Source organism: Corvus hawaiiensis, chromosome 12 (genome assembly GCF_020740725.1).
Source record: "Corvus hawaiiensis isolate bCorHaw1 chromosome 12, bCorHaw1.pri.cur, whole genome shotgun sequence".
Lineage (NCBI taxonomy): Eukaryota > Metazoa > Chordata > Aves > Passeriformes > Corvidae > Corvus > Corvus hawaiiensis.
In genome coordinates, this window is record NC_063224.1 from 18,580,740 (window position 1) to 18,724,918 (window position 144,179).

At 42.7% G+C, this 144,179-nt stretch overlaps 1 protein-coding gene across 3 annotated transcripts; it reads right to left on the bottom strand.

The window, feature by feature from the left end:
* Positions 1 to 2,574: 2,574 nt before the first annotated feature.
* Positions 2,575 to 84,959, bottom strand: CDH11 (cadherin 11). 3 transcript variants are annotated; one of them, XM_048316465.1, is made up of 14 exons: positions 84,866 to 84,959; positions 83,879 to 84,030; positions 44,217 to 44,340; positions 23,618 to 24,013; positions 21,444 to 21,738; positions 20,571 to 20,690; positions 20,018 to 20,185; positions 17,707 to 17,894; positions 15,964 to 16,217; positions 14,615 to 14,751; positions 14,295 to 14,416; positions 12,971 to 13,088; positions 6,853 to 7,104; positions 2,575 to 5,520 (listed from the first exon to the last, which is right to left on the bottom strand). In XM_048316465.1, exons 4-14 carry the CDS (start codon positions 23,843 to 23,845, stop codon positions 5,024 to 5,026), a joined length of 2,379 nt encoding a protein of 792 aa, XP_048172422.1. In that variant the 5' UTR covers positions 23,846 to 24,013; positions 44,217 to 44,340; positions 83,879 to 84,030; positions 84,866 to 84,959; the 3' UTR covers positions 2,575 to 5,023. The 3 variants fall into 3 exon arrangements, with proteins under 3 accessions (XP_048172422.1, XP_048172423.1, XP_048172424.1); XM_048316466.1 differs by lacking the exon at positions 84,866 to 84,959 and having other exon boundaries at positions 83,879 to 84,047; XM_048316467.1 differs by lacking the exons at positions 83,879 to 84,030; positions 84,866 to 84,959 and adding an exon at positions 71,606 to 71,931.
* Between the last annotated feature and the right edge of the window lie 59,220 nt (positions 84,960 to 144,179).

Sequence of the window (144,179 nt, forward strand, 5' to 3'; positions counted from 1 at the left end):
AAGCAGATTGCCCCAGCCATGGAATGCTTTACCCACAAGCCTGGTTGCTGTTTCAGCTGTTGCTGTTCTCGATGCAGTTTTAAACTACTGCAAATGGACAAGAAAAGAAAGAGAAGAGGAGAGGAGAGGAGAGGAGAGGAGAGGAGAGGAGAGGAGAGGAGAGGAGAGGAGAGGAGAGGAGAGGAGAGGAGAGGAAAAAGAAAAAAGAAAAGAAAAAAGAAAAGAAAAAAGAAAAGAAAAAAGAAAAAAGAAAAGAAAAGAAAAGAAAAGAGAAAAGAAAAGAGAAAAGAAAAGAAAAAAGAAGAAAAAAAAGAAAATAAAAAAGAAAAGAAAAGGAAAGAAAAGAGAAAAGGGGGAAAAAAGGTATCACGTTTTGGGTTTGGCAGTTAGAGAACTCACAAGAACTTTGAAAATCTCAGGCTCAATTCCCTGCCCTGGATAATATTTATTTATAAAATACAAACTGGCTCCAGTAGAAGGTCTGAAAGACTTGAGAAAGACCCTTCCCTGACCTGGAAGGAGTTCTGAGAGTCACTCACAGTCCAAGCAAGTCTCTCCCTGCTTGTGTTGGGGGTTTTCTTTCCACAGAGAAACAGGAAATGCTCCAGATGCTCTGCAGACCACCCCCATGGATCAGGAGCTGTCCCTGATGCGTACGTCCAGGAGAAGGAGGTGTGGGGCATCAGCAAAGTCCCCTGTGTGGGCACACACATGAAGCTCCCGTGGCAGAGCTGCTGCCGCTTCTGCCCCTCCTCTGCTGGGACAGGGCAGGACACCCACTGTGGATGTGGGATTTGCAGTTCCATAAGGGAGGGAAGAACAGAGGTCTAGAGCTGGTGAGCAGCAAGGCCCAAGATTTCACTCAGAAAGACAAGAAACAAGTTTTTCAAATGACTATGAATCCATGAATTGGATTGGGCTAAAATTGTTCTTATGACTTGGGTAATTGTAGCCAGTCCAGCTCAGTCAGGTTTGAAAGAGCCTTTCTTATCAAACACAGAGATCAGTGATATTAAATAATGGAAAACTTGTGCACTAGCACACAGGGAGTGGAACTAGGTCAAGCTGGTTGATCCCCAGTCTCAGCCTAAAAGAGTGAAAACAACAGAAGAGCTCCAGAGACCTGCAGCTCACTCCCTAACAAACTCACTCAGTCCCTTTCCCAAGCCATTCCTTTTTCTTTTCTCTCTCTCATCTTTTTCGTTTTCTTTTTTTTTCCCCCTTAATACAAAATGTGATTCTGCCGCCAATTAATCGGGTTTGGTTATAGTAGTTCAGTATTTATATCAGTGTCTGAAGGGAAAACCTGCACAAGGCCTACCTGGATTTTTGCTTACTGACCCTTTCATTACACGTGTAATTCTGAAAATGCAGCTGGATGGGGAAGACATACAAGCATTCCAGGCTTTTGGGTCTCTAAGCTCGCCTCCTTGTGAGCCTTATTTAAATTCCTACTCTCCACTTTCTCTCTGAGCTTATCAGCAGCAACATGGAAAACTTCAGCATTTTATTTTGCAAGTCAACAAGATGGAACCAACAAAACCTGCAAGCTCCTTAAAAAGCTTTTCTCATCTGAGTTGTGGCAGTCTCTGGGGCAGGATCTTGCCTGAGATCACAGAAATGCTGGTGGTGAGCTTGCAGGCTTGTACCCCTTGACACATTATCAAGGACTGCTTGGCATTGTGGCACGAACACAGCAGAGGCGATCTGAGAATTCCCAAACAAACCCTCCCCTTCCCTATCAGTGCAAGTTTGGAGAGCTCCCCTAGCAACCAGCCCTGCACTTGCCCCCCTAATTGCTTCTTGCCAGGATGAGGAATGGTGTTCCAAGGCACTGCAGAGACACAGGAGGGAGAGGCACCTAGCTTGGTGACGCTCAGCTAGACCAGGAGCTGAGCAGTTCTGCCAGCTGGAGCACAGAACTCACTCAGCTCACAAGGAAGTGCCTCTGGTAAGGTCAGGTTGTGTGTTAGTGATGGTGTTTGGAGGGGGTTGCTGTATCCCCTCAAATGACGACAAACCCGCCAAAGCACCACCTGCACTTGCCACCGCCCCTTGCCTTACCTGGCTCAGGTGTGGTGATCCTCCTTGGAATGGGGGTTCTCTCCAAACCCACTGAAGCTGTAATTAACCTTTCAGTTGTCTTCCATGGATGTGAGGCTCGGTCCCTGGGGAAGGCAGAGCCACTATGCTAAAGCAACTCGTGCTGGTGAATCCCTTCCCAGGTCGCTGGGATCATTGGGAATGCTGCAGCAACCTACAGCCCACGGCCTTCTTGGGTGTGCTGGGACTAACTTGGAGCCACCATGCTGGGCTGGGTTTTACCAAACTCAGATTAAAAACCTGAGGCTCCCACGAGGGCCACGGCGAAGTTCAACGCAAAGCAATGTCCTGTTGTGGTGCCAGAATGCGCTGCTCATCCAAGGTGCTGCTGATGGTCCGGAGTGAGGATAATTCCCAGCATTTCAGAGGCAGCCTTGGCTGAGATTAGCAAGCCTGACTTAATAAAATGCTGCGATAATTCCACATCCACTGGGAAGGGGAAAAATAATCAAATGAAAAAGGACAAAACCAGCAGGGAAAGAAAATTTATTTCCAAACATCTACGAGAGTGCTACAAACAATAGAGACTAAAACTCAAAGCACTTGAAACTATTAAAAAATGTACTTGACAATGTCCTTCTTAAAAATTAAACATAAAAATGTAGAAAATGCCGTTATTAATTCTAAAACTTGCTCAAAAGTGAAATAAACCCAGATAGCATCAATGAGGATGGAGTCCTACAAATTACTTCTTTTTTACTTTATTTCAATTTGTTAATTTGTAAAGTGATACTCATTACTTTTCTTTTTTTTTTTTTCAATGTTTATTTAAATTTATAATGGAGAAATGTGCAAATCTAGCAAAATATTCTTTGGATTATAAACAGAGAAAAATCAACAACCAAAGAAATTTGAACCAAGTTAATAATAAACTATAGAATTATATAGAATGCATACAGCTATAATAAAGTGAAATATTACAATAAACATTGTAGAGCAAATCTGCTGATTTAGCAAACTCTGCCTTATAAAACATAGGGATATAATGGGACAAGTGAATATGTTATGGATATAGAGCTGACACATCAGTCATCATTTTAAGAAGTTCAATTTTAATCTAACTACATATATGGGGGGTCTTCAGAAAAGCAACACACCAACAAATCAGATTTCCTCTCAGATCAAGCAGTTTGGTACCTGACTGCAAATGAAGGACAGGGCCTGTAAAAGGAATGTAGGAAAAGGTAGGTAATTTCTATTTATTTATTGCCGCTTCCCATATTGCAGCTGCTGATCTCTGACTCTACACAGCCAACTATATTAAATTCAGCAAAGGTACAGCTGTACACAGATGCAGAAAATGTTGATGTGCAGAACATATTCCAATCCCTTGCCCCTTCTGAACTAATATAAAAAAAAAAGTTATAGATCCCTTTTTGGATTAAAAACATACATTACAAGGAACAACCCTGAAAGCACTCTGTATTTCTGTCATCACAAATTAAAATGTCTCCCTATCCACAGACGATGCTATTCTACTGGAAATTAAAAATAAAAAAAACCAAACAAACAAAAAAAAAAATTTAAAAAATAGGAATTAAGTGCCGGAATCTTAATTACTACTCAGGTAAGGTAATTGTCAGGTAGAACAGTCCTTAGGGAAGTCACAGCTAAACTGGGTCAGATTTCAGTCTCTAGAACCCGCAGAAGCTCAGCACAGATACAGAAACTCACAAGCCTGGAGTAAAGTGTAAGTACAGAGTACTCCCGTCCACTCACAAAGTCACTCCTGAAACCTCGGGAATCTCTAAGATATAAGATAAATGCATATTACATGGGAAATATTGAAAAGAATTACACTTAATTTAATCCAGGAAACACAGTAGGACTATATGACGGTTCTTACTGCGTTCTGGGAGCAGCCACAAGCTGTAGATAGAGAGGGTACAAAATGTTCACCAGACGTTACATTTGTTTTAATCTAAAAAACATTTGTAAAATGTACTTGATTTTTAAATAATCACTTAACAAGGCAACAAACCAACTACAAACACATAATAAATAAGGCTATTAAAAGGTCACAATTGTAGTAAATTAGTCAGAACTATAAATGGGACATTAGAAACACTATGTTTTTCCTTATATGCTTAATAACCAGAACAAGAATTAAAAAAGAATCAGTTTATTTCAAAGTCTGCTTCTTATATTGAAGCACATATTAAAGCAACAGTACAATGTTCATAAAATATAAGTGTGATGCTGTAACATTTCTTACATGTCAGAATACTGATATTTGTATGTATACTAAAATAAGAATTTTAAAATTGTACAAATAGATACATTAAAAATGACATAGAAATAGGGCGCCTCCCACTGCAACAAGACAGAGTTTTTATATCTGGCACGTATTAGTTCAAGATGAAAGTATAAGCAAAAAGATTTACAAGAATCAGCAGTAACAAGTTTGATGCTCAAGAGACATAATAATTGTACATTGTACTGTACATACATCATATGGGTTTAAGCTGGCTGAATATTATATATTTCAAGTTTAAAAATGCACTACCATATAGAGTGTCCATAGTTTAAGGCGAAATTACAGCTCAGAACTGTTATCTTTTCTAATTTGTGGAAGCTTCTTTGACATAAAAGATTTAGATGTTCGTAACACACAAAAGATTTCCCCTATTTGTAGGTTCGCTTTTAGCATTTTCCTTCATTTAAATATTTCGCATTTCTTAAGTGGGTTTTTTCCTTTAGTGAAGCTGGCAGCCAACTTCCAGATTTGCCTTTTGTAGGAAAAGGTACTTCACAGTATTTACCACTTTCATGTCCTTTTTTATCAAAGGGATCCTCTCTGTCAAACTTAAATGTTTAAATGAGATTTTTCTTGATTTTTAAAAAAATACCTGCTTACATTTCCTCTGGATTCTTCAGAACTTCGGACACAGTTCTTAAGGCCAAATCTTAAACTTTATTGTTAAGAATCATCATCGAAAGTGTCTTTGGAGCCATACAAGTCTGCAAGTTTCTTAAATCGAGGTCCCCAATTTTGTAGATAGTCGTAGTCCAAGTCAGAATCTGTCGTCGCTGACTCCAAGGAGCTGAGGGACCCAGCCACAGAGCCTCTGCCCTCATAGCCATAGATCTGGATGGAGTCATAGGGAGGGGCAGTGGGGTCATTGTCGGCCTCCTGTATCCTGGTGTTGATGAAATCATCAACGTCCACGCTGTTGGGCGCGGGCCGCAGCCCCGGCCTGGGCAGGTACTGGTACTCGGGCTTGATGTCCTTGCGGGGGATGAAGCCGTTGATGCCGTCGGGGTTCTGCAGCGTGGCGATGTCGAATGCCTCCGTGTCCTCCTCGCCTCCGCCCTCGTCATCGTACGTGATGATGTTCTCCCGGACATCCTCTTCTTCAAAAACGATCAGGGGCTCTTTCTTCTGCCTCTTCAGGGTTACAAACAGCACAACAATGACTGGAGAAAACAAAAACACGAGTTAGGCTGCACTGTCAAACAGCAGCCCCTTTGCTAATAACTGCGGCATCACTGAGCCCTCAGCTTTTGTGCTGGATTGCTGCAAACTTCTGCATTTTTAGGGCTCCTTGTAAGGTAAAAGCAGCGATGTTTGTACACAGAACTGAACACACTGATCTGAGGCTCTCTGTCTGGGCTGCATGCCACTGCTCTTACTAATTGCTCATTACTGCAACACTAATTCAAGGGAAGTGTTGGTGGGGCCCCCAGTGCCGCATGAACACTGTGACACTGCCTTTGAGCAGGCCAAGCACATGAATATCTGCAACAAAACAAAGACGAATCTTTATCCTCTCCTGTATGCCCAAAGCTTAACTCGAGTTCCAAGTGTCATTTCCATTAAAATGGATTTTTTTAAGCAACACCTCCAAACGCGTATTTGTTTTTGTGTTCTCAACTCAAATTTCTGTAAAATAAAGTATATAAGAAAAGAAACTCTATCAATTACTGCAGGGAAATTAGAAAATATTGTATAATTTTTTTTTTTCCAAATCATCAGGAAACACTATGCAACACTTTCTTAAAAGCAGGTTTTCCGAGCCACTCATCTGTCTTCAACACAAGATGGGTTTGAGGGAAATAGCTGCCAGGGGCCATTAATCCTGGCTGACCTCAATAAGGAACTTGTCATCCAGGGAAGATCACAAAACTTAGAACTGTATGCCATGACCTCCTTTAAGCAGTGTCCCTGATTAACTGGCACTAGGCCACAAGAGGACATTCTCCAAGCACATCTACACAAATTCACTGGTGTTTGCTATTGAAGATATCACAGAAGCCCAGAATGGTTTAGGATGGAAGAGACCATAACGTTCACCTCATCCCACCCTCTGCCATGGGGCAGGGACACCTTCCACTGTCCCAGGCTGCTCCAAGCCCCAATGGCCAACCTGGCCTTGGGCACTGCCAGGATCCAGGGGCAGCCACAGCTGCTCTGGGCACCTTGTGCCAGGGCCTGCCCACCCTCCCAGGGAGAAATTACTTCTAAATATCCCATCCAGCCCTGCCCTCTGGCAGTTTGAACCCATTCCCCTTTGTCCTGTCTCCAGGCCCTTGTCAATTGTCTCTCTCCATCTTTCCTGTGGGCTCCCTCCAGGAACTGCAAGGCCACAATCACGTCACCCCAAAGCCTCTCACATCCAGGCATATCAGTACCCCCTATAAAAATAAAAGCTAAAAAATGAAGATTCATTTCTCCATCATGGAGCTGAGGGCAGGATTACTTTTTTAACACAAGTACAGATGAGCAGTAGGGAAAGAACTCTTTTTTACCTAACAAAATGACGATGCAGGCCAGGATGGCGATGAGGGCGCCGGTGCTGAGCCCCGCGTTGAGGATGTAGGCCTCGGCATTGCAGGACAGCAGGGAGCCGCCGCTGTCACAGCCGCACACGCGGATGGTCAGCGTGTTGGTGCTGCTCAGCGGGGGCACGCCGCCGTCGCTGATCACGATGGGGAGAAGGTACAAATCCTGCTTCTGGCGGCTAAACCCTTCCCGTCTGACCAGCACACTCGCTGTGTTATCTGGTTGAAGAAGAGAGAGAATCATTATCCCACAAAGTCGTCCTCGTAGGCAATGTTGAAAAAGAAATTATCTCGCTGCAATGGCTCTCAACTTTCAGGGGCTTCAGCATTAATTCTACAATAAACCAGTATAAAGTGTTGCCTTTCTAATGACCCAAGAGAAATTACAGGATTTTATTTAATTCATACAGCACCACACTCAGTTTTAATTCTTTAATTAACACAAGGAACACAGATAATCTCTGTCTGATAGCACCTTTTAGTACCTGTAAGTTTCTGAGAAATTCACAATATTTTTTCAGCCACCCAAATGGCTGGACCTTCTTATTGCTGCCTGAGCTGGTTTTTTTCTCTCCAGAATTAAAGATTTCAGTGGAGGGATGAAACCCAGATCTCCCTTATGTGTTGTTCTTGGAGTCACATCTAAAAGCATGGTAGACAGAGATCTGTCCCAAAATGGGCTGTGATAAAGAGACTCCCACCAAAACAAAAGCCAATATTTGCTGTGTATGAGGAAATTTGAGCCTCACTGTTTCATTAAGAAACACTGAAGGTAACAGTGTTTTATCAGAATCTGGTTTTCACCCAAGCTTCCAAAGCCAGAACTCAAAGAGCTTGATCATACATGTATAGTATGTCTGGGAACATTATGAATTACATGGGTGTGAGGAAGAGTTAAAGCACAGAACCAAAAATACCCTGAGTTGGAAGGGACCCACAGGGATCCATGGGTCCCACTCCTGACAGTATTTCTGTAACTCTTCCCATTGTCCTCATGAGAGGTGCCCTGCCGTGGTTCTCCTGGTGTAGGGGGCAGAAAACAAGCTGCCATCTCAGCACAGGGCATTTTGGATGGTTCTGCACACCTCCTGTGGCTAAAGCCTTGGAAAGGGGACTGTGTGAGGTGACACCCTGAGCTGAGGCAGCCCATGCTTCCCACTCCCAGGGGAACACCAATAGGGTTTTCTTGTTGTGCTCCTCCTCTCTCAGCTCAGCCTGAACCAAAGTTTATAACAGCTGTAAACATCCCAAAGTAAATAAAGTGAAGCAATCATATCTGTGGATTTCAGACCTTCAAAAGCCAGTTTATATTGAAGATTTATTCCACACAACCTTTCCTGGCTTGCCACGTTCTTTATTTTTCACTGTATAATGGAAAGGGGGAAAAAAAGAACAATTCTTTTATCTACTGAGAGAGGGCTGTTCACCTCCGAAGGTACCCATTTTACTGCTGCCTCAGGGTACTGCAGATTAATTGTTTTCCCATTGAAGAGTCAGCATAAATTCCAGAATTTAATAATGCAAACCATAAAACCTCTCCTAATGATCTAATCCTCATGATTTCCATGGAAATCTGTGAATAAATTATACCCAAAGAGAAGCGTTCTTGCCTTGCCCTAACCACCCTTGTGGGCAGTGCCCCTGATGTAACACAAGGTCTGAAACTGCCCCCAGATTTGGTCAATCTATGGGAGGATGTTTGCACCTCTTATGACTCTCCCAGTAACTTCTGGAGTTCACAGCAGAAAGGATGAATATTTTAGGTAGGATCTGTTACCCACCAAATGAATCCATCCCCCATATCTACCCCTGTCCTGGCAGGCCACACCCCTGATGCCCTGAGTGGTCACCTGGTCATGACACAACTGTTTCTTTTTGGTGCTGAAGTCTCACCAAAAAAAAAAATCAATTAGGTAGAAAGCAGCTTGTTAACTTCTTCTTTACACAGTGTAAGGACAGAGACTCTGATAAAGATCTGATTGTTTTATTACTTGTGGCTCTTGGAGGTGCCCTTTGTTTCTCTCAGAGTCCCTCTAATCTCCTGAACGTTTACATGCTCCATCTAAACTTTGAGGCACAATTTTTCACAGGACCTTGGTGATCTCAATGTCTGCATGACAGGTGCCTTATTTTAGGACTTTAAATTAATGGGCTCGTAACAATTTGGTACAAATAGAAATACAACATCTAATATCTATTAACCTATCAACTAACTTGAACTAATATATTGATCCAGGATAAAACTGTTCCACAGAGTCCTCTAAAATGTGCTTAATAATTCATTTCCTCAATAGGAGAACCAAGATCTGTTCCATTAAATGAAAAATCACAATAGGGCTGATTATTCTTGTGGCAAAAAATATGAACATTAACAGGGGGCTGAGCTACAGCTGCCTTGAGGCTGCAAAGGCACAGTGGAAGGAATGGCAATACCATATATTAGTATGTTTAGTCTTCGGCCATGCATTTTTTAATCATATATTTTATTTTTCTTGCCTTTTGTCAGCTGAAATAGTATTCCTAATTAGAAATAAGAAAAGGACAGCAAATTATTCAGCTATTATACAGACTGGCCTGGTCCACTGCAGTCACCTACACTAAACAAAGCTGATTTTGATCCAATGACTGATTTATCTGTTTTAATGGGAACCAATTTTTAGTTTGATATAAATTTTTAAAAAGAAAAATCCAATCAACAGGCCTGGCTAAAGTTTAAAAAGGACTACAATACATCAAGCCTAAAAGGTCATTTTTTAAACTTTTCCTTTTACTGTTTATGTTCACTTCTCACATTTAGAAGAAACATAATATCCATAAGAGAAAAAAAACTCTCTTTTACCTAGATAAAAGATAACATATAATCCTAGCTAATATTCTCATCCTTGCTTTTTTATTATTTTGAAGGCCCAGGAGTAGAACTATAATCCTGGTAAAATGGCATTTTTTAAGCCAACAGAAGTTAAATGTCAACACCAGCTTAAAACTATTACTTAACACATATGGGAACTACTTGACTGTCAGTCCTAATGAACAGAATGGGGGTTAACACAAGAAGGAAAAGAACAGTCATCTCAAAACAGCCACTCCCAAAATTTCATGTTTTTCCAGCTATTATTGCCTTGGATGTCCAACATCCAAAGGTGTTGCAAGTGAAGATTCCCTGTTCTCCCCATGAAATCTTCACAATTAGAAGTTAAAATTGCATTATTTCTTGGTGATCCTTTTACTGATCTCCCTGACCTTTGAGTTTTGTCTTTTTCTCTGGTGATCTTACCGATGATTTCCAATTTTTCCTGTGTGCATAGGCAAATGTAGCTTAGTTTTTGGGGGCTTGTTAACACATAGATTGCGTAAGGAGGATTCTAGATTACAGGAGCTGACTGTAGTGTGAACTTTATCACCTATATCAGGTGTGAGTGCAGATTCAGCCAGAAAACTAAACAGTTTCAGGGGTTCTGCTGTCTAAAATCCTTACCAGGAGTGGCAATTGCTGTGGATAATGTATGGCAAAATCCTGGGACTTTATTGTTCATGTGTTTCAAAATTTTCTTGTTGAAAAAGTGTGAAGCACATGTTTGAGTTTAAAAAGCGGACTTTAGTCACTGATTTTCGGGGGCTCACAAGTTTCATTTCAGGCTCTGTAAAGCACTAATTTGTGAATTTGGGATTGCAGCCCTTCCAGCAATTCCAGGCTGAGGGAGTCCAAGAAAAGGGCATCTCAGCACAGGACCCAGCAGGATTAAATGCAGGAAATCATTTACTCAAAATCTGCCTCTCTGCTGTGCAGTGCCACGAGCCTGTGCTGCTCTTTTGAAGGCTGACTTCAGTGGGAGCAGAGTTGAGCAGAGCCTGGGCAGACAGTGCTGTTTGTTTATGAGCTATAATATAAGGAAACAGTGCAAAAGTAATTCCGTGTTTTATCCCAGCGTGGGCTAAGCCATTATCTCATGTTTTCTATGGGAGATGGGCTCAGCTGAGGACTTGGTAACACAGTGGGCTATTAATAGGATGTAGAACATGATTATGCTGTTTTGGATTACTGCAATATGTGATTACTTTCAGGAGTTGCTAAAAAGAAACTCTATTAAATGATAATTATGGGGCTGTATTCACTTCAAAGTTCTGTAATAGGCCCAAACACTGGAGTTTTCATTAACTGTTCTCCACAGTTAATAAAGCCATTTTTCTTTGAAAGTAGCAATTCTGTCTGAAAGCTGTGGCATGGCTTATAGAATACTCAGACTTACAACTGAAAAAAAATGACTTTGAATGACCATGTACATTATTTGACTTGCAAATGGTAACACACTCTCCCTAAGAAGTTTTTTATATAGAAGTACACAGAATTTTAACTTTTTTACTTTGCTGTACTATAACTTACTTAAAAACACCCCACAGAAATAGGTAAATTAACAACATAATTGCACCGAGGATTGAACAAAACAAGGGAAAGAAAGGATGCAAATGGATGAATTTCCTCACACTATTCATTTCCCAAAAAGAAAATTATATGGGAAGATTCAATCCCTTAATAATCCCTTCTTGAAATAACCTTTTGCAGTACTGCCAGGTAGAAACACCACATTAAGGTGACATCATAATTTCAACTACAAAACATTTTTATCCGGGGTAATTTTGTCAGTAATGAATTTGCTGCATATGGAAATGAAGGATTAGTGGGATTGGCTGGAGTCAGGAACCATAATACAACTCAGAGCATCTCCACTCTGACCTATGTTTCCTCTGCTAGATTATAAAATCTGATCTATTTTCAGTTTGATGTGGTGACCATAAAATGTATTTTATAGACAAACTTGGCCTCTGGGTCTCAAGCAAAGAATACACTCTTATTTACTCCTCTCTAGAAATACACCCATTAATTTTTCAAAACTTGTGTTTTACTACTTTAAAGAGAATAAATATATGCCCTGCACTGGCTCCTTTATGAATTGCTTATGTATGTACAAGTGTCAAGCACTAGGCAACAGCATTACTTTGATCAGTCAGGAATAACAGAGATTTTGTTTGGAAGCTCTGATGATAATTACCCTCCCTTCAGATGTGCACAGATATAAAGTGTGCCTCAACAGAACAGATTTTACTGAAATCCTGTATGTGGATTTTGTTGCCTTTTGTACTTCTGGCACTCTTGGATTCATTATTTAAACCAGTTCAACTGAGTTTTACTTTTCAGAAAACAGTTAAGTTTCCTTCAAACATTAAAGTTTGCTAATCAAAACTAATCCTTTAGAAGCTGAAACAGCTTTTGCCCTGTGCAGGGAAATAAAAAATGAGCATTGAATCAGAATATAATGAAATAAATTGAATAAATATGTATAATGGCCAAACCTGTCTTTGTTTGTTTGTTTGTTTGTTTACCTACCTCCTCTGTCTCCCTCAGCCTCTGGCAAGTTAAGGTCACTGATGTCATTATGTTGTGATCAATTGAATTTTGACACTCACCCAGGCCTGAGGTTTTTTGCTTACAAATTTCTTGCATCTCACCATCAATCTGAATGCAAAGCTCTACTCTGTTTCATGAATAGCAAATTGGCAAAGGGATCAAGATATCCAGATGCTGAGATACCCAATCCAGGTACGTTCCACAGCACAAATCCCCGTTTCGTTTCCTGCACCAGGCAGTGATTTGATTCCAGTGGGAATCTAGCCCATGTCTCTTGTGATCCATAATTTACAAAAGCTGGCAATCACAGTAGTGAACAAATACAAGCAGCCTAACGATTTGTGCTGTCTCAGCTAACTTGAGGTTTCTCTAAACCAAGGAGATCTGCCAATTCCATTTAGTGAGTGTTTGGCAGTGGTTTTATCCTCTTCCTGGGAGATAAAATGGCAGTGGATTCTTCCTGTTGGGTATTATTACATAACTTAAAATCTGCATTCAAGAAAATTCAAGTGAGTTAACAATCCTTGCATCTCAGCTGTATGTTTTTGCCTTCCTCCCCTAAATCTTGGAGAAAAACTCTGACAAAGTTGACGAAAATGCTGTTACATGACATTGCATAGGCCATTAGCTCTACTTTGTCATTTCTTTGGATTCTGGTAGAATGGGAATCTTCACACAAACCTCTGTTGTCTCTGAGTGTAAAATTTGGATTATGAATAATTTCAGGTGGTAAACTGAAGATAAATCTTGGTCCATTGGCCGAGTCATCCTTGTCATCAGCACTAATTGTAATAAATTGCTGTAAAAGAAAAGCACTCGGTAAACAAACAGCTCCTTCTCTGGGTACATCACATACAGACAGCATTCTGAGACAGCCCTTGAATATAAAGAATTGAAAAATAGCATAACTCCCCTCAAATACAAATATATGCAATTGCAAACACAGAGCAGACTCCAAACTACAGCAGGCAATCCTGATTTGCTATGCATTTAACCATCCCAGGATTACAGCTATAAAAGCACACACCTTCTACAGTCTTATATACAAATATGTGCTAATGAGAACTCAGCAGAATAAATAAAAGTCTGCAGAAAACTCAGCAGCGGAGAAAGTCCTTTTCAAACAGCTGCACTGACTGCAAAGGCACAGGTCATGTGCAGAGCTGTATTTCTGTATGATCATAACCCCTCTTCCTCACAGATTGCCAGGAATGAATCTGTTGGCTAAATTCTACAAGCACTGTACTGGGACTCTTCCCATAAGACACTGAGTATTTCTGTAATATCCAAACCAGTCCAACAACTGGGAAAGCTGCCCCGAACCAGCTCCATTGACCCTGTGCTGGTGGGTACTCCCAGCCAACACCAATCCCACTCAGTGCACAAAGCACTGGATAACTGCTGGTAGCAGTTCAGAGATAAAGTGCCTTCCTGGGTCCTTGAGGCTTTCTGGCCAAAACCTCTAAACAAATGTTCATTTACTACTTCTCATTGGAGCTGACAAGACAAAACAGGGCTAACGCCCTGAGAGAAGAGAAGTGTGTGCAGGGAGGGTGGGGAACAGGGACAGTGGTGGGAACAGGGAAGGTGGTGGGCAGAGGAGGGTGGTGGGCATAGCGAGGTAGTGGGAACAGGGAGCACAGTGAGCACAGAGAAGGTGCTGGAAACAGGGAGGGTGGTGGGAACAGGAAATGTGGTGGGCACAGAGAGGTGGTGGGAACAGGGAGGTGGTGGAAACAGAAGAAGGTGATGGGCACAGAGAAAGTAGTGGTCAGGGAAGTGGTGGACAGAGGAGGGTGGTGCACAGAGGAAGGTTGTGCGCAGAGGAAGGATGGTGGGCAGAGGGAAGGTGGTAGGAACAGAGAAGGTAGTGGGCAGAGGAGGATGGTGCGCAGAGGAAGGTGGTAGGCACAGGAAGGACGGTGGGAACAGGAAGGTGGTGGGCACAGGGAAGGTTGTGGGCACAGAGCAGTGGTGAGCACAGGAGGTGGTGGGTGGCCCATACCTGGTTGCTTCGGGCATTCTCACACACGAAGGCTTCGTAGGCCGCCGCAAACTTGGGAGCATTGTCATTGACATCAACAACCTTGATTGCAACGGGAACTTTGGCTTCCTGGTGCTGTTTGTCTGCAGGAGAGGCAACACCGAGATGAGACAGAAGCAGGAAAACTCCTCAAAACAAACAAATTCCCAGCTGCAACCAGGGGAAGATCAAATATGCTGAGGTATTTCTGTTGAGATTTCTTGCAGTCTATCAAACGGAGACAATTGGAGGGTTACAGAATTCGTACCACTGATTCTAAAACACCCCAGTGAAATACTCACGGACTTCAACTGCAAAGACAGAGATATTATGCCAAGCCATTTCTTCCCTATCCAAAGCCTTTATTGTCTTGATATTGCCATCTTCTGCATTAATAACAAAATATCTTTCAAGGTCGGTGTGTCGATCAATTGAATATCTAAAGAGGATTGAAAGTCAGTAATTAGAGAAAGGAAGGACTTAGGAGTTTCATGCATCCAGATTTGTTCTATATAATTATTATTTCTCAATAATTGTAAGTAGTACACCTATTGCTGCCCTCAATATCATTGTCAAAGGGATGATATGTGCTCTTTTAAAAGGAGAATAACCTGGTTGGTTTCTACATTTAGAAAAACAGTACATCAGAATGTTTGTAATAAGTGAAAATTGCTGCTCTTTGAAGTCTCTATATCAAAGCCCTAATATACTCTTTATTTTCTTCTCTTATAAAACATGATAAAAATATCTACTGAGATATTTTTTCTCTTCTGTTTCACATTAATCATGGTGATCTTTTAAGTCTTCCAATCTTTGGTTTACTCAGAATATTAATTGATCATATAAATTTATCAAATATTACCCACTCTGCACATTTGTACAGCTTTATACAGCTCTGGCTTTCATAACTTCATGTTGAAATTCTTTGAAATGTTAAGTATACACACAAAAGAGCTCTTCATAATTTAAAGTTACACTGAGAACATAACAAATAAAATTAAATTAATAGAAGGTATTATAAGAATTTTTCCTGGGAGGGTGGGCAGGCCCTGGCACAGGGTGCCCAGAGCAGCTGGGGCTGCCCCTGGATCCCTGGCAGTGCCCAAGGCCAGGCTGGACATTGGGGCTTGGAGCAGCCTGGGACAGTGGAAGGTGTCCCTCCTCATGGCAGGGGTGGCACTGGATGGGCTTTAATGTCCCTCCCAGTAAGCCCAAACCATTCCACGATTCTGTGATTCCAAGAGAATCCAACACAACTGCAGAAACCAGGTGTCTGTATGGGCTTGTCTTTAACAATTACCACTTAACAATTACCACTTAACAATTACCCAACACAATCTCTAATCTACAGTTTAGAGTTCTATATTTTGAGAAAAATCTACACTGTGATAACAGCATAAGGTATTTGTGGAAAATTTAATTTAGAGTGCAGTCTACCAAAGATGCCCTGAAGTATATTTTAATTAGACAGAGCTACGGTGTGATACAGGCTTTGAGAAACTGGCAGCTTATGGAACAAAGGCATAAAAACAACGCTGGATGGTTAAAGTTTCAATATTCTGGGTGTCTGTAGATCTGTCACAGTGTCTTCAGAACTTGCCTAACAATTCCAAAAGCTAATGCTCAGAAGGAAACAGGAAATGCAGCAAACCTTATAGCACTGTTGGCAGCATCAGGGTCTTTGGCATGTACTTTTCCGACCACAGTACCAGATGCTGCATTTTCCTGTACTTCAAAAATGTAACTTGGCTTCAAAAACACCGGTGGCTCATCAGCATCTTCCACTGCTATTTTCACTGTCACCGTGTCCTTGAAGGGCCCGTTGCTGATGAACTTGGGGTCAATGTGGACATTGGCTGCCTCCACCTTCAGGCTGTAGGACTTTTTGGTTTCATAATCTAAGGTCTGTGAGAAACAAGGAGACAGTGCATTCCAGAGTCAGGAAAACCAGGCTGTAAGAGCAGCAGGCAGTGCCCTAGTGCTCAATGACACCAAACAAATGTGAGCATCTGTCAACAAGCTTGGACTGGAATGTGTGTATTTAAAAACATAAAGACTCAAATGGAAGGAGCTACATTCTATGTATGGAGCAGCATAGGAAGGCACTCAAAATATCCCCACAGAGTCCTGGTCTTGCTGTTTGCTTGCTCTATCACTGAGGAAATCATCTGCACTGGGAAAATTAACCTTGTCTCCATGCAGCCTTCCAGACAGCACAAAAGTGCAAGGGGTAGGAAAGGGGCTCCCACAAGAGACCTGGCTTCATCTGTTCCAGGCTGGCAGGCATTCCATGTGGATGTGGTTTGAAGTGCTCCTGGGTGCACCATGAGCTAGCACACAGAGAATTTAAATTACTTAGGGAGTGGGGAAAACACGAAGATGGTTTGCAGTGCTTTCATTCCTGCAGTTCTCTCCAACCCCAGAACTCATAACACTTTCCAAAGGAGAGGTGGAATAATGCCCCATGGGGGAAGTCCTTTTGGGAGCCTGATCAAAGCCACAGCACCTCTGCACCTTCACTGGCATGAAATGGCTGCAGAGTTGCACCTCAAAATGATCATGCAGGTGACAACCACAATTCACAAAGTATGTTAACACCATAAACTGAGTGGAGTGACAGCTCACCCACATTTCAAAACACACAAAAAAATCCACTCCCACCTCTAGAACAGAGACAGAAATTGAACCAGGGCAGTTTTGAGCAGAGGAGACCTCTGGGTCCCATCCTGAGGGACTGCCCCAAAGGGCAGGGCAGGCCTGCCCAGAAGTTAAGTTGCCCAGGCCTTGTCCTTTGAGTTCTGATTATCTCCAAGAGAGATAAATAGCTCTAAAGATACAAAGGGCAAAATGATAATGCTTACATAATAATAAGATTTATGTTTTGTAATTTGCAATTTAAAATTAATTTGATAACGCTTTCAAGGGTCCCACTGATGGGTTATGTGTGAAATCCCCTCTGCTGCTTTTCCCATAGCCTGTGACTCCTTCAGAACACTATTGTGGACAATGCACAGCTGAAGAATTCAAACTATAGGGCATGAGGCTTTTCAGACTGAACATAAAGCAACAGTGAATGTCTGCTACTTATCAGCACTAGGCAAAACTTCATTAACAATGAAGCCGATGGCATGGTATTTTACCGTGACTTTTTATTATGAATTCATTTAGTTTGTGCAATTAATCCACTGTACAGTATTTATGTAACTCTTCTTGGTTATTTTCTTCCATTCCAATTCAGCTAATGGGGAAATGGAATATTAAGAGTTAATCACACCTCGAGAAACGAATTAAGTGAAATTTGCATTTACTAATATTTTAGCTTAGGTGGTAATCCATTATTACCAAATATTCTGCCAGCAACAAAGAACGCTACATAGCAGTAGGCATCACTCACCTTCTTAAGCTTCACAACCCCTTCCTGAGTCTCATAATCCGTTGTGATTTCAAACATGTCCATGCCATCTCCGTCGATGATGCTGTAAGCTACCAAGCCATTTTCCCCAATGTCAGGATCTTTGGCCTTCACTCTCCCCACTTCCTCTCCCGGGACAGCCGCCTCCGACACCGACATCTGGTACACACCTGGGGAGGGAAACAGGCATTTGCCCTGAGTGAGCAGGCTGCTCTCCAGCTGTGTGTGTATTTACTCATTGAACTTGGGAGTTCCAAATAAACAGTGATTTTTTTGCATTTTCAACCCCCCTGAAGGAATGTTCTGTTCCCTTATAAAGAGCTCAGAGGAGGAAGTCAGCTGTGAAATCTTAACCCACATGAATAATCTATAAAACATGACCTCCTCCCTGTCACCCTGCTCAGGGAGAGGCTTAAAAGGACAACCAATCACTCAGAATGCAGCAATTGTTGTGGCACCAAGGTTACCATTGATAGCAGAGGTGTTATTACAAAAATGGAAGGAAAACTCTCTCTCACATGACTCATGGCAAGACCTTCAGCTCTGTTTCTCATTTCTGCCCATTCATTCAGGAGCCATAAATTATGTACAGTGAATTGGATAAATCCTGTCTGCTGTGCTGGCTAAAGTAAAAATCTGCTGCTTTCTGTGGCTTGAATTTGGAATGTGGATGTAGGGTAACGATGATCATTAAAATTTCACACCACAGAGAGTACGTATCAATTTGTATGTGATTTCATGCCAAACAAAAAATGGCTTTCCCATGGCAAACTCCAGTAGGAAAACCATCCCCAAACATCCCACAGGTGTTTCCCTGAGTATTCAGGGACACCAGAGGAGATCAAAACTGTTCCTGGATAAATCCCTCTCCAAAAGTCATCCTTTAGGCACTATTGATTTCATAACCTGATCCCAAATATATAAATCTATGTCAGCATTTTCTGGCACGTCATCAGTAGTAATAAATTGAGGAGAAAAAAAAAAGGCCTGATAAAATAAAATAATCTAATTTATTCCCCCTTGTAGTTGCTCTTTTTTGCTCCATGAGCACCCTAGGAACATCAGGACACTTACACCAGGCAGGGACTTGGCTCATTACCCATGAAAACAATTGCCACATGTCATTGAAATAGGTCATTAGCTCCAGTCACAAAGAACCCAAAACTTAAGCACATAACTCATTAACAGCTTGAGCAATGAACATTAAAAAAAAAAAAAGAAAAAGAAAGAATGAGAATAAAAATATCAATCATTTGGCTGTTTATACAGACAGGTAAAACCCTGGCTCTGAGTTACAAAGCATTCCCAGTTCAGGTTTAATCTGGGGGTGAATGATTAAGTAGAGTAACTGCTTTTGGGCATTTAAAATGTTCTTGCAAAACATTCAGCCAAGGGGCTTGAATTTGTAGAGAAAAATCCATCATTTGATGGAGTTAACAAAATATTGTATCCTGGGGTCCCAGGTTATGATCTGGAGCGAAAAGGCAGGTTTTATGGAATGCAAAACCTGATTTTTTAGGATTTAATCCTTTCCTTTTTGAAGGGTAGATAATGCTGACACAGATTTTTACATTTAGGGACTGACTGTCACTTCAGCTCTTTCACGAGGGGCCAGGAAGCTGCAGCATTGGAAGCAGAGCTGTCAGAGGGATGGCCATGGCCAGGGCGTGTCAGGGTCAGAACTGCTGCTCAGAGGAGAAACACGGTGGGCTGGGATGGTGTCTGCACTGCACTCAAAAAACCCCAAACCCACGCAGAGATGAGCAGCAGAACAGATGTGTGGGCCCATTAATTTACTTCCACCCAGCTGTGAAGGCTGAGTCTGGTAATGTCAGCCCTGATTAATTTTATACATGAAAAATAAATTGCTCAGGTATAAAATATTGCTGTATTTGACCTCCAATAATACACTTTAACAATTAAAAAATGGAGTTGTGGTAAATTTAATTTGTTTTGCCATGGTAAATGTAAGTCTTGAGGAATACATGTGTATGTCTGTCTGCTCACATAAGTTATACAGCATGGCCCAGGAGCTTCAAAAATGAAGTGTAGGGTCAGGAATCTTTGCAATTTAATCCTGACCCTAAAAATGTCTCACTTTGCAACACAAAGTAAATAGTCCAGACACTAAATACCCACATGTTACCATTAAAAGATGAGTAACTAATACTTATTTATTCATGTGTACTGCAATAATCCATCAGTTACTGCTTCTTCAAGCCTTGGGTATGCCTGATACTTCACAAACTTGAGTCCTAGTAGGAAATGCGAGAAGGATTTTGTTGTAACTCACTCTGTGGGAACTTTGGTGGGTTGTCATTGACATCTGTAAGTGTAATTGTCACTTTGGTTGTCCCTGAGAGGCCTCCCATGTGTCCTCCCATGTCCTTTGCCTGTATCACCACGTGGTACTCCTCCTTGGCTTCTCTGTCCATGTTGGGAAGGGCAGTTCGGATAATTCCTGTGGACACAAAGGACGTATGGCACACACAGGTTTAATAACAACCTGGCTGGTGTACTTTGAGAGCATTAAACACAGCAATGTTTGCAGTGATGCTGGAGGTTCTGCTTTCCCTGGGCATTGCTGTAAGGAATGCAGCCCCAATATTCCACACAATTACAGCTGAGCACAGAAACAGCCTTTCAATCATCACAGCACATCAGAGCACGCAGAAACAGCATCAACTTTCTAGTGGAGAAGCTCCAGCAAATGCCAGGAGACCAAGCTGCAGCAGAGCAGGAAGCCCTGCTCAGACACATCAGTAGCTCCACCCAGTCAGTACACTTAATTCACTCTAATGCACTCTGGTTATGAGGTCCCATGCAAATAAACTGTTTAATAATACCTGTTTGAGCCTCCACCGAGAAGTAGGGCTGACCTTCAAGGATACTGTAAACCAATTTGGCACTGTTCCCATAGGTAGGGTCATCAGCATCTGAAGCTGTTACCTGAATAACTGATGTACCTAAAAATGGAGAGCAAACACAGGAGGAAGAGTCAGAGGCAAACACATCTGGAAGGACTGTGCAGAGATGCTTTCAGTCACACAGCATAGCTATTCCTGAACTTTTTTATTTCCACGTTTGGAAGATGAAAATAAAAATTACTTGACAATTTCTATATGACAAAATATACTCATCCGATCCAAAAAGATCTGTCACCAGCTGTGATGTGGATTAATGTTCTACCCAGTGAAGATATAAAAGTCAGCAGTCACTCTGTACCATTATGGTTTTTCCCCTCAGTAGTTTAAGCCTCATATTGCTTTTGTCGTTAGACAGCCAAACAATAGTTTTCTGTTTCATTTTTCTCAGTAAGTTTCAGACAAATCAGTCCTGTAGAAATCCCTGAGACAGACACAAGCTCAAACAGGAGATGAAAATGGAATAGACGGTGAGGCAGTAACTTCCCAGCTTTATTACACAGCTCTGCCACAGGAATGATCTTCGTGTTTACCCCAGAGGATTCACACTCCATAAATTCCAGGGGACTCTCACACTCCTCCCTAGGAGGAAACAGTTCTATGCTAGGAATGTCTCCCAGTTAGGAGCTGTGCAGGGTTTGATTTGGTCAGCAAATTAAATACATCAAGTGAATCACTGGCTGAGCATAAAGTAAATTTTAGTTCCCCAAATCCTTGACAATAAGAATGAAATAAAGCCAAGACGTCTTGACAGTGCAACTGCCCCACAAGGGCAGTGCCTTTCGGAGTACTCACCTACATTTGATCTCTCGGGCACATTGGCATGGTAATTCTCATGGAGAAACTCGGGCGGGTTGTCATTTATGTCTTGAACTTTGACAATGAATTCAGAAGGGGGTTCCAAAGGTCTGTTCGTGTTCCTGTCCACAGCCTGAGCTGTGAGCGTGTACTGAGCTCTCTCCTCCCGATCCAGTGTCTTGGTTGCATGGATGTTCCCTGATTTGTCATCAATAACAAAAATGATTCCTGCTCCTTCACCTGAGAGAATGTATTTAATGTTTCCATCTCCAGAATCAATATCTGAATGAAGCTACAAAAGGAGAAACAGACACACCTTAACGTGGGGGCACACATTTCCTGGATGTGCTTATGAAACAAAAAAGTGCAGGAAATTGCTATAATTTCACAGTTTTCAACAACTGTGGCTTCCACCAGGCAATAATCCACATGCAGAGACATGCTGTGACTACATGTACCCTGCATCCAGGGCAGTGCCAGCCCAGACCTTCCTCCTGCCACACGTAGGGTGCTGCTAAACCCAAAATTTCAGATTAAAGGAAGAGAATACACCAGAAGACATTTACAGCAGTTTCTTTATTCACATGAAGTTGGTAGGAGGAGTAATTTTTACAAAGATTTTGTACACTTCAATGAATCACGTTCTACTGGGTTGCATGTAAAACCTGTTAAGTGATAAATGGGATGAATTAAGTGATAAATGAGTGAGCCCTGCTGTGCCCAGGTGTGCAAGAAGGCCATAGGGACCCTGGCTTGTAGCAAGTACAATGTGGCCAGCAGGGCCAGTCCAGTGCCCATGCCCTGTACTGGGGGCACTGGTGAGGCCACACCTCAAGGGCTGTGTCCAGTTCTGGGCCCCTCAATCCACGACAAGAGACCTTGAGGGGCTGGAGCATGTCCAGGGCAGGGAACGGAGCTGGGAAGGGGCTGGAGCCCCAGGAGAGGCTGAGGGAGCTGGGAAAGGGGCTCAGGCTGGAGCAAAGGAGGCTCAGGGGGGACCTTGTGGCTCTGCACAAGTCCCTGACAGGAGGGGGCAGCCGGGGGGGTCGGGCTCTGCTCGCAGGGAACAGGGACAGGAGGAGAGGGAACGGCCTCAGGCTGGGCCAGGGGAGGCTCAGGGTGGGCAGCAGCAGGAATTTCCCCATGGAAAGGGAGCTCAGGCCTTGGCAGGGGCTGCCCAGGGAGGTTTGGAGTGGCCATCCCTGGAGGTGTCCAAGGAAGGGCTGGAGGTGGCACTCAGAGCTCTGGGCTGGGGACAAGGAGGGGATGGGGCACAGCTTGGACTCGATGGCCTTGGAGGGCTTTTCCAACCTCAGTGATCCTGGGATTCTGGGATTCCATGATTGCCAACTGGCTTTTAATTGCACCCTCTCTAATATAAAAGAAGCAACAAATGCTTGCTAAACATTCTTAATTCCACAACCAGTGCACGCTTCAGTTTGATGAATGAGGGAAACACTGAACCAAATTACAGATTTATTGATTTTATATTGACAGCTACAAATTGCACCATTTTAAACCAGAATACCCAGCATGGTATTTGCTGACATTGATCCTGTTTCTCCACTTGTTTTGTGCTGGGGTTAAGTCAACACAGTTCTGCTGCCCATTTAGAAAAATATACAAATATACAAAGGTTTATTTATCTACTGGTTATATTTTGCTACTGTTAGAGAGTAGCAGAATAGAAAAATCAGTCCAGGATGTCTGTACATATACACGTGCACCCAAATATTTACCTCCCTCTCTACATAGCCCTTGATATATTTAATTTTACTGATAATTTGAAAATGAAAGGGTATAGAGATATCTATTTTATTGAGCTTCTGGGTTAGACATTACGTTTTTAATTGCTGTTTTTAAAGACATGAGAATGATATTCTTGAGACATATTTTTGCTCAAGTTGTTGGTGTGGTTTTTTACTCTTTTGCTGGGTAACAGCCTGCACACCTTCTTTCAAGGACTGCTGATGTCAATGGAAATATTTGTATTGACTTAGGTAGTATTTTGCTTAGCACCTAAACTGAGCTACAAGAAAATGAAGCAGCAGCTTATGCAGCACAAAGGCAACAGCAAAAAAACCCAAAACCCAAAACAAAACACAAACCCCCTTAAAAATAATGAAAACTAAGAATATTAATCAATGGCTGAAAAATAAATTCTTCCTTACCCTTCCTACTAGCACAGGATCTGGTCCCGTGTACTCTTCTATAACAAAGAACTGATTCCACACCCAGCCTCTTTTGGAGCGATGCAGGACTTGTCCTTCCTTGCCCTTTTCATGGTGCCCGTGGAGTGAGGGCCGGGAGTGGTTGAGCTTCTCTGTGCTCAGGCCATGGCTGTAGCACAGCACTCCCAGGCAGAGCAGAGCAGCGTGTAAACAATGGTCCTTCTTCATTTTTGGTTATTGTGTAGGCACAGGAGTATCTGAGAATCTCCCCCTTCCACCTTGGAAATCAGAAAGTTCGGGGCTACCGAGGAGTTTCAGACCAACTGTTGTGCACATACGGTGCCACCACACATTAAACACATCACCTTAATGCTCTGCAGCTTCCCAACTCAATTCCTGAAAGAAAGGAAAATGGAAAATGTTGTCAATTCTTGGAGGATTCCGTAGGGTTTCTTACTTAGCAAAACAAAACTAGGACTTCCATGGTAAATGTCAAGATACGAAGATTAAAGTAAATATATCAGTACTGATGAAATACTGAGTAATGAGCAGATTTGGTGTTTTGCTACGTGGAGCTGCCACCTTGCAGAATCTCCTGGCTGTCTGGTTTGGACACTTGGTGGCTGGAAGTTAAGGACAGGAATCACATTCTCTCATGATCCTTTCAAATAGATTTAGCCCAAGATGCAAGGTAACTGTAGAAATACCTAATTTATACCTAATCCCTCTTTGGAGCTTAGATACAAGCCTCAGATATAAGCTGCTAAGCCAGAGGTCCAGATATAAGGGAGATACCGAGACTTATCAGGAGTGCAATATTTCTGCACCAGCTCTTTCATGATCAACAGATCCTCATGCTGAACATAACCACCTCTGTTTCTCCTGGGCAGGAGCAGGAGCTGACAGAGCTCCACGGAGCTCCAGTTTGGGTTTAGACCCTGGAAGCACCCCTGAGGATCACAGCAGCATCAGCACTGATTGCCAAGTGTGCTGCTCTGGGCTGGGCGCGATAAATGCCACAAACCAATAAAAATGCATTCAGATATTTCTGATAATACAATTGATTTAACTATTCATTTCTACTCCCCCTGGGCATTAACTTACCAGGATTGATTTCCTACTTCCTAATACTTCTTAAAACACTAGGTCAGAATTAATATTTGAGGGGGAAATTGCTTAATACAGTGAAACCTGAGCTAAGCAATCCTTCACAAAGGCCACTTTCACTTATCCCTGGGGTTCCCAACATGTTCTCCTTGAAACTCTACACAGCAACAAATTTTACAAGGTCCCTACAATGTTTATTTTAGTTTTTGGTGTGGTTCACTTTAATCTTCTGTAAATTACTGATAAAAATCTTGATGTTATGTTTATACAGGCAAATGTATAAATACGTGCTACCATCAGCTGCAAAAGAGAATGATTTTTTAATGAGAAATGAGGAGGTCTTATTTGCATCAGAGAAAATGTAAATATAGGCAAAAGCTTGAACCTACAGCACATTCTGTAACTCCAGCCACAGACAAACATCTCAAACATCCCAAACTCACTCATTTGGGGTTGTCTTTCTCACATCCTGGGCAGTCATGTCCTCCTTCCACATCCTTTTTACAGTTACATAAAAATACATTGGCTGACAGGGGATCATGAATAAGGAATGAAATATTTGGGTTTATTTCCTCAAAAAAGAGCAGTTTTCAATTTTCTTTCATTGAAAACTGAAATTACCTCAATTACAGCACCAAACTAGCTCCAGCATCATGAGTTAAATGACATTCTCACACATAGATGCAAACATAGGCTGGCTTTCCCAAGCATATTTATTAAATAGATTTGTTGTATCCATTTAACTTCTTCCTATTGTTACATGATGGCACATCACAGATTACTCACACCAGCATGGAAGACATGAAAAGGAGAACAATCCCTATGATTTTTCTGAGAAAAATGTTTTTATTTTGGCACAATGTGTGTGTGTGGAGCATTAGGTCTGTGGTTTCTATTTCATGTCTCCATCTTGTTGAGGGGCAAAAACAATGTAAGACTTAAAGGAGCCGAAAACTGAAATTTCAACTAATTTGGACACTTCTTTTTCCACTCGGCTTTGCATAGAAAAAAAGAAAAGCTATGGGATCTGTGCTATAGGGATCACTCATGTGCAGCAGTTAGAGGGGATTGGGCTCCTGGAATGTTTACAGAGCCTACATACTCCAAACATGGAACAGGAAGATATTCCTGGACAGCTGTGCCTTTCTAAACCTGCTGGGGGGAAAAAAAAAAAAATCTGTAAAAAAACTGCTTATGTTAATAGATTTGGGGTGCATTTGAAAATTAAACTCACTGATAGCCATTCATCATTAGCATCACATAATGATGTCAGCCACCAAAATAAATAAACAAATACCCGCACTCTTCCCCAACTCCTCAATGCTGTTATGTAAACCAGTAAACACTTTATAAAGCTGCTTAACCAGAATGACAGAGCCAAGCTGATACAGACACTGCTTATTATCAGCTATTCAAGCGTGAAGTGCTGGAAACAGAATGTTAATCACAGATCCATGCTTAACTTACTAATAAGGATTAAAAGCAAAAATTGTTTGCTAGCTTTTGTTTTATCCTCTACATGCGCATGTACAGAGACAAAGCAATAAGGTTCTGCATTTCCAAGCTAAAAAAATGTATTATCTCTCATCCACCACTTCAGAGAATCCCAGAATCTCAGCATGGTTTGGGCTGGAATGGACTTTAAAGCCCACCCAGTGCCACCCCTGCCATGGGCAGGGACACCTTCCACTGTCCCAGGCTGCTCCAAGCCCCAATGTCCAGCCTGGCCTTGGACACTGCCAGGGATCCAGGGGCAGCCCCAGCTGCTCTGGGCACCCTGTGCCAGGGCCTGCCCACCCTCCCAGGGAACAATTCCTGCCCAATATCCCATCCAGCCCTGCCCTCTGGCACTGGGCAGCCATTCCCTGTGTCCTGTCCCTGCAGCCCTTGGCAATTGTCTCTCTCCAGCTTTCCTGCAGCTCCTTCAGGCCCTGCAAGGCCACACTGAGCTCACCCCAAAGCTTCTCCTCTGCAGGCTGAACAATGCCAGCTCTGGCAGCCTTTCCTCCCAGCAGAGCTGCTCCATCCCTCTGCTCACGCTGCTGCCTCCTCTGGGCTCTGTGCAGCAGCTCCAGGTCCTTCCTGTGCTGGCCCCAGGGCTGGGGCAGCTCTGCAGGTGGGGTCTCAGCTGAGGGGCAGAGGGGCAGAATCCCCCCTCCCCTGCTGCCCACGCTGGGGCTCAGCCCAGGGCAGGGGGGTTTGGGCTCCCAGGGCAGGTCCCACTTGGGTTAAAAACAAATCCCTAAAGCCATTTGTAGTAATTGCTTCTGGTTTGGGTTATAAAGGGAAAGGGCTCCGTGCCAGCAGCAGTTCCAAGCAGGCTCCTTAGGAAGTGACCCACAGGTAAGACAGGCTGCCAGTAAAGCTGGGGCTGCAATAAAGTGTCCCTGGCCTCCTCATGCCCCTTCTCCCTTCCTGGAGTTCATGCTCTGCTCGCTCACATCGTGCTCATTCCAGCAGTAAAACCTCTGACTCCTATCCTCAGAAAACCTAAAATACCATAAATCAACAGGCTTCCACTGAAGGCTGTGAAATTACTTAAATTCAAACCAGCTACAGTTTGGCTTTTTATGAACAACTTGTATTCTAAAAGACAAGGTGCACAAGATGCTCTTAAGTTAAAGCTAAAATAAACTTCATTAAAAAATGAAGCAGTAGCACTAACAAAAAAAAAAAAAGTCTCTTTTTTCCTTCCTTTATTTTCCAAACAATCTACTTAAAACATTTCAAACATTTCAACATTAACTTGGCTACTGAAAGCCTGCAGTTTCCTTCTACTTCAAGCAGAAAACATGGAAAAACAGTGAAATATTTTATAAAGCAATTCCTTTTTCTCTTGGGGAAAAATACCTCATAATCCTGAGAATTTGTAATACAGATGTGAGGATGGCAATTGTTGCAGCTGCTGGGCTGCTGCTCAAGTGAGCATCTGAAAATTCAGTGTGCAGCACCTGGATTCAGGCACTGCACAGATTTGTGAGACTGATTTGCTGTGAATGTTTCCAGTCTTTTTAAAAAAATCACAATCTTTGAGGTATTTTTGTATTTCTGCCCACAGATTGTAATCCTCAACTACAGCAAAGCCAATCTCAGTGGGCAGTTGACCAAACTGCAACACTGTGCTGCTTTTGGCCAGAATAGAGTTACTTTCCCTCCTGGTAGCTGCTCCAGGGATGTGTTTTGGATTTAGGAAGAGAAGCATGCTGATAACACACTGAAGTTTGAGTTGGTGCTGAGCAGTGCTTACACTGAGTCAGGACTTTTCAGCTTCTCATGTTCATGGGGAGGCACAAAGGGCTGGGAGTGGACACAGCTGGGATAGCTGACCCATACTGGCCAGAGGGGTATTCCAGACCTTTCCACACCATGCTCAGCACATAAACTGGGGGGAGCTGGCCAGAGGTCTCTCTCAGGAGCTGGCTAGGGAGAAGTCTGTGAGTGGAGAGCAACTGCAACGTGCATCACTTGTTTTGTGTATTCTATTTCTTTCCTCATTATTGTTATCACTGTTTTCTTCCTCTTCTGTCCTATTAAAGTGTCTTTATCTCAACCCATGAGTTTTCTCACATTTCCAAATCTCTCCCCCATCCCTGGGGAGGAGCAGGGAGTTAGCAGTGCCTGTGTGGTGCTCAGCTGCTGGCTGGGGTTAATCCACAACAAACACCCTGATTCTTTTCCATTACTGTTCAGAATTGCGCAACGTATCATTTTGAAATCCCCAACTTTCCTAACAACTCTGTCAAAAAAGCTGTTTCCCACTTCCTTGAGCATAGTGGATTCCAAGTTTCATAGAAACATAGAATATCCTGAGTAGGAAGGGACCCACAAGGATCATCCAGTCCAGCCCCTGTCCCTGCCCAGACACCCCACCAATCCCAGCCTGGGCATCCCTGGCAGCGCTGTCCAAACGCTCCTGGAGCTCTGGCAGCCTCGGGCCGTGCCCATTCCCTGGGGAGCCTGGGCAGTGCCCAGCACCCTCTGGGGAAAGCAGAACCTTTCCCTGCTCTGCAAAGAGAGCAGAGCTCTCAGCTGCCCCGTGGAGGAAGTTTCACACTGCTCTGGCTGAACCAAGATGGACTTGTACTCAAAAAGAAGAATTCCATTAATATATTTTAACTATATACAAACAACTGTTGGCAACTTTGGCATTGAATAACAGCTTTATCAGGGATAAAGGGTGAACAAGAGTTAATCAGCCACCACACAAGGTCTGATCTCATCGGCGAGGCACATGAACACAGTGAAATCCCTGAATTTAAGTTGATCAGTTGAGGTATGCAGGACTGAGAAATATTTAAAAAGTCTAGTCCACACTCTGAAAAACAACCTGCATGGGGAGGTGTATACCAAAATGTCTGCATGGAAATATAATATGTCCCTAAAAAACTGTGAGAACAAGCCTGCTGGGCATTTCTAGCTGCACAGACAGCATGGCTGTGCTGTGTACTTGTAGTTGTTAATGCAAACCTCACCAGCTTCAATTTTAACATAAGAAAAGTCTGTTCTTCAGCTGTTAGAAAATAACACCCATCGATATTCCTAATGGAAATATGCTGTTCATTTAAGAATTCAATTAAGGACACATCTTAAAACCTGAAAAATAATATATCCCTGTCCACTTGGAAACCATACTGCAACCAGCTACTCTGCAGAGTCAGTGTGCTCCATACAGCTTCACACAGATCTGAATGACTGCTCCAAGATATTAATAGCAAAAAACAAAGAGGCAGCAGAGATGATTTCAATGACAAGAGCTGTGGCGGAAGTGAAGTCTAGCCAACTTTAAATTCCTTTCATTATTTTTATAGCAACAATAATCCCCAGCGTTCATGATGATTTCCTGTGTGCTATTAAATGACCATATGCCAAATTATAATAGACTAAACAATTTTTTCTGATTTGTCTAGGCCATAACTTCTGGATGATGCATTAAAATAGCAATTGTTCTCAGGAATACACTTGGCAGAAGGCAGCCAAGATCACAGTGTTGCAATATAATAATGGATGATTATGTTCTGAAATGTTTTGCAAAAGTATCAAGTAAATATAGCAAACTCCCAGTCTAAATGAGATTTTAGCTGTAATTAGAATTAGCTGAAAAGATGAATGATTTATTTTACCATAATTTCATCACCAGACAAGGAAATGAATAGCTTTTTAATGACAGAATAAATATTGGATCATATTAGTTCTGGAGTTGAGAGTGCCCAAGTTTTGGGCAGAGGGATGGAGCATGGGGCACAGCTGGAGGAGCCCTGGGTGGCAGGGAGGGACCCGCTGTGCTCAGGTGATGTCCCCAGCTGGGCAGGGACCTTCCCCCATGGGATCAGGCACTGCAAAGCTCCCCAGAACCTGGATGGATTCCTGCTTTCGGGATGGGGCTGTTCTGAGCAGCCCCAGAGCTCCCACTCCACAATTGAACTTCAGTGCTCAGCACGGAGCGTGTCCCTTCCCTGGACACTGCAATCAGGCGACGGAAAACGAGCAGTTCTCATGGAAAGAAGGTAGGGAACAGATCTCCAGATCAAATAATCAGTTGAGTCCCACTGAGCCCATATTGGTTAATCTTCAGGGCATATCACAAATTTAACTGCTTTGGGAGTTTTTAATAAAACACATGAGGTGAGGGATGTGGAAGAGTTCATATGTCAAAAATAGACCTTTCCCCAATGACAGAAATAGGCATTTCCTGGGCAAAACCCAGAAAAAACACTAAATACAGGGATGACCTGAGTGTGCTGGTGGTGGCTGAGATCTGGGAAGAGACATCTCAGTTCATGGAAGAGAAACTGAAAGAGGGGAAGTTTAGATGGGATATTGGGAAGGAATTGTTCCCTGGGAGGGTGGGCAGGCCCTGGCACAGGGTGCCCAGAGCAGCTGGGGCTGCCCCTGGATCCCTGGCAGTGTCCAAGGCCAGGCTGGACATTGGGGCTTGGAGCAGCCTGGGACAGTGGAAGGTGTCCCTGCTCATGGCAGGGGTGGCACTGGATGGGCTTTAAGGTCCCACCCCAAACCATTCAGTCATTAAAGGCCAATATGCATCGGTCTCATATAAAACGTTTTGTTCAGATGACAAGAGCTCTGATCTCTGATACAGGAACAGATTTTCCTGCTGTGCATGTAACTGGTAAATCTCATTTTTCCCAGTGTGGGATTCCAAACCAGACCAGCAGCCAGTAACTCCCTGTGAGCCCCTCTGCAGCACTGAGTCCCTCTTCTTGCTGAAGTACATTCCAGGTCTCACTGGAGAGAAGAGCAAACAACCCTCATCTGAATGCAAATTGCTATAAAGTTTTCTGTGCCATTCACAAAACATAATTAGTCTTATGAGACAAAAGTATTTAGTCCAGAAAAGGAAATTCTTCATATTTAAAGATACTTGGGGGAAAAAATTCTCTTAGTTATTGCACTGAATAATGAGAACCTCACACTCCCCCAGTCCATGTTCTGTGTCTTGCATGGGAGCACTTTACAATGCAGTGTAAAGAATTAGAATCTGAGGCTGCAGTTCTGCAGAGATAAGTATATATATAACTTATATATAACTTTATATTTGGTATGCAAACAACGAAGATTCTAGAGGTGTCCTACCACAGAGGAATTCTAGGTCATGGCAAGATTTGTATGGACTAAATACAGAAGTGAAATCTTTACAGAACTGGTGATTTTCATCTTGTCAATAGAAGTTGTTTCAAAAATGCTAAGCAAGTTTTGTAGAATCCTATTCTGAGTTCTGTAGAACCCTGTGAAAGCAAATCTTAATCCTTTGCATTTTTAAATTATGTTTTATAGCACTGTATTGGATTACTGAGATGTTTAAAGCCAATAATCCCCAGCTGCTCCAAAGAAGAGTTTTTGAAACGTAGCCACGTTTTCCTGTAGCAGCTTTGAGACTCAGTATTACGAAACCATAGACAAAGCCATAAAATGATGGCCCTTTGAAAACAGAAGTCATTGTGCAGGGAAGAGGAAGAGAAATAACCTCCTGAACACTATGATGTGCTATCTGTCAGCATCCACCTCTGAATTCACCATGGAATGAAGGCATTTTCCCCAAGCTTTGATTTAATTCGTGCTCGTTGGAGAAGGGTGAGATTGCTGCTTGCTGTACCTCATATAAAGCAGGGGAAAGCAGGAAGACAACTTAGTACATTATGGAGTGAATGACACAGAAATAAGCCTGAGAGAGTGATATTAAAAGGCTTGGGAAATGAAAAATGGCTGTAAACAGAGTTTTACATTTACTTGCTGCCCTGGGGAGATCCACTTAAGATAAATGTGAGAGAGGCTGTCTGGTTTTAAGCATAAACTCTACAGGAAAAAAACCAGCATAAGAAAGGTAGTCTTATTAAAGACCATGGTGATTGATAGAGTCATTTCAAGTAATGACTAAGCTCTTGGTAGAGTTTATTTTAAATAGTCATTGTGTTCTTGTGCTCCTCAGACCAACTGGCATTCTCATAATTCCCCAGATGCTCCAAGGCCAGTGAGGCTGCAGCCCAGCCCACGCTAGTCCCAGCCATTTTGGTATTATATAAGTGACTATCAGTGACACCCTGAGGAGGAAACAAATGACAACTAAAGTCAACTTACTTGCAACTACTAATGCTGTATTTACATGCTAAGCCAACCCCCAATATTTTTTTTTTCCCTAAGAATTGATATGTCTGAATATCTGAATAACACTTTTGCTGTGACTGATGGTCTCTTTGGTTTGTGCCAGAAATGAGACAGAAAGTCAAGATTAAAGAGTGAAAACCTATCAAAAACTAATGATTGCAGGCAGGTCTATTCAGCTCCCAAACCAAGGCAGACAGAATTGCAGCCACCAATCCATTTCTGCTCAGATCTATAACCTCTTGCTGAAGGGCTGGCAGCCCCCACACAAGCAGAAATCTAAATTCAGTCTGTGGTTCTGCACTTACAGCTTCATTTCCAGAGGCAGCTTCAGCAGCGCTGCCGAAATGCCAGGCTATTAAAGCATCCTGGGTGGTCTTTGTGTGGCCAATGTGTTCCTCTACAAAACATTTTTCCACTTTGAATTTAATCCTACTGGACTCCTCAATCCCCATGTCCCCCTCAGTTTGGTCTCCCTCAAGCAGGAAAGTTCCTGATGAAGGGCTTCCACATCGTGACTCATTTAGAGAGGTTCACATTACAGCCTCTGTAACATTTAACTTTACAAAACTCGACAGGCTAGGGAATTACTGAGAGTCTCCTTTACAAACACATTTGCTAAAGAGAGAAAGATGAGAGATAAATAACTAATCAATAATCTTCTCCTTTCCCCAGCTTTCTTGGAGCTCCAGAAGGAAGAGCTCAGATCCTTCAGCCATGCCCGTGGAAGGCTCTTTTTTTGATATCTTGCTTAACTATTCCAGTTTAGTGCAAATTTCTTCCATAAAGAGAATAAAAGCCACTTTGAGATTTCTGAATGAAAAATCGAATCAATAATTCATTTTTGCCTAGGCAGAGATTGTCTGTGAGGAGACCAATTTTGGCTCAAAAGCATGAGATAACAACCTCAGAATATTCAAACACATTCCTGAAGCAGCCTCAATTGCCCTAATAAAGGAGACCATCACTGTTTAAATACGTAATGGGAGGCTACAGCTGAAAAGACCAAATCTTCACATTTATATTATTATTTGCAACCCATTACAACACAAGATTATAATTAAAACAATATTTGCATGAGTCTTTTTTGAGATGTCTTGCTGTAATTAGTCACCATAGAATACTTCCATTTAACCCAATAAAACCCCAAATACACAAACACAAGGAAAGCACCGCCTTCATTAAAACAACTTCCTTTTGGCTTCCTGATCTGCTCTGAGCACAAATCAGAGGAATTATCTGGATTTTTAGCATTCATAGGCTGTAAGGACTAAGACATAATTCCCAACTTTATATTACAAACCCAGAAATCCAGCAAGAGGTACTAGGATGATGCAATGAGATGCTAAGCATACAAATAAATACAATAATAGCACACAATAAATACAAAAAATAGCACAAAAAGACAGGATGGTGTCAGCTTGCAATTAAAATTTATTTCTCTTTCAACTGATCCATTTAAAAAAAGGGCAAATGATTCTGCGTATTTTTCATAAGCATATCTCATTTTGAGCTAAACCTGTTGATTACACCTTTCTAACTGATCACATGAAGCACAAACACATCCCAGACCTGGCTTGACCCTATTTCTGACCTGTCATTACAGACGATTGTGGCAAAACCTTTCATTTCTGTTCTTGTGACAGAAGCAGTAACAAGAACAGATTTAAGGCAGTGCCTTGCTACAGCTGGAATGATGTTTGGTGGCATTGCTATCATGCAGAAGAGGCAAATTTTAAATGCTTCAAACCTACAGCTCTTCTTGCAGAAAAGTATCAGAAACTGATGTTTCACAGAGAGCTTGTCGTGGGAAATTGGCCAAAAATGGGTATTTTAAAAATTAGATTAGTGGTATTCATAGCTGAATGTATGAATCAACTTTAATTAGATGTTATTTTGGAAGTGCATTAGGGGTTTTGAGGTTATAAATACCTTTTGTCACCCTTGCCACGGGTAAGTCTTGGCCTTAAGAGTGCAATAATCAGGTCTGGTGGGGTTATCTGCATATCCTAGAACACCAATCTAATTTCTGCATCTTGCACCAGCAGTGTCTTTTTTAACCAACAGGACAATCTAGAAGTACTGGAGTGTGAATGAACCTGTGTCCAGTCAGGTAAAGTGTCACCTTCCACACCAATAAACAATTTTCTCATTAATGAAGATCGCTGAAGTGCCCTTAAAAATGAGTTTGGGGAAAAGAAAGAGGAAAACCTAACATTTGGTAGAACTGCTACATTAAGAATAGTTTAATTTTTTGATGAAATGACTTTCATATGAGGCAAGTAGAGGGGAAAAATTTGCATTTATAGAAGTGAAATAAATCCAAAAAACAATAATAATAAAAAAACCCCCATACATGTGCAAATATATACATAAAAACTACTGAAAGCTCCATTCACCAGAATAGGATTAGGCATTTTTTTCTCCACATTAAACATGCCCTTACATCCAGCATATTTTCTACCGAAATGTTCTTTTCAAAATGTTGCCAGGGTGATATCACTATTTCAATCCAACCAATTTCCTTTGAAGTCTCCCATAACAGTAATTAAATAAATTGCTCTTGGAGTAATTATGTTTTTTTTCTGGAAAAGGAACTATTAGGTTAAAGAGAGATGAGAGAGTCTGTCACCAAACATAATCTTTCTAGAAACACCGGTGCTTGCTACATTTATTGGAAGAAGGATGGAATATTTAAAAACTTTGGACTTCTTTAGTTTTTGTAAAGGAAATGTCGACTTCCCAGCTGAAATAAGCAACAAGCTGAAATGACTGGTGACAGTCCTGGGAGTGCAGAGAGAAAGAAAATGGGAGTTGTGTCAATTGAAAGCTTTTAAATTCTATGTATTAGGCCCAAGAGGGCTGGTGAGAACTGGAAGGCCAAATTACAGTGTTAAAGCAAGTGGATGGTGAACAAGATGAAGGGGATGGAAAGCCCAGGACTGATGATCCAGTGGAGGGTACAAAATGGTTCAGTCCATAAATACATGGTGTTTGAGGCTTTGGAGTCTGGGCTGCTGCATTAAGGAGGTTCTGTGCGTGGCAATCCATCAGCTCCAATGCCTCCCTTCTCTGCTCTGGGAATTTGATCAGCCCTGACAGAGGCAAACGAGGCTTTCACAGCTCCAAGGAGTTTCCAAATACATAACTTTATGTTCCATCTGTACTTTGGCTTTGGTTCCAAGTCAGGCTAAAATTGTTAGGTGCAGTATGCTGAGCATCCCATGAGTTTTTGGGGTTTTTTTCCCAGATTCATTTCTTTTAACTTTGCTAAGGATTTCCCTATTATTTGTGGGAATTTGCCATACACCCAACAAGCAGCACTGATTTAACCCTCAGAACAAGCTGAGCTAACCCTCGCCTTGTTCTCTGGCTTAGTCTGGTACCTCAGACTTCACAGAATTTAAATTCTGGTGCTTGCTGGGTTTGTTCACATTGCAAAGAACCTGGAGCTTTCCATTTAAAGTTTTCTTTTCATTCCATGGCTGTTTTCCTGTATGTACAATGCTGAGCACCCCCATCCTCCTCCTCCTTTAAATCTCTATGCAAGATACAAGATAATGTTGCATAAGAGTAACCCACGTGGAGCAGTATCTGAATTTCTTTCTGGAGCCTTTATCATATCCCATCCAAGGACAGTGATACAGTGCTTGTCTGCAAAGCTGGCCCTCTGTTTTCTCACCACTTTGAAGACCCAAACACAGTGTTTTCAACCTAAACACTCACAAGGGTGAGCAAAAGGACAATAAAAAATAGCTTCCTGGAAATCCAGTGGTCAGAGGGAATAAAGCACCAGACAGGCACCAGCTGGAGAAACTGGATCTGGGGATTCATCCAAGAACAGGGAACATCTTTCTGAGCAGACAGACATATTTCTTGTTCCAATGGATGGCTGACAGGGTAAACATTGCTATAAAAAACTTAACATGATCTTTTTTTTTCAAAACTCTTTGTGCAAATTTTGTGAGCCCCTTCTGGCTTAAGCTTCAGCAAGTGAGTTTAGAACCAGACCCAAGGAATGGCAAATCCATACTATAATCAGGAAGAATAGTTACAAAGGTCACGCACAGGCACTTGTATTATGTTTGTAAACACAGCTTTAACTAAACCCAGCTCTAATACGTGACACGAATGATGGTGTAAGAATAAGATTGCTAATGGGAATGCTTACCTAATGCTTATTTAATAATGGGGCTTAAATAAATAGTGTAAAAAATAATTTTCCACATGTTAAGGTGAACTTGTTAAAATTTCAGAGCCTTGTAAGCCCTTAGGCCAGTGTTGCCACTGCTTGTGACATGCCCAAGCTGCTGTGAGCTGCCAGCACAGGCAGCAGGACCCCTCTGGATTCTTAGGCAGCATCAGCACCACTTTGGGCCTGCCTAGGCCTTGGGGTTGGGTAATTTATTCAGCTCTAACAGATTATCTAAGGACCAAGTGGCCATTGCCTGATTTGCTTCGGCTTTCTGCTCAGCTCAGGATGACTCTGCTGTAAGACAGCTGGTTTATGTTTGTGTTTGAAATGAAGAGGCAGAAATAACAATGCACTGGTCCACACAGAACGAACTACCCGTGCAGCAGGGAGGCAGCACAGGATGGGAGAGGAGATGTGAAAGTCAGGGACAGGAGGATGGTGAGGTTCCCCAGGGCTCAGCTCCTGGCCATGGAAGCACTGCAGCCTGGAAGCTGCACAAAGCTCAGAGATAACACAGGGAACAGAGGGTGCTGTTCCACACACAGAAAATCCACCTTCCACAGCAACACAGGCTGGCACGTGCCCTACAGGGCAGTGGGGAAAGGGCAGGGTGAGGAGCAGGTCTGCAAACATAACAGTGGCTCTGGAAAAATAACATTACAAACATAACTATGGCTATGGGTGCAGGGAGAAGGATCCATCCCTGCATTCCCTGGCATAAGGGCCCTCCAACCCCATCCTGCCTCAAGACCTCTGCCTGAGGCAGCTGATGGCGAGGGGGACACCAAGGAAAGGCAGGGACTGGGAAGCTCCTGTGCACCACTGTTAACTGTACATAACTTGTATAAGAGCTCAGTGTGAATGAACTGATAATTCTCTGGATAAACCCTTCAGAATTTAGGCTAAAAGATCATTCTTGTCTTTTAATTTCTGTTCTTTTGGGTTAGATGAGCTCAACAAGCTGCAGCAGAATAAACTGATGGAGACTTCAAGGAGCCTGCACTGAACCCTGGATGTGAGTCAGGTGACTGCTCACAGGCAAAGCACTCAGCTGGACAAAGGATAATGTGTCAACCTTGAGCTGTCCAGAGGAAACTGCGTGCTGAAAGGAGGGAACAGCACGTGGGGAGCAGAGGCAACCTGGATAACCCTAACCCCAACCCAACAGAGAGCAGTTTTGACAGTTATTAAAAAGTCATTACCATTCTATTCTTTGTTGAAAAGTTTTCCCACTTAAAATTTTAATTATCTCTATATTTGTCAAATATAAAGCAAATCAAATCACTCCAGACCTACAAGGAGAAAAGTGATCATTCCATTTGTTTAACACATGACTTTTGTGTCATTCTGCTGATGCTGGGAGCAGCAGAGGGGTGATAACCAGTGGGTCAGTGGCTTTACTGAGAGACAGAACAACACTTTCTTTGTTGAGCTGTGCTTGGAGTGAGCCTGCTCCTGGGATGGGGCTGTTCTCTCCTGGGTCTCACACATGGCAGAGGGGGACAAGAGACACAAATGGCACCTTTGGCCTCCCAAACAGGGCAGCAGAGCAGTGAAGTCTGCAGTTAATCACCAGCCTTGGGATGAACAGCTCATTAGTGAGAGCTAGATCTTTGTGCAAACACATTCCCTGGAAAAATAGGGAATAGCTTCTCCCCAGAGTGCTGCAACTCACACATGTTGCCTGCAGTAAGAAAGTATGAGAACAGCTCGGGAGGTCAAGGCAGAGCCTTTGGGTTGGTTGGTTATTTTTGCTTCAGTGCAGCCCTGGTTCACAAAACACAGCTGATAGCACGAAGCGAGCCAGGAGGGCCAGGAGGCCTCTCGCAGTGGCCAGACTGTGGAGGTTACATAACCTGCTTTTCTAGTCTGGGGGAGGGAAGGGAGAATTGGAGGCCAAATGCCTACGCTCTCCTATAAAAGCAGGGATAAAGCTGTAAAAATACAGGGGGTCAGACTCCACGACCATGAATATTCAGGATTTTAGACTGTTGTTTCTAAAAGAAGATTGTGTTCATAAACAGAACCAGAAAATATCCTTCAGGGTCAGTTCTGCTTTTGATTCCAAATGTTATGTTGGCTCAGACTTCCCCTTTCCTGGCCTCTCCCGTTATCCCATTGAATTCATCAGAAGGCTGTGGCTACTGGCCAAAAGAAACGGGTAATGCATCCCAGAGCCCGTATTCTTTGAAATATCTTCTGAGACAGGAATTTATAGCATCGATATAATGAAACGCAGATTACAACATCAAAGGCCAAGTCTGTCTGCTTGCCCCATGTACCAGAACTATACAGACAATTTGAGCCATGGAACCCTGAGGAAATTGGGAAAAATGTGGAGTCACATCTAGAACGAGGCTTTAGGACTTGGTTGCACCTTCAAGAACAGTCTTAAGCAAGAGATAAATCCCATATGATGTCACACAGGTAGCAGCAACAGATCTGAAAGAATTGCCATGGAATCACAAATATTTTGGCTTTGGAGCAATGAATTCAGCAAATTTAGCCTGGTCTAGAGCAGTTACTCCCTCAGACAAGAAAAAATAGGATCAAGTCCTGATTCCATCCTCATTTTGCCCCTCCTGCCCCTGATCACCCTGAGAGGGTTATTTTTTTTTGCTTTAATGCAGCTGTTTAGTGTGTTGTGTTCTATGCCATTCTCTTTTATGTTGTTATTTATTATGTATTCAGTAATTATCAAATGGGTGCTTTCTATCCCAAAGAACCCACATTCCTCTTCTGCAGTAATTACAAGTATTGCTTTTAAAGACCAGAAACTGGACAGCTTTTTCCTGTAAAGGAACAGAAGGAGAGACTTCACCTAAAACCTTGGAACAAACTTTCATTTATGAGACAAGGGAATCATTTTTATTCCACTACATGAATTCAGTGGCCTGCCACAGGCCAGTCATAATCTGTTATTGTTTCCCTACAACCTTGTACTATTAATTTTTCTTTTTAATGAACTGTCCAGTCTCGTTTAGCTGTGGGAACTATGATGGAGCTGCAATAGAAATGGTTTATGTCATGCCTTTGTCAAAAGGCTTTTCCCTACAGCAGCAGAATGTAATTGAAAAACCATTTTAAAATAAAAGTAACTGAGTGGTTGCAAATGCAGGTTGTCAGGAACGGAGAGGGAAAAACCTTTGCATTACATTAGATTTTACCAATCACTACTTGTGTGTCTTTATTAGAGTTTATAGAGATGAGGAGAGCCACATAAATTGCATCTGTTGCATGGTTATATCAGCAAGTGTTCCTGAAAATTACTGAGAGCATTTTAAAGAAGTTTTTCTTCAGCTGTGACTAACAAAGCACTAATTGGCTTGGTTAAACACCTCAAAAGAATTAAATACACTAAATTTTGATTTATTTGATAGCATATAGCATATGTCCATTTTTGAGACAGCAAACTAATGTCTGAGTACAATTCAAAGAGCTTTCATTGCATATGAAGCCTTGAAAGGCTGAGTGCACAGCCATCTTTTCCCATGGAATATTTATGTGCAAGACACATGATTCAGTTTTCTCTTGGGTTTATTTTTCTAGCCCTGGCTGTGTGTATTTTTTCTTGGAGACACTAAAGTACAAATTTTAAATATGCTATTATTATCCTTCTCACCATCATTATTTTTAAAGCCCATAATGAGCAATTATATTTTATATATCTATATGTATACATCCTCCATATTTATGTACTTATTGTTAAATCTGACAGTGGTTCTCTCCATAAAGTCTCATTAAAACTGTTTCAGAAAGACTCTGATTTAGCTTTTGCTTCACACTTTTCACCTTTAAAGTAACTGTGGAAACTTTTCCAGAAGTTTGTTTTATCAGAGCACAATTTTCAAGTATTTGAGGTTATTTTGACCCACAAGTGATTGGAGTTTGGGGGAGTTTTTCAGTCAATGGATCAATCTTTAATGCCCTTTCTCCCCTGCTGGCCAATCCCTGCAGCCTGTGCAGTGCAGTCTTGCAGTCTCTCCTTAGGGAATCTCATGCCTGGGGGGAGTTTCAGGAGTTTCCCATTCCTCGCCCAGCCAGGCTGCTCCAGATCCTGCTCCAGAGCTCCACTCTGCAGCCCAGACAGGGCTGGGATTCCCCAGAAAGCTGGGAAAGTGCAGGGATGAGTCTCTGATGACTCAGTTGTTTCAGGATTTGAGCTGGAACAAACTTTTTGACACCAAGAGACGAATTTCAGCTCAGGTACAAGCTCATTGTTTCCAAAAACAAATCACTCGTTTCAGCATTCTTCTACATTCAAGATTCTTTCAAGGCAGCAGTACTTCATGGAAATAATTTTCTATTAAAAAGCAGATAGGAAAATCTGAAATGTCCATGTTAGGAGGTACTGAGATTGTAAGAGAGAGGACAGTAGGAATGTATTTTCTCACTTGATGTCTTTGAAGTCTTTTTAATTTCTAATAAAATAGCCATTCTTCTTCAATATCTGTTTGACCAGAATGTGTCTTATCATTATCCTAACAATGTTTCCAAAGGTTTTTCAGCTCAAGCAAGTCTTGAAGAGAACCAAGAAGGCAGAAGTAATAAATTCAGGCTCCATCCTATCGCACAGACTATGTGAAATGACACGTACTCCTCTTAACAGTTCACTCTCAGGCCTTTCTTCAAGAACTGCTGAAGGATTCCCTGTACTTTGGAGTGTCATCCTACTAAAATCAAAGCTTTTACCCTCACATGTGGGCCTATTTCATTTAGATTACTAATATCCACCCCAAAACACACGTAATGAGCTGATCCTTCAGGTACACTGTCTGTTCTGTGGGTTGACACTGAGAATTCAAAATTCAGGTCTTAGAAACCTACAGAAACAGATATTTGTAGAGAAGCAAAGTGAGAGATGTGAGACAGGATAAAACAGGCAGCTGGAGGGGGAACACTGCTCAGACAAGAGGGCCAGGCTGAACATGCAGGACAGGGGGATTCTAAGTGAAAATTAATTTTCTTTCCACATTGCATCTGTGCAGAAACAAAACTATGGAGGAATTTCCATCCAGGATCTGCTCTGTACATCAGGATCAGCGTGGTTTTCCCATTACAGTCTTTCTACATAAGAATTAAAAGCAAATAATAAAAAGGATATTGCATATGAAAGAGGCAAAGCATGCATTATACAGCACTAATTTATATGTCCAGGAAGTGAGCTTGAGATTCTCATCCTGTATGATGAACTCATCACAGCCTTCCAGGATCTGAAGGGGCTGCAGGGAACCTGGAGAGGGGCTCTGCAACAGGAACTGGAGGGACAGGACACAGGGAATGGCTTCCCAGTGCCAGAGGGCAGGGCTGGATGGGAGATTGGGCAGGAATTGTTCCCTGGGAGGGTGGGCAGGCCCTGGCACAGGGTGCCCAGAGCAGCTGGGGCTGCCCCTGGATCCCTGGCAGTGCCCAAGGTCAGGCTGGACATTGGGGCTTGGAGCAGCCTGGGACAGTGGAAGGTGTCCCTGCCCATGGCAGGGGGTGGCACTGGATGGGCTTTAAGGTCCCTCCCAACCCAAACCAGTCTGTGGTTTTATGATTCTGTGGGAGTGCTCTTTTCTGGGGTCCTGGGGACCCTTTATTCATGTAGGATGGTTTTCAGAGCAATATAATCAGAGGGAAATGTATCTGTTGTGCTTACCCTCAATCTCCCTTGAACTTCAATATAGAAAATCCAAGCAGCACAGGAAGGAAATGTCCAGTCAGGATATTCCCACTTCCTGAAGCTCCTGGTCACCTGCTGTTGTGAGTGAGCCAAGGCTGTGTCACAGCCCCCAACAGCTCAGCAGGGCCTTGTTGTCTGCCTTGCTGCTCTTTGTTCCATGAACAATAGTTAAACAAGAATATTTTACCTTCTCAACTCTTGTCATTATCCAGATACTGTAACAGGAAATTTGCATTCCTGAACAGGCACAGCTGGAAGTAATTTAAGAAAGATCCTTCAAAAGAAGGGAAGAGAATTTAGGAAGCATATGGATTCACAGGTTTACATGATAATCAACAAAAGCAGCTCTTGTTCCTCCTCTTTAGAAGGGAGACACTTCACACTCCAAGCAGAGGGAACATCCCACAGTCTCTCTGCAGGAAGCTTTCTTTCACAAATTATTTGCTTTAACTCTGAAATGCAAAAAAGTCTATGAAAAAAAGGCACAACACCGTCAGATATAACTGGGGTAAGGACCCAGTTGAAATTCACTTATCTCACACACTAGTGAGAGTGATGTGCCTTCACATTTTCCTTTAAGCTTATTCCGCACAGTCCTTTAATTTCTAAAAACTAAGTCTATTTGGAAGTAGCTCTGAAGTCAAGAACAAGCAGAGTAGACAGGGGCCTGAACTAAACCATGAACTAAGATATTAGAAAATGCAAAGAGAAGCAAAATAGTGGTTAGAAAGTTCATGTATCTGTGCATGGAACAGAGACATGAAGAACTAATTTCAGGTATTTTCTCTGTGGCTTCTTGATACCCAGAAATGAATTTGAAACCTAGTCAGGAATTCTTCAAACCTAACCCTCTTTAGAATCGTTCTGTTGAGAGCCTGGATATGAACAAGAACTGAGCATTGTTTGCAAAATGTGGCTTTTGTGTTCAGACAGGACAAGAATCTCCCATACTGAGCTCTGCCCTTGCTCAGAACAGAGGAGCTAAATTAAACTGAGAGCTCCTGGCGTCCCTGTCACAACCAGCCCGGGTGCTGCAGTCCCCCTGCCCAAATCTGAGAACACCACACACACACATCCCATAGAGCTGCTCACAAGGATGTTTAGGTGTTGGTCCATTCAGCTGCCAGAAATAAGATAATTGTCATTCAAGGACATTTCCAGAGAAATGAAGCATCCTCCAGCAGGACCTGAGTGAATTGAATGTAAAAATGAGTCAGCAAGACAAAGAGCTTTAATATCCTGGCTTGTACTTTTTATCCTACACAATTCAGGTGGGCTCGTGCCTTTGATTCTGTAAAAATGGCGGTCTTGACATATTTATTGTCTATTACACATAACCTGTTTCTGCAGTTAAACTTAAAGCCAAACAATGGACACTCCTGTAAGTGGGCAATTCTCACCTCTGTGCAACCACAGCAACAGCAGCAACTGAAAGTCACCAAGGATTTGAAAAATTAAAGGCATCAGAGCAGCAGATACAACAATTTTCAGGTCTAGTTTCTCATACTGCTCTACTTCCACGCTTTCCCCCTTCTCTGAAGCCTAAGGGTCACCATGAAATTCCTTTCCCAACCCAAGTCTGAGCAGTTATATTGAGCTCAATGGTATTGCACAAAATATCAGAGAGGTAGTCCAAACATGGAATTAATCACTTGCTCACTAGAATAAGGAAAGTATGAACCTTTTTGACTGATCACTTCCAGCTGTAAACCTAAATATCAGAAAAATTCCTACATTCCTCTTACTCAGTGCTCCTTTGCTGTGAACTTTCAAGCGATTCTCTGATGTTTTAAACAGGAAATTAAACAAAAGGGATTCAAACCATGTACCTTATCAAAGCATACTGTACAGAGATAGAAGGATGGTCTGTGTTCTACAGCATCAGCTGAGTGAGATCAGGGCTTTCTGTTAAACCCTCTGAGGAATCAGTCCCTGCAGAAATTGTAGACACTACAGAAACCAGCCATGGATACCTGACATGCTCAGGAGATAACAGGTTTGGGTTCAGGACTTACCTTCACCCACTGGAAACCTGCTGCCAGTTGATGTAGCATATTCCACACATTTGCAATGCCACTCCAGGAGCCTGTGACACGCTGCCAGCCCTCTGCTGCTGCTCAGCCACTACTCCAGCTCTGGCTGCAAAGAAGGAAAAAGGTCGTTTGAAATCCAAAGCAGTGGTGGCACCATAATAAAAGGAAACTAAAGTCTGGCCTATAAACTACCACAGCAGCCTAAAAAGAGTCCAAAGACAAGCAGTTAAGTATTACTTATAATTAATAAATAGCCTTTACCTAGAATCACAGACCAGCCAGGTTTGGAAAGGACCTTAAAGATAACCCAGTGTCACCCTCTGCCATGAGCAGGGGCACCTCCCACTATCCCAGGCTGCTCCAAGCCCCAGTGTCCAACCTGGAACATTTGACAGACTTACTTTTGCTACAGTGTTCCCATAACTAAAATTCTTGGGGCCATATAAAAATTCTCTCAAATCTCTTTTTTGTTATCTATAGAAAAAATCTGTTCTGGTAACATTATCCAAAACAAGACACACTGTAGTGAAAAAAGTAACAGCTGCAGATGCCATTAACCAGCAAGATGTGCTTTGAACATTTCTAAGAGCTCTAAAGGCATATTAGAAAATTAGTGGGTTTATCATTATGATGGAAAAGGGAGTCGATTATCTTAGGAAGCAGAACTGCCACTACAGTAGTGAAAAAAATACCTAAGGTAAAATATCTGAAGCAAAAAAAAAACCCCAAGTGCCTCTGCCTGCAAGTTCATCTACAGTTGTTTCAGTGGTTACAATTCTTTCATAAATGGGGCAGGAAGTCGAGCCAGTCTGGACAAAGGGAGCAGAAACAAAAAGAAACCTGCTGAACCATTTCTCATAGGGTGAGAAAATTGGTAAGTTAAGGATGATCACAATTTCACAGAGCAGTCTCTCATCATCCCAGGTGTTTCTGATGATGTCCCCACGCAAGTAAAATATAAATAAAATATAGTTAATGCGACTGAATGCAAAGGAAATACTCAGTGTGATCTGTTGTTACCTAGTGGTGCGGACACTGCATTCCTGAGGTTCATTTGAGACCTTGGTAGACACTTAAACAGCCCTAACTGAATTCTAGGATGAGCCAAGGAAATCAGGCTAGATTCCCCAGTACCTCCAAATTTATTAACTGAAAATTTCTACAACTAATTATTTTAAAACAGCCTCTGTAATTTGGGCCGATAGAGCCAAGTCAGTAATTTTCTGCAATGTTTAACTGTTGAAGATGACTCATCTGTATCAATCCTTCATTTTATACCCACTTTTTACCCCCATTAAACCAATCAAGTTTAAATTGCAAAAAACCCAGTTCAGCAGCACTGTTTAAATTTCAGAGTTCCCAGCAGAAGTGTTGAAAAGGAAACAGGCATTGACTATTTTATATTCAATATTGCACAAACATATTTCATCCTTCTCCATCAAAGGAAGAAATAAAGTCATGTGGTTTCTATGGCCCCCAATGACTGCTGATGCATTGACTCCCTTTTAAAAATTTGGGATACCTGTGCTATAAAAGCACATTCCTAGACAGTGGATTTTGTTAAGGTTAAGCTCTGTGGAGTGGTGAGCTGTGTGATCACTGAGCCACTAATGTAAAAGCACCTGGTTTATACAAGTACTCCACACAATCATGCTATGAAGTACCTATGGCACTTTGAAATATATCCATTTTGCAAGTAATTTTTTTTCATAAAGGACCCTTTTGAACTAATTCACAATTCATATGAATGACTGAAACTGAATAAACTCCCTCATTTTGATCATTTGTTCAATATCTTTACTGAAAACAACATCTTTATGGATGAGTTTGCAGCTCAAGGTTCCTTTACACCCAAGACATTTGAAGTTCCTTGGATAAGGACTTGTCAGAATATCCTCCTAAATATCCCTACCATCTAATTTTTTAAGCTCTTCTTTTGCTTTTAAAAGCCTCAGAGCTTTGATAACAGACACTACTAGTCCCCACCTGACCTGCAGCTCCATTAACTTCTCCCTGTGCATCCACCTGACCACCGGCAAAGGGACCAATCATGGAACCACAGAGTGGGGCAGGCTGGAAGGATCTTAAAGAATAATAGATACTAGATACTAGATACTAGATACTAAATAAATAATAAAAAATAAAAAATAAATAATAAATAATAAATAATAATAATAATTTCACTGCCAATTACAGCCTCTATCCTTCTGTCGCACTGCATTTCAATAGATATCAGGGGTTAAAAACTGATATTTTTTGCAGCACCAACCATTATTAGAAGTAAATAAATCTTCATACTATCATCAAGCAAGGAGAAACTCCTCCAGATACCAATTTTCATTAAACACATGGTTTGAGACTGCTGCATGATTTCCATCCTTGTGAGTGTAGACAGAACAGTTCAGCTGATTAACTGATATTTAGGTATAAGATACCTACTTATTTTCTATTACCATTTCATTTATCAGATGCCCATTATTTACTCTGTAACATGTTTTTATGTTCTAATTTTCTCTGCAGCTGAATATGCCTTCAGTAGTTCTAATAACTTTATAACACTTACAAAAGGGCGAAAAGCCAAAAACCCGCCAACTGCTGTGTTTACAGAAGGCTGTTTCAAAGTCCAATTATAATTACAAGAAAACTAAAAAAAAAAAAAAAAAAAATCCATTAAACAGTTCCAATGCTCCAACCAGATTTGCCACAGTGGCTCTTTAAACCACAAGGCCTAACAAGACTTTTTGGGGTAAAAGAAGCTGTGGCTTCAGAGGCAGTTTATGCAAAGTGACAACTGGACCAGTTTGGAAATGTGGCTAGTGAGAGGGGAAGGAGCCCCCAGCCCATTGTCACTATGGTAATTATTGCACAATGCCTGATGTGAAATGGGCAGAGGCAGCAGCTGAATCCGGCATTGTCCTCGCACGATAAAAAGATTTGGAAGTCTGAAAAGCAGAGGAACGGAATCTCACAGCTTCTTAGAGTCCCCTCTGAAAGGGCCATTGTAACATCATCATAAATCCTGGGCTCCCCAGGCACTTGACAACTAAAGCAGTGGACAATAGAATTCTTGTGTTGGACAAAACACTCCTTGTCTGCCAAAGGGCTTATCTGCTTCATTTACAAATGTCTTTCATTGTACCCAAATAATTCCCTATTAGAAAAACTATTAGGAACAGCACTAAATAAATATTCACAGCTTTGTGGGCCGTTTGGCAAAGTGAATAAACCAATACAATCGAGGCGCCTGCAAAATATGAGATTTACGAGGAGGAAAACCAAAGCAATCCCAAACCTCTGTTTATTTTCATTTTCCCTTTTCCTGACACACTGCACACGTTTGTCCCTCTAAAACAGAGCCAGGTACATTATTCTCACCAAAAGAGATTAAAAATACTAGAAATCTGCAAAGATCTCAAATTGGAGCAAGATTGTATCCAATGTGCCCCTAAAATATAAATACTTCCAGAAGAGTAGTTACAGAAATAAACTTGGGAGCGTATCTGAGAGTTTAATGAAATAGAGACAAATTGTTCACAATCATGAGAGGATTTAAACTGTGGGTTTATAACTACATATGCTTAGGTCCCACTTACTGAGAGATCCAAAAGCATCAGGGATGAGTTTCTGGAAGGAAACGGTGCCAGATATTTTGCAACTCTTTTCAAGCCCAATGAAAATTCTGGTAAATATCACAGAAATGACTGGAAGAGACTAAAATATTCCATACATACAAAACTTCAAAAGGCATTTCTAACACAGTCAGAACTCCATTGCCTCAGGTTTCCACATGAATGGTTATTTGATTACAATTTACTAGAGAAGTGCCTATGGAAAGACAACTGACACCACACACAATGATTAAAGAAAAACCCCAATAATCTAAATTATTGCTCAAGCAAAGAGTGCTGACCATATTCAAAGTGCCAGAGACAACTGTATGGCTGAATTAAAACCTGAAGTCAAAACTAATTGACTGCATTATTGATTATAAACTACTTATTCAAATCTAATATAGAAAGAAGATTTTTACACAGCCCAGGCAAATGGGCTGAGTGGCCGAAGGGGTTTTTTCCCCCTGTGATTAATTATTACAAGCCTACAAAAAATCCAGGTATTCATAACCTGCATATTAAACAGATTACTCATATTAAATATTCAGAATGTACACAATAAACAACAATACTGGTAAAAAAAAAAAAGAAAGAAAGCTAACATAATTTAAAATAAAAATGATGCAGGTTTGAGGTCACAATCAGAAAGGTTTAGGAATATGTGAACTTTCCATGGTTCTATCATGAATTTGCAGTCTGCCCTGCCACACATCACTTAACCTTGTAGCCATTGCTGAAAGTGAGCAAAGGCACACTATAAAACATTTCACCTCTGAAAAATGCACTAATCCATATAAAAATCAGAGGAAAGAGGCTGGAATTCAGAGCTCCCACACGCCAGCTGAGGAGCTCTGCTGTTTGGGTGCAGAGCTTCCCCATTTCTTCTCTCACTTCTCTCCTCAGTGCATAATTTAACTGTTCTAAAGATGTAGGTATAAATTCTGTCTTAAAATAAAGTTTAAACTTGACTTCCCCGATGCCGTTTTTTGGTGTTTGCTGTTCTATGCGAGGCACTGCCCAAACTCCCCTCCCTTCTGAAGCTGGATCATCTGTATAAATATAATTTGCATGAATTTATTCTGATCATTTCTGCAATTTGCATTTCAGGAACACAGCCTCAACAAAGTCTGTTTCCTGCCAGCTCTCTGAGTTTTATTCTAGTCCCTACTACATGGCACAGCACCACACCATATTTCTATATAGAGTAGTCTCTGTTTAGGTATAAAAAATGGATCTGCACTGAGGTTTAAGTCTCAGTGTAAAAGAGGGATTATTTAACCCTGCTGGATAACACGGATCTGGAGGCCTTGACCAGGATGAGAGACCTTGGCTGTGTATAAATTGCTCCTGCAAGCCATTATCTTAGCAACTTAATAATCTCATGCTTGGACTCACCTTGCAGGGGAATCTATCTTTCCCACCAACCTCAGGCAGCTAAGCCAAGCAATGGGAATCCCACAGGCAGCACCCAACAGAGCAGCCCAGGATAATTTAGGTGGGAAGGGGCTCTGGAGGTCACCTGGTCCAACAGCATGGCTGAAGGCAGCTCCAAATTCAAAGTTAATTTAGGTTATTAAGGCTGCCACTTTATTAATGTCCACAGCTGACATCAGCAGCATGACCAAGGTCTCTGTGTGGACGTGGACACTGAAGGACTTCCCATCTTGTGCTGAAAGATGGTCAGGTGCAAAGGGATGGAACAAAGCCAAGGGCAAGGACTGCATCAGAAGGGATAAAACAGCAGTTTGTATAATCTGCCTTACCCGTACACATCCATGGACAGGGCCTGTGGGCAGGCCGGGGTAGCTAACCCTGATTTCAGAGCTGGGGATGTTCTCGCTGTGCTGTGTTCACTCCTGAGCAGCAGACAGGGGTGTCCCCCGTGCTGAGCAGCAGAGACAGGAGCACACACTGTCTCTCTCACTGCCCTGCACCACCACAACACTGCAACACTCGAGAGTATTTTTGTTGCCTTCTGCTTCTGAGGTAGGGAAGTGTTGATGCCTGGATCCGACACACAGAGTTCAGGCCTGGAGGAGCTGTTCCCAACCCAAGAAGCCTGACATAAAATGAGGATTTTGACTGGAAAGGTTGCAATATCCTGTAGCTTTATCCAGAGGGAAAGGCCCTCCCCACTCAAGGGGGATGCCTCATGCAGGACACACAAGAGAAGGACAAAACACAAGAGCTGCAGAGAAGGTTTCACACAAACGAGGTTCTGTTCTAAGCAGGGTAACAGCCCGTTCCTCTTCCTCATGAACTATTCTGACTTGATACTCTCCCCAAATATTTCCCCTGGTGCTCCCATCCCTTCCCCATCCACGCTGCTGTGCACTGGTTGCAGTGCCACAGGCAGGGAGCCGGCCGGAGCGGCTGCTGCCAAACCCTGCGCTCCAAAACCCATCCACCACCCTCAGCAGTCAGCTGGGAGAGCACAAACCAGGGCAGAAAGGAAACTCAGAAGCAGAATAGCTGTGTGCTCTCATGAGAGACAAAAAGACGTCTTAATGCTTTGCAGAATGTTAACAGACTGCAGACTAAAGCCCAAATCTCACCCATCTGAAGCCAAATTAACCAGCAGGATAGAAAGGGGTCATGTGGGCTCACAAGGAAAAAATTAGCCCCCCTCCAAAAAGTCTCTGCAAATCACATGAGTGCCCAGTCCTGTGCTCACCCAGTACAATATGACTTTATCAGCTTTTTCTTGCTTTTGGGTCACAAGGGCCTGGAGGCAAACGATAGGCCCTGGAGGATGAAGTCTGTATTAATTATCCTCATGCTGCTGCAGCCCCGTCCTACCCAGGTACTAGGAATACAAGTGGATTGGGAGGCCTGCAGGCAGGTATGTTCTGTCATTTTAAATATCATAAATCAAGCCCTCTGTTTCAATGTTTCCAACTTCCCTGAGTTTCCTCTAAAATCTAAATTTGGGAGAACTGGATCCACAGCAAGCAGCCCCATACTTTTTCTGCCTACATGCCTATATAGATGTATATGCATGTAAATAAATATGAATTTAAAATTATACAAGTTTTTCATGCTTAAATAAATATTTCTGTGTACCACACCACATATAATTCAAACTACATACATGTGGGAGAAACACTTCACCTGTGCTCTAAAATTTGACTTTTTATTTTTGTTGTCTAGCAGGTTATCTCAAACCTTTGTTCTTGAGCCTCTACAAGTAAAAGGCTTGTATATATTCCCTCTTGGAAAAGCATATTCTGCATGCAGAGCATTCCAAATCAGTTCCTGCCATTGCAGGAGGCACACAGAGCTGCTCTGAATCCTTCTGAGTCACGCTGGAACTCAGCTTCCACCGGCAGCAGATGTCAGACACCACGGATCGGGAGTTGTCAGCACTGAAATATTTTTATGGCAAATTTTCCCTACAGTTTTTTTTTCCTGGTTTGCTTCCTCCCCTTGCCATTTTCCTATTCTTTGGTGCTTTTCTTCCACTAAACATGAATGGCCAGATCCTTCCTCTAGAGCAAATCCATAGCAGAGGCTGTCTTCCCTAGCCTTTGGTGCTCTATTTATATTATCTTTCAGGAGGCTGTTCTCTATTTCTTTCCTCTGGCTTTCTTCTGCTCTCTTTTATCAATCTCTTCTAGTGACCTCAAAATAAAACCTAAAAACTGAGAGCCACTGAAGTATATGCTGAATGCCCCCATTAGTCAAGCTGTAGGGGACACTCAGCACAGAAAATAAATTCAACGAACCTTTGGAAAAATCTTTATATAAATGTTCTACAAAATCATCCTGCTGGTTCCAGGTCCACTGGAGACACCCAAGGAAAAATAATTCTGGGACATCAGAGATACAATAAAGGAGAATAGCTCAGAATCTGTCCAAGAGACTCAAGAGAGACAGAATTCTTTGGTCTCAGGGACATTTTTTCCAACCTTCTTCCTTTTATTAATAAATAAAGAGGAGTTGTTCAAAGTCACCACAGAGATCTGATGTTTCTGAATTTCTGTGTGCCTCATTCAACTCACTGAATATCTCTGTCAGCCCAGGAAGATTCATGATTCATTCTGGGGAGCCTATTGCAAACCCTGCAATGACTCTTCAAACATTTGTTAGGCTTTTAAAAAAAGTTTCATTCAATCTTATTTCAGGACCAAATGCATCCCTTTGCCTATTCCTATTCCATTCTCCTCCCAGACTCCCAGAGGTCACGGCTTGTCTAGATCTGGGGAGGGTGGCAGGAGGGGAAAATGGATCATAAATTCATTTTAGGTCACCCAGAAGCCATTCTGTCTCTGTCTTTCCTCCCTGGCTTTTCCTCATTTCCTTTTGTGTTTCCTCAAAGGACATTACACAGTTGGCTTCTCAATCAAGGACAAGGCAATGTCAAACACATTAATTTGTCTATGAAACAGTCTTTAAATGTTGACAAAAGAAAGCCTAAAGAAATGCAGACAGACAAGATAAACACTACTGATTCCAAAAAAAAAGAAACCCAAATCCTCTTTAACTGGTAATTTCAGTTTTCAGAACTGAACAATACTGAGCAACCGGTATCTTGATACTGTCATAGTAGAATATATTCGTGTATATATAATATATATATGCACACAGAGATACTTTTAATGTATATTTTATATATGTATATGTATATAATTTTAAAGAAATGATCATTAAACTCAGCTAAATATCAATAAGGATTTGGAAGATGAGGAAGGTCTAGGAGCATTTCACGATGCCTGCTGTGCAGTTTCTACTCACAACTAATACAGCTTTGCAGAACTCCAGCAACATTTATAGCAAGAATGATATGACTTTCCACCACCTATAATTTCAGGGTATCGCTCCAGAAATTACAATACACTTATATTTTTTATGGAGTTACTTTTATTTGCTAACCTGCCTTCCTATCTGTTCTTGGAGCTGTAACTTAAGCACATACCTGTATTTCAGCTGCAGCAGGTAACGAAGTGCTTGTAACACTGAAGCTCACAGCCAAAATGAACCAGAAAAGTTGACGATATTAATATTTAACATTTGTCTGCTCTTCATTATGCTGCCCAAATAGCACCAAGGCTTTCATTTTTTGTAGTGCAATTATAACAAGCTACGAGCAAGCGCATTAGGAGGTTTCTTCCAAACAGTGGTTGTGAAGTAGAAATACACACAACCAAACAATAACAGAGCAAGTGCTCTGCATATTCCAGAGAAACTGCACAATTAGGGAAGAATTCCTGCTGACATCCATCAGTGATATCGCCTGATGGAGACAGTCCTGAGTGCTGTAGGCTGTTCTTTAAATAACAATAAATGAGCTCCAGAGCACCCCTGGCAATCATGTGGTAAACTCATATTCAACCAACAAGAGGATGTATTTAGGAAAATATAAAGATCATATAAAAATAATAAAAAAAAGCGAACACAAAGCAACAAACCCTCACTGGCTGAAAGATGAGAACCTGTCTCTGCTCTTTCACCAGATTTCCGAAGCACGGCTACTCTCTAAGTTTTTTTGGGACTGAGCAAGGAGTGCCCAGTGTTAACATACCTAGAGAAAAAGGAAGATTGCATGGAAATAACCTCCCTGGGAGCTGGGAAAGGGGCTGAGCCTGGAGCAAAGGAGGCTCAGGGGGGACCTTGTGGCTCTGCACAAGTCCCTGACAGGAGGGGGCAGCCGGGGGGGTCGGGCTCTGCTCGCAGGGAACAGGGACAGGAGGAGAGGGAACGGCCTCAGGCTGGGCCAGGGGAGGCTCAGGGTGGGCAGCAGCAGGAATTTCCCCATGGAAAGGGAGCTCAGGCCTTGGCAGGGGCTGCCCAGGGAGGTTTGGAGTGGCCATCCCTGGAGGTGTCCAAGGAAGGGCTGGAGGTGGCACTCAGAGCTCTGGGCTGGGGACAAGGTGGGCATCAGGCACAGTTTGGACTTGTTTCAACCTTAAAATTTTATGATTCCATGATTATAATTCCTAATAAAAATCAAAGATTACTTTATAGTAATGAAAGGAGTCACTTTACCAACTCTGCAGAAATGTGACTCTCCCCAACAGCACAGAAAAGCCTGTTTGCCAAAAGTTTATCTAAAATAGATAAGTGCAATTATTTTCATACAGCAGTAACTTTTTTTCCTTTTCAACTGAATTGAACAGGGATGGAAGAATATTCCAGGCCATAACTGAAGCCTCCTGGGTGGCCTTGGGCAGCTTTGCTGGGAGTATCTACACAGTGCATTGCTGGCAGATGTGAGCTTTTCCTGCCCGAGCTCCAGGCTGAGTTGAAGCTGAATAAATGTGGTTAGCACAGCACAGTGTGCCCAGCCCACCGGGTCCTACAGCGAGCCGAGGCACAGAGCTTGTGATCAGAGCTGCTAATTCAGCCCTGGCACGGGGATAAACGCGTTTGTGTGGCTGGGCTGGGCTGAGGTGCCATCTGCCAACAATTGGCTTTAGCAACACAGCCTCTGCTCCTCAGCTCCAGGGGCTGGAGACAGCAATTGACGCCTGGATCTGGGAACGGCCCGGGCAAGGTGAGCTAATTTACTCTCACAACCAGCGTTAAGATGCTCTAAACCCAGAATGAGATGGCCATATAATGATTTCTTCAGGGAGCCAACCTTTTTCCATATGTGTGCTGTGGAACCGAGCCAAATGAAGGCTGTCTGCACACTTACTGTTCAATTTGGTGAGCTCTCCACTCAGATAACGTAAATACACACTCGTGTCTGTGCTATCAGCTTCGAGTTCATGAGACTTATGGGTACTTGACAACTCAACATATCCAAACAAACCTGTTATTTAGTGTTCAGATGGTGTCAACCTGAGTTATTGGGAAACAAGCCCCCTAAGGATTTTACCTGAGTGTGGACAACTCGGCTTCAACACCTCGCTGGTCCTCCAGTCACAGAAATGATAATTACACTGCAGCCCTTTCTAACAGACAGCATCCTGCATGCTAAATTATGGCTGAACACTTCACAAAATTCATTTGAGAGGTTTCCAACACAATAATAAGCTTCTCCACTCCCTTTTAAAAAAAGAAATCTAATTATTCATTCTGTCAATCTCATGCAAGATGTTCATTGTTTTTACATTATTGTTTTCTTATTACTGTAACTGCAGTGCCCAGAGAAAAAGAGAGCATGAGGAATAAACCATAGAAACGCCACTAAATGTTGGATTTTTCCTTTTATAGTTTGTATTTTCTTCAAATGCTGGGTCCATGCTCTTAATTTTCAGGGCACAGGAACTGCCCCAGCCACATGGGAGAAAATAAACCTCACCAGTCCCTCACATCAAGACAGTATAATTTTATGAGCAGTTACATAAATTGCCTTCCAAAATACTTTGTGAAGAAATATCTTGTGGTATTAAGAAACACACACTGCTGTAACTCAAAAGGTCAAGATTTCATTGTTTAAAGCACTGCACATCCACAAACATGGTAAATGGACTGAAACAAAAATGACCAAAAGTTGCAAGTTTCAGAGCAAGATCTGGTGTTTCATCAAAGAGATAAACCTGGATGAGTACCCAAGGCACAGTCCACATGCTGCTCTTCCTTATCTAGGTGATAATCCACAGTTTCACCCAGCTGGCCTGGGGCAGCCACAGCCTTCACAGGTTCTAAAACACACAAACCTGCAGAGCTGGACTTATGGACACAGATGTTCCCAAGTGCCTCAGGAACAAGGAGGAAAAGTGCACATTATCAGGAAGCTGAAGCACAGGCAGCTGGAAGTGGAGCTGCTGAGCTGGTTTTTACCCTTCTGGTTGCTTTGTACCCTGGAGGTTTCCAGTACTGGAGTTACCTCGGTAGAGCACAGGAATATTTCAATTAATTAAAAATAATAATTGAAGGAAAGGACATTTACAAGGAAGAAGAAAAATGATCCAAAGCACCAAAGATTTTTTTGACCATAAATTCTATTGGAAGCTTAATGGTTTTATACAATTAAATCACTTTGACTCAGAAAAAGCTTGAGATCCTGTGCATTTGAAGATCTTCCTCCATATCAGCAAACTCAAACCCTTTAGTGAAGTAGTAATAAACCCACATCTGCAATGAAAGTTAAGTGCAGCTATTCATCACCGTTCAGCAAATGTCCTTTATTTTAATTATCAAAACAAGAGCCGGCACTGGCTTTCTGCTCTATGGAGAAAACCTTCCCAGCTACCTGAGCTCCTGTGTGCACAGAGCTGCCTAAAGACCCTTCAGGGACATTCCAGCTTGGAGCAACCACATCTCACCATCCGTGGATTTCCCCATCTGCCACTTTTAGTAACAACCTGTGGGCTCTCCCGTGGCACAGTGGGGGCTGAGCAGGACCCCGGGCATCCCAAACTCAGCTCTGAGCGGAACAGAGCCACTCTTGAAACAGAAAGACAAGTTTAGCTGTCTTGAGGAATAAAAAAGAAAGGATCCTTAAGAATGAAGCCAGCAATCTTGGAAGAGCCAGCAGGCTCCCATGTCAGCCATATGCCTTCATATGTCTGTTCTGGGGGAGTGTTACAGCTCCTGCTGTTCCATTCTTCACTTTTTAAAGAAAATGTTACAAGGCCACAAGGACTCACAAACATTTGTTGACATTTCTTCTGGGTCAGCCTTAGGAGGCCTGCAAGAATTTAAACATATGGCAGTATTTAGCTGCGTGAGGGAATGGGTTGTTTCAGAGAAAAGCGGTATTTAGTTGCAAAACAGTTTAATCCACCATAAAGGTTTTAAAGTTTTTGGCCCAAATCCAAACTTTTTCTCGTTATAGTTTTCACATTATATTTTTAAAGCAACAGCAGCTTATCCACTTAGCTGCTATTGAGAAACACTGAAATACTTCACAGTGTTTTCTACTGCCCTCCACACAAATAAAATCTTGATCTGGGGTTGCAGATCAAACAGATTTGATGGGTGTTTAGATTAAAAGAGGGGGGGAAAAAGAGATAATCTGAGCACTGAAATGAAGGTTATTTCCTACACTTAAAGGACACGGAACCTTTGCATTTTGAACCACGTGATGAAATTAACTGCCTTTTCAGCATGTTTCAGTAGCAGTACCTATGCATTTGCAAGGCAGAAAAATGGGACTCGCAAGGCTTTGTCTTGTTCTTCAGCTGCCATTGCTCTCAGCCAGCTGCCAGCAAAGGCACAATGGCTCACTGGCTGACCCTCGTTAGGTCTTGCTGGTGAAAAACATACATTGCACATAAGGAGTCGAGCTGACGTTTATATTAAATAATGTAGAAAGGGCAGCACAACATTAAACTTCCTCGAAACCACACTGGGAACACACCTGACCCAGCTGCAGTGGCAGGGAAGGACCAAGGCAAGGTGCAGCCTCTTTTTCCTTCACTACTGCTTTCCTCCAACACGAAGCTCAAGGTTTCTGCAGGTTTAGAGCAGATGTGAGAAAGAAATTCTTCCCTTCCTCCCTGGGAGGGTGGGCAGGCCCTGGCACAGGGTGCCCAGAGCAGCTGGGGCTGCCCCTGGATCCCTGGCAGTGCCCAAGGCCAGGCTGGACATTGGGGTTTGGAGCAGCCTGGGACAGTGGAAGGTGTCCCTGCCCGTGGCAGGGGTGGAATGGGATGGGATTTAAGGTCTCACCCCAAACCATTCAGTGATTCTGTGACTGCAGCTCACAACCAGAAGAGCTCCTAGCACTCTTTTTTCCCTTCCACAATCTTGTCTATTAATTATATAACACAATATTTAAAATAAGCACTTTAAGCAGTTTAAATGGAAGATCTTGCACAGAAAACAAGGATGCAAGAGCACTCTCTGTTTTTTTCCCAAACTATAGGGCAGACATGGTTTTTAAAATGAAGACCAGATCCAGAAATTGTGCCCTTCTTAAAATGTCCTGTTAATTAATATCTAACCTAACACAAACCAGGAGTGGTCAAACCCCTCTGGTTTTGAACAACATTTTGGAGTCTCAGAAGGAACCGAAGATTATTTTGCTGAAAACGTTCATAAGAAATTCATGCATGAATGACTGAGATGGATATAGAAATTTTATAGGAATTATGAGAGAAAAGCAAAAATGTCTAATTTTAACAAATTGCACAAATAATTACAACCTCTGGATGAGGAAGTTTAAAAGAGAGAGGCAGCACTTCCTTGGTGGTTCAACAGCTGGCAGGAGGCAGGGTTTAGGTGCACTACCTGTGCTGTCAGTCAGATGAAGGAAGGTTCCTTATATATCTTATTTTAATCCAGTTATAGGCTGGAAAAAGCATCAAACATTCCGAAACTTAAAATTAGTTAAAGGACAAACTTCTGTCATTACAAATTTGTGTGGACATAAAAATGATGTGAATAAAACTTCAAGGTCAAGTTACTTTTATCCAACTTTCATAGTCTCAACTAAACTAGCACCCAAATTCGGTTAGAGAGGTCACTGCCCAAAATGCTGCGGACTCTGCAGCCCTTAAGAAACAGAGCACGTCTCACCTCATAAAGCTCTGCAAAAAAAAAGTTTTTATAATCTTGCTAAAATTAAGTTGACATTTCCTGAAAGTTACCCACTTACATTTAACCTTTATCCAAAATTACATTTTATTCTAAACTCTTCAATAATAAAATGCATGAGGCATTAAGGGAAAGTAAAAGCTGAATTTCAGAATCCAGTTACCAAGTGATCACCACCAGGAAAACGATGGTTACTCTGAGAAAGTTCCAGTAACTTCAGAGGAAACAAAATCAAAAAATCACTGATTTTTAGTCGCCACATAACAAATATTGATAGTTAGGAGAGGTTTGTACTTAAAAGCTGAATTGGACAATGATGAAAGATCCTGACTACAGAAAGTGTTGAAGGGTATGAAGAATCTGGTGACCTCGATGGAAATAACTGGAAAGTATTAATTAAATGCTCATATGATTAAGTAAATAAAAATTAGAAGGTGAAAACAAACAGTCTAAGGCTGCAATGCTCAACCTTGCAGATGAATTCCAGGCTTAAGAATTCATGAGCCAGGTGGATCAAAAGATGTATCAGCAGCACAGGAAACATAACAAAACAATTAATAAAAGAGACTGTATGACTCATTCAGGTGTCAGGGAGAAAATGGCATCAGACACCTGAAAGCATCAGCTTGTAACACTAAATAAAAGGTTAAAAAAAGTTTTATGTATTTAAAAACCTTCAGGAAAGCTTAGCTGCAAACTTTCTGGTGCCTTCAATGGCAAGGGTGGATAGTGATTAAAGCTGGGAATTCTGAAGATATTTTTATAATGATTTTTTTCTACAGAGTCACATTTTTCCAACTTCATGATAGAGGGCAAGACACACAAGTCCATTTTTATCTTTGGGTGAGGAAAACAATGGAGGTATTTTAAGTGCAGTGTGAGGATAGATTGCTTGTTAGATTCTTGAGTCCATTGACATCTTTTAAGTAGAACAAAGAGAGATGGATTCAGTCCCGGATCTGGAGACAACATAAACAAATGTAAAAATAGCAGTGTGAGCATGGAACAGCGAGGCTGAGTGGGGGATCCTACAGGAGTGGCAGTTTCTGGTGGGATGCTGAGGGTCTTCTCAAAGTGGTGAACGTGGCGGTGGTGCTGGTTGAACTCAATGATCTTAAAGAGCTTTTCCAAACTTAATTATTCTGTGATTTTATGATTAAAAGCAAACTGTGGATTTCTCTGCTCTGTCTTACAGAGATGAACAGCTGTGCCTTGGGCTCCTGGATACAACCTCAGCAATCAGTTGTGATGAGTGGAGCCTCACTGCAGCCTCCTGAAAGCAGAGAGGTTTGTCCGTATTTAGCTGCTTACCCCAACTAATTAATTCTTTCTCCATAATAAGAAATTGAAGATAGTCTGATACACCCATGAGCCATTATAAAAGCTATGCAAATATTGCCAAAGCACCATAAATATTAATTTCCTATTAAAACATTTTGATCAAATTCACACACTTTGAGATCCTATATCTGCAAATGCTTCCCTGAATTCAGATTACCAAGTGCATTTGCTGAAACAGCATATTTTGGGCAACTATTCATGGCAACCTTTCAAGTTGTCATTGCTAATATTCCTGTCAGAATCCAAACTCAAAGAACTACACATCCATTTAGGAAACTGAAGGTTATCACACGTCACTTTGTACATCACGTCAACCCAGCTCCAAACACTTCAAACAGCCCACAAGAAATGCCTGAATAAACACAATTGCACTAACAATGCGTGTCAGTGACCTTTTGCAGGTGGTCAAGTGAGGTGAGGAAAGTTGATGACATACATGGGTCTTTGCTGAGTCCTTTGCTGAAATTAAGTAATTTTCAATTATGTTAGTATGTAATTATTGCATGAACATACTGCAAGTGGAAAAGTAGGATGACACTCGTTAAATGAATTCTTGTAACAAAATTAAATAACGCTATTAAAATACTCAAAAAGAAACTACTCTGTGTTTTTAATTACACCAAATCAGCACATTTTTCTTAGAATCTCAGAATCCCAGAATGGTTTGGATTAGAAGGGACCTTAAAGCCCATCCCATCCCACCCCCTGCCATGGGCAGGGACACCTTCCACTGTCCCAGGCTGCTCCAAGCCCCAATGTCCAGCCTGACCTTGGGCACTGCCAGGGATCCAGGGGCAGCCCCAGCTGCTCTGGGCACCCTGTGCCAGGGCCTGCCCACCCTCCCAGGGAACAATTCCTGCCCAATCTCCCATCCAGCCCTGCCCTCTGGCACTGGGCAGCCATTCCCTGTGTCCTGGCACATCCACCTGTGTAATTTTAACATGTAAATTCTGAGGAAAGGAGAACACATGACCAGGATTTTATGGCAAGGTAGGAGCATCTGTTTGGATAAACCACAGTAATCACAGTTAGAATTTCTCCTTAGCTCCATCCAGTTGAACGCCCAACACTTCTGCTGTCAAATCCAAATGAATTGTATCCCAATTTCCAACAATCATTAGCCATAATTATCAAACATGATGGCTGCCTCAATCACAAGCAGTACAGAGAGGTTTTGTAGTTCCCCCCACTTGAGCTGAAATGCAGGTTTGGTCAAGATTATTTCCATTGATATGAAGCCAAATAAAATATATCAGGTCTAGCATTATTTTTATTATCCAACAACACAAATGGCTTTGCTGCACTGAAACAACAAACATCATGAGAGGCAACCAGATGGCATCTGATTTACTCTCAGATTTTAGTCCCACAAAATTAGGGAAAAGGAGACAAGCTGAGCACAAATTCAGCTCATTAGAAGAATTATTAAGAGATTAAGCCATGCTGGTGTATTATTCTGCACTCCTGGTAAGATGTGAGCAGAAGCTCAGGCTGATATTGGCGCATCTCTGCAGTATTTAGCAGCACTCCATCCTCCTTCATCACCATTTAGTACCTCTCCAAATAAACTGCACACAGATAAAGAGTAAATTTTTCCTGTTCTTGGGAAGGAAGAACTCCAATTCAATAAATTGATATTAACTTTTTTAGTGTCTTGCATTAAATGTGTTTTCAGTACCAGTTTCAGGTCATATTTTTCTCAGGTGGTTTTTAGCTGGAGATAAAACATCCCATAACTGCTCCCTGTTTAACCAGGGCTCAGGATGAACCAGCTCCAGCTGGAGGCACAGCAGGATGGGTTCACAGTGTCTTTAGGAAATGCACAACTTTTTCTGGATGGACAAAATGCCATTGCAACAACTGCTGTGCCAAGGCGTTGCCTGCCTTTCACTCCAAACTCAGCAAGTTTTGCATGCCTTAAAATTTACATGCTCTTTTAATTTTCACAACCTTAAGTATCTTCTGTACATCTGCATTGGTAACTCTTCTCCTGTTGTGCCCTAACTGACCTTCTAAGTCCTAAACCCCAGAAGCAAAGAACACATTTTGCTTAATTCATGTGACTTTTGTATGTAGAGGTGACAAAAAAAAACCCAGAGCAGTCTATGAAATACAGAGCAGTAAAAAAAATATGGAACATAAAACACTGAGTCAGAACTCTCTCCTATATACACAGAGTAGAAACCAAAATGCAGGCCGTTTCTACTAAATCTAAAGAACAATGAACAAACAGAATAGAAATTCATGGTAAAGTCAATATTACCAAAAAAGTAAGTATTACTATATATACATACTACATATAGTGTGTGTGTGTGTGTGTATATATATATGTATATACTCTCTATATACTATATATTAGTATATAAAATATGTTTGTCAAGCACTTTTCTTAACCTGCCAGCAAAGAAAAGATCTGGTGCCAGCTGATCCTCACCCTGTATTTGGACTACATCCCCACAGCACAAACTCACAGTTTCATTGCTTACAAACCATAAATGCTGAAAGGGAAATAACCCCTCAAAGGTTCCCATGGAAAGCAATGCTCCTGGCATTTGTATCTCCCATCCCTTGCATCTTTTCTACCCTTGAGCATCTCCCTCGGTGTCTCATCTCTGCTCAGCAGCTCGAGCCCATCCTAACCTACAACACCCATCACAGCTCTGACCTAGAGACAAGCCAGGCAGCTGAGTCTGAAAGAGCAAGAGCCTGGCACTGGCACTTCCCTCAGGTACCAGCAATAATGGAGGGCTTTTTGCACAGCTGAGAGAAGTTCAAGAGCCACGTGTGCTGCTGGAAAATTGCTTGTGGGCAAGAAGCAAGAGGGTGTAGCAGTATCCTCATGTGACAGCTATGGGCAGACCCAGATACACATCCAGGACAGAGGTTTGAGAGTTTTCTTTACTTATTTTCTGTCCTACTTTCAGACATAGACAGAAAAGCACTGCAGGCCTGCAGTAAATATGTTCTGCACCTATAAACTTTACAGAGGAAAGTGGAAATGGTGCTTTGCACTGAGGATTGTGTCACACTGTGCGTGAATGACACATTGTTCACCAGCAACGTATTAGTGGCATTTCCAAGCTGAGAAGTGCTTAATTGTGCTAATTTAATATTGATGTACACAGTGAGCTACAGCTCCTGCAGGTTCTGAACTGAAGGGCACTGTTGGTTGCTGTTACATCCATGGGTTTTTGGTTTCCTGCACACAGCTTTTATGTAAGAAAAGTCTTCATCCACTTCAGATTACTTAGATTGGAAACTCTTCCTGGTTTGACAGAAGGACCTATCTCCTTAAAGCCTCCAGACTTCTAAAACCATGTGCAAACATATTCCAAGAGATGGGCACAGCCACCTGGGATGGTGTAAAGAGATGAATGGCCTGGCTAAAGGCCATAAAACAAGTCTTTGAAAGAATCCACGGAGGTAGGAAAAGAACCCACATTTTTCACTAAGATCTCTCTAGATTAGCAAATGTGACATTAGCCATAGAGTCTATCAACCTTTTCTGTCAGTTTCTACAAGACCTTAAATCCCTTTCCTCTGGCATCTCTTTCTCTTGGTGATAACAGTGTTTCCTTAAAATTGTGACTGTAGAAATATTTTTTTAAAAAATAGCAGAATCTTTGGAGATGTCTAAATTAGCAATGTCTCACTTTCTCTGGCTCCCTGAAAATTTGGGTCCAGCCTACATCAGAGATGCCTCAGCCCTTCCTGACTGACAACAGTGTAAGACAAAAAGCTGAGAAGATTTTCAGCTGGCAGAACCCAAGTCATTTCTGCATATGAGTTTTATCCATGAACTGATAAAAGCATTTCTTTGCCAGCACATGCTGTGCTTAAAATAAGGAGCGTTGTTGATACAGATATCCTGGCAGAACTATATCAGCAAACACTTTCTGCTGCAGAACAGGACCCAAAACATATCTTCTTCACAAGAATCTTTTTTTTTTCCTTTTTAAAGTTTGAACCACAAAAAAACATCAAACTTGGAGCAGAAGTTTTGGTGAGAGTACATTTCTTTAAGAGATAACTACTACATTTGGAGAAAATTTTGTTTCATGCCACTATCCTGATCTGAAACTAATTACAAATAGTAATATTAAAAGAAGGAATCATTTCAGCCCCCTGACCTGTAAAGGCCACCTCTATTCCATAGCTCCAGGAGTCTGTTCTGGTGGAATTTCCCTGTTCCCATCCCGCAGAACAGACAGAGCTACTACTGCTGTTACACCAAGCAGAAGGCTTCCCACTAACTGCACATACATTTCCATGCTCCATACCACTTCCAAGATATCCATATATTCTCCTAGAGAGAAACAAGAGGCAGACAAAGAAAAAAATTTGGCAAGTAGTGTCAGCTGAGTCCAACTGATACTGTGTGGGTGTCAGCAGTTCCTCTGAAGTTCAATCTTATGTCTTACCCAAAGACAGATTTGCTGGTGCCTGAAAACTGTTACATGAGTCATTTACTAAGAATACTAAGGGATGGAATTAATTTTCCTCTGAATTAAAAATTCAAGGCTTTTTTTCTTTCAGGAAATAAGTAGCTAAAATTACAGCAAGTCTGTCGCTTTATGATTTTTGCCTGTTTTAGCATCTGAGAAACCATCACTTTGAGGTAGTAAATGTCCTTTCTTTTCTGCATAAAGGATTGCAATTGCTGGATTTATGAGTGAAATAGATACCTGACATTATCCTAAAAGAAGCTGGAGAAAATAATAACAGTTCAAGAAAAAGAAAAATAAATACTGAAATTCTATATCATAGTATCTGAAGAAAATACTTGAATGAAACTACTACCCTATATTAATTTAATATTCTTTCTTTTGAAAACTTAACAGGTCCTTAGGATATTATTACAGAGTTTCAGCTGAATTTTGTCTCATTCTGTAGTACTCTCACACCTCCTCAAGGAATGTTTTACTACAGGAATAAAATATTTACATTTCCTCTGTTTGAAATGAAGAAACAAGAAATCAGAACTGAAATAGTCATATTGAAGTAATTGGAAGAGAACAAATGAAATTCAAGGAACATCTTGTGAACTGATATACTTTGAAGAATTTTACAAAATTTATTTTTAAATGATAAGGACAAGACTATGGATTTCACTAGAGGTCCATGAATCCAATCTACACCCCTTGGCTTTCCCAGACTCTGTAAGAATATAAAAAACATGCACCATTTAAACTGAAATAGCACAAGGGATATTTTATACAGAAGAAACACTGCAAATGGAATTTGCCTTCTCTGAGCTAAAATACGCCAAATAAATCTGAAAAGGGTAATACAACAAATTCTACCCTTTATTTTCTTATTATCAGAATCTCTTAAGAAAAGCTTTGGTATTCCTTCACTCAAAGGTCCCTATTCCAATGGTGTTTCCTCCAAGTCACTTCAGAAAGAGCAACTCACCCAGGATGTTTTTTGGGGTGAGGCATCTCATGGCTGCAGCTCAGGCCAGCCTGGTTTGGAGGGGTCAGCGCAGGTTTAGGCAATGAAAGCTTGTGCAGCTGAGTGAGCTAGGAGGGCTGTGGCATCTTTATCTTGATCATTCAACAGGAGAAACTCCTCTGAGGAGCGCTTGGGCTCGGTGCCTCGTGAGTGTTGTGGCAGCAGTAATCCACTGCTCCTCACTCAGCTGCCTTGGGCAATCCACGGCCTCTTCAAAAGCCTGCTGACACTGCTTCTGAGGGTATTAACTGGCTGTTTCAGTGTTGTGCACAACATTTAGTACTCTCAAAATGTTGAAGTATGTAATTATGCTTGAAATAATTAGAATTACAGTTTTAAAAAAAAAAAAGAAAGAAAAGGAATGCAAACCCAAAACCAAAAGGAGAGCAAAAGGGGGATTAGATCCCTGCAGCAGGTGTGCTGGAAAACCTGAACTGAGGTTGGGAACCCAGTCCCTGTGGCATTGTGAACCCTCAGACCTCAGCCAGATTAGCAGGAGGAATCTCATGTAGCTGAAGGAGACCAAGAAAGTGAAAAGAGAATCCATGGTATGAGTGTATAGAAAAATAGTCAGTAGAGACATAGGTTAGAAGATTCAAGCACTGAAAAGATGAAGCAACATTGGAGTGAAAGTTTATAAACAAGAATTAATTTTATATCTGTCTTTCATCTGACAGAGTGCATAAGGAGCAAAGAGGATCCATGTTCTTCCCTGCTCTGGCTCTGCTTATGCTACCCTACGTTTCATCTCTCATGACGGAGCCCATAAAGAGCTTCCTGCAGGATAGAACTTTACATGAAACAAAGATCATAGGTACAACACCTCCATGACTTTGTCTTTGTCTGCATTTAACCCTATTAACCATCCTCAAAAGTTCTGACACCTTCCACACAAATATGTGCCAGCATTCCTTTGCTATCCAAGAATATATAAAGTTGCTTATCATCCCCTACCCCAATGCTGTAACCTGCCCAAAATTCTCTGAAAGCACTTCAGAAAAGAGAAACACGGAATTGGTGCTGGTAATAATGCATGAATCATATTTAGAGTCAACGGTCCTTTTCCCCACAAATCCTAAGAAATTCTTGGGAAATTTCTGGAAGGAGCAGTGATGTGCATCCTGTGCTCAGTGCCACAGAGCAGAGCAGAGAGATAATTACCCTGTGAGCACGGAGTCAGTGCACTGTAACAAAGGTGCCAAAAATCCCAGTGCTGTCATTAACAGCTGCTGGCTGCTTGTCAGCTGCGAGTGGAGCACAGCCCTGCACTGCTGATGGGCAGATGAGAACACACCTGAACACGGCAGGATATTTATAAAATCTAATCATGCAGGGGAAAAAATACAGCCGTTGCCTCACAAAGACTTGTCGCACTTATTTCAGGTACATGACATCTCATTTTTCCTCTCAAGCTGGCAGTGTCATATTGCTGATCTTTCCCTATTTAAAACTAAGTTTCCAAAAACCTATTAAATAGGTTTTAATAGGTCTAAACCAACTGGACTTTTTGTATAGTCCCTGGATTGAAACAGGATCAAGGAGAGAAAGAACCATTAGTGGGATATTTTGTCTATTTGCAGCAGATCTATTTCCTTTGAAAGCTATCAACACCAATATTTTTAATAGTTTCAAAGCACCAGATAAATAAAGGCACTTAAAACAAGGGGTTTCTACTTTCACTTCTGTTTTATCATGTAAACTATCAAAGAAATTGCCTCTATGCACTACTGACTAAAAGAGGAATACCAGGAATTTCTGGACTCTGACTCAGGCAGGCAAAGAAGGACATTAGAAAGGTGCAGCCTCTAAAGCACCATCACATGTAGGCAGCATGCAGGTTTGAGTGTAGGAAACTCCAGATGTGCACTAGAAGATGAAAAACCCAAAGTGCCATTAGAACAGAGCTTGGGAAATGAGGCACAGGTCCTGGAAGAGGAACATGTCTGCAATATAAAAGACAGGGATGATATGATTTTTAAAAAAATCCCATTCCATGTTCCAAAAGAAGAAGAGTACAAGTTGGAAAACAGCCCCAGTGAGTGACCCGAGGCTGCCTAAGTCCTGTCCAAACCACAACATCCCACTCAAAGATGAACCATCCCCTTGTTCTCCTGCCTGGGCGCCAAACTGTCCCTCCAGGGGTTAGAAAGGAAGTGTGGTTGGTTTTTAATCACCCTAATCTTAGGCACTTCTCTAATTGGATTAGCTATAGCCTGTTGGAAAAATAAAAGTGGTCCTGTTTAATTGTACATCACAGCATTTACAACAAATAGCTGCTATTTCAACTGATTAATGTACATTTTATTTTAGCGGCTGTCCAAGCTCTGTAGCCATTTCAAGAGACAACTCGCTAAACTTGTAAAACATTTTAACTTTATCTGATTTCTCTTCCATCTCTCACACCGAGTTGTAAAACACATTTTTCTTATTCACATGGAGTGCCACAGACAGAGATTTGGGCTGAAGCCTGATCTACATGACAGCTGCTGAAGCCACAGACAAGAAAAACTGTATCTGAAATTGCAGGGAGCGGGCTGGGAGCGATAGCAGTCAGGGAGCTGCTGAGCTGGGTTAAGAAATATTGCCCTGACTGTTGCATTTTATTCTCATGGCAGTAGCAGTTTGAGTGCACTGTTTAGGCTTCAGCAGCTCTTATTCCCCTTGAAAGCAGCGGGACAAGGCCAGCTCGGAGGTGCTGCTGCAGACTGAGATTTCCCAAGCCGACCTGGCTGGTTTAATTCACTGTGCTATTAATGCAAACACAGAGCTGCTCGTGCTTCCCGCAGCCTCCAGCTGCAGCTCCCCGGAGAAGGCACATCCTCGGGCAGGACGAACTGGTATCGCCCCTAAAATCTCTTCATACATTTCCACTTTTGCCTGTATTTCCTTGGCCCTCCAGGAGCGGCCATTCTCACCCCGGCAGGCGGTCTCCCTGCAGGTGGCCCGGAGGAGCTCTGGGGACATTTCCAACCGGTGTTTTTTCAGCTGGTGCTTAATCACCAGCAAGATGTGCTGATGCTTGAGCAGATTCCAGAACAGGGTGCGGCTCAAGAGAGATTTGAACTTCACAAGAATGTTCTGCAAGGCTCCCAGGATCAATTTGGGGTGCCTGCAGCTGGCCACAATGGGTAGGGAGGGGAGATAATTAAAAAACTGTGCACATTCCCTCACCCCCAACTCTGCAGCTCCTACAGAAGCACTCTAAGGACATGAATCCTGAGCACACACATAGTTTATCCCTGGGAATATGGCTGGGCATATAGACAACCAAGACAGACTTGCCCTTTCTATGTGTCTCTCTCTGCAAACCTTGGTAGATCCTTTCAGATTTTTAAACAGCATTTAACAGATGTGGAGAAATAGTAGGAAAATGAGTAAGGAAGAAAAAAGATGGAAAGTAGGCAAGAGAGTTCTTGCCAGAGGAGCTGGAGAGCAGAAGGAGATGGGATTTTCAGACTGTGCAGCACATACAGCAACTTCTGTGAAAAGCTGGGGGAAAAAGTGACCACTGTTAGGGCTTGAGAGTGTTACAGCTTAATCACCTTAATAGGACCTCTTAGAGGTGAGCTCAGTGCAAAATGAGCCTCCCCTTTTCTGGGATTTTCTTTCTCTCAAAGGCTAAGTGGCTTTACATTTGTCTTTGGCACCTCTCTAAACCAACTGAGCAGCCTTCTCTCTAGGCATTAATCTTAAAACTTTGGTGATGTGAACTCAGAGTGCTCCCTCTCCTTTTTCTGTGTGCAGTTGTTGTATCTACAGTGACAGAACTCTGTTTAAAAGCCTTTTGGCAGACTTTGGGTGTCAACAGTCTTGTCAAAGTCTCACTCCAGTTTCGAGCAGAGATTGAAAGATTCACAGATGTCAGATTTGTGTCTGCTCCTCCACTTACATAACTTGCAAACACAAGTCATCACGCATGTAATACACCCACAGCCCCTTTTCTTAGCAGGGGATAAAATAATACAATGCACTTCGGGAGCTTTAAACTCTTGAACTCAGATGAGGGATTTAAGGATGTGTTAAAAAAATTATCTGAATGAAGGTTTCCATGAAGGACTGAAACACCTGTCCATGTACTCTCTTACAAAGAGCGTGGCTGCCAACATCTAAAGATATTCTGCATTTCTCTCAGGAGCTTTGCTTTGATCAAAGGTAGATAAATCTTGTACTACTACCTGAATTTCTGTTCATGCTAGTACAAAAAAGATATTTGTTTATACTGTTGGATTGTAAGATAGCTGGATATAATAAAAATAAGTGTAAAGGCCTACATTTTAGTCTAACTATCCTTGGGCAGCAAAAGGGAGAATGAAACAGTGCCACATCCAAAACTCAGCAACTGAAGATCTAAACGATAAATCTTATGCTCAGAGATTCTCCATAGAGGGCCTGTGTATCCAAACCAAAAGATGCATTACATCCCTCATTTAGATAATATTTTTAGCTCCTACATTTTTTTTCCTCTATTTGCTAAAATATATAATCTTCTATTAAAAAAAATAAAATTTCGCTAAGCATTTCATTTTCATAAACACATGTTGACCTTGGCAGACAACAGTCTGCGATGGAGGTTTTCATTGACAGCACCTTAATTGCTTTATGGCTTTTTAATCCCTAACTTAGTCCTGAAAATTTTCATACAAAGAGTCTATGTAGTAATTGCCACTCAACAAACATAAAAGACACCTTTCCGTTCATGTTCTCAGTGTTCACCTTCACTCAACAGCGGGTTTATATCATCTTTCTCCCTAAATCAGGAAGCACAGCCCAGTTTTCAAGGCTTTCCCTTAGCCCTTCTCTTCTTTCAGGATGATATTTTATCCACTTTTAATTTTTATAGGGATACTTCTCCTCAACAAATATTCCAAGGAACTGAAAGTCTTGTGTGATTGAATCACCGGGTTTATAGAAAACCAGTTATAGCCAAAATTGCCAAGGTGGGTGTGGGGAAAGAAGGAATATTTCAGCAAGATGTGGCCCATTATGCAAATTTGTCACCACATGCCGTACATAATGAATAAACCTTGTGCTCTTAACACTTTGATTACAGACTATACAGACAATGCAAATTAAAATTCCTGCTGCTCCATAAACGGAATAAGAGGAAATTATGTAAATTCTAACACATTAGATTGATTTGGTTGAAACAAAACCTGCTCCACTTGATGTTTTAGGGGAAGAGCCACAATTACAATGATTGAGAAAGTGCAGTGTTAATGAAGTGTGTTATAGCTAATCAATTCCTCCTCCTCTGGTAATGGCACGGGCATGAGCTCTGCCACTGCATCATCCACTGCCCACAGAACCTCGGAGCTCCTGGGGCACAAACTGAGGCTGTCATAAGCTCCTGTTTGCATCAGAGAACTCACAGCTGTCTCTGACTGACATTCCAGAGGGGTGCATGTTCTCATACAGGATCATGGAATGGTTTGGGTTGGAAAGGATCCTAAAGATCACCCCCTCCCACGGGCAGGGACACCTTCCACTAGACCAGGTTGCTCCAAGCCCTGTCCAGCCTGGCCTGGAAAACTTTTTGGCAATCCTGCCTGGCTGTCTGGGATGCTACGGGAAATCCTAGCAAAGCAACTTCCCCTTGAGCGAAATAATCACCTTTCTGCTGGCTGACTTCTCAGAAAATGAGGAATGAGGTTCTCACCTGGTAATAAACTGACCGTGTTTAGTTCATGGAAATTAAAAGCAAAGTCTTTCAGGCTTAAAAGTTCCCTGTCTAAATTAAAGAAACTGAAAAATGGGACTCGATGGTTTTAAAACTTTCTAACAAAACATTCTTCCAATAACAGTTGCCTGGGTTTTGTTGTAGGAATTTGAAATGTCTCTAAAACACAGCACAGTTGATTAAATTCTGTGGCCTGTAAGGAACTGTGGTACTCAGAGCTGATAGACCTGTTCTACAGTTAATCAATAGATGAAGGTTATACCTTCTTTACACCAAGCAGAGGAACATCTCTCCAAGCATTGTCTCACTATTTAAACAAAATACTCTGTAGATCTTCTCACCAGTGAGCTGCAGAATACTGCATTGCTAACTTAATTATTTACTGTGTTGTATAAAATAATCAAGTAGTTTATTTATCGTATTCTGCATTTTGCAGCCCTTTCTCTTAAAAAATTCCATTGCATTTTTAAAGATAAGATTTTCATTTGCAAAAGGATCTGCAGCATTAGAAATCTGTGGCTCTTACCTCACAGGTAAATACGAGCAGGTGGAATGAGCCACTGTTTTATTTTCTACTTAGGTAACTTTTTTATCATTCCCAGAAACATTTGTCACCGCACATAGTGACTGCATTTGTTTCCTCTCTGTGTTGATTTGTCTCCCACTAATTTATTTTTGCTCCTGCTACGATACAAGGAAGCACAGAGACATCTCACTGCCTTCAGCAGCAGCCTCACACACAGGACTGGTGTAGATTGTGAATCAAACGCATCCAAAACCAGGCAGGCACAAGGAGAGCTCCTATGCAGAAATGACGTAGCACATAAACACACAACACACACACCAAGGCTGGCACTTACCAGAAGAAATTCTAGTATTTTATGTTTGCTCCATGAACAAGGAAAAAAGAGGGGTCAGGCCCACAGCTGAGAAGGAAAATTTGGCAGACCGAGAAAAGAGAATGCAAAAATAAAAAGAAAAGGGAAAGATACAAATTTCTCCTAGAAATAAAGCAACATTTAGTTCTGCGGGCTGATGATCCATTCTGGTGTCAGCACACGTTTCTCTGCTACGGTTGGGGTTTTAAAAATGCCAATCCATTTTCGCTTCATTAATTGTGAACTATCTCTGCCGCCGCCGCTGTGAGAGGCACAGGGAGCGCTCGGGACTGAGCTCTGCTCCCTCAGCCACGAGCATCCCTCCCCTCCCGGCATTTATGCCGGCTTTTGGCCGGGATGCTGCGGGAGCCGCCTCCCCCGCACAAGGGTGCCCAGTCTAATTGCACCGTGCTAATTAGAATCTCAAAGCGTGACGTGGTCAGAGAGCCACTCAGAGCTTGGCAAAGAGAGATTTGCAACCCAAAATGAGAGACATCGCCGGAAAATGAGAAACAGGGAAAACTACGGCAACTAAGTGACTGTACAGGAGCAGGAGCTGAGCATTTCAGCATGGGACAGATGTTTTCTTACATAAAACAGACACAAAGAATCACAGTGGTAAATACCTCACCCCACAGGAATCATCTTAATTTCCAGCTCACAAAGACCTTAGAAAACTCAGTCTCTCCACATTAGCTTTTGCTCGAATTCTTTGACTTCCCACTTCTTTGTTTTCAGGAACAGGCTCTCTTTGATGTTGGAATATTAGAAGGAGTGAAACAATAAATTTCCCATATTCTAATATCCAGGCATCCCGAGCTTGTTCAAGGACCCCTTGATTCATGAAGGCAAATAATTAAATTACCTGAGCTTTGATCAAGGAGTTGCTGCAGTCCCTTTTTGATGTCGAGTGTGGCTGTTTGAAGCTCCACACAGATAACTGGCCCACGTGGGGTTTAACCCTTCGGGTAGCAGACTTCAGGCAGCGTTCTGGCATTCCAAAGTGAGCCCCACAGCATCATTTGGGAATGCTGCTCCAGTAGGAGCACAGTAGGCACAGTATGTCCAGGAGATCCCTGTACCACACGCTTGATGGCATGCTCATTGAAAGGCTGAACCTCTCTCTTCTAAACAAGCTGAAATTATTTCCCAGTCTAGTCAACTTGTCTTAATATTAGTTTTTGGGAGCTGCTCTTTAGATGGCACGACACTGAGAGATAACAATGCTGCTGAGAAGAAAAGGGGTTTGCCTTGGCAATGCAGGAGTTTTCATCACGTTCATGCTTCCCAACTATTTCCCCCAAAAGAAAAGTGAGTGGGCACAGACTCCTCTAGTCAGGTGAAACAACACTCCTCAAATAGGAAAACCAAGTAGATTTAAGCCTTCCCTCTCCTCAATGCAAGAACCTGGATGAAATCATCTGGGCCGTGACCAAGTCAAAGCCCTGATCATGCTGGCTGCACAAAAACGGAAACTAAAGTCAATGCAGACGCTGTGCTCTCAGCTGATTTGCCATTCTGACTATGATTACTGAGAGAATTCCTCTCCATAAATGAGGAATTAGGCTCCTCTTCATTCATTCTAAGATTCTTTCGGGACATGAGGAGGTTACTAAAAGGACATAATTAGAAGGCATAATTAGTGTATAGCGATCTCTCACTCAGTTCCCTACACAGCTCCAACAACACAGCTATGGATACATCCCTAATTTTAGCAGCTGTTCCATGGATTATGGAAATGACCTCACCAGACTACTCAGATGTGGCAAAAACAGTTCTGCAACAGGACTTTTTCTGGTCCCATTCACAGCAGAAAGGCATCTGTCCTTCACAGTACAGTTGTGGAAAGGATCCCTGTCATGCAGAGTGACATCTCAATTCACAGGGATACAGGCTGCAAAAAGCATAATGAACATGCCTGCCTTCCCCTAGATAACAGGCAAATTATGTGGGGGCATGAGGATGTAGATGGAAAGCCAAGTATTTACGTGTAAAATGCTTGATAAATTATTAGAAAGTTGGGATGTTTCTGATTTGTGGGAAAATAAAACTTGGGGCCTTCTGCAAAGCCCAGAGGGGAAATGTGCATAATGAATCGGTAAGAATGAGAAAAGAAGTCAATGTAGACACAATTTTATGCGTTTTTCATAGAGCCAGAGGAGCAGCACATATAACTAACATGTGAAATGGGAAACCTTCCTCCTTGAGCAAACACTCCTGGTAACACCAGTGAACAGCGTTAAAGGAAGAGCTGCTGGTCTCAAATTCAACAAGCAATTAGCATTCATTAACTCAGAGTAATAAAATGCCCAAGGCACTTATGGGTTAAATATAGCCTACTTTAAAGCACATGGAAACAGTTAAAACACAAGCTTTACTCCAGTTTATTTTGAATGGTTTCATTTCTAGTAAAAATGGATGTGATTTCCAGATGGGAGATACCTCTAGGCAAAAACATTCTCCTTCTCCCCTCCAGCAGGCAAAATGATCAAATGGCAATGGAAAAGTCTTTTGTACACATGATTAATTTCATTTACATTATTTTCTTAAAAAGTATCAATGACCTTCTGTAAATTTTTTGGGGAAAAAAAAGTCAATAGAAGTTAAAAGTCCCGAGTTTTGTTGGCTCTCCTATGATGTACAACTTCCAAGAAATGACTTGCTGGTCACTCATTTTTGAAGGGGAATACCATAAAGGCTGAGCTGTTCCCCAGACTGTTTGTGGGGACAGTCAGGAGCAGGATTTCCCAGCTCTGTGACCAAAATACAGAATGTGCCCAGTCCGTCACTGGTGGGAGACATGCACAGTCTGGTCAGAGCCCTCAGGATCCCAGGAAGGCAGAAATTCCAGAAACACTCTCCCTGACATCCAGCTCATAAAAAAAAAAAACAAAAAACCAAGGTCACAGCAATGAGCATCTGTCAAATCTTGGTAAATCTCAGAGCTGGCACTTCCTCTGCCGACTTGGTTATTTCAGCCCAACTAATTTCGTGTTGAACTTGATTGGATAATTAAGCAAATATCAGTGTAATTTCATCCATCTGATGGTGCATTGAGAGCATTCCTGACTGGTAGGACCAAAACCTGGCTTAGTCCTGGGATGCACAACTCCACCTAAACTCAGACACAAAATCAGTGTAACAACCGAAACTCCTTGAAATGCCATATCAAGGGCACAGATCAACAATCCCAGTGTCAGTGAATAACCCCATGGACTCCAGCACAATTTCTCTGGTTTAGATCAGGTTCACCAGTCTGAATTTAACCAGCAAAGTGCAAACATCAGATAAACAATTTAAACTCATCTGCTCATAAAAATTATTTAAAGAGACTACTAACAACAATAACAAAGTTCTGAGCATGCATTAACAAAGGTGGACATTACCCATGCCTTCGAAAAGTACAAATCCACACTGAAGGGCACAATAAGGTGGAACTCTATGTCAAGTCCATGCCATGAGGAGAAAAATTAGCAATTTGACTTTTGACTTTTGATTTTCCTCATGTGTTTTGACTGCTCCTTTAAAGCCCAAGCCAGCAGCCAGTTGGTAATTTGTGATGCTCCAGAATGACAGCACATCACTGCAGCCTGGAGTAAATCCTCGTGCTACATTTTCCATGGAGTTCATCATGCCCTATTTCCATGTGACAGATGCATATTGCACATATCTAGTAAGGCAGCAGGGCTGGTTCCCATTTCCTCTCTCATGAGGGTGTTTAAGTATTTCTCAGATCACACTCTGTTGCCTCGTTTGAATGTGGAGTTTTATTTTCTTATGAAGTAAATAATTACTGAAGTCATTGAATGTACTGGGAACTAATTTTAGCTGCTCCCAGCACTTTGACATATACTGAGACAAACACACAGAAAAATGAGGTTTTGCTGTTGGATCCAAAAAGTGAAATAATGTCAGCGGAAGGTCACTGGACATCAGCTCCAAGCTTGTTGTGAAGGGGTGTGATTGCCCTGCAGGCTGGGCATGGAAACCTCACTTAATTCAGGGAGTAGGAAGAGCCAGAGGAGAAGGCAAATGTTGGATAAGCCTGAGCCAAGGAAGCCGAGAAGAATGTCTCCACTTTTGAACACAAGTGGAGATGGCTGAGTAAAGGAGAAATATGAAAATAAAAAAGAAAGGTCAAAGAGGCCTCTGTACCTGCTAAAGGTGATGTTGTAAGAGGGCAAAGTTTGCATTGAAAAGTGGGAAATTCTGGAGGTGAAATGTTCACTGAATATTAGATTTGGAGCTGCAGAGGGAGAGCAGGATCTAATAAAGTGGGGGCCAAGGAATCGCATGCACATATCAGCAAGTTCAGTGAACTCCAGCTGAAGGTGCAGGAACCTGAGAGACCCCAAACCAAGCCCAGGAGCACAGGCAGGACTCCAAGGGCACAGAGACATCAGCCTTAACTATTGAACATGGTTCATTGTGACCCAGGTCATGCAGGTGCCCCAATTAGCTCTGAATTCCCCAAATCAGTTTTGTTTGTCCAGGACTGTGGCCTGCAGCACAGGATTGGGAAGCTCTGAGGAGCGGATCAGCTAAAACCAGTTTCACCTACAGGGCCAAAGCACCAGAGAAAACCAAAGATCTCTAAGAGGATTTGTAACTCAATACCTGAAACACAAACATAATGAATTTATGAACATAATTTTTCATATAAATATTGCAAAATTTACGATTTTCAGGACAGAAAGAGCAATTATGACCATCCTGTCTGACCTATAGCCACATGTATTCCTACCTAATCAGCCCTTTTGTATGTAAATGACAAATTGTTTGCATGCAAATGCCACTGCCTGCTCTGTTTTCTTCTGGCTTTAGTAAAAGAAATGCTATGGAAATTGCCACCGTGCTAAAAAGAATTGAAATGCATACTAATCAGCCATATTCTCCCAGCTATACCAGCTATAATTGGAACAGTAACAAATAAAAAGGCAACAATCAGCAGTGGACAAAATTTTCTCTTTGGATCAGAGCCTCAAGTAAAATTATTATTCAGCTGCTTTCAAAATTTTGGAACCTCTTACGTCTGGAGAAATTGGGTTTGAAACTGTGAATGAACAGTGACTTTTCACTAATGTGAAATGTTGAAGATCCTCTCTGGAATTTCAGTTGCAAGAAAAATATGCTGAAAGAGAATGGAAAGGAGCCATTATCATAAAAAATATCTGTTCTCTGTGTGCACTGGATAAATGTTTGACTGATTCTCAGTTCCACCAGGCTGCTGATCCCTGTGGCTCATGCAATATGAAATGGGAGGGTTTGATCAGTGCTCTGTACCTGCTGAGTTAACCCGGCAGCACTCAGCTGCTCTGATACTGCTCCTTCCAGGAAAACAGCTCACAGTCATTCCTGCCTGGCCAGGCAGTGCCCTGAGAGGAAGAAATGCCCTAAGACCTTGTCTTCAATGGCCAGCTACCATTCTCACCTCAGCTGAGTGATGCTGAGAAATATTTAACTGCACCAGTGTGTGGTCAGGTCTCTGAAGGGAGCACTGCTCTGGAGAGGATGAGATTGAACCCTGGAGTTGAATCCCAACACTTCAACTGTTTTTTCCATTTCTAATGGGACCATTCTTAACTTCTAAATGCCATTCAAAGTCCTGTATTTATCTCGGGATCTCTCTTTATCAAATTAAACTATGTCCAAAAAATAGGGATAAACTTTTTGAATGTCCTTTCCCTTGAACAATATAAAGGTTGCAAGCCTTACTTGTTGCTTCCATCAAAGTTTTCCAGTCACTTCTATAAATGAGTGTACAAAGTGCACATAAGATGCAGGCAGGTCCGTGACTAAAGGTCTGGGAATCCTTGTTTGGGGACTGGCATGGTTACAGATATTTTACTTGGGCAATGAAAATACATTTATTTTTGGTTCAAATCCCAGCCAGCTTTGCACAAGCTCTATTTCTTTTGCTTGCCTTGTGTGTGTGTTTTTTTACACCCAAAAAAAATAAAAACTTAGTTGATAAAAGATGAAAGGAGTAACTGAGTTACTCATTCAGCAGCCAAGATCTGTGAGATAATTACTTTAAATCAAGAAGGGACAGACCATTTAAATTTATGACTTAATGCCGACACATGCATGTATTAATAAAACAGTTAGCATTAATGGAAATAGGGTTTGGTCTCCTGATTCCAATAGAGCTATCATTTCTGCTTTCCACTGAACTAATGACTTAGCCTTGGCAGAATGATATGTATGCATGTATTTAACTATTTAACTTAACCACTGAGACCAATTAATGTGTTTCTGAAGTTTGATTTTATTTAAAAGTATATATCAGCAGCCTCGCTGGGATCAAAATTATGTTGAACCAGAGTTTATATGGCAGCAGTTTAACCTTAAGTGTAACTCTCTCACTTGGAATATCTGATGTGAAAGGAAGAGCACTAAAATGTGGCGCAGAAGAAGCAGCCCTTCAATGGGATTGGCACAGAGTTAAGGAAGTTTTGAGCTTCCCAGGCCAGCACAGACTGTGTGATTAGGGGCTCACGTGGGAGGCAATGGGGCTGTGAGAGGGCACGGCACAGATTTACTGTTTGTCCTGGTTTGGAGGACAGGATCCAGGAACAAACCTGTGCACAGCTGACCCAGCCAGACTGAGTTCAGGCTGGGCTTGCTCATGGGGCACGAAAACCTGCACCAGTTGCACCATACAAGGATAGGGGAGTTAAATGCTCGGTGCTGCACTGCAGCTCGCAAACCTGTGTGTTTTCAAGGGTTATTGAATCAAATTCCTCCTGCTCATCTCTCCAGCATTCCCCTGCACGGGCCAATGTCCTCACAGCACCACTGGGGGCTCATGGCAACGGTGTCAGTCTGCACCAACACAATTTAATGAAACCTTAACTGTAATTGCTGTCTAGATAGGCATTTCCTGCAGCTGAAATCCACATATCAAAGTCCTGTTCAATTTTGTCAGCATTATAATACTCCATGATCCACAATTTCTGTTGGTTTACCTATAATGTGGATACAGTCTACCTGTTGATGAACTATTAAATCATCATCGTAATAATGAATTCTATTTGGGAACCTCTTGCTGCACTGTTCACCAATCACTCTGGAAAATCCTGGCTCCTCTTTTGCATTCAGTTACTTGGTCCTTTTCTTTTAATCCATTTACATTGATTTCTACCACTCTAACTCTGCCTGCCATTGCATTCCAATTAAGAATTCTGATGAACTCTTGCTGATTCAGAAGGGAGAGGACTCTCACTCATTGCCAGACTTTGGAGGAAAAAAAAAAAACAACCAACCAACCACACACACAAAAACCCCTTAGAATTTGCTTAAGCCAGCACTTTAAAACCGAGGAGCTAAATCATGGCTCGTGGGGCCGGCAGAGCTCAGCGGGACGGGGATGCCTGGGAGCCACCGCGCCACCCAAGCTGCTGTGGAAGGAGCTCCGATGCCCCTGTGAGGCAAAATGAGCCTTAAAGTCACCTTCCCCCTGGGCACTGCTCAGCAGCACGGCTGCCGGCTCCAGATCCTCGTCTCTGAACTCCTGCTGGCTCGAAAGGTGCCGCTAAAGTCCCTGCTAATGTCCCAGCCCTGCGGAATCTTCTCGGGAGGGCCTTGAGCAGCACTGGCAGCCCGAAGTTTTCCTCCCAGCCCGAGCACAGGGAGCAGCTGAAGGGATGTTCCCTGCCCTGCAGCACAGAGGATGGACACTGACAGGTCTCCTGTGCCCATTTGTTTCCCTGTGCAGGAGCCACTGACACTCTCGCCAAGGGTTGCTCCTCTACGATAATTCTTAATTAATATCCTCTCTCAGGCCATTGACAGAAAATTGTACAGCTATCATGGCACTGTGTTGCCTGGGTTTGGCATCAGTTGTAGGCAAGAACTTGGGTTAGGTGCATGAATGAACTTCTCTGGCTGCACGCAGTGGATGTTCTGCAATATTGTAGAGTTCTGCACTTTGTTATTTATGGTCTATTCTTTTCATACACAGGAATGTGGTTGGTCTGAGTCAAATCAAAGATCCAGTCTGTCGGAACACTCCCAGAGAGGATGTCTTGAAGAGTGTCAGAAGAAGGCAGGTGGAATAAGCCTCTTTCTATGCCTGCAACCGTTTCACATCTGTACAGCCATGCATGTCCTTGCTGGTGAGTGTCCAGCTTGGATGGGCTTTGGAGCAGCCTGGGATAGTGGAAGGTGTCCCTGACCATGGCAGGGGGTGGAAGGAAATGAGCTTTAAAGTCCCTTCCAACCCACACCATTCTGTGGCTCTCTGATTTCCAATCATGGGTAGTGACAACATCTTTTGTATTCCAAGGTGCTGCAGGATATATGGAAGTGATTCGGACCAATCTGCTTTATTCAGTCCTTCAGCTGTAGGCTCCACTGATCTGGATGTGTACAGATTGAACTAGTCCAATTTGGCCTAATATGTCTTTTTTTTTTCCTCCTATCAAGGGTGTCTTTACAAGATCTCTCTAACCTGATAACATCTCTGAAAGAAATAAATTTTATTTTGTTGTATCATTTTTTTCCGCCTCTCTACTCTTGGCATGGCATGAACCGGCACTGCCTTAGAGAAGGGACGAAAGAGAGAGCAAAACCCTTCCAAGAGGGGGGTTATTCCACACCCAGCCTCCAGCTGTGGAGTCAGCTTGTCTGCAGACAAGCCGGACTTCCAGCATCCCAAAACTCCTCCGCCAGAGCCAAGACGGTGCCGTGCCACTGCAGGTGTGGCGATGCAGCGGCTGGAGGGCTGCTAAACCCCGGGCAGCGCGGAGCGTGATCCCGGCGCGGCGGGTCCGGCCCCGCATCCCGCGGGATGCTCCCGGTGCGGGGAACAGAGCCGGGAACGGCTCCGGGAGCAGCGCGGCGGGTCCGGCCCCGCATCCCGCGGGATGCTCCCGGTGCGGGGAACAGAGCCGGGAACGGCTCCGGGAGCAGCGCGGCGGGTCCGGCCCCGCATCCCGCGGGATGCTCCCGGTGCGGGGAACAGAGCCGGGAACGGCTCCGGGAGCAGCGCGGCGGGTCCGGCCCCGCATCCCGCGGGATGCTCCCGGTGCGGGGAACAGAGCCGGGAACACGCGGGCCAGCACTGCCCTCTGCTGCTCGCCCGCGGCACCGCAGCCCGGCCGCCGCCAGCCCCGCGCCCCTCGGAGCAGCCACAGGGATCCAAGCCCTCCCTCACCCGGGGATAATGCACCCAACGGAGCGATTCGCTCACAGCCTAAGAGCCCTCAGCATCAAAGCCCCACACAGGACTGCTACATTTCCTCCTAAAATACTATAAAAGAGTTTTACTCCACGTCCAGCATGTATCAAACCGGACAGCTACAGTGCTCCTCGACCGGTAAGAGATAACGTATCTGACGTAAAAAGACATAGATGACATAAAATGGCCATAAAGTCCTCTTAATTCACCCAGGCAAAGCGCCCGACCCAGTCTCCATTTAAATCAATGGCCATCTTGTCATTTCTGTCCCCAGGCCTTGGGCTGGCCCCAACAAAGGAACAATGAAGGCTGAAGTGCCATTAAAAACATAAAAATGGGTATGGCATAAGAAATTATAGACAGATTCTAGCTGAAAATGCTGGTAGAGGAACTCAGACACACACACACAAAGTCCAGGAAGTATGTTGCTAAACTGTTTCAAATTAATTGATTCCAGATGAGACCTCTGCTTCTCACACACTGAAGATATTTCACCAAACATCCAGCTCACAAAATGGATTCAAAATTCAGTTAGGGGGTTCACCAAAAAGAAGAGATGCTAGTTTTAGGTGTGAGATGACTTGAAATGTCTGTGATGTCTGAGCTAGAAATAGCTTCTATTGTGGAATTCTCACCACTAAAAGGTTTGTTTGTCAAGTTGTCCTGTTACGTTACACAGAAAATAAGAATGCCAGTCTCAGTCTACTGTAACTCTGAACTTCACATATGTTCCTTACACTAAATTAAATATGTCAGATGTTGTCAGAATAGCATATTAATTGAAGCTGAAATCACATGATATACTCTAAAGCATTTTATCAGATAAATCACAGAAATCACTCCAATCTTTGCAGTTTCCCCATATTGTTATGCAGAAGAAAAATTAATTTAGCTGTCCTATCTCTCAATCAACCATTTCCAATCAACATATTTTCCTCTGAAACTGCTGCTGATAAATTGCAATGACTTATCTCATCCCTTTGCATGTCCTATTGTGGCAGAGTTTCTGCTAATGAAGTAATCTAGTTCCTACTGATTTTTTTGGACAGGCAACACTTGTAATTGTAGCAAAGTTAAAGCTGATGTGGAGAAGCCTATAAATAGCATTCTCTGTTCATGCTCATTCTCTGATGTGCAAGGCTGAAGTAAAATAAATAAATAAATAAATAAATAAAAATCCTATTTCAGGGCCTAAGAGCAAGAGCCTGCCAAAGAAGGATGTCCTTTAGGTAAAATTTTCCTAAGGAATTTCCAATTCTTTTACTGAAGATCTTGTTCTTAGTTCTGTAACTTTATTTTGTTCTTCTGCAAGAGGCAGGAGAACTGCTTTTGAACTACAGCCAGGAACTTCTGTTTTCTAGAGCATAGACTTTTCCAGACTCAGAAATGTGCTGCAAGAATGCCTTGTGTGTTAAGGCATGAAGTCAAACCAGATCTTGTGCTGCCAATTTCCCCCCTGCTCTCGCTGCCCCTCTCCCAGCCACACGAACTGTGCAGCTCTGCCATGGATCTGCTGCTCCTGAGCAAACATCTGCAGTTCCACTGCCATGGACTCGCACATATCTCCGCTTATAAAATCAGTCCAAGGACCGAGCACAAGCATCGATTTGTGTTCCAAACCTCAGCAGACAGACCTGGCTGAGGCAGATGTCAGATTAATTATTGCAGGACTTCTACACTGAAAGGCAATTTATTCATTGGGATCTGTTAGCCAACATGGAAAAAGAGAACAAAGTATTTACCTGGAGAATCACACAGACTTTGGAAACATTGAGGCAGACGGAAGAGCAAGGGAGGGGGAAAAGAGATGGACAGCCAGCAGTGCCTGAGTGCGTGCTTCCCTGCTCCTGAGCCTGGCTGTGCCTCTCCTATTCAACAGTTCCATTATTAAATAATTCAAAACATTTAATTTCTTAATAGAGAGGCACGGAGTCTGTAAAAAGCTTATCGTATCACCATCACAAATCAACAGGAAGAAAGTCTTTCCCAGGGAGTTGCTAGTAACTGGAACGTGAAAAAGAAATGAGCATTCTCCTCATAAAGGGCCAATTTCTGAATTAGTGACCTCATTTGCTAAAGAGGTTCCTTTGTCACAGATATCTGGGTAGGTAAATACAGTGTTACACAGCCACTCTGTCCTTTGTAGCAGCGGTACAAAGCAGCTCTCCCAGCATATACTGGTACTCCTCACCAAATGAATATTTAAAAGAGTAGACAATAAAGGGGGACTTCTATAGGAGGTGAAGGCATTTGTATCATGATGTCAGACTGCTATATGTGCTCCCGAAGGGCTGCACAGGAAGCACTTTTATTCTAAACTTAATGGTATTTATGGGGACCCGCAGCCTGATCTATTTTACCTTCCTTGGGGATGTGCTTATGCATGCATCACCCAGGAGTCTAATGCTTTTTGGACTAGCCCGTGCTAGAGACAGATACCATTTTGGTACCTTGTGAATAGTAATGCGTTTGAAAGCCAGCAAAATAATTAAATAAATAAATATAGGAGGGGGGAAAGGGTATAAATCAAAGTCCTTCCCTTTTTCATTCTGGCTAGAGTAGTCTTCGTTTCATGCACTCCTAATTCCTGCATATCCATTTCGTGCCTGGGAGCTACGGCGCAAGTAAAAGATTTTCAGTTCGGGGCTTTCGGCATCTGCTTCTCCAGAGGAACATTTTAAAACGACCAAACGCTCGCCCTCCCCCTCCCCGCCCCCGAGCAAGAACTGAAGGGAGAAAAAAAAAAAAATAAAAAGAATAAAAAGCAGCGTCTGCCAGAGCGTTTTCCTTCTCCCTCCGGAGAGCCGAGCGCGCCCCGGGGCCCCGCGGCCGCCGCAGCGCCCGCATCGCGCCCGGCCCCGCTCGGCTCCGCTCCGCACACCTGCCCGGCCCCGCTGCCGCCAACTTCGGGGAGCCCCGCGAGCATCCCCCTTTCGGCACCCCCTTTCCGAGCCGCCCAGCCGCTCGGCCCCCGCCGCTCGCCTTCCCCTCGCGGTCCCTCTCCCCTTGCGGGGCTCGCAGCGCTCCCCGCACCGCGCTGCCCCCGCCGGGCTCCCCCGGCTCCCCCCGCTCACCTGCGGGTCCGGCGGGGCTGGCGGCGTCCCTTGGCCGCCTGCGGAGGAGGGAGACGAGGCAAGTCCCATTCACAAGTGGCCGCGGAGCGGGCACGGCAGCATCTTCAGCCTATTACACTCCAGCGGCAGCGGCTGCTGAATGAGGCTCCGAGCTAGTGGCAGGAATTAGAAAGAGGGAGGGAGGGAGGGGAAAGGGGAGAGGGAGGGAGAGGGAGCAAGGGGAGTGAAGCAAGATTAGAGGAAGGGAAAAGCTGGAGGCTGTTGCTTCGTCTCGATTTTCGTCTCCCTTCCCCCCAGCCCAGGGGAGCGCAGCCCCCCGGCCCTGCCCTCCCGCAGGGCCCCGCTCCTGGCGCTCCGCTGATGCCCGCGGGGAGAAGTTGGGGCTGGAGGGGCGAAACGAGAGAGGGAAGGAGCCCAGGGCAGCGTCCCTGTGCCCGGGCAGGGGCGGGGTGTCCCCTCCCCACGAGTCGTTCTGCACCCTCGCAGTCACGCAGGCACCCACGGGCACGGCTGCGAGGGGGCCGGGGACCCACATCCTGCGGCGCTGGTGCCCTGTCCCTGTCTGTCCCTTCCCTGTCGCCTCTCTCCGGGCTGCCCAGGACCACCCCACGGCGCCGCGGGTGGGCTGAGGCCACGCCAGAGCCCCGCGGCCGCCGGAGACCCGCGCGTGGGGCTCCCCCCGCCCCACGGCACCGACACCGGGCTGGGCTGGGCGGCACGGACAGCGCCAGCATTTTATACTCAATCCAGTCATGTTTCCTGTCAGGAGCAGACATTTGTCCAGCAATAAAAAAAAAAGGGGGAAAAAAAAGGGAAAAAAAAAAAAAAGACAAAGTTCCTCAAGCATTTCTGGATGTGGAAAAATCTTGGTCTCATACAGCTCACAGCCAGAGGCCAGGTCAGGCCTGGAGGTGGAGGGGGGACTCTTTCCTTCTCCACCACGCCTGCCCCAGGGGCTGCCCGTCTCCCACTCGCCGTTCTTCTCACCTGCAGTGATTCCCAGCAGTGGCGGAGCTCCGTGAACGCAGGGAGGAGCACCCTGAGCCCGTGCACCCATCCACACCAAGAGGCAGCACGCAGCCCCCTCACAGCCACGCAGGCACAGGTGAGCCTGCAATTCCCCTCTCACCCATCAGCATCCATCGTGCCCCAGCCCCTGTGAGCACAGCCAGTGCCATCTGTGTGGCCGTGGAGCAGAGCAAGGAAGGATGCAACACGTGGCCCCCTCAGAATAAGGATTGCATTCACTGCCGGAATAAACCTGGTACCTCTTTGTGAAGATATTCTGCCCATCCTCGGGCAACCCATCCCTCTCTGCTCATTCCCCAGGCCCCAAGGCAGCACTGGTGCTGCTCTGGGACCACATCACTCGGCCCTGGAGAACAAGGCTTTTATATTCTGTAGTTAATTAGCTCTGCCAATAACTCCAGGCAAAGGATAAAAAAAAAAAAAAAAGAATTGGCACAAAAGCTGCCACTATACAAACAAGGAATTTGGAAGGAGGAAAGCTGACAAACAATGCATCCTTAGGAGGCCGGGGGACGCTGAACGTAGCACAGTGGAGCACTAAGTCACGGAATTGTTTAAGTTGGAAAAGCCCTGTAAGATCATCAAGTCCAAGCGTTCTCCCAGCACTGCCAAATCCACCACTAAACCATGTCCCCAAGTGCCACATCTACATGTCTTTGAGCGGTTGAGTCACCACTTCCCTGGACAAGCCCTTGACAACCCTTTCAGAGAAGAAATTTTCTCTAATAGCCGATCTACACCTCCCCTGGTGCAGCCTGAGGCCATTTTCCCTTGTCCTGTTTCTTGTTCCTTGGGAGCAGAGTCTGACCCTCACCTGGCTGTGACCTCCTGTCAGGGAATTGTAGAGAGCTCTAAGGAGAGAGAGCCTCCCTTTCTCCAGACTAAATAACCCCAATCCTGCCCCATGCCAGCCCCAGGCAAACAGCAGGAGCCTTCTGGCTGCAAAGCTGGGGCTTGGAGAATTAAGGATAAAAATTGCCTCAGAGAGTGGCTGGGAGTTGACATTTCAGTTCAGAAAGGCCCAGGGACAGGCCTGGGTGTGCCATGAGGATGTGGGGCAGTGACTGGAGCACGGACACAGCCCCAGGGCCACACCTGGGGACCCGGGTGGCTGAACAGGGTGAGAAACGAGGGCAGGGGCTGTGGTTGGGACAGCCAGGAACAAACCTGGAAACACCCCAGGGACTGAGCTGAAAGCATGAGGTAACAGCACAGCAGACTAATTAGTACTGAAGTACTAAAGGGCTTTATTTTGATAGCAATAGGGCTGTGGGACTGGTGGTTTAGGATTTGGTTTTGAGAGACAATTCAAGGAACAATAAAGGCCATCGAGAAATGAAACATGCAAAGGATCACTTGAGAATGTTTTTGTGGGGATGTGGGTGAGGAAGGAGGGTGGTGCACATTAATTTGGAACAGTTTTGTCAAGAAATTGGTTTTGGACAGAAATTTAAAAAGGCAAGTATGTCTCAAAATTGATCACATAGACCCAGTCCAAACCTGTTGCCTTTAATGGACACTTGTCAATCTCCTGGTGATGGTGAAAGAATTACCAGTTGCTTTTGTCATGGGTACACTGCAGCACTAGTGAGCTCTGCCAAAATTGCTACCAAGCTGAGACCTGAGACCTGGCTGAGGAGTTTTTCCCTCTTCCCCTTCTCTTGCTGACTCTAGCAGCATGGTGGAGGGGATAACTTCTATAATTCCCTTTTTTAAACTGCTGAGATCAGATTTTTTTTGAATATAAAGGAAATGTGAAAGCAATTTCAATCTAATTAAGCATATACAATAGGTACCCATAATATTCTCTAGTCAAAGAGCATATTGATCTATAATGAAAGGTTTCATTAATTCCATTCAAGGACGCACATTAACAAATGAGTGCAGTAACATCTGATCTGGAGAGAGCCTTGTATCTTCCCTTCCTTCTGCATTGAAATCTCAGCATAAACTAATCAGATTCTGCTATTATTTTTCTCATTTGTTCATCTTCCCATAGGATCTATAGATAGATGGTCCTTATCTGCAAACAAAATTGAAGCAAAATTCCTGCTGCAATCTGTGTTTGCCCCTCTGGCTAAGTCCCAAGGCTGATTACCTGAATAACCACTGCGGAATTAATTTCACCTACCTGAAGCCATTTGGAAATTGAGTATCTAAGAGGCTGTCTGCAGAAAAAGTTCTTTTAAAGTCAATAAACAGTCCCTCTAACTGGGACAGACCACTAGCTGGAGATGCCTCTCTGTATCCCAAAGACAACTTCCTCACACTAAAAACCTCCCTACAGCCATCTGCCAGCCAGAGGAGATGAGGCAGCACTACCGCTACTTTTTCTGTTGGACACAGAAAAGAAGTGGTCAAACCAAAACCAGCCCGTGATGCTGATAAATGGTGACATTTGGAATATTCCCTTCAGCCACTGCAGTTCTCGTTCTGGCAGTTCCAGACTGCCCTGCCATCACTCCGGGAGAGCACTGCACAAGGAGTGACAGCAGGCCACAGAAAGGAGACGTGGGCAGGGAGGAAGGGCAGCCTGGAGTGGCTGCAGAGCTGCCCTGCTGATTTCTGCCAGCGCTGGTGAGTTCACAGCCTGCCCAAGCCACACCTTGATATTCCCAGCACACACAAAGAAAGGGAAAGAGGATTTGCCATTCCCAATTTCTGCCTTTGCAGACCACGGCTGCTGTTGGTGACTCCTCACCTCCACAGCACTGGGCTGGTGGTCACTTTATGAATGGCACGTTGAACCAAGCAAAACTCAGTGAGGGCAGTGTCACATCCACTGCTGGGAAATCTTTCTGCATACAGTTGCCAGCTCTCTTCACAGAATGTTAGACGCACCCCCAAAAACCAGGCTGAGCTCTCCTGCTGCCAAGGAAGGCATGGGGAGCAGCAGGGGAGCACACTGAGCCCTGGAGTTAGCATTTCCAGCTGCTTGAAACCTGGAGTCAGAATGAAATCAGTGTCAGACATAAATAAAGGAAGTTTATACATATTTTAAACAGTATTTGTTTTTGCATATCCATATATTTAGGTTAAGAACATCTGTGATAACAAATCTGCAAAACCTAAAAAAAAAAGGCTTATTTTCTACTGTGGACTTACAGAATCTGAAGTTTTTAAAAATAATGCTTATTGCTGGGTAAGTTAACCCATTTCTTGTTGGAAATAAGCTGGCTGCTTTGTTTTCTAAGCATCTGAAGGGGTACATGCACTTCTGCTAATTGAATCATTGTCCTAGGAAATACTGAGTTCATGAAATAAGGGTAAGAAAGTTGGAATTTAATTTGGACATTTGTATTGTGGTGCACGGAAAAGCTTGAACTGTGAACTTCAGGAACTGAACTCCCAAAAGCTTTTAGCAATTCAAATGAATTTATCAGTAGCCCATTTGCTCACCAGCTTGGGCACATTTACACAGGGAACAGGAAAGAAGACACTTCTTTCCATCTTTTGACCCTGTTTTCTTCAGGCCCCCCCCAGCCCTGTTTGCACTTGGCTTTTCCAACACACACTCTTCCCTCTCAGCTGGCTTTAACAGAACTGCAATTCCTTCACTTTTCTTCTCACCTGGAAAATATTAGAGATTTAAGAGGCACATGAGTAGCATATTCTTATCTGCTGGAGCTGGGAGCTCAGGAAGAAGCAGAAGATTGAGAGAGAAGCAGAGGTTTATAGGAAAGAATATTCCATATAGTCAGAACAAAGTTTTTTGTTCAAAATGTCCTTCAATTTCAGTGTCATTTTGCTAATGAATCAAAGCAAAATTTGATTCCTATGTGGAAACATGAAAGGTGGCCGGGAGTGACAGAGAGAAAAAAACCTTGTTCCTAATAATGCCAAAAAAGGGAAAACTAATTAAAGCCACAATGCCGGCCCAGTGAGAAGACAAGTGTGTAAAAAGAGTATAACTAATAAAAGTGTTTTTCTTGTGGTGAGGAAGCAAGGTTTTTACACAATAAATAATGAACAGCTCCAAGCAGCTGCTACCTAAAGCCATTTTTTCCAATAACAAATGTCTTTCTTGTAGAAATATAGGAATACAACAACATGTGTTTACTTGAAAAAGGTTAAAACAAAGGCAAAACCACTGAGGTTAAAACAAATATACACAAAAGAACTGATACTGAATCTCCACAAAGTTAGCAATGCAAACATTCTCCTGGGGTTAGACTTGAAGCGTCGAAACCTGGAGGGAAAAGGAAATTTTGAAGTGGGAAGAGGATCACAGTAAAAACAAACTGAACTATGGAAATAGTACAGTCATAAACACGGGATTTGGGCGTGGTTTTTAAATTTCAGATGTGCACATGGAGCTTCTTGCAAGGGCACTGGCTGCATCGAGAAACCATCAGCTTGAAACACCTACCTCAAGTGGAACAGCTATTCCATGGAGATGAAAATCCCTCTTGTCAGGCAAACCCAGGCATCCACACTCAGACCACAGAACAAGCATCTTCCTGCCCACAGGAGTCACCAGAATGGAGTCCAATTTCATTTAGGCTGCAGTAGAAAAAAGCTTCTTTTTTTCCAGTGTTCAGAGACCTTTTAAAGCTGGGTCTGTTTGCATTAAGGCTTTGGTGGGAGAGCTTCCCTCATCACTTTGTTTTATAAAATCTGAGGATGTCTGGCAATGTATGGACACTTAAACACTTCCGTCACTGAGCTTTGAGATCATCTTACCCTCATACAGTCCTCTGAATCTTTTGAGCCTATTTTATTCAGTTTTATGATGTGGTAAGTAACTGATGTGAATACAGCAGCATTCTGGCCATCATCCCATTTCCTCAGCTCTGCTGTGAGGCAATGAAGACCAGGCAAGACTGGACTGGTCAGCTTTTCTGAGAGTCCTGAGGGGCTCTCTCATGCCTGGGAGGTCTTCAGAAGCATCGGGCCATTTGTGGTTGCCTTGAGTTACACACTCAGCCCACGCAGGAATCAAGCCCCAGCTGGGTGATTTTTACCATGCTGAAGAGGATTATCACAGAGAATGTTATTTATAAAGACAGTAATTCAAAAATGCTGTATACAAAGGGTCTGCTGACCAATGTAGATTCACAACTATAGACTATTTATAGCTTCAACCTAGTATCCAAAATTACAGCAGAAAGAATCCAGAGGGAAAAAAGGCCTGCATGGGTGAGTCAGACCAACCTCATAAACTTTTTAATGTATCAATGTCTTTTGCTAATAATTCTTTAGAAATGCAGATACTAAAATTAAATTTCTCATTTAGACAAGGTATGATTTAGTTAGGAACTCGAGGCTCATTTATTTCTGATGCTGTGCATTGAAAGAAAACAATGCATTTTTCTGTATATGTGTATGAACACACAACAAGGAACAGGCTGGGAAGGAGAGGCTGGGGAGAAGCCTCAGGAAGGCACTTGGGGGCTCTGTGGATGGCCAGTGGGATCTGAGTCAGCAGTAAAGGGACTAATGATCCTTGTGGGTCCCTTCCAACCCAGGATATTCCATAATTCCATGGTTCTATGATTCCACCATGTGCAGGGCACTGTCTGCACAGGCTGCCAAGCAGAATGACACCTCCAAATATATTCCTCTAATGTAGTCAACTGATAGCTTATTAATTTATCTTGTTAGAAAACAAGTTAAAAAAAAATCACTGCATCTTACTAGAGAGCATGCACAGCTTGTACACACATCATCTGACAACAAGATATAGCACAGCTAAATAGCTGGTAATAATCATGTTGATTCTGAATGTCAGTTATTTTGTGCAGGACATGCTGTACAATTCATGATCATATTTCTTCCAAAATCTAAGAAAAAATAGATCATCTTCACAATTTTTCAATTTTTTTTCCATTTTCCTGTTTTGTCTAGAGAAATCACATTTGATTTGTCGGAATGTACTTCTGCTAGGAATATTCTTTCCGTGTGTATGGGGCACATCTACCATCAGATTGTGAATAGCCCTGGCTGTGCCCAGGAAGATTCAAAGGAGAATGATGTCCCTGTAATCTCCCTGCTCACCCTCCTGTGCTGATGAACACCAGGCAGTCATGCTTATCTAGCACAAGGATCTTGCTTCATTTAATGCCCACAGCTCAAGATAGTCAATCTTGCCCAGCATGCGCCTCGAGTATTTCAGATTGTTCCTGGTGATTTTTGTCCGTGTCCCCACGCTATTCCAGCCACCAGGAGCTGGGAGCTGCATATCTCTCCATGCAAGGCCATAATCAAAGGCATTTTCACATCTGTACATGAACAGCCACGATCCAAGAGACCAACCACTCTTGAGTTCAGTAAACAGCTATAAATTGTGCATAGACTAGAAAAATAATGGCAAAATTATAAAATTTTATCCATAAATCACGGATTGTCACTGTAGTCACATCTATCTGCTACTGAAAAAAACCACTGTGGCTTTATTGGAGTAAAAAAGTTATTAAAAGAAATATGTTCACTTCACTATTTAGAGTCCACAAGATTATAATTCTTTACTATTGATTTTATCAAGAGATAAAAATATAACAGACTTTGGAGTTTGTCAGATGAGTCACAACTAAAAACATCAGATGATTCACACAATAATCAATCACAAAACAAGAAAACAATCTCAGTTATTAAACTTGTTAAAAAAAAATGAAATGGCACCTCTTTACTATAAATCTGCCATGGGGTTTAACATTTCATTGATCACACAGAGCAATCTTTTTAAAATCCTATGTATAATATGGCATCATTTTGCTTGAGCCCAGATAATTATTTGAAGAGTCTGCTGATTTTTTTTTCCCTGTATTTCCCAATAATACAAACGAAATATTGAATAGCATTTTTAGTTCCATGTACAAGCAAGTCGGGGGTCATAAATCCCACTCAGAGAAGTGATGCCTGAAAACGACAGGCAGGAAGCTCAGCCATCTATTTGTCTTTAATTCTCACCTAGATAGATCATCTAACAAGCTTCTGTGGAAAAATGTGGTGTCTTTTAGGCATCTGTAGGAAATCATAAGAATGCCTTTCTGTCCCTTGGTCATGTGCTGATTTTGGTTATTTGTTCCATATAAGTGGTGATATTTTTCAGTTTTTAAGGGAAAAATCCCTAAAAATCTTCTGTCGATTCCACAGAGGAGATGTGTTGCTGTTTGCCTTCCATTTTTCAAAATCAGGAGGTGGATTAACACAGATGCTTAATGCATCAAACAACGTCAGGGGTTTTTTCCAAGTGAAATATTGCGGGTGCTAAAAAATCGTGAAAAATATGCTCAAACTGCGCTGCCACACTGTCAAACACAACCAGGAGAAAAACACATTCCACCTGAAAGTCCAATGTGCCATTCCTACTAATTTAATCAACAAAGGGAGCAAAACTACGTATTTACAAAAGAAACAAATGGGAATTTCCACAAGGACTAGGCCTCTTCGGCCTCTGTTCAGGTTACACAACACAAAGCAATGCTTCACAGAAGCATTTCATACAATTTAACGCAGCTGAATGTCTCTTTCCTAGGAGTATTGGAGAAAATTACATATGTTCTGGATCTGCAGAGCCCTTAATCCATGGAAAATGCTTTCATTTCCATAAGACCTACTCAGAGAAAGCCTCATCTTTCTCCGTTTTCCACTGCTGCCATGTAGGAATGTGCAAGGAGCCCTCACTAAACTGTTTAGCATCTAGATGAACTCATTTCCATGGAAAGCAGTTCCTGCAATGCTCTCCCAGGTAGAAACCTCTAAGAGGTTCTCTGTAGGTGCTTTTAGGGATATATTGATCACTCTGACTCTCCTTAGCTTTCCCAAGCATCTTCTTGGGAAGGGGTGACCCCCACAGCATTTCAGAATCGAGTGGGTGCTCTCTGCCATTGCTGCCTGCTCAGTGTTCCACACCAGGCACTGAGGGCTGTCCTGAAGGGACCAAGATGCTGCCCCAGTTTCAAGAACATACCCACAAGATGTTAAAATGAGCCAGCTCTTACCATCCTCAGCTTTTTAAAGTCAATTACTTCAATGTAGAAGAAACCAGACTTCTGCAATAAAGTCATGGATCCAGCAACAAACTCTGGGAGCCCAAACCCCCCTGCCCTGGGCTGAGCCCCAGCGTGGGCAGCAGGGGAGGGGGGATTCTGCCCCTCTGCCCCTCAGCTGAGACCCCACCTGCAGAGCTGCCCCAGCCCTGGGGCCAGCACAGGAAGGACCTGGAGCTGCTGCACAGAGCCCAGAGGAGGCAGCAGCATGAGCAGAGGGATGGAGCAGCTCTGCTGGGAGGAAAGGCTGCCAGAGCTGGCATTGTTCAGCCTGCAGAGGAGAAGCTTTGGGGTGAGCTCAGTGTGGCCTTGCAGGGCCTGAAGGAGCTGCAGGAAAGCTGGAGAGAGACAATTGCCAAGGGCTGCAGGGACAGGACACAGGGAATGGCTGCCCAGTGCCAGAGGGCAGGGCTGGATGGGATATTGGGCAGGAATTGTTCCCTGGGAGGGTGGGCAGGCCCTGGCACAGGGTGCCCAGAGCAGCTGGGGCTGCCCCTGGATCCCTGGCAGTGCCCAAGGCCAGGTTGGACATTGGGGCTTGGAGCAGCCTGGGACAGTGGAAGGTGTCCCTGCCCATGGCAGGGGTGGCACTGGATGGGCTTTAAGGTCCCTCCCAACCCAAACCACCCTACCACTCTTTGATTTTTATCATGCCATATATAAAGTACACAGAACTATATTATAGGCCTACGTGTTTTCTTTTTTGGTTTGTTTTGAAGATCTAATTGGACTGCAGTACTTGTGGTAGAACACAGTTTTTGAAAATTTTGACTCAAGAATACCAGAAACAGAGAATTTAAGAACAGTATTGATAAATAACACCCCTATGTCCCCAAGAGTTACACATTTACATATTTAAAGCCTGGATCTAGGGACCTTTCAGACTTTTATTTGTAATATTAAAATTAATAATAAAGATGGTTACAAGTGTCTAAAAAAACCTATAGAAAAATATGCCTGAATCTTTGAAGCTCCTGGTCATGACGTGAAAAGAGATATTTTTTTCTTTCATTGCACTGATTCAGGCAATTAAATTGAAACTGTTCCTGTACCATTTCAGTATCTGTTCTGTTGGAAAGTTAACTGACAAAGACTCTATAGGAGAACTGCAAAATAAAGAGGCAAACAAAAGAGGCAAAGAAGCCAGAGAACATAATTGATTAATTATTAACATCATGAGTCTTCAGGTCAAGCTGAAAAAAAGCAAACAAGCCTTTTGGCTGGTAAGGATGAAGCAAGAGCACAGGATTCAGAAACTTTCCCACTTGCTCCTTCAATGAGCTAAAATCTAAGGCTGCCATGCCAGATTCTGTTCTCATGCCATAAATCCAAAATAACACCATTGGCTTACTTAGACTTTACATTGACTTCAGGAGAGTTACTTTGAATTTACATCACTGTAGGATCAGGATCAAACTGCTGAGAGGATATTAAAAGGAGATTAAACATGATCTTAAACAGCGATTTCCCAGGAGATCCAAGGATTTTCAATTTGCAAGATTTTACAACTGTCTGAGAGTTGGATAAATTTCAAATGCAGTTGCTGATAAGAGCACTTGCAGCTGCCAAAAGAACCTGTTTTAAGGACCTGGAAGCTGGCAGAGAAGCTGAACATCATGGGAGAGTGTAACAGAACAAGGGAGGCCGTGAGGGGAGAGAGCTCTGAGAGCGTTTCTGGGAGCACAGGGGCACTCCTGGATCAATTTTACTCAGATATTGGATAGCTTTATGCTCTGGTCACTTATTCAATAAAACTTTGAATCTAGGTTTAAAGCACAGATATCAGATTTCGATATCATTCAGCTGCCTGACTCCTGTTCAGGACAGCCTAATGTTGAGGTAACTCAGAAAACTTTTAAATACTTTGGTCTGGGCTGTTTTGCTTTTTCCCATGCACAAGACTAATATTCAGCATTTCCATGTCTGTGTGCTAATTTCAGCCTTGATGCCTCATCTTGCTTTTCCTTCATTCATTAAACAGGATTTCTACAGAATTTAATGGAAAACCTAATTTTTGTCTGGAGGCCTGTGCTCTCGGATGTCTGCAGCTGTAATCTGCAGGAAGCTTTCAGAGCATCAGCAAGAGGAGTGCAACAATCCAATCTGTAATTCTCGAAACAGAGGATGAGTTTCATTCCACTCAAATTAATTTCTTATCTGGCATAAGAGGACACAATATCCATCTTCTGATACTTTGAAAGTCATAGGCTCAGTTGATAAATTTTCCTGAATAAATGAGAATACCAAAGAACTGATAAACAAAGAGTGAAGCCTGGTTTGGTGCTGGTCTATGGGTAAGAGATAGAAGCAGAAATTAATGCTACACTCCCAAACTATGTGTGCTATTCTGAGCATCATGTGCCCTTTAAATGTTCCTATGCACATATGTACAAACTAGAAATAAAGTTGAGCAGATCTACAGATGTTTCTGGAGCACAACTATAATGGTTCTGTACACCAAAGAATTGAATAAAACACACACAAAGCAGACATACAAATTTTTTTGCACCTTTAACCCTGAAAATCAAGCACTGTAAATCATCCTCTTCAGAGATGTGCTGTAGTAACTAAAGTATGCAGATTTTAAAGATACCAAGAGAATAATTTTAAATAATCTAAACTACATAAAGACATTATACATTAAACATGAAACTTTATATAATGGGCTAATTTGAAGAAGTCTTTGAATTCTACTGGCCTTAAATTTGGCTGAGGAAAATCCTTAAAGAAAGCATCTTCTCTAATTCACAAGTGATTTTTTTATTGTTTGTGTTTTATGATGCAACAGTGACCGAGTTCAAATTTAATACAATTATGTAGTGCTTTTTCTGGAATAAAATGGAACTGAAATACATATACAAGTAATATAGTTTAATTTTATTGCCCAGAGCAATTACAGCCTGCAATCAGACAAAAAAGGGGCAAAGCCTGTTGTAAAAGACCAAAGAAAGAATTCAGATGTCAATATAACTTCGTTCTTTAGAAACCGATCTGCCACAAGGAAACAGAAAATGGGATTTTACATTCATTATAATAAAAATCCCAACAAGACTGTGGCAGGTACTGAAGCATGTCCCACATGACATTCCTCAGTAGTCCATTAAATGCCATTATTTCTGCTTTATTTGCACTTATATCCACGGCATCCATGCACTTCACCTCCCTGTCCTAAATCAAAGAGCCCTCGTGGCGCCCAATGTCTCACCTCTCAAAGTGTTTGGTGCTTCAGCTTTTCCAATTAAAACCCCAATTAACAACAGGAATGTTTCTTTTCAGCACAAAATATTCAGTGCCTTGTGCAACTTGGACCTGAATTTGCATGTCTTTTAATCAGCTACTGTTTAAATTGCTCATTTCCATAATAGATTTACTTGAAGTTTTCTTTGTTGCTAGTCAAAATATTAAACTGAAGTTTTAACAACAAATTATTAGTAAATTGACATTAAATCCAGTGTGCAAATAGGTTTGAGGCAAACGGAGAAGGGAAACATTTTAGAAAAGTCAAAACATTGTTTTCATATATTTTAAACAAAATGTGTGAAAATGTTACTTATAAATGTAAACCAAAATGAAATGTGGCTATATTTCTCAAACCTAAATGTTTAAAACTGTCTTTGAGCAGATTAGAGCATTTAGTTCAACTGTAAATACATTTTGACAGTTTCTTTTCAAACAGAAAAAAATGTTTTAATTGTTTCATTGAGTGAACAAATAGGAAAAATATCAGTTCTTAGTTTAAATGAGGTTTATGGAACACCTATAAATGCTGATAATAAGTAATATGATAATGACCTGCACAGAAATAGTCCACTGAACTTGTAAATTATGAAGTTCATTGGTTTGATAAAAAAGTACTTCCATGACCTTTGTTCCCCAGGATCTTATGGATAGGTTCTCATGCTAATGTATCCAGCATAAATATATTTTTATAATTTACATAGTCCCAGAAAAAAAAAAAGAACAGCCTATTTTTACCTATCTCCATACATATTAAACATCTAAAAGGCAATGAAATGTGAAAAGGCAGCAGCTAAAATGTGTAAAAACAAACTTTTATAAAGATATGATCAAGTCTGAGCACAAATGTCACCCTATTCCTGGAGCAGATTACAAGGCATGTGAGGATTGATGAAAATGGCAAAGTGAGGGTCTATCAAAAGCAGTGCCATGATCAAGATAACGAGGTCATCACTCCATTGTGCATTTTTGGGATGGAATTAACAGGAATGGCTCATTGGGGGTCAAATTTCTGTATTGCAATCAAAGTCCTTGAAAGCTCCTATTGGAGAGGCTGTGCATCCAAGTGGCAGAGAGAGGGGGTTAGATAATCCATTGTTATAAACTGCTATATAACAAGAGAATTATAGAAATGTGTAAAAGTGAGAGGACAAAATGAGTATTAAGTGTTGTTCATAACCACGAAATATGGTTTTCCCAGAGAAAACAAAAGCATTGCACTGGGTTGTAATATTCATGAGGTACACTCAGAAATAAAAGGATTGGTTCATATGTCAAAAATAGACTTTTCCCTAATGACAGAAATAGGCAATTCCTGGGCAAGACTTGGAAAAGCCATTAAATACAGGGATGACCTGAGCTGGTGGCTGAGATCTGGGAAGAGACAACATCTCAGTGGGTGGAAGAGAAACTGAAAGAGAGGAAGTTTAGATGGAATATTGGGCAGGAATTGTTCCCTGGCAGGGTGGGCAGGCCCTGGCACAGGGTGCCCAGAGCAGCTGTGGCTGCCCCTGGATCCCTGGCAGTGTCCAAGGCCAGGCTGGACATTGGGGCTTGGAGCAGCCTGGGACAGTGGAAGGTGTCCCTGCCCATGGCAGGGGGTGGAATGGGATGGGCTTTAAGGTCCTTCCAACTCAAACCACTCTGTGGTTCTATGACTCTAAGAGTTACACATTTTCTTTCTAAAGATGAAGACCTTTTGTCCAAAGAAAGAAATGTTTCCAATGTACTGCTTGAAATATTTTGGAATACTAAGAGTGGCAAGTGGAAAGAAAACTTACAAATCATATCAGATTCCCAGCCATTTTAATCTACAGAACGATGATTGACATCAATGAAAGGGAAGAATAACTAATTTAAATTAAATTTAATCTAATGAATCTACAGGATTGCCAATGTATTGAAACTTACGCTCTTCCACCTCAACAAACAAAATACCATAACTCCATTAAACAAAAATGCTAGAAATTGGCCCCCAAAACAAGGCAGTTCTAATGAGACTTGTCATTCATCCCCTTCACATGAGGAGTGATTCATTGCGTTTATAAAACGCTTTGAAACCCTGAGATGAAAGGTGCCAAAGACTTGCAAATGTCACCATGATAATCCAGAGTGGTGTTATTGCCATCAAACACGGTGCCTCAGGAAAGGGCATTTTCCACACAAATACATTTGGGATTTTAATCCTCGCTTGTTCCAGTGGGAAGCCGCTGCTCCCATCAGATCCAACCCGGCATCCAGGGAGTGAAACTGCCAGGAATGTATCCTTCACTCCCAGCCCCAAGACTGCTAGACAGAGAATTGCATCTGAATTAGAGTTTAGCAGGGCGCAGGCAGCAATTCAGCATCCACCTCCATGGGCAGCAGCTCCGGCTCTGGAGCTCCTCTCCTGCAGAACAGACAATTCCAGAGCTCCTCTACTTCAGGATACTGGGCAGAGAGTTCCAGAGCTCCTCTACTTCAGGATACTGGGCAGAGAGTTCCAGAGCTCTTCTACTTCAGGATACTGGGCAGAGAGTTCCAGAGCTCTTCTACTTCAGGATACTGGGCAGAGAGTTCCAGAGCTCCTCTACTTCAGGATACTGGGCAGAGAGTTCCAGAGCTCCTCTACTTCAGGATACTGGGCAGAGAGTTCCAGAGCTCCTCTACTTCAGGATACTGGGCAGACAGTTCCAGAGCTCCTCTCCTGCAGGATACTGGGCAGAGAGTTCCAGAGCTCCTCTCCTGCAGGATACTGGGCAGAGAGTTCCAGAGCTCCTCTACTTCAGGATACTGGGCAGAGAGTTCCAGAGCTCCTCTATTTCAGGATACTGGGCAGAGAGTTCCAGAGCTCTTCTACTTCAGGATACTGGGCAGAGAGTTCCAGAGCTCCTCTCCTGCAAGATACTGGGCAGAGAGTTCCAGAGCTCCTCACCTCCAGGATACTGGGCAGAGAGTTCCAGAGCTCCTCACCTCCAGGACACTGGACAGACGATTCCAAAACTCCTCTGCTCCAGGACACTGGGCAAATTATCTTCCTCTTTTGAGTTCATGCAACTGCTGTTCTAAAGAATACTGCACAGAGAGTGCCAAAATAAAAATATATGCAGATGTATAATATGCAAAAGGGAAAGTTAATTTCTTTTTAATTTATTACTATTATTTTAATATATTATTATTTTTAACATCCTCCTGAATACAGCAAGTAGTTTAACTTGCTGTAACGGAGTTGCACTGAATACCTCCAAAATTTCTTCAGTATTAGCTGAGAATTGAGGATTTTTTTGCCATTCTAGGCAGCAACACAGCCTCACTTTGACATCTGTGTCATTAAAATAGCGGGGCTGTGCTGCTGTTGAAGGAGACATTGTGGTTCCATGCATCAACACCAACTCATCCCCCGAGACACAGCAGCATCATTTCCACAGTCAGCATCTGCACAGGCAGAGGAATTTGTGGGAAGCTTTGCAGGAGCCCCCACGTGCCCAAGTTCTGCCTTTGCCACTGCTGTTCTACTGATGAAATATTAGTGATTCTTTGCAAGGCTCAGCTATGCCGTGCTGGTAATCTGTCACTTTTACTCGCTTATCTATAAGTAAGCAAATGACATCAATGGCTAAAAGGTTACAATTTTTATTGATCTTAAGCCATATCTGACAGATGTTGCTTCCTTTCCATAGGAGCTGTTTTTGGCAACACACCTCAGCGGAATTGCCCCGAAATTAAATTCCTGCTTTGGTTCATTAGAATATTCAACAAGTGAATACATTTATAAATCATAATTAACTTCTCCTTTCTGTTTTTTTTTCTCTCTTGAATTGTTTTGCATTTGTTTGTTACAGTTTGAGGGCAGAGAGAAAATATGTCTATTAAAGATTTTGGGAGTCTGCTGGAAAAAAAGTAACTTTTATTGACTGCTGCTGAAGGAATTTGCTCCTGCTTGGAGAGGACCAAGCTGTCCTTGTCTTTCTCCAGTTAAACCCAAACCAGTCTGCAAACTTCAGCAGCTGATCAGTCACGTCCTGAGCCTGTCCAAAGTTACACCTCTGGCTGTTAATTCTGCTGTTAACTCACAGAACTATTTTGAAGGCAACAGGGCTGTGCCAGTTTTCATGTGCAGAATATTCCACCCATTATTTCTGACATCACGCAATTACAGAACAGCTCTACCAGGCTCCTTGTTTTTATCAAGAAACAGTTTATTTAAATCAAGTGTATTGTATCGTACAACTCTTTAAAAAAAGGCTTATAAAGCCAAGGGAGTAGAAAGAGTAGATTACTGTATTACTTACAATAGGGGGGTGGAAGAGCTTCATTTTGATGTAAATTCCTCTAAGGAATGATGGGTACATTTTGCTTTGATAATGTTCAAGGTGTCAGTAATTCTTTGTGGAAACAGCATATCAGATATACAGGAAAGCTTTCCAAAAGAGTACACTGGAAACCAACACATTTGTTACTTTTAATACTACAACTGAGTACCTTGGGAGCAGTTTCTTTTACTTCTGCTTTTTTCTGATGGCTTGGGAAATAATGATCAGCATTCTCATCTCTCAGCAGCGAATGGCTTGGGATAATCAAAGGACACATAAGCCATGCCCAAAGGGTGAGGGGCAGATGACACCACTCTTCCTCCTGAGCCTGCCCAGCCAGCAGAGCAAACTGGACATAGCTGCTCCCCATTCTGAGGCATGATTAGCATGGTGCTAATCCCGTCTGCTAAACGGTGACCATGGTGCTAAATCCCACAGACGGAGGAAGTCAAGGATTGTGCTCCTGGGGTCGTTCAGTACCACATCTCCACACCACAGACATGCATCTGTCTGCCACAGTCTGGCTCTGCTGGCTTACTGAAGGGTCTGCTCACAGGAAAGCACTGGATTAAAGCTTTCTAAAAATGATTCCCAAAGACAATGCAAACATTCAAACAGTCCTAAAGTGGATCTACGCCCTGCCTTCCTTGAATCAGGGCAAATCAGGGAACAGATCAATCTCCAGCCCTGCTGTGCAAACTGTACTCCCCATCCACGAGACTGGTGCAAAACACCTGGGACACACTCAACGGCTCAGGATCAGAGGAGACCACAGCACCACTTTTGGGAAGCTCTGCTGGAGGTGCCAACTTGACAACTGCTTGTAATTCCCATCTTTGTAACAGGGAATAAGAACCAGCAGTGGGTTCTTGCCTTGCAGACTACCAGGTCTCTATGGAAAGGCCACAGAGTTCACAGGGGAAATAATGTGGCTGGAAGCACCATTTTCTCTCCCTGACTACTCACTTGGGTCGTTCCCCTGATTCAGAGCACAATTCCTCTTCCTGTGCTGCTGTTCTGCAAGTCACCACGCAACCCGTTTGCATTTTTGCCCCTGGCAAAGAGAAATGTTCTGGTTCTTTCTATGTCGATCCTTGTCCCTCTCCAGTTCACAACATGATTATAAAATTTAAGTGTTGATCCTTCAATAAAACCTAGAGACATCTGAAACACTGTCCAGGAAACCCAAGAAAACAATATAAAGTGAAAGGAAAGTTAGAGAGGGAAGCTGCATATTGCTGTTTCTGTTCAAAGCCCAAACTGCCTGAAAGAACCCAGTGTGAATATAACATTGAAGTGACCTACAGAAACCATGAACACTTGATGTTTGAAGCACAAAACAGAAGAAACCTAGGTAAAACATCAAATACAGTAAAAAACAGCAGAGAATAATAGCTACAAGGCAATGCACAAAGGTGAAAGAAGAGAGATATTACAAAAATCCTAGAACAAAAAGGTGCTAATTGCCATTCATCTTAAAAGTAGGCAATTTTCCAAGGCACTGTAACTAGCCCTCGTCATTCTGTTAGATGAGAGAACAATATTTCAGGTGGAATGCTTCAAATACAAAGCAAAACCACCTGCCTCAAACCTCAAGTCAGAAAAATTTCCCCCAGAATATTCTGAGTAAATTGCACTAAAACTCACTGGATTTGTAAAAGCAAAATATGAGAACCCAGTTGAGTGTTTAATCATTGCAGCATCCCCTGTCAGTAATGACTTAGTGAGCAGGTTAACGTGATTATTTGTATCATTTAGCACAACCATCTGGAGATACAGAAAATAGTTTAAGGACTCCCAGGGCCTGTTCTGTTATGGTTTAGCTTAAACTATCACTTTGTAACAGAAAAGCTTGCTTTTAAACTAGGGCTTATATTTACTGTTAAATTAAATATAAGAATGCACTTTCTGCTTTTTAGATATCATGTTCACTTAGCCAACAGAAATTTGCAGGAATATATGTTCCCAGCTGTACACATCCCAGTCATGGAAATATGGAGCCTGTGGAACCCTTGGAGCTGTTTCTATAACTTTAGAGCCCTAACTGAGTGGCTGAAATTGCTCCTTTGTCTCAGAAAACACTGGCTAGAGCTCATTCTTGGTGGCTCCTTGGGGAAGGTTTTGGGGGTCTGTGGAGTAGGAGTAACCACACCCCACCAGGCTCTTCCCAGTGTTCACACATCCCAACATCATCTGACAGGAGAACTGGCTCTGCTTTCCCCCATGGATGCCTTGAACACAGCAAGATTACATTTGGATAATGTTTAAAGTCAAACATTCCAATAGGTCAAGGCCAGCAGAATTAATGATCTGCATTAGTAAATCACACAACCGTGTCTCTGCTGGTTTTCTCTACATGGAGAACAAAAATAATGTGGTGTGGAATGCAGAAATAAACACCAGCTCCTTCTAGTATTTTTTTCTGTCAGTGTTTCACAGGATTTTGGGATCAATTCTTACACAGCCATTCCTCCTTTTGTTCTAACCCACACTGAGCTCTCCATAGCACAAGTGGTGGGGGACGCTGGGCTCTGTTCTGGCTTTCATGACCTGATCAGCATGAAATCTTCCTGCTTCAGGAATACTGAAGGAACTTATCTTCACCTTGAAATGTCAGTCCCATTTCATCTGAAATACTTATTCCAAACCAGATAAGTCTAAGTTGCTTATCCATGGTTACAGAATTCCATTTTCCCTCCATCCTTTTGGTCCAGGCCACACTGGGGCCCGAGTTGCACACAGCCTATGGAGCTGGAAAAGCTGGGCCATGGCCAGCTTCTTCCTCTGAATTCTCTTGTATAAAAGGACTCATCTATGAGAATAAACAGCCCCACAAATCATGATTCAAACCTTCTATAGCATCTTGAGGGTTTGTACTCGTTAAAGTCTCAGCACAGATTCCCCAGAGGAAGCCAAAGAACTCCTCAAACTTTGACAGCACAAAGGGATTTATATGGACTAAAATATCCACCAGAACATACTCAAACATCCAGTGAAGGAATGTTTGGTTTAGACATTCTTATTAAAATCTCCTGTCAGTCTGACTGTCTGTGACGTGTTGATGTTGACTTGCTCACCACAACACAGCAGCATTGACCAATCCAACCCCAAACCACCCACAGGTTACACATCTGGGACTTCTGCTGGACTGGACTGCTTCCACCTGGGAAAATTCACTGAGAATAACAGCAATGGAAATGTTATGAAAAAAATAAAATGTTTCCATTTTGTTATGCCTCGAATGAAGAACACAAATCAGAAATAATTTGGATTGTACACTGGATGAAGAACTGGTTGTGAGAGGAGAGAAAAAGCTGTTGCAGTAGCAGGAGATAATTATGGACGATGACAAGATATCTCATAAAGTCTCCTGGGGAAAAAAAAATTGACCCAGGCTATCAATAAGATAATTCCACTCTATCTTTTCATCTTTGTCTCAGCTTCCTTTTCTTCTTTCTTTCTTTCTACTTTACTACTACTCTTATTTAACCTTCAGCTAATCATTAAAGTAACCACTGAGCAGCATCAATAATTTTATAGTGTGCTCTATAATCTTCTTGCTTTTGGCATTCATCTCAGGAGGCTCTCTGCTTTTTAACACCACTTCTTAATGTTTCCAGTATGATAAGGATGTATTCTCTGCTATTTGAATTGCTCTCTATTGGTACTAAAATTACTTATTTTCCAAAATTTGAAAAACACTTCAGTGCCAGGCAGTGAGACCCTCAGCTTAATTCCCCCTTCCTGCCAAAGACTTATTTTGGATTTGTGCAGAACTCCAGACCTGGTTGCATGACAGCAACTCTTCAGTCCACTGTATCCTTCAACAAATAAATAAGAATTTCTTAAAAGTCCTCAGGCTTCTCACTGATGAGGTGACATGAAGGTACCAGAACACTGGTGCTGATGTAGCCCTGCCAAAAAGGGGAACAAATACAAGCTTAAATTAAAAAATAGCACACCTACTTCTCAGTTTTGCTGTAATTCTGGATATCTTATTACATTACCTATTACCAGGGACTTTTATGGTTTCAGCTCTGCAGAGTGTAAACATCACCTTAACAGAATTAATAACGTTAAGTATTATGGCTGCTAAGAAAGTACCAGCAAAAACGCTGGAAAGCATTAAAGATATTAACATTAACATTTAAAACAAGCTGCAGAGAAATGAAACTGAAATTAAGTAAGAATCTTTCTGCTGTCTCTTCATTTTAAGGAAATCTATGAATTTCACTCGCAGGAATGCTATTAGGAAATTAAATTAAGCTGACTGTGCTTGCTGAAAATGGTGTAAGCCCCAGAAGAGGAGACAGCACAAAGAGGTGACGTGGGAAACTTTATCCTGACCAGCCCCCTGCACAAAGACAGGGAAATGTGGAAGCAACACTGGAATTTAGGGGTCGGTTTGTAGCTAGAACTGCACCAACCAACTGTTCCTTCATGTCACAATGACAACAGGGATTTCCAGTGACAACTGGAGGATGTGACGGAACAAATGCTGGTTTTTAGTGTTAAATTCTCTGGCAAACTTGGTGAACTCACAGACAGAAAATTTACCTGGGGAAATCCTAAACATAGCTGGCTAAACCATGCTGGAGTCAGACAAATCCCAGCCAGGCATGGGTTTGTGCTGGCTAATTGAACACAGCAGGAATTAAGGGATGGTACCTTCATCATCTCCCATCGAGGTGCTGTTCTTGTTCGAGTGCTTTTGCCTCACTCACATCATGGGCCCAGCACAGTAAAGGAAAAGGGCAAGAGTTATTGCACATAAAAGGTCAAACAGATAATCTAATGGTTCCAGCCAATCCTGAAATTAAAAACACTTTTTGATTACCTGCTCTCTGAGCTCCGTACACACACACATCTTTATAAGTGCCTGTGCTGCAGGAGGAATTTCCTTCGTGATCTCCTTTACTTGCCTTTGTTATTGCTCTCCAATTGATTTTCTTCTTTGTTTAGTGGAGAAGAAACAAGATGTCAAAAGAGGCCTATTAATTATTTTTTAAAAAATAATATCTTTAAATACATATGCTCCCTTATGGTTTTATGGCCGATATTTTCAGTATTAATATTCCAGCAAAGGGGGTGAATGGTCTGGAGTAGTCAGTCAGAGGCCATTCACACTGCAGAAATGGATGCTGCTCAAAGGAAAGGTTTAGTTTATGTCTTTTTATGAAAAATAACCCATTTTAGCTTTTTTCCAACCCCAACTCTCTTTACTTTTGAACAAAAGGATGCATTCAAGGTGCGTTCTGAGAATTAATAAAACCAGGATTTATGTGCTGCCTACAGAAATCTCTAAGATGTGACTTGCCAAGATTAGTTAATGTGGCATAAATACAAATGAAAGAAATCAAATCAACAAAACAAAACCCAGAAAAAACCACAACAGACCACCACCAAACCAACAAATCTCATTTCTAAATACCCAGTGAATATCTTTGTATAGCAGACAAATGCATCAAACAATGCATGGATCCCTGCCACAATTTTTATGGCTGGAAAACTGACAGAAAGGAGTAGGGAAAGGGCAACATTCCCAGCATAAATATATGGAATAGATAGTCACCAATACCATTGTTATGGAAAAAATATTGTTCTCTCAGAATGTATTTGAGTCTTTTTGTAGCTCTCCACCCAAGCACATGCTGAAAGAATGTCACTTTGAGGGCAATAAAAATGTGTTCTAGATTAGAATTGCACATAATGAAGAAAGAATTCCAGCCAAAATAGAATGATTCTCAAGTTACTTTCTCGGGTTCAAGAATCAGATACAGTTTCCCCTTTTTTTTTTTAACTCATGAATTTGAAAAATGTTTCCTCTTTAGGATATAATCAGGAACATGTGTGAGAAAGATCTAAACTGATGATACTCTCACAAAGCACTGAACGAAACAGATTTTCAGAGGCAGGATTCTGATTTGGTAATGTATGTACATAATTGCAATGAGGAAGGTGAAAGCATAAATTGCTACAGGCACCTGCACTCAATCCACTTAAAAAGCAAACAGAAGAGATCTAAAATTCCATATTTAACCCCTAAAATGTTTAAGTCCCAATCCTACAGGGAACAAAATATCCTTAAAATATATCTAAGTAGTGAAATAATTTCAAAATATCCTTAAAATATATCTAAGTAATGAAATAATTTTTAATATCTTGCTTTAAAAAAAGTACTGCAAAAAAACAAAAAAAAAACCAAATAAAAAATTCTCCATTGGATCTCTAATTCTCTAAAACACAGTTTAAGGATTTTATACCTCTTCTCCTTTAAAATTCAATTTGCATGTTTTTCACCAGTCACACATTTTATTGTTCTGTCTAAAAGGCAGTAACCAGGAATGGCCCAGAGCCTCTTTGTGTTGAGATCAACATTCAAATTAGCTACAATATTTTTCAGGAAGCTTTGATTTTGCAAGTTTTCAAAGAGATCTCTGCTGAGAAATATGGATGTCAGGCATAAATTCTCCTCCATGTACTACCTGGAATCTGAGTGGAGCAGGTGAAATAACATCACAGAAGTGAAACACAGACAAGAAATCAGGGAACTGAAGTATCTCAACTCATTTCTGTCCATCTCCACCTGCATCCCCTTCATGGAGCCACACTTTATGGCCAAATATCAGCACTCAGAAGCTCTTTGAGGGAGCTGGGGATGAGCACAAATACAAATTTCCTTCAAATTTTTCTCCAAGTTTTTCCCTGTGACATAAAAAAGTCCCATCCTGGCCATTCTGCTCCTTTCATACACATTTTAATTATCAGAGTTAATTTTATTCACTTCATTTTCACTTCATTCTTTCTGAGCAAACTTGGGGTTTGTAAACAAGTAAAGCAGAAGGGATGAGAATATGGATAATGACAAACTTGGATTTAACTAACTGCACTGAGGACAGGATTTTCCACCCTTCAGTTTTTTAGGGGATATGTATGAGATACAGCACAAGAGCACAATCATGCATCAGGTGAAGCTTAAAAAATAAAAAATAAAATGGCTTCAAAGCAGTTGGTATTAAGAATGCTGGTACTTTGCTTCTCTCCTTGGCCTAAATATTTCTGGGAATTTTCTGAGCATAGATAAGGTTCTGTTCTGGTGCAATTGGAAGAGAGTAAATCTGAGCTGGCTTCCTCCTGCAGAAGATGTGCCCTTATAAGACAAACTTGAAAAATCATATAAAAACCAACCCAGTCTGAAGGAGAAACACAATTCCAAATGTAACTATACTGACTTAAAAACAAACAATAGCTCTGTTAGAAATTGGCAGCATTCCCAATACTAATATTTAAACAAGCGAAGACAGAATACAATATGCACAGGCATACTCCAACTATTTTTAACTGACATATTACTGTATACTTTCTGAGAAAAGTTCAACGAGATTTGTCAAATAACTCAAGGTCTGGCTATTCAAATCCTCTCTGCACAGAACAATGGCCTGGTTTTGCAGAGCTGCCTTTCTGTGTTCCATTAAAAACTGAAGGAGCTGAGGTGCTGAGGAGCTCCAGTCCCAGGTGCCACCTTGGTGGCACCAGCAGGAGCATCACACACATTGCCTTGCGCAGTGTCCTGGGACAAAAAGGGGGTTCAGCTGCTCCTGTGACATTCTGAGCAGGCTGTGGACAACCTGCTTCCTGCCTACCCATCTTCAGATATTTGGTTCTTCAGGGAGAAAATTTTGCTTTCTCTAGGAGAAAACATCTGCTGTGGTGAAGATGCTCTGTTCCAGGATCTGGATGATTTCAGGGCGGATGCTGAAGACTCAGAGCAGTGTGTCCCAACAAAAACTGTACCAGCACAAGTTCTCTGAGGTTTAACTCCATGACACCCAACTCATGGTATAATTGGAAATTTTTAAGCTGACACTGATTTATAAGGTCTCTCTGATAGCTAAAGATGTCCAAGAGTCATGGCTCCACACTGGGCTTTTCAAAGATTTCTTTATCAACAAATGACCAAGTGAAACCCATCAGTGCAGCCTCATGGACGAGATTAGATATGTTTTTAGGTCGCAAGCTAAAAGCTTGCTAACGCTTACAGGCATTCCTTGTCTAGGAATGTTTGTTAATTTGAACTCCCTCCCTTGCTGGGTTTCTTTAATCTCCCAACCAGCTGTCTCCCATAAAAAGATATTTCTGTTTTTAGTTACAAATCTGTTTAGAGATAAAACTTGCTCATAAATACACAACTGCATCCATGGTCGAGATTTTGTTTTTGTTTTGGTTTTTTTGCTGACAGTAGAAAACCAACTCCAGATGAAAAATATGGAACTTTTTTTTAGGATCAGAGCATGTTTCCTACTTGCTCAGAGCACGGTGTATGTGTAATAGATGCTCTCGATTTTAGGGCTGGCATGACACTGTGAAAGAACTCATTGAAACAGCCATTTTTGTCACCTTTTCAGATTTAGAGCTCATGAGATGGGATAAATTGAAGCTCTCTCAGAGTCTGGCAGTATTTTTACCTGCAGAACACCCAAATATATGAAATGGACCCAGTGTAAGCAACTAAAAAACCTCCCGCAAGCCCCACAGCTTTTGCTTTTCTAGTAACAGCAAACCCAGGAGATTTCCAGCTTGTTTTACCTTCCTCTAATTTCTAGATTTTAACTAAATAAATTGCACCTGTTTATTATTTGTATATTCACTACAGATACATCAATCAAGGGTTCAACATTTCTGGGAACAACAGCTTTGAGCACAATCAAGGGCTGTGAGCCTGAACCTCTGGTTAAAACACACACACATTTAGGGTTTTTTAAGCATTTTCATTAGAATGTGATAAGAATTCTTTAATTTACCTATAACATATTCCTCTTAAAGCAACCTCCATCTTCTGAATAGTTCTGGTTCCCACTAAAATGATGGGCAGGTATTTTATTAGACATAAATTGAGATACTTCTCCCTGTAATTCAAGCTAAGTGTAAAAGAGCAATAGAATTCTGATGATGAGTTTTAGTGCTGCAGAAAGCAACATTTCGGTGATACCCCAGCAACATTTTCAAAAATACTTCTACCCATCACACCTCACACCTACAGGAGAACATTTACTGTCCCAAACCTATCATTTCTCCACTGGTCATCTGCTAATTAAGGCTCTGGAAATTTATCTTGCAGTATTAATTTAGAATTTAGCCATGAATATTTCTGTATATATAATATTCTGGTGTTACCCAGCATACCTTAATAATTAAACTACTATTTCAAATGTATTTTCATTAATATTTACTTCACTCCTGCTGCAGTTCAGCACACAATTCAGTTGAAAACTGATTAAAAATATAGTTGCATGAAATATATGAAAATTAAATTCTACTTGTCTCAAAATATCAAGATTTTATGGACAATGCGCCAAAACTCAGTGTTATAGGGTAGAATATAAATATTTACAATTGAGTTTATATATTAGCAGTTAAATGCTGTGGCATGTATTCATTCTCCCAAGTGAATTCCCATCTGAGGACACTCTGCAGTCTGTCAGCTCGTTATTCCACAAAGTTATTTTATCTAAACTGTCTTCCATGGGAGGCCTGTGTCATTTAGATCCTGAAGTGATACGTGCCTTATAAATACCCTGGATTGATAAAGGTGACTGACAGCAGCTAAAAGGAAGCAGAAAACTAAAGATGAAAAAATCCTTCCCTGGTCTTCACCTCAGCAATGAGTTTTACAGACACAGGAACTGCCCTTGGCTCCTGCCAGGGCCAGTTCTTCAGCTTTGCCATCTCAGCTGGGTCTCCAGGGGTTTGTTTCTGGGCAAGGGAAACCCAGCTCTGAGGGACAGAGCCAGAAATGAGGAGCTTCAGCTCTGGAGAAGAGGCAAAATTAACTGAGGATAGGATCCCAGAGTGGTTTGGGTTGGAAGAGACCTCAAAGCTCATCCCATCCCACCCCCTGCCATGTCAGGGACACCTTCCACTGTCCCAGGCTGCTCCAAGCCCCAATGTCCAACCTGCCCTTGGGCACTGCCAGGGATCCAGGGGCAGCCCCAGCTGCTCTGGGCACCCTGTGCCAGGGCCTGCCCACCCTCCCAGGGAACAATTCCTGCCCAATATCCCATCCAGCCCTGCCCTCAGTGGGAAGCCATTCCCTGTGTCCTGTCCCTCCAGCTCCTGGTGAAGAGTCCTTCTCCAGCTTCCTTGAAGATCCCTTCTGGAAGGTACTGTGAGGTCTCTGTCATGCAAACTTGTTTTCTCCGGGCTGAACAGCCCAAATTTGGGAAACTTGAACCTTGGAAAATTTGAGGTCTCCTCACAATCCACCTTCACACAAGCCATGGGATAACTCTGGAATTGCCTTGGCTCCCAGAAGTTTTGCAAGCAACTGGAAGCTGAGCTGGAAGTCAGAAGCAACAAAAGAAATCCCACTGCCTCCTAGCATCCCTCCAGTCCTGCTGCGCTCACACCTAAACCAGGGCAGAACCCTGTAACCCTCAGAGCATGGTCAGGACAAGAATTCACCCAGTGCAGGACAAACCCTTCTCTTAAAAAAACCAAACCTTGGCAAAATGAAGACTTAGTCAAAATTTATTTTAAAAGTAATGATAACAATAGTAAGCAACAACACGGAACTCCTCAGTGTCCCGTCTATAAATTAATTACAGAACTTGTTACAGGGAGAATAAATATCAAACCCAGGCCTGTGTGGCACAGCTGAGAAATGACCTGACAAACATGATGCCTCCAGAGGAATGAGCTGGCAGTTAAACCAGACAGCATAATACCCTTCTTACATCCACAAGACACTCACTGCTCCCTTGTAACTGCTGGGCCTTGAGACTAAAAGCTTTAACCAATAAAAACCATTAAATCCAGGCAATAAAACAATGTCAGCCACAACAGACCACATGGCTCCGGATCAATACATGGTATTTCCTTTAGAAATCATGGCAAAAGGGTTTCAGTCTGAAAACATTTAGAAATGCAGAGGGGAAAAAAAAAACAAAAGAAAATATAGTCAGGTCTGTATTTAAAGAGCCCAATCCAGAGGGCTACAACTAGAAGAGATTCATGGTGAAATCACTCCCAAAATGCTAGAAATGAAACATGTGGAATGGTATGGACATGGGAATGTCTTTTTAGGGCTGGTGGACCCATAGATTCACCCACAGCTACACTTTGCCTTTAAGATACATCTATACATATGTATTACATAACAATCCACCAGATATTCCACAGAGCTTCTTCAATTTTTATCCAGCATGCAGCAGGAAGATAATTGCTGATGAGAGCTGATGCCAAGTAATTCCTTTCCAGGATTCAGGCACTACACACACAGAATCACTAGGCCAGTACCAGGCAAAACTTCCTTGCCATGAAGCAAATTCCCCCAGGAACTGGGTGTTTTGGGTTCCCTGTGCTCTCAGCACTGAGCTTTCTCTGCATATGAGCCCCTCCACACCCCTGCCCAGTCCATTAAAGGTGGGGATTTTTATCCCTCACCAGATCTCCATCACTGTGGGGACTTACATGTTTCCAACACATTATTTAGCATATTCAGAAAGTATTATTTATATTTATATACTACTTAAGTATCAGGTAATCTACAACAGGGAAGAGAGCTCGAGACAAAGGTCATAGAACATCCAAAGAAAGCTAATTAAAGACTTATTTCTTGCCCATTTTCTATCAAACCCCGTTCCCCCTCACCCTTTTGAAAGGTCTATAATAAACAACCAACGATTCTATACGTTCTAAGAAAGCTGAGGGAGAACTTGCCACACAAATCCTCTGTGCCGGGCCTCAGGAGGACTCTGGAGGCAGCTTCCCACCTGTGCTGTGGCTCCTGGGCATCCCTCAGCTGCTGTGCAGCACGAGGAGGAGCTGTGCTTACCCCTCATTTATGGGGTCTGACAGAGATGGGAAGATAAAACAGATCCCCCGATTCTCCAGCCGCGCAATTTTCCAGTGCCCCCATCCTTCCTGTCCATGTTATTGCCACAGGCATGGGCTGCTGTATCTACACAGACAGGACATTTATCTTGCCCAAACACTTGAGCCCAGCTAGGCAACGCCACGCTTTGTTTCTTTATGAAAAAGACCAAAAAAAAAAAAAGATATAAAACCATGATGAAACCCTAATTCTTAACTGAACGACCCCTTTGACATCAAATTACTCTGATATTTCAATTCCTTGTGCCTTAACAGGGCAGCAGCTTTATCTCTCTCATTGTTAAAGGCCTTGGGAAGTAAGATCAGCAATCAAAGTAATAGAGAAAGCAATACAGAACGTATATAAAACTGAGCTGAATATCCTCAAACATTTCTCAGCACGTTGGCTGTTACAAGATCAGGCTCCTGGATAGTAAATTACTGGAGTTTGATTTGTGTAACAGGTATTTTGTGCGTGGTTACCAAATTAGCAGAAACAATCCAAAAATTCCCCACAGTTACCGGCGTCCACGTTCTGTTTTTGAAAGGTCATTGCAAGTTTACTTGGGAAGGAGCTTTGAAGGGCAGTTTTCCAGACCCAACTCAAACACATTTTCATGGGTCAGTTTCTGAAGAATATTATTGTTTCCATTCTGAATTGTTTGACCTTCATGTTATGAAAATCAAAGTCATGCAAAGCCTTTTTTATATAAACTGAAATTAGGAAAATATCACTTCTTGCATTGGAAAAGGAGGTTCAGAGGCACACACACACACACATATACACACTGCATTTCAACTCCCAGCCAATCTTCTGTTCCAGTAAATGGAGAAAGAGGGAAGATTTATGGCAAGAATAGTTTCCATTTCTTTCTCCATTATTTGATTTTTTTTTTCTCCCTTTTATCCACATATCAGAGAAAATATATTCAAGTAGAAAAACCATAATAAAAAAAAAAAAAAAAGGTGAAACTTTTGTGGGTGTAGGAACAAATCTTCTGGACCTCCTATCTGTTTTTTTTTTCTTTGTAGATAAAATATGATTGGGGGGAGGGGCAGGGTGTGAAATTAGAGCCCTCATGTTGGGCACACAGCAGAAAGTGAGGTGAGGAATTGCTCCTGCTGAAAGAAAGCATCAGGTCAGGAAGAGGAGAAGGCATGGGAGGAAAAACCCTCCTCCATGCCACCTGACCCCTCCTGGTAGAATCTGAAAGGTTTTCTTCTTCCAAGGCTCGAAGTCAAGAGATGTAAGAACATAATGACCAGATGACTTAATGAGGAATAAAACACTTGCACTACTTTTCCTGTCACTAATACCACAAACCCTTCACGCTTTGGTGTCCTCTCCCTCCCTCTGGCACTGCTTATCTGGAAGTGTAACTAAGGTCACCTTTATTAAAAACTGTTTCTGCCTATTTCTAGTTGGAAAATCAGAATTCAGTCACCACATTAAAAGATCTCAGTGCTGCTGTTTGCTCTGGTCCTACAGCCACAGGCACGTCAAACAGAATGACATGGACAGAGGGAGAGGGGAGCAATAATATCTCCCAAACCAGAGGTGAAGACAGGCAGGTCCTTCACGATGGCCCAGGTATCTCACAGCGCACCTGGCTCGATCATTAAACCTGGCCAACGATTCATTACTATACATTTTAGCCTGGTTTTTTAAGGTATTTTAAGTGCTTATTGATTTGTAAAGGCAGCATGACTCGAAATTGTGCTGACCTTGGAAAGGCTGGGAAGTTTTTGCCAAATGAGCTCCCATAGCTCCAGGAGCATTCCATGAGCCTGGGAGAGCTCCTGCAGCTTTGGATCACCCTGGGAATACAACACCAAACTCACCATTCCAGAACTGCACAGTGTCCAGGTGCTGAGGCTTTGGGAGGGATGAGCAAATGATACATCCAGGGAAAGGGGAAAAGTGTTTAGAGACAGAGAAGGGTGGGTGGAGAAAGAAATGTTCCTTCTTAGAAGGAGGTTTTTGTTGCCATTGGCTGGATTGAAGGCCAAGGCTCAGATATGAGAGTTCAAAAGCATTCAAAATATGCAAAATTAGGAGTGAGAAATGCAGGAAATTCCAAACAAGGGCTGGTAAGACTTTTGTACCCTGAACCATCTCATATATTCTGTCAAAAAAAGTACTTATTGAAAGATGAAAAGGAGTTTTAAAATAGATTATTGAGACTATTTTTGCAGCCTGTGCCCATAAGCCCCTGTTCTCCAGTGAGTGCCAAGACTGAGGGCTCAGAGGGAAAGAAAAAATGGGAACTAATAAATTCAGCTTTGCTTTTGTGAGTAAGGCACCCCCTCCCAACCCCATGCTGATAAAACCTCTCTGCCTCTCTCTCACATATTCCCCCTCTCCCTCAATTTTAATTTGAGTTTTTCCCACCTCATATGTAGCATATGCAGAATCCATGACGGTGCTGGGAATAAAGGTTTCATTAGCACTCATTTGGGATGCAACAGAACTCCCTCCTGATTTCACAACATGGAAGTGAGGGAGCCATTCCAAATACCTCCTGCTGAAACATTTATAATGCAACCAGCGCTCTCCCACTTTGCCTTTCACTCCCATCCACTCTCCACCCACACATGCTGCCTGCCCCATTGCAAACTCAATTTTCTCTGGTTCCTAAGACCTGAATAAACAGACCACAGCCATCCAAATGTGCAGACAGTCCCTGTGTCTTCATGGAGATTAATATAATTTTAACTCCTCTGCTTTGGTGGGGTTTTGGTGATGGGTTGGGAGAAAATAACTAAAATGACTCTACTTAAAAAAATTGATAACCCCCATCTTTATTTAAATGGCCTTTTAAATTATTGGGGGTTTGGCTTTTTTTCTCATAGAAATCCTGTTGCAAGCTCTTGCAAGAATTCAGTTAACATTTTCTCTTTAAATATCACACATATTCTGAGGAATCAGTATATTAGAAAAAGTTTCCCCTCAAAAAAAGCTGAAAAACTTCACATTTTAGCAAGATGCAATTGTGGGTCTTTACTTTGCTGCCCATGGAAATGAGAAGGAAATGTGTATTTATTTTAGCTAATGGGTAAGTAAAACTCTCAGGATCATGTCTTTGAATGGGTCTGTCATTTTAAAGTTAGGTACTATACATAGTCCCCGCTGGTACTGGGGGAAACTGTGTTGCTATGAAAAGCTATTAGGAAGAATAGGAAACTTTTGGGTGGAATGCAGTGTTAATGAGAGCTCATTATGTTATTGCAAATTTTGACATAGTGCATGTTTTTCTCCCAGTCCCAGCTCCCCAAGCAAGGTAAGCCTTAGTTCTCTGAAAGGTAAAATAAAATTATCCTTCCACTCTGCCTCCAAAAATAAAAGCAGAATAAAAGGATCCATAATTTAGATCCCTATTACCTGAAACTACCCTAATTACTTAGGATAAAGCAATCTGTGACTTCCAAAAGGTATGACTGGCAAAACAAAGAATATTTAATATCTGCCACCCTAAAGAACAGCGAGGAATTGCCTTTCAGGGAAGATGGATCTGCCACTCCCTGGCTCCAACCCTCTGGCACGGCTTTGCCAGCAGAAGCCACGAGCCTCATTGTTCAGTGCTTGCTTTGCAGCTTTACCTACTGCAGGAAACACGAGACCATTACTTCTTCTGATTTCCAAACTAACAGTGATTTAGGAATGGAAGCTATTTTTGTTTGTTTGAGACAGTTTCTTAATGACGTGATTTATCGAGGTTATTTTGGAAGGTTAGAAAAATGCACACAGACCTCCGTGTGTGGAGAAGCTGCCCCTGAGGAGTTCTGTAGTCACAGGTTCTCCATGAAGATGGGCCTTTTGCACCAATTTAGTTATAATTTGAAGCATCTTTAATAAAAAGTGTGAGTTTTCCTTATTCTTCTTAACTTTTCCAGTATTAAACAGCACTGGAGCAAACCAGACTTTCTGTTCCATTCAAGCAACTGCTTGAATTTGCTGCATGAAAAAGTGCCAAAATTGTAGACAGAACAAAAATGATACTGAGATGAAATTGCCTGTTCTATACTTTTATCTATTGTGACCTCTTATGGAAAATCAAACTAAAAAATATAATAATAATTTTAAAAAATTAGTACAGTAAACCCTACAAACAACCAAAAAGGTGGTATCCCTTCTAGGACGTGTCTTTGGGTCAGACTGGGCTTCTCTCTTCACTTTCCAGACAAATATTTTAGACTCTTTTTAGAAGAATACACAACCTTTCTGCATCTGTTGGATGACTAGAGGAAACTGTCTCATTATTTCGGCAGGAGCATCACAGTGACACAGTCAAGACTGTATCAAATCTGATAAAAAATCTATGCTTCCTTGTCTTACAGCTGGACAAGAAATGAGATCAAGTCTGAATCCCAGCTTACAATGGGATTTTTCTGCCTATTTGTATTCTTTAGCATATTTTACAGTCTTTTCCCACCAGAAAATTAGAAGTGATTTAGTCCATTTCTTTTTTCTTTCAATACTCAATTTAAGCCATTCTTGTGTGCATAACTCCGGCACGGGTTTGTTTTGAAAACTTAAATTCACCACTCTGTACATTCTAAATTTAGTCTAATCACTGTTGCTGTTGAGCAGATAATGCCCAACAGAGAGAAATGCCAGAGCAGCTCTGGCTGTGCCTCTGTGCTGTGCAGAGGTGAACCCAGCAGCAGAGACAAACACAGCTACACAGATTCCAAAGCAGAATCAGAAACACATTTCCTGCTTTGTCTGTGTTTGGAATGCAGCCTCTCTGCTGCAATGCACTTACAAAGGATGCACAGCTGAGAAAAAGCTGGGAAATTCATTCTGGTTTTTATAGGGTCTCAACCAGGAGGGGTCTAATTCTAACTGGTCTTTTTGGACACCACCTAAATCAATAAGGAGTGGCAACAACCGCAGTCCATACTTGTTCTCATCAGCCTTTACTCTTACAGTTTATTTCTTGTGCCCTTCACCAAGACAAGAAAAAATATTTTTTGCTTGTAAAGTTCTGTTTGTATTGCAAGTCCTTGAGAGGGGAGCTGCTGCTGACATTTCCTAAAATCCATAATCCATCCTTCCTTCCTTCCTTCCTTCCTTCCTTCCTTCCTGCCTTCCTGCCTTCCGTCCTTCTTCCCTCAGTTGAACTCCTCCCCTTGGGATTCAGCTGATGGCACAGCTCAGTGTCCCCCTGGATACAGAGTTTTTCCACATAGATGCAGGAATTGCTGATGCAACCAAGAAAAACCAAATCCCCAAATCAAACCTAAGAGAAGTCCCCAAAAAATGCTTTGAATAAATGAGTTTTCAGCATGTTGAACAAGAATTGCCCTGTTAGGACTCTCCTCAAAGTGGTGTCACCGGGTTTGCACTGAGGTGCTCCCTTCAGTGTCTCCGCCAAGCCTGGAGGGGCAGCAGGAATTCCAGCCCCAGTGCTCCAAACACCTCCCCACAGAAACAGAGATGGTTTGGATAGAAAGCAAACCCCACCAAAACAAAACACTCCACTGCACACCCCCCTCCCAGGGACAGAAAACACACGAGGCAGATGTAACTCATGGTGCTTAATGCACTCCTGAAGGCACTCGTAAAAAGCCTCTCTTAAACCAGAGTCATTTCCTGATCCTGCTCCTTTTTTTCCTACACCACATAATAACAACTGATTTTGAAACTGAAGATAAAGTTTAGTACAATTACACTAAGCTCATCCCGTGCTGGAAAAATAAGAACCCAATATTTTCTCGAAGGGTCAGTGAATTTCAGGTCAAACAAAGCCATGCAAAGCCACAAGTGGTAAACAAGGTCTGGTGCCACCCAGAAGCAGAAACATGAAGCCTCTAACACCTCACACATTACATTCTGTTAAAGGAAGATAAATTAATTTGAAGGAAATATCTCAATTATGTTTCTGCACAAATGCAGCAAAGTTCTTATTTGCATAGCCTAAAGTATACACCAGCACAGATTAACTTAATAAACATTACCTTTTAGCACAATTGTGTTCTTCATATGTTTTATTCCCATGAGTGAGCAGAGATGACAACAAAATAAGTGACTAATTTGACATCAAGCCCATTTGCTTCGATGCTAAAATACAGTGCTGTAGATATTAGCCAGTTTCACCTATGGCTAACATATTCTTGAAATATCTCAGATGTACCTTGGCTAACTCTGAAAGCTGCTCTCTATTTCTACCTTGCTGTTTACAAATAAACTGTATTTTGGATGCTACATAGTAAATCTAAACCTCTTGGGCTTTTTTTTAGGCTCAGCATTTGATTTATAGCTCTGCAGGCTGGTACAGCCGAGGGTGGAACCCCCGTTCTGCCCATCCATCACACCTCAAGGCAGCTTTGAGAGCATCCCCTGGCACAGGAGGAAAACCCAGGCGTGAGTTGCCACCCTGCATGGATGCAGGGCAGGACAGCCACGCCCTGCTCTCATTCCTGCCATGAGTTCCCTGCATTCAGCTCCCAATCTCCACATTAACAACCCCCGGATGAGGAGGTTTTAAAGGAACTCCTACATATTGCCAGGTGGTACAGAACATCAGCCTAAAAACGGAAAGCATGGAGAGGAACAAAAGGTGCTGAACTAGAATGAAAACAATAAATAAATCAGCAAAGTTTCTGCTGCTAAATTCACTCATATTATACTTTTATTTATGTCAAGCTTCAAAATACTGCCTGCAAACATGGGATTATTAAAAATCACAGAATCCTGAAATGGTGTGGGTTGGAAGGGACCTTAAAGACCTTCTCATTCCACCCCTGCCATGGCAGGGACACCTTCCACTGTCCCAGGCTGCTCCAAGCCTCAATGTCCAGCCTGGCCTTGGGCACTGCCAGGGATCCAGGGGCAACCCCAGCTGCTCTGGGCACCCTGTGCCAGGGCCTGCCCACCCTCACAGCCAAGAACTTTTTCCCAATATACAACCTAACCCTACTCTCTTTCACTATCCCATGGGAGACAGAAATCTTCACTGACAACACTGTTTGGGGCAGGTGAGAAGAAAACCCAGTCCAGGAGCCCCCCTCGTATTTTGCCCACACAATTAACACGAACAATTTCCCTAAGGTGTGGGTTGAGCAGTCCCTGACTCTGATCCAGAAAGCTGTGCATTTGCTCAAACTGTAGGAGTCAATCCCAGCTCCAGTGAACATTAACATGCTGCATAACATGCAAAATAAATGATGTGTTCTACTGCCACAGTCAGTGCTATTATGTTTTGTCTGTACAAAAAGCTTAAAACACAGCCTTCCCTCATTTGTATTGCATGCAGGCAGGGCATTGTGTTAAAGAGTTCTTGACTTAGGGATTAAAAGTGAACTGGAGAAGAATGCAGAAATTTCTTCTGCAGAGAATTCTGGTTTTCTAAATACCCTAACGTGCCTTTATTCCCTTCAGAGAGAAACCACAGGAATGGGTGCAAAATGTTGGCATGTTTCTGAAAGCAGAAACTCCCCAAATTTCATACCAGAAAGATACAGCTGAGTGTTGTGTTGGCGTGGTTCAGGGTTTTGTCATAAACTCACATTTTTACTTTCCCTATGGCCATTCTCTGGGCAGTCTGGGGTTTGTCTTAATCGTTAAAGAGATGATTTGCAGATTGTATCCCTTTCTCTCTCACACGTCCATTCTGATCTCAGAACAAATTTATCAGCAGGAAACTTCCATGTCACACTGTATTCATCAAATAAACACAATTATTCACACTGGAACCACGAATCTGTACTGAAATTTAACCTGCTGAAGATCACTACTTTTTTTTATTCCACTGCAAGATGTAGATTTCTTGGGATACAGGAAGATGAAGAAAAAAAATTATTCCAGGGTACTTCTAGAGTGGCTACTCTTTCCAATTTCTGTTTTCCTTAAGCAATTGACAATTTCATAGAATCATAATCCTGGAATGGTGTGGGCTGGAAGGAACCTTAAAGCCCATCCAGTGCCACCCCTGCCATGGGCAGGGACACCTTCCACTGTCCCAGGCTGCTCCAAGCCCCAATGTCCAGCCTGGCCTTGGACACTGCCAGGGATCCAGGGGCAGCCCCAGCTGCTCTGGGCACCCTGTGCCAGGGCCTGCCCACCCTCCCAGGGAACAATTCCTGCCCAATATCCCATCCAGCCCTGCCCTCTGGCATTGGGCAGCCATTCTCCCTTGTCCTGGCACTGGAGGCATTGGTAAATAGTCTCCCTCAGATTTCTTTAGCCAGATGTGCCATGGGATTCCACCTTGCCCAGCTGATAGAGAGGAAAACCTCAGGCCACAGCAATGAAACAGCGCAGAGCAGAAACTAAAACTGGCTGCAGCAGAGCCTGACCCAAGTTTTCAGCAAAAATCAATCCTAAACCCCCACATTTCGAACAGAAAACAGAATAAGATTTTAAAAAGTAAGTAATTTGGACATTTGCAAAAAGACACCACCTATTTCCTGGGCACAAGGAGCATCAGTGGCACAGGGATTGCTCTGGAGCAGGCCTTGGCAATGAGGTCTCATTCCAATGGGCAGGTAAATCCAAGTGTCAGTCATTACCATTTCTGTCACATCCCCCGTGGAAAGCCTTGGTTCCAGCACTATCAGAAAGGTAAAGATGTCCTTAATCTGTCACTTAGAACAAAGAAAATCTCCTCAGCTGCAGTTCTTCAAAATGTGCCAACACCCCTCTTGCCCCAAACGTATTTTAGGTCACGTTCAGTACCCGCCGAACAGGCAGAGCTGATTTACAGCCCCAGTTACACCTGACCTGCCCAGTTTGTGTCCAGTGCAGGAAATCACAGACACCCTCAACCCCACTAAAATTCAGGATGCAAACTGTTCCACCCCTCTGCTGACCAGGCCATTTGCCACCCCACTGCTCCCTCCCCGATGGGGAGGACAATGACAGTGCCTGGACACGGTGCTCACCTTGCAAGGATATTTCAGGCTCACAAAACCCAGGACTGCCTCAGCAAGCTCTGCCTCTGGGTAATTCAAACCATTTCACCAGGTTGAGGGTTTTATATTGGTTTTATAAATGTCTTAAGGGATAGAAAAATATATTCCATGAGCTAGAGATTCACTGAATATGCTATGATGGTATATAGTGCACTTAGGCCCAGACTAAAATAAAAGAGCTATAATTGGTCTCTTGTCCATATTTAAGGTAAAATAAGTGCCTGGATTTCCAGAAGTGCAGAGCTTAGATCACTCAGACTGAATTTGGAAAGTGCTGAACAATTTTAAAAATGAGGACAAACATTTTTTTCAGACTAAATGTGAATAAAATCTAACCCAAGGCTGTTCTCTGAAAATCCTACTGCCCTATATTTTTTTTTCACTTCTCTTCTGGTTTTACACCCATACACAGGAAAAAGCCTTCTGTTTCCTGCCTCCATCCCGCTTTTTACCAATTCTTTTCCCAGCGGAAACTGAATATCCATATGAGTCAGCCTCCCCAAGCCATAAGTTGAGTAAAAATCTGTAACTACACTAAAGGAGTTCTCTCTTTCCTACCTAAAATACAGCTTGGATTTTGCCGAAAAAAAGAAAAAAGTCATGATAAAAGCAGGGTACTCTTATGAAGTATACACATCCAGCAGTTACAGTTCAAAATTTAATTACTCAATTTTCCATTGGGAAGAACATCCTATTCTCCCTGCCCCTATGTTTGCTATTTACTGCTAAAGGAAAAGATTAATACCTGCAATAAAGAATCAATAACATTATAGTTGCAACGTATTTTCACTCTGAATTTAGACCAACATGGCTCACCAAGGAGTCTGAAGGGCTGCTTCAAGTCCTCCGAGGTGGGAGATCTAGAAACTTCAGTTTCCAATTAATAATTTCAGCTGAACAGGCACAATAAGTGAGAACTCCACAGCTTTTTAAGCTTTCCTGACTATAATGACTTTATAATTGTTAGAAATAAAGATTTGTCTACATGACAGATGAATCTGCAGCATTGCTGTGTTTCACAAACTGTCAACATATTTTATATAATCTCCTAAGGACCTTTAAATGCACAGCTTGAGGGGGAAAGATACAGCTCTCCAAGCTGTCTGTGCACACAGCGCATTCCCCTCTACTTTCAAACTGAAGATGAAAATCGGAGCAGAAATTTCCCTTTGCCACATTTCAGAGCATAAATCTTTGTCTTGCAGTATTTATCAGAACCGCCCTCAGTTATCAAGCCCTGTAAAAATCCTCCACGAGCACAAGAACACGGTGACCAATTTATATTCTTTTAGGGAGACAGAATGCCATGGACACAGGGCTGGGCTCCATTGCTGTGCCCACTGCAGGGCACAGGAGCTCTTGGCACCACCCCACCCCTCCAGTCCTGGTCAGACCAGGCCCATCTCTCTACTCTAAATCTTGAATTTGAAATGTTGTATAAACCCTTTGCTTTTACATGTTCTTCAGCATCTGCTCTGGCCAGGTTTTTATGTTTGCTTACAAAACCTTCATGCTCCTATTTAAATTGAATTAAGAATGCAAATTACACATGCACCTTGCTGGTTAGAAATGCACAGGTTCTTATTTCCTGAGATGACTTTCCTTAAGAGTGTGGAGCAGAACATTAAAAGTACCCCAGGAATTCAACAGGGAATGGAAATGACATTGGACTGAAGTGAAAGGACACTTTAAATGCCAGAATAATTAAACCACATTATTTCACATCTGAAAGAGCAGCAACTTAACATCAAACTGATTGGAATTTCCAAGTTTTGTCCCACAGAAAATTATCATTTTTCAACCCCTCCCCAATGGTAGGAGAAGGTTAAATATCAAGTAATTACAGAATCAAATATTAATAATGAAATGTCTGTTCTAATACGGAATCAGATGTTCTAAAATCACTGACACGAGGGGCACTGCCCTGAACTCCAGGAGTCTGGCTTTGCTCTGGCTACAGACCTGGGAATGTTCTTCCAAGCTCATGTAGCACCAAGGATTACTCAGGTAACAAAGGCAGGCAAATCAGGTGAGGTGTTGGACAATTACAAATCTCAGAGCGTGAAGAGTTCAGAAAGAAAACACAAATGTTGTATGGCCCTTAGGCAAACTTGTAATTGTGTGGTTTTTTACTACAGCTCAAGACTCATATAATTACCTTTAAACATTTTTAAATCCAAAGTGACAAGCATTGTTCAATACAGACTAGCAAGCATATATCACTCTCTTAAAAAATATAATTTCACCATTCTAATTATCCCAAATTACAACAAGAACATTACAGGTATCATGTTTGGGAAATCATTAGAACTATTCAGGCATCTTGCTAGAAAGTCAAGGTTATAAAATAACCAATAGTGTTCCTGATATTTGGAGGTCTTGGCCTAATTAAAAGATTGTATTTAATGCAGTAAGAGAAATTGCTGTTGTAAGAGTACAAGTATATATGTAAAACCTATATTCATTCCAAATGAACTACTTATTTAGCAACTAAATATTTACAGGTTGAAGCTATTTGGTCCAAAAGTCTAAAGATATTTAATTTGTGAGTGATGTAAACACCTTTGCTACTCTGTACAGTTGTCAATCTCTACCAGAGCCTGTAGATTGCAATTAAAAATATATTGATCTATAATTACTGTACTGAACTTGCTAATATTTAAGTGGGATTTGGGTTTAAAATGTCAGGCAAGACTTTGAGGGCGGTGGAAGAGGAGAGGAGGAAGGAAAGTTATACAAAGACAGTTGATAAAACAATATTAAATTAAATACAAAATTCACTGGTGATAAGTGAACTTCACCAAGCTCAGAGTTGCAGTTCAGGCATTCAGAAGTCCAGGAGCTTATCTAGGCTTATCAGAAACAGCTAAATCCTCTGGGTCTGCAGAACTGAGCTGAAATCTTGCAAGAGAGCTCTGCTTCTGCTTAGAAACACTTCACAGACATTATTTCATTGCATTTCAACATTTTAATTATCACTCTGATTGGGACTCGGTAGGCTTATGAAAGTGAAAAGAAAAATGAGGATGCTGTTTTTAGAACTTCCATAAAGATTCCGCAGTCAAAGTTCAAATTATCTACAAAAAAAACCAACCCACTTGCAGTTTTGGGATTGGATCTGGGAGGAAGTGCAGGGGTTTTGCTTGCTTTCTTGGATTTTGTAGCTCCATTTATTATCCAGACCTAGTCAAACTAATGGACCATGGAAAGGGGTATTAATTTTAGAACTCACCTAGCATTGTTCTGGGATCTGCTGGAAATGTCACCAATAATAGAAAACATATCTAGCATGAAGGCAGCTTGTCAACAAGATGACTGAGTCCTGCACTCTTAAATTGGTTATTTTAGCTCACATAAGTTCTTATTGACATGGATATATCTGAAACAATCCTCCCAGACGTAGTCATGAGCTTTGGCAAGTTCTGAAGCCAAGACAAACTATTGAGCCACACATTTCCAAAGGTCAATATTATTTATCTCCTTCAAGAGAGGAGCCAGTGATGAGCAGGAGCCTGCAGAAATTTGTCCTGGACATAGGAGCACAAGCTACCCAAGAAGACAAATTTTTATTTGCCACAGCCAACATTTTGAACAGAAATTTTAGTTGCTATTTGTCAATGCTCCACTTTGTTTGGAAGGGATTTCTCCAGGATAAACAGGGCTTCCAAGCCATAGCATCAGCTTTTAGAGCAGATTGCCTTTGAAACCCAGAGAAGTTCTGCTTAGGGAGAGCCACTGCTCTGACCTGCCCTGCTCCATCAGGCTCTGCAGGACCTGCTCTCTCCCTGCTGGCACTGCCTCTTGCAGGAATTTTCTGTCCAGAGAGACATCCTGCTATTGCTGGAAGATGTAAACCCTCACTGGAGCTCTCTCTTGTTTTGAAGCTCTTCCATCAGGCCCTGATGCTGCTTCCTTTCTCCTACAAGCTCCTCACTTGGCTTGGCTTCTCCACCAACAGCAGTGCAGAACTTTTGTACTGGTCTTGCCTTTCGCATTTCTCCCCACAAGAGGAAAACATTGTGGGTTCATGGTGAGATTTCATTTAGCAGCTGCTCCAACCCTCTCTGAAGCCAACAGAAAGTTTCCATTGAGCTCGGCACACTTGGTTGGGTTTTTTTTAATTTATTCTGCAGCACAGTAGAGTTTTACAGGGAATGGTGGAAGATTCACTGTTATTATCAGTGTTTGTAAAGGCACAGCAAAGACTGAAGTGTAGCCATTAATTCCTCAGTCCAATATATTCTGTAGCCTCTTGTGCAGTTTGTTATCTACACACAAGAGCACGATCACAAAACTTTCTATTTCTCCTGTCCCTAACTTTAGGTGCCTTCATGCAAATGCCTTCAGGTGCCTGAACACGTGGATGAACCTCAGGAATTTCCTGTCCTGAGCTTGGTCAGTGGAAGCCTGGAGGAAGGGACTCAAAACACTCCGAATATTCCCAGTGCAAAAAGAGCTTTTTTACTGCCACATTCCACCAACCACTCCTGGGGTTATCACAGAATCCCTGAATAGTTTGGGTTGGAAGACACCTTAAAGTTCATCCAACATGGCCTTCAATGCTTCCAGGGATGCAGCTTCTTTGGGAAACCTGTCCCAGTATTCAAGAGAGGAGAAGTAAAACTAAAAGAATTTTTAGACACAAGGGGCTAATTTTAGGGACCAGCCCTGCCATGAACATCTTGGTAGTCAGTACCCCAATGACCAAGCCCTAACTACAAAATCCAGGGTGATTTCAGACGCCAGCACCAATTATTACATTCAGAAAGTTCTGAGACCTTCACTTTTCATTACAGGAGGAACCATTGAACTGACTCTGCACACATGTACAGGTGCTTAAACGTTCCCTCTTTCAGCACTTTTCTGGCAATAAAGCTCAGCCAGGACTCTGAGGTCACTCTGGCATGCAAAAAAAATTCTCACAAACTTATCATTCTCATTGGAAGGAAGACAAGTGATTGTACAGAGCTGTGCTTTCCATAGGAATCCAAAAGGCACAGAATATGGGCTGAAACATCCAACTCTGAGCTACTCATTCCTGATTCTATTCTATTTTCAAGATAAAATTATATATTAGGCTAAAAAATCAAACCCAGTGGACTTTCTGGCTATGAAGATTTGCAAACAGCACATTAATAGCAGGTTAAGATTTCTTTTTTTACTATTAAAAGGCAGCTCTTGCAGTGATGTAAGTGACATTAGACATTTACTTTCCAAGTCACAGCCAGGTGGTGTTTTCCCCCATATGAGGCAATTGTGGGAGGAGTATCTTACTTTTACATATATATATATATATATATATATATATGCATATGCATATGTATATAGACACACACATGCATATATAGCTATGCATATATATATGCATACATAATTACACTTGTGAATATATACATAGAAATAAATCCAATATCACAAAGCAAAGTTCACCTGGGTGAGGGCAGCCCCCGGGATCAGTCCAGGCTGGGGCTGAGCAGAGGGAGCAGCCCTGGGAGAGGCCCTGGGGGAGCTGCGGGGCAGAGCTGGCCCTGCCCCGGCCGTGTGCGCTGGGAGCCCAAACCCCCCTGCCCTGGGCTGAGCCCCAGCGTGGGCAGCAGGGGAGGGGGGATTCTGCCCCTCTGCCCCTCAGCTGAGACCCCACCTGCAGAGCTGCCCCAGCCCTGGGGCCAGCACAGGAAGGACCTGGAGCTGCTGCACAGAGCCCAGAGGAGGCAGCAGCGTGAGCAGAGGGATGGAGCAGCTCTGCTGGGAGGAAAGGCTGCCAGAGCTGGCATTGTTCAGCCTGCAGAGGAGAAGCTTTGGGGTGAGCTCAGTGTGGCCTTGCAGGGCCTGAAGGAGCTGCAGGAAAGCTGGAGAGAGACAATTGCCAAGGGCTGCAGGGACAGGACACAGGGAATGGCTGCCCAGTGCCAGAGGGCAGGGCTGGATGGGAGATTGGGCAGGAATTGTTCCCTGGGAGGGTGGGCAGGCCCTGGCACAGGGTGCCCGGAGCAGCTGGGGCTGCCCCTGGATCCCTGGCAGTGCTCAAGGCCAAGTTGGACATTGGGGCTTGGAGCAGCCTGGGACAGTGGAAGGTGTCCCTGGGCATGGCAGGGGGTGGGATGGGATGAGCTTTGAGGTCCCTTCCAGCCCAAAGCATTCTGTGGTTCTGTGATGTCACTCAAAAGCCCAAGCACTAAAACCAGACACGGTCTATCAAACAGAACCCTCCAGGAGTGTGAGCAGGCACAGGACTGGCTGCCCTGCAGCAGCCCAGTAAGGCTGCCCTGGAGACACTTTGTGTAGGAGTGGAGGGAATCCTGCTCTATATTAACTTCATTTTGGCCTTTCTCAAGCAGACACTGGGATTGCTTTGCCATGCTAAATTTTTTCACAGTTAATATCTTCACAGGAGGAATACTGTTCCAAAAGTACCAAGCTGAAACCACCAAACAGATTTCACACTGGGCTGGACCACCAATTAGATAGAAAATTCAGTCCCAAGGCACAAGTTTAGTGCTTTATTCATTCTCCTGTATCTATTATTTATCAGCAAGGAGAGACTGAAGAAGGAATGGAGAGAAAGCAAAATCCTGCAGTTTAATGGGAAGTGTTCATCTCTCAGATATGGGAGTTGAAAGGAAGCCGAAATGAGTGACTGAAAAGTGGTCACTTCACTGCAGCCCTCACTGGACAGCAGGGTGACAAGAGACTCCTTTTCCCTCTGAGGATTACATAACTGGAGGCACACGAAAAATGAATTAGTGCCTTCTCAGGGGAGCATGGGCTACAGGACACAGCCCAGACCTGCTGAAGAGACAGTGTGGGAAAAACTGAACTTTAAAAGATTTGTTAGGCAGAAAATTAATCCTGTTTTTTCCTTGTCTAAACAAAGGTCTTGTGAAAGAATAAGCAAAAACAGTTCAGTTTGAAAGCTGTCTCAGCTGGAAGGAGAAGCAGGTCAGAGAAGAAGCAACAGACAGGAAAGAAGTGCAGCTTTCAGGCTGAAGAGAGAACAACCCCTGTGCAGAACTGATGACACCTCACTATTAGTATTCAAAGCTGTATTAAAGGCCTAAGATTCCAATAAAAAATCCACGGTCCCATTACCTGCATCAGTTGCTCCTGCTCTGCTACAGAAGCAGCCTGAATATTCTACTGGCTGGGAGCATGAAATGATTTCACTTGCTGGAGTGAAACTTTGTGCACTGTTCCCCTGATAACCAATCAATGGAAGTCCCAGGGTGGCCCCAAAGTACCCTTCAGATATCCAGGATGCTCAGCTCTTTATGAACGTCCTGAATTATACATGGAAGCAAATGGAAACACATCCCAGTCCTCCAGCTGGTGCAGTATATCCACATCAAACCAACCCCACCAAGCACACTGGCAGCCTTATTTAGCATCGAGTGAACTCCAAGTACATTTCCATGTAGAGAGCAGCAAGGTAATTGGACTTGTCCTAACGAAGCCATAGATCCACATGCAGAGGGGAAGATTAAATGGAGGAACTTGTAATTACCTTGCTGCATGCAAATGATGGCACATTTCCCCCCAGGCTACAGTTGCTGGCTATCTAATCTCAACCACAGGGCAGATACATAAATCCCACTGTTCCTGTTCCCCAGACTCCCTGGGAGAGGCATGTAACCTTTTTTTCACTCCCTTAGCACAGCTTTTCTCCAAGTAAATCTAGTCCAATAGTTAGAGCTAGCACAGACTTTAGCATGCAAATATCTCTTCATCTGAAATTAATTCCAGCTCCTACCCAACGCTTCAGCAGCTCAATCCCTCCACCCCCAAAAGAGTTTATTGCCCTCCCCATCTGGCTCTGGAAACACAAAACAAACCGATTCGTCTCAAATGAAAAAAGTTTTCAGTGATTTTCTCAGCACCACAAGGAACCCTGGAAACCACAGTCCTTCTGGATGACAGGAATGTGTTTTCATCACCCAGAGAGGGATCTGGGGATCCACTCTGCCTTGGGAAGCTGCATCCGTGTATTTTTGCAATCCCTTCTGAGATCAACAGGGATGAGGGCAAACCAGAGAGTTACCATGGTTTAATACATGGCAATCCATGCATTTAATCTGAGGAGACAATCAGAGCACCTACTCTGCTTCTTTTCCTGCTCAGAATGCATTTACTCTGCATCTCACCCTCCCCACAAGTCCCTAGGAGAGCTTGTCATGCCCTATCAATATTAATAGCCAGCCTCCCTCCTAGGATTTAGAGTGCAGACTTGAAGATTCTCTTTGGAGTAACATCCTCACACATAAAAGTCCTGTTCTTCAGCTGCAGAAGCACTTCTGCTGTGTTTCAGTTCCTCTCACATGATTTAACCAAAAGCACCCCAACTTTCTCATTTCTAAAGAAGAACCAATTTTTCAGCCATTTTTCTGCCCTGCTGCCTGCAGGCTGCTCCTGCCTCTGAGGTGAAGCATCGTGGCAGAACATCACACCATGAGAAACTCCCAGTTCCCTGCAAGAAAAAATCTTCCTTCAAAGCACTCCTCACTCACCTTTACCTTTCAGCCATTTAAAGCCTCACCTGTAGGACAGTCAAGACGTGGATCAGGAATTTCCAGCCTGATTGAGTGTCTAATCCCCTTCACTCTTTGTAGTCTGGGGGTGAATTGAATCCTGAATCACCACTGAGCATGGAAAAGGCAAAACTGCTGGGAACTGCCAGTGTTTTCCCCAAATTTTGTAAAACAAAGTTATTTATTTTCATCAGAACATATCCTGAAGACACATTCCTTGAGCCCTGTAAGTCAACCAGCAGGAGAAGTTTAACACAGAAATATATGGCTATGGAAGAACACAGGAACTGCCACCTCTTTGGTTCCCCGGCCTTCAGAAAAATTAAATCATCGTTGTTGTTACGAATTGCAGCGTTGTATTTACGAGGGGATATTGATCTCAATTTTCTCTCCTTCACATTGAAATAATGCAATTGCTTACTTCACTATGGGAAATCAGGGGACTTTAAATCCTTTTGAAGAATAGCTGTGAAGTCTTCAGTTTTACATAGTATTAATCAGGCCTGAAGTCAAGTGACAGAAAGCCAATAGTGGTGTTTTAAAGTGAGGAGGGAAAAGCTGAAAGACTCAGATTCTCTGCTGGAGCATCAGCAATACATTTGCACCCAGGCTCTGGACAGGAGTGGAGTAAAAAAGCCACTGGGAATGCACAAGGATAATTTCCCACGGGCCCACCTGGAGTAAATCCTTGCAGGACAAGGAAAATCAGTGTTTCTGCTGACAGCCTGATAGGAGGATAGCCCAGGAGGATGTCCTGCCCTGCTCAGAGCCTGAAGGAGGGAGCCTACATCAATGGAATTGTGGCAGTGGAAGTTTCAAATGGAAGGAAGGCAGGGCAAAGAGATCTTCTGCTGGTTCACAGACCCAGAAGGGCTCAGAGACTTCAGTCCTGGAATTCTAGATGGGGCTGTTTCTTGCAAGTCTTGGTGGGCTCCATATCTGCCCAGCTTCTCAGAGCTCCACAGGCAATACAATCCTATGAAGATGCAGAGAATAAAGACATCCTTATCACCTACCCCAGTGAGGTTTTGTGTCAGAAGATAGTAAATGTACCAAATGTATTGCTGCCATTAGCATTTTCACATTGCATTAGCAAACAGTGCTGGCAAGGAGCAGAAAACTACATGGAATTCATTAAAACCTTCTGGGTTTGGAATACTGGGAAGTGGAAATAATAATGGATCCTGCAAGGAAGGGAGCAAAATTTGCTGTCTGAGACCCACAGACACCTCAAACGGGGCGAGCAGGACAGCTGAATTTTGTAGAGACATTCAACTATCATGAAGATCATGAGCCAGCTTTGAATTTTCAAATCAGCAACAAAACTCCAAGGATTTTTTTCCTGTGCTGTGTAGCAGCTGCAGTGGAGGTTTCTCATGCCCTTTAACTGGTTTTTCTGGGAGAAAGAATGAGCATATGTGCTCTGATAGTGTGCTGAGAGAGCCGCAGCACCATCGAGAGCTGACGCTGCAGAACACTTTCCATCATTTATTTAAAGTGGTCTGAAAAATCTTTTGAAAGCATATTCCATTCTCAGAGCTCCAGCTGTGAAGATACTTATCATAGTACACACTATACATGTTCCTTTGGTCAACTTCTTCCCACACATCCTTGGAACCATTCCTGCTCCTCTTCAGTGTTTACAGCCTTGAGATTTTTGCAGATTGTTATCACATCCATTAAGCTCCACCACACAGAAGTGCAGGCAAGAAAAACACTCAGCTGACCTTGCTGGGCTGCCTGTGGCCTCTGGAATGACACAAAACCCACACAGAGGGTTTTGACTCAGGGGAGTCAAAAAGTTAAAGGGGAAGAAGGACAGGGCAACAACAGTTTAGATAACTGTGAACTGCATACTGAAAAGAGCCCTGTAAGACAGAGTCATTAATTTCCTGGGTCTGGGGAAAGAGCAGAGAATCAGTGATCAAAAACCAGGACTAGAGTTTACTAATAAGCCATTCTTCTGCCTCAAACACAGCAGCCAAACACCAGACCTATTGGATAATTTAGCCTTACAGCCTTACTTGCTCACCCACACTAGATTTACACACACATTTAAAACTAAATACATTCATAAAGCATGGTAACAAATTTCTGCAGAACAGAAATTTTCTGAGCACTCTCATGAGAATTTTTAAGACTAAAACTTTGCTGCCCTTTTGGTCCTGCAAGCCCAAGTGGCAGAGATCCTGTACTTGGGGAAGCTCTGGACACAGCTTCTTCTCTGCAGCATAAAATCCTAACAAGTATGGCCGGAAGGGGCTCAGTAAGTCAGCTACACCATTCTCCTGCCCAGGGCAGGACCAACAGTACCCAAATCACTGGTGCTGGATGTTCCCCAAGCCCGAGGCAATCTCTTCCAGTCCTTCCCCTCGTTGCCACTTGGGTGTCTTTGCTAACATCTAATCTAGTTCTGGGTTGCAATTCATAAATGTCTATTGCTTCTTGTCTTACTCAAGAACAAGAGCAGCTCCCTCCTTTCCTTGCTGCAGCACCTTTAATAAACTTGAGCACTGTGAATATCCACAACAGCACAATCTGGGAGGGGACACTGGCAGGAAATACTGATGCCACCTGCTTGTGTGCTTAAGAGAACATGTATTTGGGGACAGGCAGAAAGAAACCTGTTTCAGCAAAAAACTCTGCTGCTGTTGAATTCTGTGTTTTTCCAAGAGTGGGGAGATGGCAGGAAATTCCACAACAGACCAGACCAAGTGCTCGTCAGACCTCCCAAAACACTCAGAATAAAACCCAGCAGAAAAAAACTGAACCAAACATTTAAGCAGAATATACAAATAGGGCCACTGGTGGTTCCTTTTGTGGGTTTTTCCCGTGCTGAGAAAATAGGAAAGTAATTTTTGAAATACCAAGTAAGGGGCAGGACTGTGCTTTGGGGAGAAGCAGGGGTTTGCGTGTGTTTATTAGGGACATATTCTCCAGGATCTGTAGAGCCTGTGTGAACTACAAGCTTCCATATATCAAGCCTGCAGTCTCCAGGCATGCAGCTGTCTTGGAATTCCTGTGCCAGAGAGTCTGTTAAGAAATCTGACAGTGATTTTAATAAGTAGGCACCAAACCCTTGGGTAGTGTGTGCTTGTTCCTCCTCACCTTCAGCAGCCTGGGTGTGTGATGTGGATGTGGGTCAGGCTGGAGCAGGGTTTTATTTCACTGTGTACAGCTCCTTCATACAATTTGCTGCATTTCTGCCCCCTATTTAATAACCCATGTAATTAAGAAATGTACAGAAAGAGGAGCCCCTTGGGTTTAGAATTAGCAAGAGCTGACTGCTTTGTTCAGCTGAAACCCAGCTAAAAGCAACTGTGAGGGGAGACCTTTGTGTAGGAACACTCAGAGGGGCAGAGGGCCGAATTCTTTAAAAACAAAACATTAAGAGTGCTGGGGAAAAAATAAAAAAAAAAAAAAGAATTTTCATCAGGACTAAAATAAGAGGCCTTCAAAGTAGTTTTGTGCTGGTCTGAGCATTTTGCTGAACACTAGCATGATAACTCCTGGCACAGTCACTCCCTATTGCAGAACCAAACCTCTCCCCAAAAAGAAACAGTGCAAGATAGTCACAAACATCATAATATTCTAATCCAACCAATATTTTGGTAAATTTGCCTAATCTTTGAACATTTCTGAAACCCCGCAGGGCCAGGAGAACTTTTTCTCCAAGAAATAAATGCTCTTGAATAGCAGATTTTTCAAGTCTCCTATGATTTTTTAAATTTCATTTTAACACTCCTGTTAGTTTTATTTTTCTGCCTTGCACCAGGCTGTGTTTTTAACTCCTGTTTCCATAAATGTAACATGTAACAGTCCTACACTTTAAGGTTGAATCCCACCTGTTGCAATCAGGAAGATGATGGCCCCATATTTACACTGATCTTGTTTTAAATTGGATATACAGAGCTTCAACAAGATCTTCACCACGATTTTCATTCCCACTGTAAGTCACCTGGAGACTTCAGGCTCAGGACAAAGAAAATGGAATATAAAAATTGGCTTATTAAAATATCTACATCCTTTCACATCTAAATGTGCTGGTAATTTCCAGCCACATTTCAACCTGTGAAACTTATAATTACCAGGCCCATCAGACAGGTTAGGGCTAAGCCACTTTAGAGAGTGAGGAAAGAGGCCCATCTGTGCAGAGATGACTTGCCCCTCTATAGGATAATTAAAATCAAAATAAGAGGTGTCATGATCCACAGCATTTTCCCACTCCATTTCTCCTCCCTCCCTCTGAAAAAGCTTCCAATTATACATTGAAAAAAATGGGGCAATGTCAGCTATGAATCTCTGGACTGTTTCCTACTTCTCAGTGTTTCTTTAACCCTGTTTTCTCCAACACACACTATCCTCACTCCCTTTTTTTTGCTGTTTTCATTCCCACCTCCAGATCTTACTCTCTTTCCTCCTGCCTGCCAAAGGCATGACAGTCATACTCTCTTCTGCTCAACACCCTCTGTACACTTAATTGTTTCCCCCAAACCTCTTTGTTTGTTTTTGGAATGACAAAGAGCCTCTCCAGTTCACACCACCTCGTGCCCACACAGATATTCCACAGCCTCACTGCTCCTGTGACCTCAGTGATCCTCTGCCTTGCCCGATGCCACCCTGTCCTTGCGCCTCTCCCACATTTCACACAGCGCTTCCAGCACATTTTCACCGTCCTCTGCCCTGGCTTTTGCATCTCTCTGATGTCAGAGTCAGCTCTCATGTCAGACAGCAGAGCAGGAGCACGGAAGGGCAAGGAACAGCCCTGCTCCAAAAGTCTGGTGCTGCCTGAATTGCAGGACCAACTCCAGCTCAGGGGCTACTCCTCCTCTTCAAACCAGGACTCAGTACAGAGGCAGCAGCGAGGACTGGACTGCACTGGGATATGACAATCTGCCTGTGCCAGCCGTGAATTTTGGAGATGGAAGGGATTTACAACCCCAACAGGAAGCAGCACCTGGAGATGCAGAAGTTAAAAGAGGAGAGAAGAATGGATGCACAATAAAGGAGAGACAAAAAGGCACGAGTGCAAGCTCCTGCTACCAAGAGGTGACTCCCAAAGGAAGAGCCTGGAACAGTGTTGGAGGGAGAAATGGAGAAAATCCAGCTGGCTCAGTCAGCCCCAGGAGGCAGAGGGGAGCAGGGAGGCAGAACAGCACAAAATGAGCTGCCGTGGGTGCTCAGGACAGTTAATGCAGGGCTGGACTGCGGTGTCAGGTACGGGATGCATTTTTGGAGAAGACGACCTGATCCCTCACTTTTACCGTGGATTCATTCACAATTCTGCTGCACAGGCTCGGCCGTTTCAGCTTTTAGGCTGCATCTGCTCTTTCCCACTTTGCTCCATGTCTATACCAGCAAGGCTCAGGGGTTCATGGTCACACCTCATCTCCAGGACGGGGTTTTACAGAGCACACCTTGCACTGCAAGGAACCAGAGTCCCCTAAGACAATAAGGAAGCCACCAGAGCTGGCTGTGGGCCGGTGCCTTGTGCTGGCAGCAGTTCAGTGACACGGCAGAGACTGAGCTGGAGTTTGTACCACGTGCTTTGCTCCAAGGGCCACGAGACAGCTGCCTGTGGAGTTTGAGGCCACTTTTGTTAACTGCAGTAAATTTATGACACAGGAGCGATAGAACTCTGGCAGTACAAGCTCTTGATGTGAACCCCATCTTTCCCATGGAAAGTTTTGTTATTATTACTGTACAGCAGCTCTTGACAACAGTGATTAGGATAATTTTAAACACATCTTAAAAAACTAAAATTTCCTTGGGTGTCCTCCACATCCCAGATCCACCTGAGGAATGATTCCTTCAGGGAAGCTTGGGTCCCTTCAGCTGCCTCCAGTGAGTGTGTGGCCTTTGCTGTTCTACCAACAGGCCTCCCAAACACTGATCTTTGCTGGATCGCCCCAAGCAGTAACACCCACTTTGCCTCTGAGAATGATCTGTATGTTAGGCTAAGCAGAGGTTTTCACATCTTAGCTGGTATGTGCAGGTTTCAGCAGTTTTTCCACTGAAGTTGGCAAGAAATCCCATGGTGTTTGTAAAGCTTCAGCTCTGCTGTGAAATGAAAATTGACATTTCAGTACAACACTAAATTCCAACAATTAGGCTTAAATTAAAGTTCTACTGTATTCCCTAGAACTAAGGTTTTCAAAACATAAAGGGAAGCAATATTATGCTAAATACCAATTCTGTCCTCTCTCATGAAATAATCAGTTTGCAATCATGCCATTCCTTCTAATGACATCGCATACATTTCTTGCTAGAACTGTCACATAAAAGGCTTACACTGGGAACCCAGCAAGTTGGCTATTTCTCTCTAATTTCAAAGGTTTTCAGAAACACTGGTATTAACTGAAAAGCATTTGCAAGACTTGATGACACAGTTAATTTCATTACAATTGACCAGAGGATGAAGTAGCACACACATAAATAAAACGCACACGGAGCTCACCAGCGAGGTTGGAACAGCAAAGCTGAGAAGCTAGGAAGTGCTACCACCATCACCCTGTAACTTGAATACCTGTCCATTGCATCTATACACACATAAATCATAAAGATATACTTTGCAATTGTGCTACTTCACTGTGTTTTCCCTGCCCTGGTGCAGCAGTGCTTACTTAATGAACAGCCACTCGATATTTTGTTTTCTCATCCCTGCTCAGTGCACAGCCTAAATCTTATTTATTGCTCCCTGTTTAAACCTTGCTCTGCAGACAATTATTCTGGAGCCCTCCACTGTGCCTGTCAGGGCAGTATTTAGCACCCACCACGGAAACTTTGTGTCTGTTATGCTAAAATTTTGGGGAAGATCTGAAAGTGACAAACCCCTGTTATTATTGCAAAGCATCCCCTGACTTTAACAGCAGGCAGTGAACTCTTGAATCACATGTTTGCACTTTTTCATACTCAGGGATCCCAATTCCTGGGATTCACCACTACACAGATTAGGACAAATTAAACACTGATCTCTCCTACCATATAAGAACCCATAACCACATTTTAGGTTTCAAAGAAACCCCAAAACTGCCATATAAGTGCCTGTGCACACGGAGGGACGCAAGAGCGCAGAACAAAAGGTGGGATCCGAGGAGGAGGAGGGCAGAGGGGACACAGAGGGTCTGCACATGCTGTAAACCCCATGGCTCTTCACCTCATGGCTCTTCCTGCACAGCAGCCCTGCATGCCTGGCTGGGAAGGGCCCAGCAGCCCAGGAATGTCCTCTGCTCTTCCTGATTTTTTAGGCAGACAGCTAAAGTGTTCTCTGCCAACCGAACAGGGCAGCAGAGAGCAAAGCAGCTCCCAGAGCACTCCCAGGGTGTTCTCAAGCACCCCGACAGCAAAGGCAGTCACCCCCATCCCTCCCTCCAGACAAACCCCAGCAGCAGCATCCCATGGAATGTCCCAGTTCCCAAACTGCAGCCCTGCTGTGAGCATCTCACACAGGTAATGCTAAAAAAGTAGAATAAAACAAAATAGGCAAATTCAGCTCTCTCCCAGCACAAAGTTTCCTTGGCTAGAAAACTGCAACTTCTTTCTTTTTATTACACAGGTTGAATCACTTCTGCTTTATTCTAAGTTATATTCCAGCCTTCCACAGATTTTTTATTCAGTCACAGAATATTTCCAGACTCCTAGGGAGCTTTAGAGCTTGACATGTCAAAACACTCGTCATGTTTGGGTTTCCAGAGGCTGAGGATGACCCTTAAACTGAGGCCAGGCACTACAAGATGACTTTTACAATGACTTTACATTGCACAATCTGCTGCAGGAAACCAAGGATAAATAAAGGGATGTCTACTCCATATGAGCATGTATGTGAGTGAATCCATCTGTTCATCTACATGGTCAAGGGACCAAATAAAACTGCTCACCTATTGTTATCACAACAGTCAGAATCTTTAAACAACAGAAAAAATATATTAAAAAAAAAAAACTGTTTTAACTGCTCTGACCACCAACAGGAAGCTTGCTGAATGGAGGCACACAAAAGAAATGACAGTTTTTGAAGCACAAGAAAGGCTTCTGAAAATACAGATCATTTGTATATGTATCAAACAGAAGAGACCTCTATACTTTAGCATAAGATGTTAAAAGCTCTAAAAAACTTTGGAGCCTCCTATGGCTACACATATTCCACTAGGACTAATTTGATCTGCTTTTTGGAAAGGATATTAATCTATCTTGGGAACAATCTTTGTAGAAGAAGGTGTGGAAATGCATCCAGGCAGCTACTTCACATGATAGCAGGGAGAGCATACAGAGAGGATGTTTTTACGTTGTTTGGAACAGAGAATTGTTTCCTATGCTGCAAAGTGGGGACCTTAAAACTTAGTTCCATAAGCAGCAAGGATAATGGACAGAAAGGTTGCACTGGTTAGAGCAGTTTTGGGTCAACTTTGCAAAATTCACAACTATCAGAGGCCAGAAATGGGTTTCATCAGACAAATCTCGATGGAGGCATCTCTATTTAGACAGTTTCACCCAGTCCTGTGCAAACACAGAGAACAGCAGGAGAGAGAGCCCAAGGTGCTGCCCTGCTCTGCAGTTTGTGTCCGTGACCTGCTGGGAAGGGGCAGAGCTGTTGTGTTTATTTTTTCTTGCTGTCTGCCTTGGGGCAAAAGGTGACACCATTTGTTTCTGTTTAGGCTCCACATTTATTCTGAGCTTTTGGCTCCCTTCTGTTCATTATTCTGGACCTGGAGCTGCTGGAGAGAGCCCAGAGGAGGCAGCAGCATGAGCAGAGGGATGGAGCAGCTCTGCTGGGAGGAAAGGCTGCCAGAGCTGGCATTGTTCAGCCTGCAGAGGAGAAGCTTTGGGGTGAGCTCAGTGTGGCCTTGCAGGGCCTGAAGGAGCTGCAGGAAAGCTGGAGAGAGACAATTGCCAAGGGCTGCAGGGACAGGACACAGGGAATGGGTGCCCAGTGCCAGAGGGCAGGGCTGGATGGGAGATTGGGCAGGAATTGTTCCCTGGGAGGGTGGGCAGGCCCTGGCACAGGGTGCCCAGAGCAGCTGGGGCTGCCCCTGGATCCCTGGCAGTGCCCAAGGCCAGGCTGGACATTGGGGCTTGGAGCAGCCTGGGACAGTGGAAGGTGTCCCTGCCCATGGCAGGGGTGGCCTTAAAGCTCATGGCAGGATGGGCTTTGAGGTCCCTCCAGTCCAGGCCATTCTGTGGTTCACACAGCAGTTGTGTGGTACCTTTGCTCTCTGTTCAGGTTCATAGGTAAAGCCTTGATTCCCCATTCGATTTCCCAAAAGTCAGGAAGATGACCAGCACTCTGGACTGATCATTCATAGCCCCTTTCAGGATGTACTTTACAGTGGTTAAACATAAAGGAATATAACAGCATATGATTGAAGTACATCCTGCCTTTTGGTTAATGCATGCAGTTAATTTAGCATCTGCTCTATAAATATCACTCCCTCTTTCCACATCTTCCTAACACACACCTCTGTTTCCATGTGATGATGAATACTACTTCAGGCAATGTTGTAAGAAAGGAATTTTCTACATTACAGCACAGCACTAAACAAAGAGCACTTTATGCTGCAGAGGGCCAGCTAAAGGATAGACCTTCAGATTTGCGTTCCCTTGACCAGTGAATCTCAAAAGACAGCGTTGCTCAGAGTTGGAACCCTTTGTCTTTAGCAAAATTTTGCAAGAGCTTTTGCAAGGTGCACATCCCTCTGTTCCTCTGAATTCATCTTGCAGTCTGTGTGATGAGGATCACAGACAGAAGTCTCAGATGATGCATCAGTTTGCTCTCAGAGAGATTAAAAGGGCTGCAGAGCGTGGATGTGAGAACAGTGCTTATGGAACAAAGCAGCAAAGAAAGGAAAACACCTCCAGAGTGAAAATTAGAAGAGAAATGACATTGGAAGGGACAAATTAGAAATAATTAGGCAGAAAACAAAAGGCCCAAGAAAGCAGAGGTGTGTTTCTAGCATGGAGTTGTGAGGATACAAACCAGAGCAAATGCAGCAGATCGAGCACGTCAGGGTCTGCCAGCAGCCAGTGCCAGCCTCCCTTTGCCTAGATCATTTTCCTTGCAAAGCACACTCATTTCATCTGATGGTTTAAGTCCTTTTCTCTTCCTGTTGTTAGCTGCCTCTTCAAAAGCTCTCAGCATTTCATTGCCACGTCTGTCTGGAGATATTCCATTGTGCTGCAGCAGGGTTCTCTTGGAACCAGCAATACATATGCCTTCCTCTTTTTTCTTCTCTTTTTTTTTTCCCGCTTTCTCACTGAGGAAGGCCCTGAAGCCATGTTCTCATTAAATCTTTATGGCTTTTTAAAATAAGAAGCTATTGTCCCATATACCTCCTTAAGTATGCACCAACCAAAAAGTTTGAAAGAACAGCTCTGCCCATGACAAGCAGGAGGCAATGGAAAAGGAAGAATCCTAAGGAATGACTGCTCCCTGTAAAACAACAGCCTGTGTAGGCACCAGGATGGCCTAGCACAGGAAAGGGACTAAAGGCTACCAAGGGAAAAACATTCTGTCTAAGATTCTATTTTTGTGAGATTTATATTCGTATTTAGAGGACACATACAATTATTTACTGCCCCAAGTAGGCTTCATGGTGCTCCTGAACCAAACAGACTTTCGTAACAGACATTTGGAAAACTCTTCAAGTGTCCACGCTGAGACACCTGAAGCTCAGGCATTAGGAGTGAGCAACTTTGGAAATAAAGCAGCTTATTACTCAAGTAATACCTAACTAGCCAGGTTCTGACATGGAATGTTTAAGGAGCTAAATCATGGCACACGCTACCTGTGTAAATTGCTTGGGCCTCAAAGACAGCAAGGCCAACACCAAGAGAATCATTTATTAAATAATACCGGTGCTTTGATGTGGAATTTCTATGGCTCGTTCCAAATTAGGTTCATGTCAATTCACACATAAGATTTGGAAGTAACATTACAGCTTCAGACAAATGTTCTCAAAGAAGCTTTTAGACAAATTGTAGAAATCTCTAGAAGAAAAGTTATTTCTACCACAGAAGCAGCAAATGCTGTAATGTGGTGATAGCTTTGACATATGAGTCGATACCCTAGGTCAATGCTCCAAGGCCTGACAAAGATCAGGAAAAAACCACCCCATCCCGTTTTCCCTCTGTGTGGAACTGATATCAAGAGTATAGGCCTAGGCTTCTTCAGTTTAAGTTTAGATTAAGGTTTGTAATTAGGAAAATTATCATTTATTCTCCCACAAACTGTGAGGCTGAACCACAACATGAATGGTCCTGGCTACAGCCAGATCCATGCAGGCTCTGAGACGGGCATCATGCTGAGCTCCTGGACATGCCACTTGTTTTCTTTGCAGCCGCATCCAAAGGTTGCAGAATTGCACCCTGGGACGTGAGGCAAAGATTCTCCAGGGATTAAATGCTTTTCCAAACCTAGATGATATTAGATATAAATTAACATAATTATTCCAAGCTACTTTTTCCTTAAACCACTAGCATTTACACTGAAATTAACATCACATCAACAGGCATTTGTACCTGTTTAAACAGGGAAGGATGATCACTAAGTGCAGCAGTGCTGAATACAGACACTTCTGATGAGCTCCCAAGAAAAGAGAAGGGGTGAGAATGTGTCCAGACACCCTGGCTGTGTAAGCAGGCCCAGGGAAAGGCAACACCGAGCTCTGGTTGGGCTCTAATCCAGGCTCTGACCCTGTCCTTCGCCAGCCCTGCAGCTCCTCCAGCAGTGGCAGTGACAGATGTTCTGCACAAGTAATCCCTCATCCCTTAATCCCAGCAGAGGGTGAGGATTGATGGGCACCGGGCCCTCAGAAATAAAGAACTTGGAAATGCGTAAATTGGGGCTGGAATAAACAGTATTGAATAAACATATTAATAACAATACGGGCTTTAGAGTGAGATTAGCTGCTGACACAAATAACATTTATTCACACTACAGGGAGTGATTCCAGAGAAGCAACATGAAAGTGCACAGACAAGTACTGTTAAATCAAAACGGCTTTGCATAAAGCAGCCAAAAAAAAAAAAAAAAAGGGAAAAATATGACAAGAAAAGTGATGCTGTTTCCTCTTTTTTCTAGTGCCTAACAAAAAAAAATTAAACAGCTGTAGCAGCTACAGGTGCATTAGAGAAAAGTAGAGAATAGGGGGGTCAAATCAATGTTTCTGTTCAAATGTTCACAACACTTCCTAGAGTGGGACCTGAACAGGGAAGGGAACTGTTTGGTCATACACACTGACATAGCTCATCCATAAATCAGACACCATTTCTTTCTGTGGCACGGAATTGCTTTTCTAGAGATGTCACCACAGAAACAGTGTCTACCTTCCATTTGCTGGGGGTGAATCCATCATGTTTACACCTGAACACTTGTTTAAAATGCTCTAAATTTGTCATCTGCTGTTCTACTAAACATGTTTGATTCCAAGTCAAGGCCTCAGTTACAGCTGGAAGCATCTGGCACATCTGATTTTCACAAGTTTGGGCCCTAAAAATTAAATTATCCAAAGGGGTCTCAGCATCTCAAATCTGCTTCAGCGACCTGTAATTTGTACAGGACAGTGAAATGTGGTTTTATCTGAGATTTCTGCTCAAAGGCTGAGCAACAAACATAGTAATTTCTGGGTGGAGTGGAACAAAGAGCTGGGAGGTGGCTGGTACAGCAGGAGTGGAACATATGTGAGGGATGCCGAGGGCTGGATGGGGCTGGATGCTCCGGGAAGCACTCGGGTTTTCTGGAATGAAAGGGACAGATGGATGATTCTGACCACAGGGATTAACCATTGTGCAGGTAAATATTCAAAACATCAACCCCCAGAACTGCACCTTCAAATGCAAAATGTGTGCTGGTGCCCCAGAGCTGAGGAAAGCAGCAGCTGGACGTGCTCAGCTTGAAAGGCAGGAAGGACAGGAGGGCAACAATGGGAAGCAATTATGAATTTCAATTTTTTTTTGCGCTTTCTGTCCCTAATTTTGCTTTAAGCAGGCATCTGCTGTGTAACACAGTCTTCATATGCAACAGATACAGAACTCCATGCACTTGAAAGGACTCGTGTAGGGTTTCAGTGTCAGATCTCTGAGCAAAGCCTTTCACTGATTTCATCAAGCCCAGGCTGTGGGTGAAACTTGACCACTGACTCCATTAAAATGACACATAGCCTTCTTAATTGCTTCGCAGTCCCTCAACCTCACCTTTTCACCACTGTTTTCCAAGCCAAAAAATAAGGAGACAGAAAGAGCATGGGGTAAAACACCAAGTCCTCTGTCCTTGGCACACCTTATGCTCTGACAAGTCAGGAAGATGATTGAAAGCCCGTGAAATTTCCCAGATTTAACTGAATATTTCATGTATTCAGCACAAAGCAAATATTTTTTTATTCTTTGGTGGTCTCACAAGGAATAAAAGGAAGTGAGCTCTGGTTAATAAAGTGTTTGTACACAGCACAAGCAGAATTGAACAAACTTTCTTTCACCGACAAATCTAACCCCAACTCAGTTGGAATTTTCTTACATCTCAAGAAATTCACTTTATTTCAATTTTTCATCACAAAAACACATTCTGCTGGACATATAGGACACAAAATCTGAGTTTCCTTGGATAATTACAGTCAACTTAAGACTGACAACAACTTTCAAGACAAACTTGATGCATTTTTAAAAGGGCCAGGCTCAGTGTCCTGCTGTCAGTCCTAATTGGTGATGTGGTTGTCAGGGAGTCAAATAAAAGTTGGGAGACCAGACCTCCTCTTTATCCTTTGTCTACAGGCATCCTCACTGAATTTGGCTGTGGTATTTCCTACCTCTGCACTGAAAAAAAGGGAGTAAAAGTCCTTTTCACTGTCTAGGGTATTGCAGGAAGGAGAAGTACATGGAAAATGAGCCAGACTCTCAGCTGTCAGGGATGAAGGCTGCACATCTGAGACGTAAAAAGTTCTCCTGTTGTTTGCTTTGAGGGCTGGCACATCCCTAAGAACATGTACCTGTGAGGAAAACAGGAGCTTCTGAGAGCTGAGGGCATCATCATTCTCACCCCACAAACAAACCCCCGCTTCCCTTTCAGTGGGGTGGCATAAGCTGCGTTCTGCTGTGCCAGTCACTGCCAGGCCCCGCTGTAATCCTCGTTACACTCACTGTGAATTGCCCACAAGCTGCCAAAATCTGTCAGAAAGGAAAAAAACACCTTAAAGCACCCACTACATCTGGGAGGAAAAGATAGTGGACTGCTTCCAGAGAAGAAACTGAAATGCAGTAGTGAAAACTCTGCTGAAGCGCAGTTAGAGGAGGGATTGGGAGAACTGGGCTCTGCTGCAGGGTGAACCAGCATCGTGGCATTTTCCTTGTCAGAAACCACAGCACAAGGAGTGAAAAGTCTGAACTCAGCAAGGTGACAAAACCTGATGCAATTCCAGCTGCACCCAGCTCCGTGCACTCCCTGCCTGGGCACTCCATC

Coding starts and splice junctions, on each gene's coding strand:
- CDH11 (XM_048316465.1), bottom strand. CDS start 23,845: ATGAAGAAGGACCATTGTTTACACGCTGCTCTGCTCTGCCTGGGAGTG. Junction 20,691..21,443: donor GCCCGAGAGATCAAATGTAG/GTGAGTACTCCG, acceptor CTCCATTTTTAG/GTACATCAGTTATTCAGGTA. Junction 14,417..14,614: donor TGTCTTTGCAGTTGAAGTCC/GTGAGTATTTCA, acceptor CCTCTCCTGCAG/ACAAACAGCACCAGGAAGCC.